Consider the following 142054-nt stretch of genomic DNA (forward strand, 5'->3'; position numbering starts at 1 on the left):
CAAGGAAGGAGTGGAGCTAGCATGAAGCCCAAGTCCCCTGTGCCTTGTTGCCTCCAGGAGAAATGAGCCTTTCACTTAGAAGCTACATGACTGTAGATAAGTCATATAGTTTCTCTGAGTCTCAAAGAAGGGTCACCAAAAGGGGTTTTAGCCCTACAACACAGAGCAAATGTTATATATATATACAAAGGCAAATTATGAGGGTGTGTTACTGTCAAAGGGGCAGTGGCAGGGCATGCTGGGGAGAAGAATGGCAAAGAGAAGAGCTGTGAAACCCGAAGCAGTAGGAGCCCGAGCCTCTTCTAGGGGCAGTGTAGAACCAGGAACAGAGGGGCTCATCTGAGGCTTCCAGGGGAGTCCCTACCAAGCTGGAACGGAGGTGAGATGGCCCAGACACGGAGGGTGATTAGATCTCTTCCCATAGCCAGACTCTGCCAAAATTGAAGCGAGACCCCTTAGGCTGGAGATGCTTCTCCAATTCTTCCTTCCCTCTTTCAGTCTGGCTGAGAATCTGGGGGAGGAAAGTCCCTGGGGTGGAGGGGAAGTGAGAGCCGCCACGCTGGGCCTGGGCAGAGGGGCAGAACTAGGAGAGAGCGAAGTGTGGCTGTGCAGGTTGTCTATATTTGCATGCTGAGCTCACTGCTGCTCTTTTTCTCCTCAGAAAATAAAATTACATCATGGTGGGGGGAAGTCGAGAAGGGGGGTAAATTTGGGAAAAGTGACAGGAACACAAAGGGGCACGCTGGCGTCACACTGGAAAGAGAAGATCCAAGGCTTCAGGACAAGTAAAGGTCTTCTTGCTGCCGCCTGCCCCTGACCCCGGTGGATAAGTCTGGTGTCATTTACTACTGCTTCCCTGACCCATAAGAAAGGGAAAGAGGTTTTTCCAAATACCAGCGCAAGCAGCTAAGAGAACCCAAAGGTCTTCCAAACCCCTAAGCCCAAACGAACTCTGTGCATTCCAGGGGTCCTAGCCACCCGGGTCATCCAAAGGTCAAAAGGGGAGGAGGGTGTCCCATCGGTAAAGAATTAAATTTGAGAATTGTTTCGCAGTTTAAGGGGAAGAAACACCGTCCCTAACACTGGCCCTCCGCCCCATTCTGTCCCCCGTCCTAGGAGCCTTCCAGAACCCCAGCCCCTCGGTCCCCGCCCCCTCCTGCCTCCCTACCCCTCCCCGCCCCCCGCCCCTCCCCGGCTCTGACATCACCGGCCAGCCGGGTGGGGTGAGGCGGTGCTGGGCTCCCGCTCCGGCTCCGCGGGCGGAAGAGGCGGCGGCGGCGGCGGCGGCGTCGGCAGAAGCAGCGGCGGCGGGAGCCGAGGAGGAGGCTCCGGACGCTGCTCAGGAACCGGGGACCCGGGAGTGCCCGCGCCCTGAGCGCTCAGCTCCGGAGGCGGTGAGAAGGGCGGAGAGGAGACGTGTCGCGGGGTGGGGGAAGATTTGGGGTCTGGGCTTGGAGGGGCGACGACGATCCCGGACACCAGGGCCAGACGGGAGAGCGTGGAGACCCCGGACGGGTCCACTCTGTGTCAGGCCGCACGGGGTCCGTCTCTGTCGGTGCGTCCCGAGCGCCTAGGGAGTGCTGGAGGCGGCGTGGCTTCGGCCGCCCATTCCACGCTGAACGGCAGTTTGGGATTCGGACCCGGGCCTGGGGATTAGGATGCAGCCTGCTTCCCGCCCAGCCGGCTCGGCCGGGCCAGCTCCCGCCCCTCTCTCCCCGCTGTGGCTTCGGACTCGCCTCCGCTGGCGGTCTCTAGGCCAAGCCCTGCCTCAGTTCTGCGGGCAGCCGGCCGCTGGCACCATGTGCCCTCATCCCCAGCCCACTGCACCTGAGGGAAGAGGTGGGATGGGCCAAAGCTTGTCCGGAGGGAAGGAGGAAGTCGCCGGGGGTGTAGAGGAGTGATGTATCTGACGTAAAACCCCTAATTAATTTCATATAACCTGTCTCAAAACTGACAGAGACACACGCACACCTATAAGAGACTTGCCAGCACACACAATGACACACACCCATGTGACTCTTACACACATCGTGTCGCACACACCAAATCACAAACGTCCCTGTACTACGCATCCAACCGCCCACCACACCTCCACTGCCTCCCATGTGGAGTCTCTTGGACTATGGGCTCCAAGACATCAATCAGTCTAACAGGACAGCTTGAGTGGACAGAAGGGGCCTCTGTCCCCAAGTCCACCCTGATTTTCTGGACAGCTTTTTCCAGCCCTGGCTTCAGATCACTCTTCTTTAAAACAGTAGGAAAAGATGGGAGAGAATCTGGTTTCACTATTCTAGGACAAGGAGACAGGATCTTGAGGCTAAAGAGCCTGGCGCTCTTAGCTGGGTGAGAGAAAGGGTAGGGGCTTCTGGTAGCCTCTGTTGCTGGGTTCAGTTAGAGCTTTGGGTGCTGGGAGTGGCTAGTTTCTGGGCATCAGAGTGGCCAAGGGATGGAGGAGGGGGTGGAAGAAAAAGAATGAGTATGAGTCAGACAAGGATGGAGCCCAAGTCAGAGAGAGAGAGAATGAGAGGAATGTGTGTGAAAAGGAGACAGCATAAAGGGACAGAGAGCCAGAGAGGGACAGACCTAAAGTCAAGGAACCAGGGAAAGCAAGGAAGTGAGAGACAGATGGTCAGAGGAGTACTGGAGAGTGGACTAATGAGGCTCAGTAGTTAGGGAAGATGAAAGCAGGATGGTGGTGAGGTCACAGGGAGTTAAGGGAACATGCTGAATGTGGTGTGCCATGTTTCTCTATGTATCTGGCCTCCAGGCTGTCAGAGTGATTAGCTTTAATTGCTCTTCCCTTTGTGGTTAAACACTCTGTTGGGGAAATTGACAGCCAGGCCCTTGGCTGCTGCCTTCCCTGATTGCCTACTTCCTCACTTCTGTGACACCTGTGCCCATCATGTGCACATGCATTATGCATGAGGAAGAAGATCACAGAATCACACAGCACATCAAATCCTCATGAACAATGTTATGATGGACATCTCCACCAGCCAGTAGGCAGGCAGCCACTGGATCTCCAGGCCTGTCCCACCAAACTTGGTCTACCTTTTACAGTAGGGATGCTCACCCCTTCATAATAGTAGCTCTCAGTATTCAGATGAGGACACCGAGTCACAGATCCAGGAGTCCTAAGTATTTGTGGGTACCACTAAGTGGGATGAATGAATAGGAAAAGCTAGAAGGGATGAAAGCCCATCGAAAGGACAGGAGGAAAAGAGAGACTGAAAGACTAGGGAGAGAGGAAATGGATAAGGAAGAGACAGAGAGACAGGAGAGACAGACACAGAAGCTGGGAGTCACCACAACCAGATGAGTGAAGACAGATCAGCTAGGGAGAGTCACATTCATATCCCTCTTCACCACCCGGCAGCCCTCCTCTGCCCTGCATGTTACCGTGCCAGGTATCTCTTGATGCCCCTATCTTGGGTCTGGCCCTTCTTCTCTAAGACTAAGGGCTGAAGGCTTAGCCCCTGTCCCCATGCCCAGCAGTAACCCATTTTGCTTCTTGGGCTGAACATTTTGGGGCCCAGGTGTTCTTTCCTCTTACTCTCAGGCTGACCCTGGAGCCTCAGAACCCCTCTTCTTCATTACAGGAATAAAGATGCCCGTCCTCCCCGAAGCTGGGTAGAAGCTTAGAGAAGAAATCAATTGAATATGATATTAAAAAGGAAATAAACTACCAGACTGCATGGATTTGGGCCCCTGATATAATTTAAAATAGGGTAGCTGGAACTCTACTCTCTCCCTTCCCACCCCTCTGCCTCTCCTTTATTTCTTCCCCCAACTCCAGGCAGCCCCCTCCTGCCTATTAAAGGGATCTCCAGGTCCTTGCAGCTGTGTGGGATAGCCCCTCCCGTCAGCCTTAGGCAGCTGCAGCAGATGTGAAGGAGGGAGGGGCAGTAGCTCCTAATCCTCAGGCTTCCTTCTCACTTGTTGAATTTACTGAGGATTTGGAACCAAATGCTAGGGATAAGGGACAATCTACAATAAATTAATGTCAAAGTGCACAGAAATTCTTTTGGTGCTGCTACCTCCTGCACAGGTGGTTATACTATTTTGCCAGGCTTCTCAAAGCACCCCAGGGTCTGCTTCTTCCCCCAGTGCCCATGGAGCACCCACCTGTCATCCTCCCAATTCCTACCCTAGAAGGTCAGTATATAATGATCCTTACCTCCTTCCCCTCTTCCCCAGCATCCTCAGACGGTTTGACCTTTGTCAGGGCTCTGCCTGGGGCCAGCTTGGAAGGAGAGGGAGGAAGGAAGGAAGGTGTGAGGAAGCGGTGAACAGAGCACAGAATGAGCTGGGAGGAAAGGGGACTGACTTCCTGGCAGCCTCAGCTCCGGTTCCCGGTTCCTGCTCTGGTATCCTGTCCCAAGAATGGCCTCCGCCCAGGCTGCCCGGTGATCCCTGGGCAGCCCTCTGAACTGCTCCACAGATCAGGATTTTTCAGAGCCAGGAGGGCAGAAGACTTCTCCACAGGTCCTAAGGAATTTTGTATCTGTGGTGAGGAAAGTGACATGCAGGATGAAGGAGTCAAGCTCTGCCAAGCCCTACCATTGGCTAGATCAGCCCAGGGACAATAGTTGAGACTTGAGAGCCATGTCAGTAAGACTTATGAGCCATGAAAGGGGAGTCTACCTCCCCATGCCCTGTAAATTCCCCCAAAGTATCCTGCCCTTGCCCCTGATGCCACACCCAGACCTGGGCAAATGAGATCTCTCCAGGGAGGGAGGCAACCGGGCTGCTTTTCCTTACTTCCTCAGGGGACCTTAAACCTATCTTTTCTGTCTCTTCTTACCACTCCCCATACCCCTCCCATCCAGTGGTATCATTGTCCTCCTGATGGGGGGGACACAGGACACAGAACTAAGGTTACTATGGTAACAGCTGAGCTAAGGCTACAGCCTTCTTGTGGACTGTGTGCTCCCTTCCCCCCCCCACACCCCCAGGATTCTTCATTTGCAGCCTCAGTCTCTTTCCCTCTCTCAACCCCAGCTCTCCTCCTTCATTCTGTAGGCTCCCCACACCCTTCTGGTGTAAGCCTGTGGTTATATACCTTCTTACACATACTCTTGAATGGTTCAGACATACAAACACACACAGACACACGTAACAGTCACAGCCAGTGTACCCACAGCCACACATCCAATGTTGGCATATACATGTCTATTACGGAAACATCCAAACAAACAGAGTCCAGCCACTGCCTCCTCCACACACCAGTATCTACAGCCAGGGATCAGCATCCATAGGATCCTGGCCATCCATTCCAACCCTTCCACTTTAACATTCCCACTCCCATTTCTCTTAGGGGCCTCAATGTATCTGTTTCACTCTCAGAAAGCTCCTACCCCTTGCCCCCAGCTTTTGTGGGTGAGTGTGTTACACACATTAATCCCTTCCCACCCACCTACCCTATAGGTCTGTGTTTTAGATCTCAACTCCTCCCAAGAGACAGACACACACACACACTTTCCACACACACACACACACACACACACACACACACACACACACACACACACACACACACACACACACACACACACACACACACACACACACACACACACACACACACACACACACACACACACACACACTTTCCTCCCACAGGATCTCTCGTATTTAGAAACTCTTCTTCCATGTGAAAGCAAGGCAGTTCTGCTCCCTTTTCCAGGTGAAGGCTTGGCCCCAAGATCTCCTCCACTGGGGTAGTGTTGTCTTGTCTCCTTCCTATACTGCCCTTTCCTTCCAGCTCTCACCTGCCCCCCCCCATTTTTATCCCCATCTGGGCCCCCTCCCCATCACTCTTCCCTCCCTCCCTCCCTTTTCTGTCCTCAGATTATCAGTGGAGAGGGGGTTGGGCTCCAGAGCCTGCTGCTATGACCTAGATTTGAAGGCTGAGACGGTTCCTGGTGCTGACAGTCAGAGAGCATTGTTCCTGGCCCAGCCTGGCAGGGCCACCGCTGGGCCCTTCTGTCTGGTTGCACCTGGGTGTGCAACTGAGAGTGCCTATGAGTGCCTGTGTTCTGTGGGGGTTGTGCTAGCCCTGCTGTCGGGCCAATTGTCTGTGTCATGGTGCCTGCCACCGATCGAGGCTTGTTTATTCTGGCCCAAGTAGGGGACTGGGAATGGAGACTTCTAGGTCTGCACCTCTTATTTTGTGATGGCCATCCCTCTCTGCCTCAGTTCCCCTGCAGCAAAGGCCAGAGGCAAGGAAAATGGGGGTGTGTCAACCAGTCCCCTCTGATCTACCACATTCCCAGCGCAATGTTGTGGTGATTTGTGGGCAGCCTGTCAGAAACAAGGTATTTTAGCTCCTTACTCACCCCTTGGTCTTGCTGTTGACTGTTTATGACATGATTTACCTTTTCTAATGCTTTACTTTTCTGATTACAAAAGTAGTAATTATTTGCTGTAGACCGTCAAGTCCCCTTTTGGAACTCACCACTACAGTTTCACATTTTATCAGATCCAGAAAGTTCATTCTAAGGTCCAACCTTGTTTCTTCCCGTCTTAGCCACAGTTCCTACTTAATGGAAGGAAGGCCCTGAATGTTCTCTACCTTCCACCTAAAGAACATGAAAGAGGGATGGTGAGAAGGCCTAGATAAGATATGGCCTTGCCCAGCACCATGGCACATGCTGAAGCTAGTGCCAGCAGGATATGGATGCAAGAAGAGGTGGCAGCCCCCTTCCTGCCTGACTCTCCCAAAGCCACATCTAAACTCCCCTCCCCCCACCACCCAGCCAGCCTGGGAACTGGGCAAGAAGCCAGAGCCAGCCGCTTGGTATTCTTGGGCGTGGGGGCTGCAGGCACAGCACAAAGGCTAGGAGAGAGGGCTTAGTGGGGGCCTGGTAACCACCAAGAGAGAAAATGGTTCCATAAAGGTGGGGGTGACCCATTGCTTCCCCCAACCCCTAGCCCTAATGACTGAATACAAGGCTAAGCATGGCGGAGGGGCGGGGGGGGGGGTGGTGGTGGTGGCAGGGAACCATCAGACGAAGTAACTAGGCATCCATCCAAAATGAGTCATTAGTGGGGTGGTAGGGAGTTGAAGTGAGAGACCCCTTTGCTTCTGGGGAAGAATGGAAGCTAGAACACACTCCAGCCAACCCCTACAGCTCCTTCTTTTCAGGTTCTCACTGCCACAGCAAGCCTCTCTGGTCGTTGTTTTTCAGTGTCTCTTTTTTTTTCCCCCCTGGCAGGGGGAGGGGTGGCAGGTGGGTGGGGCAATTCTGGGGTGGGGGGAACTTGGAGACAGCGGGTGAGAAAGTCGGGAGCAGGTTGCTATGGTAACTGCCTCCTCAGTCAGGGGAGCTGTTGCCAGGGTTACTGTTAGAGAGGGGGGAAAAAAGAAGAAAAAGATGGTGGGGGGAAGGAGGTATGACTTGTCACTCTCGGCTTCAAGCTTACGTGTTTCTTCCTGTCTATCCTCCCCACCTCCCCTAGGTCTTCCTTTTCTCCCTCCATTCCTGCCCACCCCCACCCCCAACCTCCATGTTCTAGGCATGCGCCTGATAAGGCAGAGTGGGAGGTAGGTAGCGCCAGTGAGTAACTCAGAACCTGTACCTTAACCTCGGCCTCCTCTCCCTCTGTTGCCTCCCAACCCAGTCATGGCTGAGTACGGGACCCTCCTCCAGGACCTGACCAACAACATCACCCTTGAAGATCTGGAACAGCTCAAGTCTGCCTGCAAGGAGGACATCCCCAGTGAGAAGAGCGAGGAGATCACTACCGGCAGTGCCTGGTTTAGCTTTCTGGAGAGCCACAACAAGCTGGACAAAGGTGGGGAGGGCAGCGAAGGCTCCTGCCACTGGCCTTTCCAGCTCAGTTCGTTCAACAAATAGAGATGAGCTCAAAGCTCTTATGTTGTAGAAGAAGAACCCCTTCTATGACAAGGCCGAACAAGAGCGAGGCTCTAAGAGAAAATAGGGTGCTTTAGACATTTTTCTTTGAACCATTTTCAACATTTATACATTTTTCATTGTGCCACTTTGACCATTAAAAGTGTTATTCAGATACTCCTGTGCTAATATCACATATGTAATAGAACATAAAAACAGAATTTAAAAGTGGTAAAATTTAAAATAAAACCACAGCTTCTAACATTTTCTTATCCACTTTTAGAGACTACTGCTGGGGGAGGGCGAGGGGGTGGGGGTGGCAGGGATGTTATGGATTAAAGCAATCCCACACACCTGGGGGCTTTAGGGAGGAATTGGTGTATAAGATGGCCCCGGAAGATGAGTGGGATTCCTAAGGCAGAATTCAAAGGCAGGCATTCTAGGCAGAGGAAGACAGTTACAGAGGTGCGAGAGTATCTGGTGTGTTTGGAAAAGCAAGGAGTCCTGCTTGGCTTGACAGGGATGAATGAAGTGTATGTTTAGAAGTGGCTGGGAAGGTAAGTTTAGAATGTGTTTTAGAAGGCCTTGAGTGACAGGGTATATGATAGGTGAAGTGACTGACCTCAGGGCCCTTCAGATATACCATTCTGACTGTAATGTGGATAGAAGGGAGAGAGGCTGAAGGAGGACATGTTACAGTCAGACTATTGCAATGACCAGAGGAGAGGAGACAGGGAAGAAGGTCATCTGTAACCTCCTAGAACTGGCCAAGCCATGGAGATCAAGCTTTTTGTCATGTCCATGCCTTCTCTCATTCAGAATACCTTTCTCACTGGGCCCAGAATCTCTCCTGCGTTGTCTAGAGATTTCACCTCTCCAGTCCCACATGTGTTGTCAGGAAATTCTTCCTGACTTACTTGGAGGAAAAGTTGGAAACGAATAGTGTGGGTATGGGGTATTTAGAAGGTAAATTAATATTTCTATTGTCCCCTCTATCAATATGAGACCTGGTGTCTAACCTAAATCTCTCATTCTAAACCCATAATCTAGAAACTTCTCTGCCCTTCCTGGGAATAGTCTTCTATACTGAACACTGGTCTGGTGGAGTAGGGGAAGCTGACCTCTACAGCCTAGTTCTGACCCTCATTCTCCTGCCTTCATCCAGATAACCTCTCCTACATTGAGCACATCTTTGAGATCTCCCGCCGTCCTGACCTACTCACTATGGTGGTTGACTACAGAACCCGTGTGCTGAAGATCTCTGAGGAGGATGAGCTGGACACCAAGCTAACCCGTATCCCCAGTGCCAAGAAGTACAAAGGTAAGAGGCCATGCCTTTAACATAGGTGCACCCCTGCCCCTGCCCACTGATTATCCTTGGAGTACAGGTTGAGCATCCCTAATCCAAAAATCCAAAATCCAAAACGTTTTGAGCGCCAACATGATACTCAAAGGAAATGTTCATTGGAGCATTTCGGATTTTGGATATTCAGATGATGAATGCTCAACCAGTCCTTGAATTCTGAATGGAGGTTGATGCTCAGTGGGCCTGCTTGGAGTCTCCCAAAATTTCCATCCCTGGACACATCCCTTTTTGCCCCCAGACATTATCCGGCAGCCCTCTGAGGAAGAGATCATCAAATTGGCTCCCCCACCGAAGAAGGCCTGAGCAAGGGGGAGGAAGAGGAGGAAGGTTGGACCTTCATCGGACCACTCCCTTCCCCGATACTCTAGGGGAGGGGGCAAGAGCAACCCCCCCCCATCTACTCATTTACTAACCTGGTCCTAACCCCCTTATTGTGCGCGTGTGTGTGCGTGTGCGCACGCTCTGGCTGTCTGTCTATATGTCTAGCTCATCTAGTTCCTCCTCCTTGTGAGGGGATGGGGGTCAGAGGCTAGGAGAGGGGGCTTAGTTTCACCTCTCTAGGGGTAGGTGGGGGCTATTTCTATGCAAATAGAAATTGGCACATTCTTCCTACATCCCTTTCCTCCACTCTTCCCGCACATCTTTAAGGTGTGGAAGCAGAACGGACCTGCATTTTCCTACATTGAAGAGCTTAGGTAGGGGTGAGGTATGGGAGAGGTAGGTGGACCTGAGGAAAAGCAGTAGGGAGGAGGGGAGGTGAAGAGGCTACCCAACCCCAACCTGGAAAGGTCAAACAAAAGCCAGAGTTCAGAGTTTATTCCCCGTACTGGACTGGCTGAAGAGTTGTTTCTTGCTGTTCCTCAGGTTGGAGGGCCTGGGTGCCAGCAGGTCCCTTCTTGCTCCCCTCTCATGGGCCTAGGATGGGTAGGAGCCAGGGATCTAATGAGAGAAGCCCACTGGATCCTTTCCCGGTCCGAAAGATCCAACCCCATGGTGCAGCCAGCATTAGATGCCCCTGTCCACTTTTGCTCCAGAGAGATTATGCTGGGAACATGCACCACTGAGCCTGAGATGGAGATTATGGCAGAGAGAGGGGAGGTCCCCTTTTCCACTTCTTTATTCCTACTCGGACTGTTGCATACACTGACCCTGAATCTAGGGAGGTTGGGGAATGATATCCTTAGGTTTTAACCCCAATCCTGCGCCCACCTAAAGGATCCCAAAGTGGTTACTACAGGCAACCTTCCCTCTCTCCTTGGTAAAGAAAGCCAGAAAGAAGAGATGTTAACTACAGTGTTTTTCTTTGCACTGACTCCCCACCCCAATTCAATCAGGAGGGAACTTGGTAACCCTTCTCACTTGATATCCTGGCCCCTTGACTTTGTTGTTGCCTCCTAGCCAAATCACTAGAGTACAGTGAGTGACCCCAGCCTCCTGTCTGTCCCAAGATGCCCTTCCCCACCCCGACCGTGCTAACTGTGTGTACATATATATTCTACATATATGTATATTAAACCCACACTGCCATGTCTGCCCTTTTTTGTGGTGTCTAGCATTAACTTACTGTCTAGGCCAGAGCTGTGGTGGGAGGGGAATGCCACAGTGAAGGGATTGGCAGAGTCAAATTGCTACATAGTCCAAACAAAAAAGAAAGCCTTTAAAAAAAACCCAAAAACATTAAAATCACATGCAATCTCAGAGACTATTTAGGGAAAGTTGAAGTTAAGAGCTTTTATGATGTGGAAACAAAACTTTAGTGGGAAGGGAGCGCTGGCTGTCAGAAGATGGAAGAAGCCAGACTGTAGAGAGCATCCCTGACTCCTAGCCCAGCCCAGCCTGTCCCCTCTGGCCACTGCTGCAGACACCTGCCTTAACAGACACACCTTGAGGACTCCATGGTTTTGCCTTAAAGGACATTCCCAAGTCTCCCCAGCCCTGTCTGGCTTCTCCCTTAAGAACACAGAGATACTTGTAGAATTGGTTGGTCAGGGAGACATGAGCATAAACTGTCCCTCTGTTAGGGATATATGACAGTAAGGGAGAGAGAGGGAATAAAGAGCCTTCTTTTCGGAGGAAATGGAAGGAGAAAGACAGGGTTATTTTCAGCAACTCTAGTAGTTTCTCTGTAAGGCAAAATAATCTAAAAAGACTAACCTGCCCTCCCCACCCCTTGTACTACTGTGAGATTGCCCCTATCCTGTGCGCTCCTCTGTCTGCAGTATGCACGGCCTTGTTCTAACCCTGGAATAAAGGTGAATGATTGTACTGTACCTGCTTGATTCTAGAATTTCTATGAGTGACTAAGACTTTGGAGCTTTTGAATAACCAGGAAGAAAGGGGGAGTATCCCCACATCCATCACTGCAGCCTGGAATAAGGGCTGAGAAAACAACCCAAATAGTACCCCCCACCCCACCCCCACCTCCTAAGTATCACTAAGCTAAATAGAGCCTATTCCACTTACAATAGTCTCCAACTGGAACCTAGACTGGACTTCCTAAAATTGTTAACATGGGCACCTACATTGGAAGGAGCAAAAACAAGCCATCATGAATGAATGGACCACATACCACACAGAGCAGCAGTCAGGAAAAAAAAGCTTTACTGAGAGAAAATATAACAAATTTCAGAGTGCATGGTTTTTAGCCCACCTCATTATCCTACTAGCAATAGGAACACAGACCACTTGGTCACCACACATTCCCTACCTCAGGGAGGAAGTGCAGCAGCTAACATCTGGTCTGAGAGCTGCTAGGAAAAGGGCCAGGAGGAAGGAGTGTCTGGGAATATCATCCTCTCACTCTTCCTCTCCTTCCTGGCCTATTTAGTGGAATTTGACTGTCCCAGGATGCAGAATTCCTGATTGGATCTTGTGGAAACTGGGGCAAAGAAACAGCAGCAAAAGCAATTAACAAGAATTCAATTGGGACTTTCATACTCAGTGACAAGTGATATGACAGGTGTCCAGGCCCCAGCCACCATAATCAATCCTTAGATTACTGACTTGTCCCTCAATCCCAAGATACCAAGAGGTGAACAAAGTATAAAGTTGAACCCAGCAAGTTTTCCCTTCATTCTTCCATTAGGAAGGAAGCTGTTGTGGAGGGGGATGGCTTAAAAGATCAAGCAGCTAGAGAGAGAGACAGACACAGACAGACACTTCTGTCATACATAGTACCAGGAGTGAGAGTCTGCAGTGGCGTCACCCTTCCTGAAGTCACAGTTTGGACAAATCTTAAAAACAGGCCAGCTTCTGGTTAGAAGAGGCATCCTGGGAACTCCCACAAAACTTAAGTAGAGGTAGGAGATCTGAGGCAAAGAGTTGTGAGTTATCTCCTGTTTTTCACAACCCACACATCAAGGTAGGGAAGCAGGAAAGGGCAGAGCTCAGATCTTTCCATTCTCGAGCTTCCTAAACTGTAAGGGATAACCCCCAATCTCTAATGGCCATACACAGAGAGTAAGCTGACCCCAGGTGTCACCTCCACATCATTACTCTTACTCAGTCTTCAAGTCCCTTTATTGCATTCATAGAGAATATATAGGTATTTAAACTTTGACAATAATTTTAACTTGATACATCCAAGTCTGACTTGCTTTTTAATATATTCATAGATATAAAATTAGGCCTCTAACAGTGATAAGGACAGGGAGATTGCCGCCAAACAACTTAAAAAAAAAAACAGAAGAGGTAAAATCCTTCCTATACCTCTTCCACCTCTGCTCCTCCTTCCACCTCTCCCCAACCTCCCTCACCAGACCTGTTTAGGGTGTGATGAGATGAAGAGAAGAGACTGAAGGATACATAATCAAGTGCAAAACACTGTGATAAGTACAGAGAATGAACAAGGTGGGGAAAAAAAAGTGAAGAGTGTAGGATGGTTAGGGGCTCTAAGGACTTCTCAGAAAAACGGAATCTTGAGGTGGGGTTGCTCAGGGCAAAAAAAAGAACAAAAACAAAAAAACTGTCAGAGACTTTAGAAAACCAAGGGAAAAAGGTCAAAAACCTAAACCAAAGACAGAGTGGCATTCCTACACCCCACTCTGGCCCCTTGGTACTGAACAGCCATTTGTTACCCCTATCCCACCCCCTATTGAAGAAACAAGGGAGATTAAAGGAAAAAGAAACCCCATTCCCTATCCTAAACCAGTTAACAAAAAGGCTCCCCTCTCCACCCCTGCCAAAAAAAGCTTTGGGGAGAGGCCATTTCTGCTGAGTCCTATGCACCTCTCCACGGAACCCCATTTCAGGGTTCAATTCCCACTCCTAGGTACTTTCTGTTGGTTCGTTCCCCTCTGGTTTGTCCTTCTCCTGGGATGTCTTTCTTTTATCTAAAGCAAAAAGTCCAAAGTGCGTTTCTGCTGAATGTAAAGGCCTGGGACAGGAAAGGGTTGCCCAGGAAGGATCGGGTTGGCAGCCCGAGCCCACCCCTTCCAGGTATGAAGCCTCAGGATGGCATGCACTGCACCCGGTCGGGGCCCTCCTCCTCATCCGATGTGTCTGAGCTGCTGGGAGACTCATCAGAGTCCGCGTCTGTGGCCCCAACCCCAGGTTCTCGCCAGCGCTGTGGGATGGGAAAGGCCTGTTAGTAACTTTCCTGGATGGAACAAGGACAAGCATGTTAGGTCCTAGCTATAACTGAGATGCTCTAGGCCAGGGATCAGCAGAATTTTTCTTAAAGGACCAGAGAGTAAATATTTTAGATTTGTAAGCCATATGGTATCTGTCGCAACTATTCAACTCTGCCACTATAGCATCAAAGCAGCCACAGACAATACATAGAATGGGTGTGGCTGCATTCCAGGAAGATTTTATTTACCAAAACTGGCAGCAGGCCAACTGCCACTTTGCCAACCATTGCCCTAGGCCTCTTCTGTCACAAAAGGAAAAACAGAAGGATCACCTTGAGATTTATTATTTCTTCTCAACTTCTTCCCCACCCTCCTGCCTTTGCCTTTATGAAGATAAAACCATGCATGTATGATGTCCGAGAACAAGAGCAGACACCACCCCTTTCTGCTGGTGGCTCCTCCAAGGGTACACCAGGGCTCAGATGGGTATAGGGGACAATGGACTAAGAAACCCAGCCCAACACCACCTTGTCCCTCCTTAAAGTAGTGAGGAAGTGAGCACTGGAAATTTTTTTAGCACTTATGAGAGGGTCACTGCCCTTGGGAGCTCACTTCCACCCCAGCTTACCCGGTGATGGCGTCTCTGTCTCAGGTGATGCATGAGGAACCAGAGCATGTGGCTATCGAACAAGTCAGTGTGGTGCAAGCTATCTTCATCCCGCTCCCGCTTGTTCTTCTTAATCACCTGGAACACAAAAAGGTTGGGGTTGGGGGACAGCAATGAATAGGGACCCTGGACCTGATCAAGAAGGCTGATGTTCTATCCCAATAAAGCTTCCCTTGGGAGCCCTTAAGCTGAAGTGGAACTAGATTAGATTAGGAAAGGATACCTCAGGTGTAGCCACTAAGAAGGTGAGAGGCTTTAAAATAGAATAATTCTGGGCTGGCCCCGTGGCTCACTCGGGAGAGTGCGACGCTGGGAGCGCGGAGGCTGCGGGTTTGGATCCTATATAGGGATGGCCGGTGCGCTCACTGGCTGAGCACAGTGCAGACCACACCATGCCAAGGTTTGCAATCCCCTTACTGGTCAAAAAAAATAAAAAATAAAAAAATAATTCTTCCTGAAGATGCTCCCTACCCTCATGCTACTACCAACCAGAGGCACTTCAAAGCTGCCTCTTGGAGCAAGACTGTTCCTACAGTGGCAGTGACAGGAATGTGGGAGAGGGTGTTACAGCAGTGACTGGGCAGCAGGTTACTCCTTTCTATAATAATGAAGAATCATAACAGTATGTGGATAAGTAGAAAGAAAAGAACTGCGGTCAGCCACTTACATCCTTTAACCCTGTCAGCTCAGTGGAAGCTTCAGCAGTGGGTGCCCAGATCTTCACATCATGGTCTAGGCCACTGGTTGCTAGAACAGGCAGGTGAGGGTGGGGCTCAAGACAGTTTACCTGGTCAGGAGAAAAGGAAAGCACAGGTTCAGAGGTGTGTGGGAGTAGGGTTTAAAAACTACCACTCACCTCGAGCCAAACAACTGCCCTCATCAGGGCTGAGGCAGCTGTTGGAAAGGCCAGCCCAGCCATCCTGAGCCTAGGCCAAAGGGCCCGGAGGGTAGAGGAAACACCAGACATAGACTGGGTATAAGACCAGGCCTATCTATATCCTTTCCTATGGATAGGTCAGTGGTGGCTTCATCCCCAGACACAGCCCTGGGGATGGGTGAGTGACTGGCCAAGCTTACTGCTCGATTCACAAGAAGGCAGTGAGATCCACATGACCTCATTCACTCCAGGTTCCAAAGCTCCAACTTGCCTGAAGCTGGAAAAAACCAGTGGCTTTCACCAAGTGGCAAATAAATTTTTAAAAATGAAGAAAGCAGTAGCTGCCACTGATCCCCCAGAGAAGAGTCAGAGAACAATTACATTTACTTGGCACTGTTTACTAGAAATAAAGGAAGGTACAGGGTGAGAAGAAGAGGCTGAGCTTCGGGTGGGGTTGGGGCAGAGAGAATGGCAGCTCATGTCTGGTGGGAACCCTGTACATCCCAGGGGACAGCATCCTGCTACCTGCCCTGAGAAGATAATATAAGCTCAGCTATAGGGCAGCACAGTGCAACAAGGCAACTTCCTCAGGCCCCCACAGCCTCAATCTCTGCTCCCTCCAGGTACATTCACTGAAAAGGAGAAATGAACTATGGCATGCAGGCCTTCTGGCTTAGGCAGCTTCCTTCTGTTTCAAAGCACTCATGCCCCCTGCTGTCTGACATGAAAACTTGAGGTTCCCAGGCAGGGCAGGGCAGTTCCCATCCCCACCAGAAAAACTAGCTTCAGATCAAGCTGCTAAAGCATTTTTGGGCTTTTAGTCAGAAAAGAAAGGCACCCTGCCTTGCAGCTGCCCTACAGTCCAAGAAAACAACCGTTAGCAAAAAGCCTCTTCTAGTTCTCTCTAGACCAACCTCCCCTGCCTTGCCTGCACACGCAGAGAGAGATGAGAAGCCAGGGGCAGGCATGGAAAATATGGAAAATAAAGCTAACCTACAGACTTCCAACCTTCTTTGACTTCCATTTTACAAATAAACAAACAAATGCTCAGAAAAGATTGAAGTCTGAGCCTAAGAGTAAAATAGAAAACCCATTTTTTTTTCCTCTTCCCCTATTTCACTTATTGACTCATAACAAAGTTTGTATTGGGGCATTTTTAGGCAGTTCATTTAGAGCATGAGGAAGCACCAGAAACAAACTCCACTGCCTGGAAATATTATCAAAAGATAAATGTGACAACTTACACATACAAACCTGAACTCATTCATCCATCTCCTGATAAGCTCTTGCTACACATCTGTACTCTAAGCTAGCTCTGCTTGAACGAGTCAGCAAAATAAAAAAGTACAGGGGAACAATTCCTTCGAACTTTAAGGACAAAGCCAATGGCAAAAGGAACAAGAGAATAAATTACATACAGTACCTGAGTTGGAGCCTGCAGGGGGAGCCGACAGAGAACTTCTGGGCCAGGGTACCTGGTCACTTCACCAGACCTGTCTGAATGTCAGGACTTATCCTGTCAATAATGCCTGAGCAGAGAAAAGAGCTCTGGCCTTAGATGACTGGGCTGGAGGAATGCAGGGAATGGGATGAAGCATCAAAGTGCTCTTGGGAGACTAAGGAGCTGTCCTTTGAAATCATCCCCCACCCTTGTTCCTGTGAAGCTGAATGGGAACAAAGGACCCAAAAACAGAGTCAGGAGACCTGGGCAAGGTGGACAATAACTTCTAAGATCGCTTCTGTTTCTAACATTCTGCTTAATGATACAGAACTACTATAAGTTTACATGGAGGCTGGTGCCTGGTGATCCCCATTGCTGGAAGGTTAGGACAAAAAAAAAAAAAAAAAAAAAAACAGGGAGTCAAGTGAGGACCACATGGATCATTCAGCTTACACAGAGGCAAGCACAAGTAAGGAAACTCATTGCAGGGAGTAGTCTCTCTATGTCTTGTTCTAGTCTCTCACTCTTAGGACCACTAAAACTCAGGCCTAGGGCCCACCCATCCCAAGTAGATACCCTCCCCACATGAGCATCTCAATTGCTCATCAAACCCTGGTTTGGCTGAGCTGAAAGCAACCTGGCCTGCAGAGTGCTTTTGGAGAACGGACAAATGCTGGCCTGGGAAAGGGCATTCAGCCCTGCATCTCTCTGGAACAGAATGCAAGACAATAGTTTATGATCAAGAAAGGATTCACCAGCCCCTTTCGACTTCTTTCTGACTACATGCCTACTGCAGAATTCTGAAATTAGGACTCCAGAGTTTTGGATTTCTTCACTGCAGATGATAGAGGGGGACCTATGGAAGAGTAGGAAATTAAGCAGGGAAGAGGGAGACACACTTTGAACTTCTAAGACTCCTCTCCACTTGCATTCAGACCATAGAAGCCCTGAATCTCTATTGGTCCTAGGTCCCCAATATTTAGAGGAAACCCGAAGAAAATCTGAAATACCCCCATAACGGGTAAGAAAAATACAAGAAGGAATGGGATCCTGTTTGCAAGGAGCCATTCTAAAACCACTCTCCGGATAAACCTCATTAAGAGATGGCTGGGCTCTTGGAAGTTCCCCAAAGCTCAGAAGGAATGAAAAACAAAAGAGACCAAGCTGTCTCAGTCATTCCTTAGAGGCCCAGGGTAACCAGACTATCTTGGGTAATCAGTACAATATAGTCTTCCAAACTGTCTCTTTCCTATCGTCTATGGTCTAAAAACCTCACAACAGAAAGCTATTGAACTCTTTCCTAACTCTATGACTCAAAAAAAGAAAAAAAAGATGATGTGGTTAACTAGATACATCTTAAGAGCTAACTACTCTTTACTCCCTAACTCAATCCTCACTCTGCTTCTATGCCCTATCCCCACAGAGGTTGTCTGCAGAACTCAAAGGACAGGCAGACCATGATATAATCGATCATGGGTTATACAGCATGCCGCTAAGCCACTATTAAAAAAAAAAAAAATTTTTTTTGCCACATTTGCTTTCTCCCTATATATACACACATATACACTGTGTGCTCGTATCCAGCTGAATGTAAGCATGACACTTCACTTCTAAATACTTCAACATGTATCTCCTAAGTATAAGGTTGATATTCTACATAAATAGAACCATTACCACATTAAATAAATTTAATATTGAATACCACGTTATCTAATGTATAAAACATACTCTGATTTTCCCAATTGTCAAAAAAAAATGCTCTTTATAGCTTTTATTTATTGATCTAAGGATCCATTCAAGATCACCACTTAGCTTACATAAAGGATGAGACATGGAGACATCTTTAGCATTGTGCAGGAGGGTGTGCCGTGAACTCTAAAGCTTTTTCTTTTGGAAGTGGTCCATACCTAGACATAAGTTATATCACTCAGGCCAGATGCTCTTCCCTAAGATCCCTCTCTCTTCTCAATAAACCATGCCTTAAAGGGACAGAAGACAGGAAAAAGGAGAAAATATCCCATTAAAACCTCAGCACCCCCAGGCTATACTGCCTTTTAATTTAGCTGCTTGGACCTCTAAAACATGGTATCACACGGTCATAGTGAGAATTCAGTGGTTCTGCTAAAACCTACCTTAACGACAGGAGAGACTAGGGAGCCAGCCAGCTCCGCACACCATACTCACCACGCCTTCCTTGTCCCCCTCCATGAACTGAATGATCTGGCAGGATGACTTCTCCCAGAGGAAGATGTGCCCGCAGTCACTACCGCTCACCACAAACTCACTCTTGGGGCCATAGAAATTGACACCTTTTACTGAAATGATAAATGAGGAAACAAACTACATGAAGGTTGGTATCAGGCCCATACGTATTTACAGGGAATTTAGATCACAAACTAAATCAACTGAGAGCCAAACAATTCCTTTCATTTTCACAAAACACATCAAGAAATTATGCATGTATAATAGATATAAGAATCACACCAGTCCCAGAGACTATTTATATTGTCCCAGAGTTCCACAGGGCAGAGGAGTCTGCAGTCCCTTATCTTCACAGTTCACTCATGTTGTTGTGTGGTTTTTTTGTTTGTTTTGGCAGCTGGCCGGAACGGGGATCCAAACCCTTGACCTTGTTACAAGGCAGCGTTCTAACCAACTGAGCTAACCAGCCAGCCACAGTCCCTTATCAACAGCCTGAGTCTCATTGGTCTATACCCCATCAGGCAATGATAGGCTTCACTAATTTCTTACCTGTCCCAACCTGAATCGCCCCAACTCTGGCCCACTCCTAGGCAGCACTGTCCAATGCCCTAAGATTATCCTTGGTATGTGTACTTCATTAGTACCTTGTCAACGTATCTTGAGTCTCAGTTGATCTGAGACTGATGGAGGTACATGCCACAATGGCCTATAAGAAGCAACTGAACTGTGCTACCAGGGCTCAGAATAACAAAGCTCCACTCTCTGAAATTAATTAAAAAAAAAAAAAAACAGGAGTTCCAACCTGTACGGCCAATTCTGCACTAGCCACAAGATTGGCACTCTTCCTTTTGTCTCCCTGTAGACTGAGATCCAAGTACAGATTTTTTCCTCCCTTCTCACCAGCTGAAGAGATAAAGGAAAACTGTCTAACTGCTGTCTCCAAGTCAAAATTATGACAAATATCTGTTGGGAGTGGTAATGACAACAAAGAGTAATGACTCTCCAACTTTTCTGTACTTCAGAATCACATGTGGAGCTTTAAAAAAAAATCTCAACGCTTAAGTTGCACCCCATACCTATTAAATCAGAACGTATGGGGGTGGGAGCCAGGCATCAGTATTTTTTAAAGATTGTCAAGTGACTACAATATGCCACAAAGTTTGGGTACCATGGATACAGATCAAAAAAGGCCAATCATTCACTGCAAACTTGGGCTAGGTACTACCACTATTCATCTTCCTCTGCTTCATTCAAAAGCTTTTCTTCCTCCCTCCCCAGAGGTACAAGCTCACGCCTTATTTTAGGCAATTCAGTACCACTGACTAAACAGGGCTTTCCCTGACTCCGTAACGAGCTCTTTGTGCCTATTCTGAAGTTACCTGAAATCATAAGAAAAGAATAAAATAGTCAGTCTAGTCTCCTTATGCCCAAAGCAGTCAGAAGTAACATCACTGCACTGGTAAGAGATGCTCTTGAGCCCTCTTTCCTCTAGCATAGTGAAGAAAACATGAAAACTCCAGCCCAACTGGGGACAACTTCTCACTGCCCACAGTAATACAAGCAGTCTACTCCTTGGGTAGTTCCCATTTGCACAACCTGAATGAGATACTGTGTTTCTCCAAGCCAACAGACTTGAGCCACAGAATCCTAGAAAGACAATCTCACCTGTGGCATTATTTCTGTGGCCCTTATATCTCTTAACATATTGGGCCCCATCACTGTGAGAGGCGTTGAATAAGTAAATGTCTTCATCATTGTAACTGGCTAGGAGCTCTGCCAAGAACAAGAACACAGCAGTGAAAGGCAAAGGCTGAAAAAAAAGCAGGGATGAAGAATTGGGGGTTGGGGTGGGGCTTCTTGCCAGTAGTGCCCCCTCCTAATACCCAGGTATAGCACCCATCTTAGTTAGCTGGAACAGCAGGCAAGTCAGGTTGTATAGGGTAGACTAGGAACACACTGCCAACCCAGGGGTAGCAGAATGCTCAGGAAAATCATGCCCATTAACTCAAGAATGAGTCAAAGGCAATAAGAACTTGCTCAGGCAAGTAGCCTGGGCTTCAGGACACACTCTGCCAAATATCATCTGCAGCATTCTGCAAATGGTGCCTGGCATCTCCAAGGGTCATCTGCTGCATCCTCCCACTATGTGCTCACCATCAACAACTACTCCCCGCTGCTCCACTTGGAGCTGTAGCACAATGGTGAGCACTGGAGGGCATATGCCTCACTGGCTTGGCAGCTCCCTAGACAGAGGGGGCATGCCAGCCTAGGAGCTGGGCCCTGCTCACGTACCTGTGCCGTCGTGGCTGTACACAAGACAGGTGATGTTTGCTTTGGACTCACTGTTCACCTGCAATAAGGAGCAGATACTGACTGATGCCCCACCCCCACCCCCCATTTGTTATACCACCTTTAGGAAAGAGATTTTCCTTCAAATTCCCCTTTATTTTCTCTCAGAGATTGGGAGAGAAAGACAGAGATAGTACAACCAACGAAATGTAACTACCTCAGGGGGAGAGTCTTTAGGGCCTTCTCTTGGCTTACTTCTGTGTGCTAGCCATTTTATATACACTGTCTCATTAGGCCTCACCACCATGCAAGGCAGTTATTGTTATCTCTATTTTGTCAATAAGAAAACTGAAGCTAACAGAGGAAGTGACTGCCCAAGATCACAAAGCTGTTAAGTGGTGAAGCCAGGATTCAAATCCAGGTGTCTGACTCGAAAGTCCAAGCTCTTCCCACCATACCAACAAGTTCATGGGCAGCCTTGGGGTCAAGTCAGGGAAGCCTGGAGCCACTGACCCTTCATGAATCTTACCAGATGATGAGGACAGAATTTCTTGAGTACTCCATTATTCTCATTCTCATCAATTTTCCTCTGGTCATAAATCCTGTGGTTGAAGAAGCAATAAAAATGTCAAAACGGGCAAACTGATCCCTTGAGGAGGTGCAATTTGATGTAGTGGCAGGAAGCAGCCAGATTAGATACAGATGAGGGACATTTTCCCAACCAAGCTTCTGGTTCATGCTCTTCCTTAAAGGTCCTCCCCTCCCCAATGCAATTCCAAATCTTAACACTTTCATCCAGGTACGTCTCATTTCAAACAGCAATCCTCAATTATATTATTCTGAAGTGGCTTATCTCTCCTTTCAACTTCTGTATCACTATTTCTTTTCACTGAAACAACTAACATTACTACAGAGTTTTTTATGTGTATGTTACCTACCCAAAAGTGTTTATTACTCATGGGCAGAGTCCATGCTTTATATGAGTCAGTGGGTTTGCAATCCTTCCTCGAAACCTTATTTTGCCAGTTCTCCCTCATATCTCACAACAATTATTGCAAACTATACCTATCTCAAGACTCCCTCTCCTTTCTTCATTCCCATCAAGCAAACTACCTTCCCCTTCCCTCCTATCCCCAATCTAGGCTTTAAATTCAAATATTAATGACACATATATCACGGGTCAAGTAATATGCTAGATGCTATATGACGCATATATCACAGGTCAAGTAATATGCTAGATGCAAGGTAGATCCAGTCCTTGTCCTCACCCATCAGTCTCCTCCAGTTTCAGAGCCTATCTCTCTGTAGCTGTTCTTAATCTCATCCCTCCAGGGACCTTGTTTGATTGACTGCCCCATTTGTCAACTGCTTCCTTATCACTTTCTGCCCATTTTCTAAAAATCCTTCTACTGACTGTCCTTTCCTACTACTGCTTTTTCTCTCCTTTCTCTTGCACTCAAATTACTGAAAAGAGCAATCTACATTCAATAATTTCACTTCCTTACTTTCTATGCACTTCTCAACCCATCCCAATATGGCTTTAAGCCATCAACTCAACACTGAAACTTCTCTGGCTAAAGTCATCAGTAACCTAACTGCCAAAGCCAACGAGATATTTTCATGCCTTTCTCTCTTGTCCAGATCTTGTTTGCTACTCCTTCTGTGAATCACCTTCTTTTCTTGGTGTCCAACCACTCTTCAAAGTTGTTCAGGGCTTGTCTTTCTTTGTCCAGCCCTTAAATGATGATGTTCCCCTGCTTAGTCTTTTTTTTTCTTGGTGGCTGGCCTGTACAGGGATCCGAATCCTTGACCTTGGTTTTATCAGCACCACAATCTAACCGAGTGAGCTAACCGGCCAGCCCTCCACCTTAGTCTTAAACTTTCACCTGACTCTGTACTAGGGAATTTTAACCTAGAGTCCAAGTAGTATGTGAAGCTCCAGAAACTGTGCTTATGTGCATTTTTCTGGGGAGAAGGGACCACAGAAAGGCCTCATTATATTCTCAAAGAGGCCAGATTCTCAAAAGAGGGAAAAATCCTGCTCTGCACTTTCCTTTGGTGATCAAATTCCATTACCAATGCTTCAACTACCACCTATACATGAATATATGACTTAAGTATGACTTAAATCTGTATCTCCACACCACACTTATTCTGAGCTCTAGATATATATCTACTTGGCAATTGGATGTTATAATGAGATGTCCAAAAGCAAATTCATTTTCCTTCTCCCCAAATTAAACTAATTCTAAACCTACCCCTTCCCGCCCTGATCTTTGTTAATGGCACCATCCCTAAATTCAACTGGCCAAATCAGAAATCAGGTCCCTTTCTCTCCTGTATAGCTAATTTTTTTCCTGCCAATTCTACTCCCTGGGTATATTTTTGGACTATATCTTCTTTCTCCACTCCTTGTCATTTTAAAATTTTTATTTATTTATTTGGTTAGTTGGAGATGCTGAGGATTCCCTTGTCATTTTTTGCCTAGATTACTGTAGTATCCTTCTAACTGATTTCCCTGCTCATACTGCCACCAGAATTATGTCTAAAATGCAAAATTTTATGTAAACCCCCTGCTTAAATTTCTTCAGTAATTTTGTACTATCTACTGAATAAAGTTTAAGTTCCTTAGTCCAGCTGCCTACTACTTCTCCTCCAAGACCCTATACATTATACCAAAAAAAAAAAACCCCAAAACAACAAAACAGTTTCCTTGAACATACCACACCACATCTTGTTATCATACCTCTATACATATTGTTCCCTTTACCTGAAATACTTATTTCCCATCTGTCTTTAATACTTCCTCTTTGAGAAAAAAACAGCATAGTGGAATGGTTTCCACTGTATTTAAGTGGTCTGACCTGAGTTCACATACTAACTGATACTTAGAAGCTGAATAAGACTGGGTAAGTTACTTAATATCTTATATATGTTTCTCCAAAATTCTCCTTAAAGAGAGAGACAATGTCTAGCTAAGGGTGTTTCTACAAACACAGTAAATCCTGCATGAATAAATGAGTAAATTTTTCACAATCCCTTGCTTTATATTCTGCATAAAGAGAATACCCAGGAAATGTTCGCTAAATGGAAAAAAAAAAAAAAAAGGGGGAGAAGAAGGCTATACTACTAATTATTACCCTTCAGCAAATTTATCAGCCAATAACCAAATTTTTTTCTCTTAACTAAGTTTAAATCAACAGCTCTCAAATGTCACTAGACAATTCATAAATTTCAGGTCAGCAAATTAGTAAAAATATAATTAAATAATAATCAAGACCCATGGGGTGCTTTTCGGTATATGGACCATTCTGTGTTCCTCTGTATCTAATGTCCACCAATCACACTGCCAAATCCACCACCACAGTATTCCTCTGATACACTCTCCTTTTCTTCACTCCTGTAAATTCTTAAACTAACCCTAAGCAGAATTTAGTAAGGACTCACACCTATACCTCTCTTGCACTTGCCTTTTTTTTTCTTCTATTTTTTGGTCATAAGCCAAAAAGCATGTCTCCCCAAAGCGTCCCTTAAATGGTTCTTCAGAATCCTAAACTAAAATTCAGTACTAATGATGCAAAAGCCCTGACGATGAGTAAGCTATTTCTCTATATTCCCTTGAAGGACTTCCTTTAGGCAAAGAGTGAAAGCTAATGGTGTTATGATATAAAATATTTAGCACAAACCAGAAGATGAACTGTTCAGGTTCTTTCAAAGAAAAAATAAGAAAGGAGAAATCCCAAAACATTCAGTTGGCTAAAATGAAGAGGTGCTGGAGATGATGAGGGTGACCATAATGTTAGAGAAAAGCAGGTCATGCAGGATGAATATGCCTCAAAATCTACATGTGCTTCTGCCAAGTAAATAGCCTATTATCTGCTGAAATCTTGGGACGTACAAAAGGACAGAGGATATTGAGGCTGATTAAAGGCAAGATACGAGTATATCTCCTTGTACTGAAATCCCAAAACTAATTTTCAGCCCCACTCTAACCCTGGGAAAGCATCAGCTTTGGAATAAGCCATTATCAATTGCAGTTCTCAATACAGCCAACTCCTCCACTGCCCTCCCAAACACCTTGGTCCCGGTGGTTGAATTCTCTAGAGACACAGACTTTTCAAGCAATTTAGAGCTAAGGAGGAAATCCCAACTATAAATTTCAGCTCAATTTGGAGGAGGTAGCACCTAAAAGTTCTTTCTTTTTCCCCCCAGTGTTTTTGTTTTTATCTGGGGTGAGGGGAGAAGGAAAGAGAAAAATCTGTGGTAAGAGAAACAGGTTGGAGAACAAGAGAAAAAGTGACCTTTTGTTTTTATTTATTTAAAAAATTTTTTCTCAAAGAGGAAGTATTATCATTTTGATGGCGGGCTTATTTGAAGGACTGTTCTGTTAAATTTCAAAAAGCACCTGAAAGTTCTGACAACTACAACCTTTTTGATCAACTGCTTCTTAGTTTAAAAAAAAAAAAATCTATTGCTACATATTTGAGGACTGGTGACTAGAGAAAAGGAATTTTGAAGGCAAGGGAATCAAGGGAAGAAGAGAGTAAAAAGGATGTCCAGGATTCTTGAACAAGGTAAAGTCATCTCTGATGTGTTTTCTAAAACTAATCCTATCCCATGATTCCTATTATTAAAGTTAATTTCAGAAGACGGTTATAAAAACGTGCTCTTATTTCAAAGGGAAGAGGATGCTTTTCACCCACCATCAGGAAAGCAGAAAGTCATTCATTTTTCTAGTGATTCCTGCCCCTCCTCTCTTTCAAACTGATGATCCCTAAGAAATATAGTTAAAATAAGCCAAACAAATATGGGTGAATAGTTTATGACTAAGGGTCAGAAAGAAATTAACTGGTACATACGGGAATTGAATTTGTATCTGTTTTCCTTAAGACATGCCTCAACAGCCAGTGTTACAACAGATGTTCACAGTTACAACATCACCATGGAAAAAGAAAAGTGGTTCAAGACAGTGAGAGCCCAAAACACTCAGTTCACACTGAGTGCTCCCAAATCAAACTATTTCTGAATCCAAAACCAGTACTCAAAATTTCTAGTGCATGGTAATTTATATTTGGAAATGGTGGAAGATATTTACTAATACGGCACTTGCTGGTAAACGTGGGGTTTATGCCTTAGCTGCTGTGTGGGGAACCTTGGCCAATTCATCAAATTTTTTAAAAACTTGATAATCTCTACAATATGTAAAGCCACCCCTCAGAGATTGTTACATTAGGGAAGAGAACACCTCAGAAGGTGCTTCAACTTTCTGGAAGATAATAAAAAATTCAAAACATGTTTTTTTGGATTTTTGGTGGTTAATGGATTCCTAGACAATTCATACCTCTCCGTAAGGGAGCACCTAGTAATATACAATGCATCAGAGTCTCAAACTCTCAAAGTCACAAAAGAGCCACACACTTACCTTACAAACTGATCTCGTCCACCCACTGCAAACTGGTGAGTGTTGGCAGGATTCACAAAGATTGTATACAGCCCCACTTTCTTTTCTTTTTCTTTTGTCACTACCAGTTTCCTTTAAGGGTAGAAAAGCATACAAAGTTATACTCTGCAAAAGATCCAGGTGGTCATGGCAAGTGAGAGTCAAGACAGTAATACAGACATGAATAAGAAACAAAACAGGTTCTCATTTGGAAAGAAAAAAGAAGTGTTTGTTTGTTTTGAACACTGGAACAAGAAAAAGCATATACACTTACTATATGCTACTTTGGGGACTGGAAAAAAAACATGCAGTGAACTCATTTTCTAGTGTTCCTTAAGAAGTACAAGCCAAAGGTAAATGAATGTACTGCTCTTCAGGAAGCCGCAGTTTAGCTGCAGTCCAACGCGGTAACAACCAGTTGTTAAACAAACAATACTACCCATACCTTGCCATTCTTTTTATATACATCTTCCCAATCACCTGGGAACAAGGAGAGGGGTAGAGGAAGAATCACAGAAATAATGAGCTAAAAAAAGACCTTAAAGTCAAAGTCTATCTCCCAGATTCCAGAAAAATGTCACTTAAAACCCAGCTTCAAAAATGCACGCTGAAAAATGACAAATCATAGTTTAATAGCACAGGCGCAATCTAAAGGAAAAATAGCATTCTTCTTCCCTGAACTGAAGCAAATTAGGAGAGGAGGTTCTTATAAAGAAGACAGATGTTTGTAAGGCTGAAAAAGCATTTCTAAATTATTCTGGTTGTAACACAAAAAAAGTGATCCTTAGGAGGGCATGGAGCCCTGAGGAACCCTAGAAAACTTCAGAAGTTTAGCACAAGAGGGGCTGGCCAGTTAGCTCACTCAGTTAGAGCGTGGTGTTAATAACACCAAGGCCAAGGGTTCGGATTCCCTTATTAGACAGCCACCAAAAAAAAAAAAAAAAGTTTAGCAGAAGAATTTGGCAAAACAGACATAATTAGTCCCAGCTTAAGGATGGCACTATGAATACTCTTCCCAGATCTAAGTATCCAACCAGTCAAATATGACATCATGAAGATTAGTAAATTTACAGGAAAGGAAAGACATCATAAACTATAGGAAGGGGCTTGGCTTTAGGTTTTGTTTCTTAATTCTAAGGTTTTATTCATTTCTGATGCTATGGAGACAGAAAGAAATATAACCATGACAATGAGTTTCTCTATAAAGAAATGATTTTAGCATCCTCTCTGCATAGTCAAAGTCACTCCAGCCTAGAACAGCTATAGCAAAGTGGAGAGATTTTATTTGATTTTAAAATCTCTGAAGCATTCCATTAGAAAAATAGAGTACAAAGGTCATTGAAAATAAATGTCAAGGAAAAAAAACCATACACACCTCAAAAACAGGAGGCAGAAAACATGTCAAAAAAATAAGTTTCAGGGGGCCAGCCCATGGCTCACTCGGGAGAGAGTGGTGCTGATAACACCAAGGCCGTGGGTTCGGATCCCATATAGGGATGGCCCGTTAGCTTACTGGGTGAGCATGGTGCTGACAACACCAAGTCAAGGGTTAAGATGCCCACGGTCATCTTAAAAAAAAAAAAAAAAAGTTTCAGGAACAAAACTAGCTATGAAGAAGAAGTAGCTCTAATCTGGGTTTTAGACAGGGAAAGGGAATAATAGGAGCTGATGCTGCTCCTTTTCACAGGACCATCTCATTTCCTCAGCAATTTGAATTTTCAGAAGGACAGGGTCAGACATATATAAAAGTTACCACATAGAAGCAAAATGAAGAAACTAAGGAAAAGATTATGAAGTACTGGCTCCCTGTTATGTAATCCTAATAAAGAGCTCAATCTTTTTATGCTTCAAATTATTCCCCTAAAACAAATAATTCTCTCTCCCAATGGATTAACGCACAGAGTGCCTTGAGCTCTCTGGGGAACTTAGAGGTACCATAAAAATGATGAATTATGGCAACAGGAAAAAAAAAAATTTACATCAGAGAGAGGCAGCATGTGAAACTATATGGAACATATTCACCAAAATTTGACTTAAAATTAATGTGCAAGAGAGTACTAGCAAAAAGAGAAAATTAGATTACACCAAAGGATTCCTTTGAAGAATACCGCAAACTGACTTCTACTGGCTAAAAGGATATCCCACCCACCATTCCAAATCCAAATCTTTTCACCAGAGATTCAGCTATCAGATAGATGCAAAGGAAACCCCCGCCCCCCCCCATACTAGCTTCACACAAAAATGCCTCTGATAAAAGTGGATGTTCAGACACCGCTTACAGATAACTTGGATCTTCTGGCCCTGACCTTCGCATACAGCTCTCCACCCCATTTCAGCCTTTAACACTACTTCTCCAAATCCCTAAAAAGCAAAAACCATTTTGAAGGCTCACTGTCTCTTATTCTCCAAATCAAAAACATGGGCTTCCTTCTACTCTCTAAGTTTTTCTGACATTCCTCCCTCTGTTTCTCTGATGTTCCTATCCCAGTGATAGGTTTCTATCCCACCTATCATTGCTTGCATCTATTTAGATCCGTGGTCAACTCAGCCACATTTTCTGCCTACAACATTTCATTCCAAAGTCATGTGCGTAATACCCATTACTTGAACCAGATTCCCAATTCCTTGTGGCCTGATAGTAATTTCGCTCTGAATCTGATCTACAGGATAAGGTTTCACTCTGCTTCGCAACTCTCTAACACAGCAGATCAAACTCACTACCACTTCTTGCATCTTTGCCTCCCCACCCCCAAACTTGTTAATGTTCCACTACCATCACAGAACCCTGGAACTTTAAAAACTGAAAATGAAAATCATCATTCAGTTCAAGAGATCAAAAAATTTTCTCCAAGCTAGATAAATGCAGAGCTAGTACACTAGAAGGCAGCACCCTTCTTACTCAGGCTTATTCCCCTTTCAGCATAAACCGATCATCTCTCAACCTTCATCCTTTTGAAGGTTACATAAATGACCAGTATATGTTTTCCCCAGCCTAAAACATTTCCATCATTTAAGCAGTTGTTGAAATGCTTCCACTTTCTAGATGACTTTTTCTAGTCTTATCGCTCTAAAAATAAGTCTGATAATAATCAGCCTTCAGATTATATTCTCTAAACTTATTTATATTCACTTGTATCCTATGTAAATCACTGATATTCCTTACTCAATACTGGTACTGATTTACAAAATGTGTTACGATAATTTTTAAGACTAACAAGACAATAAATCTAGATATCCACCAACAAGGTAGTGGTTGAATAAACTGCGGTACACCAATGCTAAGACATATATGAAGGGTCTTCAAAAAGTTCATGGAAAAATGGAATTGAAAGATAATAGGAATCTTTCCATGAACTTTTTGAAGACCCCTTGTATGCTGTGGTTAAAAATGAGCTAGGGGGCTGGCTGATTAGCTCACTTGGTTACAGCATGGTGCAGGTAACACCAGGGTCAAAGGTTCAGATCCCCATAAAGGCCAGCCATAAAAAAAATTTTTTTAAAAAATGAGGTAGGCTCCTATGGCCTGACACAGAAAGATCTCTGAAAAACATTATAACAAGAAAAATATGCATGCTTTTATATACATATAATTATCCCACTTATGGGGAAAGGTGTATATGTATATATTTAGGTACAAGGACTGGAAAAGTGTTCAAAATTATTAACAATGGTTATCAATAGTTAGAACAATAAGGAGAGTGGATATATGAGGGAGCATTACTTACATTTTGTCCATATACTTTATTATTTGAATCTCTTAAGCAAGATGTATTTACTTATTATAAGAGCAATAAAAATAAAAAAGGAAACTCAAATAATTTTAATTGTAGGTACAACTTAATCAATTCCAGCCATGGTGCTAGACACTATGCTGGGGCATCAAATACACATATTAATAATACTCACAGAAACTCATAGAGAGAGAAGAAGGAAGGAAGGGAGATATTATGCCCACAGTCAGGCTGAAGAAACCCAGGTTCAGAAGGTTACACAGATAATAACTAGCAGTGCCTGAGTTGAGATCTGATCTAGATCGGTCTAGATCCAAGCAAGAGATTGTTTTCTTTCTATGATATCACACAGCTAAAAAGGGATATAATTTACTCATGAGTCTCAAATGCATGTACAAATTAGCTATGATATGACAGAGCTTTACTATAGCTATCAATATTTTTGTTCAAGATTTATCATTTAATTGTTCGCATGTTCCTATATGTAACTGAATAAAAAACTTGCAGGATCATATCTCTATGCTAGTTTATAGAGTAATGTGCTTCTTATGGGTAAGTTGAATGGACCCAAGTGAATGGAGAGCAGATGATCATAGAGTACTGAAGTCCATATATAATGAGATAGCTAAACCTTGTTTGAGACATGAAGGTAGACTGCAGAGTATTTCAGTGCCAAGAAAGAGACAGAGGAAGTAAGAAATTCCCCTAAACCTTAAACTACCTCTTATCATAGGAACTAAGGTATTATTCTAATGGACCAGGGAGATAAGCATTAACAGGACACACTGAATATTTTCAAAGCAAAGGGGTACAGTTCTGCAAAGATATTACTGCTATACTTACGAAGCTGGCCGGTCCTGTCTCAGGTCAATAGTGAAGACAACTGCATCTTCGCCTGCAGATAGGAAGGTACAGGGAGAGTCTGGTTCCAGAGCCAACTGAAAGAGAAAAAGGGAAAGAATGAGGTTTCTAAACATAAGAATTAGAGGTCATCTAGTTCATTCCTTTACCTTTTGGAAGGGCTGCATTTAAAATGTCTCAGCAAGAGAAATGTCTACTGTTTTTGTTGTAAAATCCCAGGAAAGGAGAAAATTTAAGCCTAGTCACTCTTGTTTTGTGTAAATTATTTACAGTTTGTCTACGCAAGTCTAAAGAACAGGTGATTGGCTATTTCAGCTAAGTCATCAAGGGATGTAAACAGAGATACCAAAGGAAAACAGCCATTTTAGAGTTCATTCTGAAAGAAAATCAAGTCCACATCCTCAAGTGTAAAGAGAAATGGTGCCCAAGTTTCATTCCCTATATCTTAGTTCTAAAAATCAGTGTTCAGTGGGTTGGAAGTAGGCTTAAGAATCAAAGAAATAGGGAATTTTCACATTTTCTGAGCCACGTGGGCTAGAAAGGGATACTCCAGGTCCACCTACATATTTAATTAGGGTTTGTAAGAGAGTACCATCCTCTTTCCAAGGCAAAGAATACCATGCCTACCTACCCTGAGACTGGGCAGCTCTTAGCTCCTCGCTGACTGCCACCATGAGTATTTTGGCCTATATCGCCAGCTCTAAATAGGGCTTCAGAAATAGTGCTGGCTGGCCAGTTAGCTTAGTTGGTTAGGGCATGGTGTTGATAACACCAAGGTCAAGGGTTTGGGTCCCCATACCAGCCAACCACCAAAAGCGACCACACACACACACACACACACACACACACGAGAAATAGTGCTGTTTGTGAGCTAAGAGTTGTAAGCAGAAAAGGTGAAGCTCTCAGATATGAGGAACCAACAACTAGCACCTTAGAACTGTTAAATTCCTAAGAACAATTAGAGCAAACTTAAGAGGTTTGGAAGGCATAGGAGACCTCAAGGATCTCCAAACCAACTGAATGCAACAAGTGCATGATCAACCGAATGCTTCAAGTGCATGATCAAAGGATCTCTCAAATACTTGCCTACTAAGAAGTTTAGGATGGCTGCTTTTCTGTCCTTCTTAACTACAAATCTAAGGACTAAAAGAGATGAGACAGGAAACAACAAAGGGGACACAATGGGCAGAGATAAGGGAGAATCTTAGCTGAGATCCACAGAGGATCTGGATTGCATGAACTTTGCAGCAAGGGCTTACTTACCTTGTGGGACGCTCCCTTGTGCTGGGCCACACGCTTTGTATTCTTGCAGCACTGTGTGGCAGACAGTTCTGCTACCCGAACCTGCCCATCACGGGCACACATGGCCAGGGTGGAATCACCACTGTTAGGAAGAAACTTGGCCTGGTTTGTTAAGAATGAAAAAAGGGACACACAAAAGAAATTGAAGAGGTGAATTTGAGAGGGAAAAACATGATGATGACCCCAATTTATCCCCTTTTCTTTTATGACAGCTGGAAACTTAGCTTTCCTGCTCTTGTACAGCTAGCTAAGCCCAATTTCTTCTGGGAGTTAAAGGAAGAGGAGAGAAAAAACTTCCTGTGATATCAGAAAGTACTTCAGTTGGCTCTGGAAGGTTGAAATGACACGTGATAAGTGCTCCGGTAAACTAGGATTGTACCTAGTAGGGGAGAAAAGTAAGGAATAAAGGAGGAAAATTTATCTTGATTCAGGAAGCAAACATAAATTTGCCACAAAGAAAAAGGAAATTAGGGGAAATATTGGGGAAGGAAAGAGAACATACTTAGGGATAAATGGCTAGTACTAATACAGTACATGTGGCTGAGGAGTAAAATCTCAATGAAATAATAACAATATTAGCTAATATTTATCAAATGTTTACTAAGTACCCAGCCATGGTTCTAACTGCTTAGCTTCAATTGTTATTTAATCCTCATAACTTTATGTGTTATTAGTCCCATTTTACAGATAGATAAAATAAAGACAAAGGTTAAATAACTTGCCCAAGATCACATGGCTAGTTAAGTGGAAGGGCCAGGATTTGACCCCAGGCAGTTTGGTTCAAGAGCCTGGGCTCTAATACTATACTGCCTCCTATTAGCACATTTAATACCTTTCTGATAAATTCCAAGCACCCTACATAATGAAGTTCCCAACAGTCTTATGCTCAAGAAAACAAAAGGTTGCCATGGGTCTTTCAGTTTATTTCAGTCATTATAGGAGCCAAGGTGGGGCTAAGTCCTGATGTCTAATTCCTATCACAACTCACTACCAACTCCCATTCCAGGCAGCAGCTCAGATTTGTCTAACTTGTGCCTCATTCTCTCAGTTGCTATTACACTCCCTTGCCTCACCTGGAAGACATTACTTTTGTGGCCGCTCTCAAAGTCCAGTACCGGCTGCCGTCGCACCCAATCCCACACCACCACCTTCAGATCATCGCTGCCACTGGCCAGCCAGGTGCCACGCTGGTTAAAGTGCAGGGTATTGACACAACCAGTATGGCCCTCGAGCCCATGCTGCAGGCGGAAACGCTGTACAAAAACTCTTGCCCCACAGGCCTCATATACAAAGCGGGCACTTGAACCCAGCTCCCGCTCCCGAAGGGCAAGAAGAGCTTGCCAGCGAGGTCGGGGCAGGGCTGATGTCTCTGAGGACACCCACTCCTCCAGGGCCCGCTCATCATCTGATGAGTCCTGGTCATGGTTGGCCCGCTTGCGCTGTACACGGTGTCGAGGCTGCTCTTCTTCGTCATCCTCTACCTCCTCCTCTTCTTCTGAGCGGTCATGGACTCGATTTTCATCATTGATGGAGTAGTGGCCAGTGTCCTCCATGCTGTCAGAGTCCTTGTCTTCACCTGAGCTCTCTGTGTCTGTCCCTCGACTTTCTGTGCTGGTGCGGTTAGGGCCACCATCATCCCCAGTCAAACTCAAACTCAGGTCTGAGGCCTCCACTTCAATGCCTGAGGATGTTTCCCTCCCCTCTTCAGCTCCAGACATCTCCTCTGGACTGCTAGACAGACTTCCTGTGTGTTAGTGAGGAATGGGTAGGTGAGAGGGAAAAATAAGGAAAGAGGACAGTGATCAGAAGGATTTCCCCACCTTAGTCTAAAAAATCATCACATCAGAAGACAAAGAAACAGGCCTGGCCAGTTAGTTCAATTGGTTAGAGTGTGGTGTTATTAACACCAAGGTCAAGGGTTTAGATCTCCATACCGACCAGCCACCAAAAAAAAATTTAAAGAAAGACCAACTTGGGTCAAAGTGTTTTCATTACAAATGCTTATAAAGAGCACTTTCTGGGAGAAAATCTTATAAAGGACAAAAACTGAAAAGATTAAGAGCAAAGCCACAACACACAAATAAGGTACTTCAACAAAAGTGAAGAACTACAGAACAATCTCAGATTATAGTAAGTTCTCAAGAGGCAAAGCATTGGCATATTGTATGAAAGTGTGCCTGATACAACTACCTTAGGCGCTGTTCTGTTGGATGGGCGCACATTAATTACAGCAAGTAATTAAACTGAGTATAAGAAAAAAGAACAGCCATCTCCAGCAAGAGCTAGCATAGCCATCTTCTTAGAGAAAGATGAAAAATAACTGATTAAAATCACTGACTTATGAATGAGGAGTTATACCATTTCCCACTTCAAGAAAGCACCACTATGTCCTGCTGCCTAAATCGTAAATTTCTTCCTAAGTTCCTAAAATCCACTAAGAAAGGAAGTTGAAGGGTTAAGTGGGAATTGTGATCATTTGAGTGGATTCTCACCTTTTGGTAGTAAATGTATCCTGACTTACTTCTACTAGTTAAAAGCTTTTAATACAATTTGTAGTCATATATTTTTAATCTCTTTATTGAGACAAAGTTTTATCAGGAAGCATACATAAAATTTATAAAAAGCAGGGCTACTACAGTGGTTTGTGAAAAGAAAAGCTGAATATATTCTAAGTCTATACTATGGTCTGAATATGGTCCCCTCCAAAGCTCATGTGGGAGATTGATCTCCAATGTGGCAGTGTTGAAAGGTGGGGCCTTTAAAAGGTGAGTAGATCATGTGGGCTCTTGCCCTCATCAATGGATTCACTAAGGGGTTAATGGATTAATGGGTTATCATGGATGTGACATGGTGGCGTTATAAGGAGAGCACATGAAAATGCTCTTGCTCCCTAGCCATGTGATTCCCTGCACTATCTCAGAACTCTGTAGAGTTTCCACCAAGAAAGCCCTCACCACATGCACCCCTTGACCTTGGACTTCCCAGCCTCCAAAACTTTAAGAAATAAATTTTGTTTCTTCATAAATTACAGTTATAGGTATTCTGTTATGAGCAACACATAATGGACAATACGGTCTAGGCTCTGCTGGTAGTTAAATAACTGGATCTCTTTGAGCAATCTAATCCTCTACAATTAGATGCTGCATTCTTTTAACATAACAGTAGCCAAGTCATATTCCCATGAGCACTTGAGCAATGTCCTAGAGCCAAGACAACCACAACTTCTAATCTAGGGAAGGGGAATGAGGATTTTAAAAATGGCTCATGGTCTCCTTTCCTCAGATGACAATTAATTTTAACCTGCCAGAAGTAAAAGCTTAGGAAAGGGAGACCAGCTGTGCATGACTCTAGTATAGAACTATTTAACTCCAACACCACACTGATGTTTAAAGATTCAAAGTTGCAGCGTCTTACCGCCTAGTCATTTGGATTAAAGTAGTAATTGGTGAATATCTTTGAAGCAATGGAACCCCTCTTCAATGAACTCTTAGGCAAAATCCAATACAGAAAACAGATAAACAATAAAGGACTTTGGTTCAAGTAGTGACAGAAGATTGGGAGACATAAACAGCTCCTGTCAGAAAGCACCTGAACTAAGAGCACAGTGTGAAAACAAGTGGGCTAGAAGCTGAAAGAAAAAGGGAAAAAGCATAGAAATTTGAATCTAGGTACTACATTTGCTGAGACAGTTATACAGTTGTATGCTGAGAAAGTTAATGGTTGTGGTCTTTAGAAACGCAATCAGGCTCACATTTGGAAATGATGAGAAAAAGATAAAAATACCACACCTAACAGGTCTGCAGAAAAGGAAAAAATAAGACATCAAAACTCCTAGCATTGTTAAAATTATGATGAACAGGGCTGGCTGGTTAGCTCAGTTGGTTCGAGAGAGGTGTTATAACACCAAGGTCAAAGGTTCAGATCCCCATATCAGCCAGCCACCAAACAAAAACAAAAGCAACCCAAACAAACAAATAAAAACCCCCCAAATAAAAATTAAATAATGATTAACAAATTCAAAATTTTGGAGGCCCACAGTAACATAAGGGCCAGAGTGTATCACAAGCTCCTCAAGAGGGTCTCAATAGTCAATGACCAAGTTCTAGCTCAAGAGTTGGCAAATTTTTTCTATAAAGGGTCAGACAGTGAAAACTTTAGACTCTGCAGACCATATGGAACTCTGTCACAACCACTCAACTCCACTATGTAGCCCAAGAGCAACCCATAGACACTACAAAAAAAATGTGTTTCAATAAAACCTTACAAAAACGAGTGGCAGGCTGGCTTTGGCTTATAGGCTACAGTTTGCCAATACCTGATCTAGCTAATGGCCAAGTTCCAAATCAACAGTATACCCCAAACCCCTCTAGAACTCTGAGCCTTTTAACTAAGCCCTGTGAAAAATATGAACCACTTTCCTTTACAGAAGATGAATGAATGGTGGTGGTAAACAAAGAACAAAGGGGCAATAAAAAGCATACTGAAAATCTCACTTCTGTAGAGGCCAGATACCAAAATAAATAAATAAATAAATAATCTCACCTACCCTTCCTCAACTTCATTGTTCCGCCAATCACATCAACTAGAATTTAGCCTATAATCCTGACCTTCAAGGTGCTAAGGAATGCTGGACTCTGTGCTGCCCAACTATATCCAATTTGGGGGTGGGGAGGGGGAACTGGCCGGTATGGGCCAACTATACCCATTTGAAGGAGAGTTCTCTAGTTTATAAACTGGCTCAGGGTTGAAGTGTTGGTCAAATAACCCAGGTGGTAGCTACACTCTATTAGAATCTCGATATCTGCCTTCAAATCCGCCCTAGACGCAGTGATTTAACACTTAGCAGCATGACCCTGAAAAAGTGAGGTAAGGACAGGGGATAGGGGGAAGGCAGGCCCAATCCCAGTTGAGATTGTAACTTCATCTCTTATCTAATATCTCTGTGAAACTATGACCTACCATGGAAAGGGACTTCTCAGTATAACTGGGGAGCCTCATTTTCCTGATAACTCCCTTGTTCCCACCACCAATCAGATCTTATTTTTCTCCTTTATTAACAGCCAACTCCTAGGTTCTGCCCACCCTTGTATAGCCTTTCAGAATTCCAAACCACTTGAGCTCTTAGAAATACAGCTCAATTACTGATCTTCTGAAAACAATCAAATAAAATTTGAAGGAGCAAAGCACCAAATAGTCCAAGATGTTGCCTGTATGGTTTCCTGCACTCCAAACAATACAGGAAGGGTTCCTTCCCTCACTGAAATCCAGGTCTCCATTCTATCTTAGGGGAAGGAGAACCTCAGCTGACAAAAATAGCTTCACTTTCGTTTTGGCCCCTTACCATTAGCTAAGTCTGCTTTGCCATCTGTGCTGCTCCCTTTGCTGGACATCTTGAATGATGTTAGCTGTAGCCAGCCTGGATTTGGGAGAGAAAGAAAATGAAATAATTAGGAAAAGATGACAAAAGAGATAAGGAGATTTAACAATGTACAAGCTTTGTCATTTTTACAAAAATAATTTGTGTATGCATTCTTAACAGGGCTTCTCAGCAGCTGAAAAGCACACCAGAAGTTATTTTTTCCTGTCCAAATTCAATAAAGGAATATATTTTAGGGAGGTCATCACCATCTCTTTACCTTATTTATTAAGTAACTGGCAGTATTTTCTCAGATGAGAAAGAGGGAACTGAAATAAAACCTGGAGCAGTAGGCACATATCAAGTGACAGATACTGCAAGCAAAGAGCCTCAACTCAATATAAAAAGCTAGCTCTAGCACTGCCCTCTAGGCAAGAATCTTCCATTGTAAATAACAGTCATATGTATCCACAAACTCTGAAAAACACTTGTTTTCACAACACAAAGTCAAGATTCTGAATATCATTTTACACACAAATCAACACAGAGACAAAATCAAGCTCTTGGGAGAAGAGCTTGGGCTTTATGTTCACTCAGATGACTAGCTTCAAATTTATTACACGCACCTAAGAAAGAACCTTAAAATATCCCCCCCTCCCCCCGCTTAGGAAAAAGTTATCAAGTACATAGGTGGGGAAGGAAAGGACAACATTTCCATTAAACCATCTCAGCCTATTTTCACATAAGGGCAAACATCATTTCACCTAATTCCACCAATTTTCTTAACTAGGAATCGGTGTCTAGCTTATTTCCTTTTATGCCTCTATAACACATTTTTATTTTCAGGGCCTCACTGCCACCTCCAGCAAATTCCAAAAAGCAAAGAATAACATCATTCAGACCAGAATTTTGTTAAGCCTTTTCAGTGCCTTGGACAAAAGGCACTGGTAAAAGACAAAGTATTATTATGATCCCAGTCCTTGTACCCAGGCACATCGGCCTCTAATCTTTCAACAGCCCTTTCATTCCCATAACAATTATCCCAGAAGCAGACCCATCCTTATCCTTACCCCCTGCTCTTCTCTACAGAAATCCAAGCTGCTTCATAAAGTGTCCTCTGCCAGGAGACAGCTGCCTAAAGATTGCTCATAGTAGGCTCAGGTGGGGTAGTAGAAATACTATAAGAGCAGGGCTGAGGCTGAATTTGAGGAAAGGACACCTGAAAGGATGATGATGGAAGACAATGCCAACAAAAAAACTTAAATGTGAAGCCATATATAAAGAAAAACAGTGAAGAGCTGTTTGCAGAGAAGGCTGTATTCCTCTTACTTTGATGTATATATTTTTGGACAGCATTTCTCACACAACACTTGTTTTTCTCTTTCAATAGTTCCTGTTTACATTCTTTAACACCTCAGCAGTATCTTCTCCCCCATCTAGAGTTTAAAACTAATCACTTTAACTGCAAAAGTTTCGTAAGGTGGGGAAAATGATTGCACCTCTTAGGATTAAAAACTAAAGTCATAAGCAGACCAATGTATCACGGTCAACTGAGAATAGACCTGATATTTTCCCACCTCAGAATCAAAACTGTCTTATTACCATACTTTTCACCCCACTATTATCCACTCCTAGAGAAGAACAAAGAAGCAACTACAGAGAATTTTTCTCAAAACTAAATACCAACTTCTACAGGAGTCCAGGCTGCCTGAACTGTACGTTTGTTGTTTTTGACACAATATATTGTACATATTTATGGGTTACAGTGTGATGTTTCAATACATGTATACACTGTGTAAAAATTAAATCAGGATATTTAGCATATGCATCACCTCATGCATTTATCATTTCTTTTTGGTGACAACATTCAAAATCCTCTCTTCTAGCTATTTTACAATATATAATATTAAGTCATCCTACTGTGCAAAAGAACACCAGAACTTATTCCTCCCAACTGTGACTTTGAACCTGTTTACCAATCTCTCTCTGTTCCCCCTTACCTCTACCTTCCCCAACCACTAGCTGGTAACCACTATTCCTCTCTCTCTTTCTATGAAATCAACTTCTTCAGATTCCACATGAGTGGTTTCATGTGATATTTGTCTTTCTGTGCCTGGCTTATTTCATTTAACATAATGTCCTCCAGATTCATCCATGTTGCTGGCAAATGACAGGATTTCATTCTTGTTTACGGCTGAACAGTATTCTATTGTGTATATATACCACATTTTCTTTATCCATTCATCCACTGATGACACTTAAGTTAATTCCATATCTTGGCTATTATGAATAGTACTGCAATAAACATGGGAGTGCCAGTATCTCTTCAACTGATTTCACTTCCTTTGGCTATATACCCAGTAGTGGGAATGCTCAATCTGCCTGAACTTTATATGCATAATTGCTCTGGAAAACACATTTGCTTTCCCAGCCTCCATGACTAGGAGCCAAAGCCTAAACTCCCACTTGCTCTGAGAAGTGGGAAAAAGGAAGCCATGAGTTAACCCATACCCAGAGGTTGCAGACTAGTTCTTAAGGAACTCGGTTTAAGGTTCTTTCAAAAATAGGTCTCTTTGAGAAAAATAGTTGACAGAACATATTGCTAAATTCTGAAACAGAGAAAACCCTGTGAATGCTTATGTCAACTGTGTTTAACAACTAAGCTGATATGCAGATAGTTTCTAAAGGTCACATTTTAGAAGCCAGAGTTTAGCAAAATCAGTCCTAGACTGAAAATTAGAAGTCCAGGGGTCTAGTATCAGCGAGGTCATTAGTACATTTTGTGCCCTTGGATGAGCTGCTTAATCTTCTCTGGACATCATTCTCTCCATTTGTGAAATAGTAATTGTAGAGATGATATAAGGAGAATTATATGTCAAACTTCTGCAGAAGGATACACTAGAGCAGTGATCTCAAAATTTTCACTGAGAACTTCAGTGAAGACTTTGAGCATAAACCTCCATATGGGTATACAAACACAGTCAATTCACAATATATATTAAGCTTAATTTTCCTAGGAAAAAAAGAATAGGTATTTCAACATTCTTTTTCTATACACTACTGGATTATCTTCCATACCCCTTGGGGTACATAAATTCCCACTTTGGGGGACCATCTGTTTAGAAAGCTAAGAAAAATAATAAAATATAACTACAGTCATGCACTACATAACAATGCTTTGGTCAACTATAGACTGCATGTACAAAAGCAGTCCCATAAGATTATAATGGAGCTGAAAAACTATCACCTAGTAACATCATAGCCATTGTATATTGTAGCATAACTACTTAATTTTTAAAAATAAATTCAGTGAAGCCTAAGTGTACAGTGTTTATAAAGTCTACAGTAATGTCATGGGCCTTCACAATCATTCATCACTCACTCACTGGCTCACCCAGAGCAACCCCCAGCCCTGCAAGCTACATTCACGGTAAGTGCCCTGTACAGGTATACCAGTTTTTATCTTTTATACAATGTTTTTACTGTACTTTTTCTATATTTAGATGCACAAATACTTACCATCATGTTCCAACTGTCTACAGTATTCAGTACAGTAACACACTGTGAAGGTCTGTAGCCTAGGGGCAACAGGCTATATATAGCCTAGGTATGTAGCAGGCTATACCATCTAGGTTTGTGTAAGTACACTTATGATGTTCACACAATGACTAAATCATCTAATGACACATTTCTCAGAAGGCATCCCTGTTGTTAAGTACATGACTACACCTTGGGGATAAGTTTTATTTTTACAATATAAACTTCAATCAAAATAAAGAAACTTAGGGCAGAAATTAGAGGAACTGCCTGCTATGGACTGAATTGTATCCTGTCTTTCCCAAATTCATATTTTTAAGCCATACCTCCCAATGTGATGGTATTTAGAGATGTGGGCATTTGAGAGATAACTAAGTTTAGAGGAGTTCATGAGGGTGGGGAACTTCATGATGGCATTAGTGCCCTTATAAGAGGCACCAGAGAGCTTGCGCATGTGCAAGTGTGCATTCTTTCTCTCTCTCCGCCCCTCCCACTTTACCCCCACCCCCACCATGCAAGGACACAGTGAGAAGGTGGCCATCTACAAGCCAGGAAGAGAGCCTTTATCAGAAACCAACCATGCTGGCTCCTTGATATTGGACTTCTTGCCTCTAGAACTGTGAGAAAATTAATTTCTGTTGTTAAAGCCACCCAGTCTATGCTATTTTGTTAAAGCAGCCTGAGCTGACTGAGATACTGTCCAAACTAAAGCAGGCAGAGATGCTATGACTGTACCCTAGGTCTCAAGGACAGGAGCCACTCTAAAATCTCTTCTATCACCAAACAATACAACCTTATTTCATAACCTGAGGTTAGGGACCATATCTGACCCAAACCCAAACCATCTTCTTCATTCTCCCAAGCATTACATTCCCAACAAATCCCCTCTTTTTACTTTGATCAACTTCCATGTAACATCTACTCCAAAGAAAGCCATGCTGATCTTGGAAGAGCTGATGAGTTCACTGCCCCAGGTAGCTGAAGAAGTTTAATTAGATTAGCTCTACTGCCTGTACTCTAAAAATAACCACAACCCCTGCCAAACTAAAGGTTAAAGAGTAAACTACTGGAGGATAGGGAAAAAAGACCCAGGTGTCGTTTTAATTTCAATAAGAAATTCCAGTGACCTAGATTTTTCTTGTCTTAGGAAGAATAAGGTCTTAAATTTTTAACCAATTGCATGACAAAATATTATCTAAAACCCCAGCAGAGGAGGAATTAATACACTGGATAAGAGTACTTTGTGGAAGAAGTACGAAACAACTCTTGTTTAAGACAACCAGGATGGGGCTTGTCAGTTAGCCCAACGGGTAAGAGTGTGGTTTTGTAACACCAAGGTCAAAGGTTCGGATCCCCACACTGGACAGCCGCCAAAAAAACAAAACAAAACAAAAAAACCAACCAGGGCTGCTTTTTTCCCCTAATACCCATGACATATCTGTATAACAGATCATGTACACTAAAACAATTGGACATTCAAATGCAAAAAAAAAGAACTTCAACCCATACATTGTACAATATACAAAATCTAAGTCAAAATGCATCATAGACCTAAATGTGAAAGTTAAAACAATACAATTTCAGAAGATAACAAAGGAGATAATCTTTGTGATGTTGGGTTCGGCAACTATTTCTTAGGACAGGACACAAAAAGCACAAAACATAAAAGAAAAAATTAATAAATTGGATTTATCAAAATTTAAAATCTCTTCAAGAGACACTTAAAACAATGAAAAGCTATAGACCAGAAGAAAATATCTGCAAAACACATATTTGATAAAAGATAGTAACCAGAATATATGGATTGCCGCATCCCTAATCTGAAAATATGAGATGCTTCAAAATCTAAAACTTTTTGAGCACTGAAATGATGCTCAAAGAAAATGCTTACTGGAGCATTTTGAATTTTCAGATTAGGGATGCTCAACTGGTTCTGCAAATATTCCAAAATTCAAAATACTTCTGGTCCCAAGCATTTCAGACAAGGGTCACTCAACCTGTATTTAAAAACTCTCACAACTAAATAATAATCACTTGCAAAGATCCTCAACATTATTAATTATGGCCATATAAATTAAAACTACAATAAGAATCCGCTCAACACTTACTAGAACGGTTAAAATTTTAAAAATAATAATGAAAACTTACTTTATCAAATACTCACAAGAAGCAGAGCAACTAGAACTCTCATATGTTGCTGGCAGAAATACAAAATGGTACAGTCATTTTGGAAAACAGTTTGGCAACTGCTTATTAAATTATAACATACACTTACCATTCAACCTAGGAATCCCACTCCAGGTATTTACCCAAGAAAAATGAAAATATATGTCCACAAAATTTTTTAAAAACCTAAAGGTGAATGTTTAAGTAATTTTATTTAGATTCATCAAAAAACTGGAAACAATCAAATGTTCTTCATGGATAAACAAATTGTAGTGCAGCCGCACAATGGACTACTACTGAGCAATAAAAAGGAATGGACTACTGATACAAGCAGCAACATGGATGGACCTCAAATATGTTATGCTAAGTGCCAGAAGACTGACTCAAACAGCTATGTAATACATGATACCACTTATGGCAGTTTCTGGAAAAGATAAAACTATAGGGATAGAGAGCAGATCTACAGTTGCCAGGGGCTGGGGCCAGGGGAATGGAATTGACTACAAAAGGGCATGAGATAACTTTTTGGAATGATGGAAATGTGCTATGCCTCAATCATGGTGTTATTACATGACTATGTGTTTGTCAGAATTAAAAGAACAGGTCACCTAAAAAAAGGATAAATTTTATGGTACGTAAATAATACCTCAATAAATGTGGCCTAAAAAATGGGCTAATGGGAGAAGAGTAGAGGGAGAGAAATGGAAATCACACAAATTATTAAATGACAGATAATACCCAACAATTAAAAACATTAAATTCTCAAAGCTGTGGTTATTAACAGAAGTTGATTTAAGTGGTCAATATATCACAGTAAATGAGAACAAATATCAGGTCTTCTCATTTGAAAATGAAAGTGCTGGAAGGATTTTTCTAGTATCCAAAGCTGCTTGTGTGACTTATCAGCAACCACACTAATGGCAAGATGAATCCTGAATACAGAAAGTTTCCATTGGTGGTAACTAAGAATATCAGAAGTTTAAAGTATTCGAAGTAGTTCTGGCAGTTATACTATTTGTATATTTATGCTTTTTATTTTTTAAATTTCTCTCAAGTTCATTCTAAATCTTTTGGCATCTAGGGTCTATGAAAACTGATCTGACAACTCTACCTTACCTTGGGCCCAATGGAAACATCAAACTCTAAATAATATTACTGTCCTTTACCCCTTTACTACGACCTGAACTCAGACTCAGTCAATTCTCACGACTTACATAATCCCAGCATTCTCTCATACCAGTCCATGTCTCATTGTTCTACTCAAGTGCCCAACTCTCCCATATAAACACCCAAATTTAAATTAGACAAGGTTTTAGAATTTCCTCTGAAACTGAAAGGTGATGGTAATACTTCAGTTATTAATAAGACAGATATGTGAGAGCCACACAGTCCCTGGTTCCTCTTGGGAGGACAGATGTCCCATACCACTCAAAACTAAACAGCTGTTCAGGGCTGATCTCCATCCAAAGTACAAATTTGCTTTTCTAGGTCCCACAGTCCATCTGGTATCAACTGGCCCTACTTTCCCCACCCCCAATTTTTGTTTCCAAGCTGAATGGCTCATTTTAAATCTATTTTCCTTATCTTAATGTTTTTCTGCTTCACATCAAACACTTTTCCAAGCCAACTTTCCTGACTCCCGCTGCCAGCCACACTTTAATAGTATAGTGTTTATTAATCAGTGGGCTGGCTGGTTAGCTCATTTGGTTACAAAGCAGTGTTGTAACACCAGGGTCAAGAGTTCAGAATACCATAACCAGCCAGCCACCAAACCACACACACGTATGTATATATAAATCAGACAGAGAACCTCAAGCACTGAAATTTAAAGGACCACCCTAAAATGACTGAAACTCATACTGTATAAAACATATTCATGGGGGGCAGGACTTTAGTTCTTGGCCACTTTCCATTAAGTACTTGGAGGGGTTGAATATACAACACTGTCTCCTATGGTAGGCTGGACAGAGGAGCAGAAAACAACTCTGAATGTTTCTGGACCAGGCAAATTAATCAGTATTCCTACTGTGGAGAAAACTTAACAGCACAGGACAACCCAACTGTACAGAGACTGTAGGCTATCCATTTTTATCCAAATTATAGGTCTCTGGCACCACCCAGTGGCCTGCCTGTACACACACACACGTTAGTATGCAAAAATGTACCACCCAATACAGGAGCTACAAACATAAACAAGGCAGTCACAATCCCTTTTGTAGCCAACTAATCAATTAGGAAAAAATGAGTATACGACTATGATAAAAAGATACAAGTATCAGTATCATAAAAAAAGATAAATAGAATGTTGCTGAAACTGAACATACTTAGTTTCCAGGAAAAAAGGAAAAGATTCTATAGAAAATTAGCTTTTAAGAAGGGCTTTGAAGGAAAAATAGGTAGAGTTGAGAGAGAAAGACATTCTACAAGACCAGAATGAGAAAAGACATGGAAGTTAAAATCCTGATATGCTCAAAAAATATATATGGGCAGTCTGATTCGGCTGGATGGTAGGGTATAGTGATTAGGTAAGAAGTGTAACAGAAGGTTGAGTGTGCATGCGTATGTGTTTGTATGTTAGGCATCGGGAAATTATTTTGTCAAAGATAATAAGAAAGACTGAAACGGACAGAAAAGGAGCGAGAAACAAGTTTAAAATCTGTTATTGTTGCCAAGATAAGAAGTAATAAGAGCCTGTCTTAGGTTGATGGCAGAGGGAATTCAAAGGGGATCAATATGAGAAAAATTGTAGAAGTAGACAGTATTTGGCTCAATAAGCCATTATGAAGCTGAAAGAGTCAAAAAGACAAGTTGTGAGTTTGGGTGCCCAGAAGAAATCAAATGCCACAAATAGGAAGCTGGCATGTGGGGGAAGAGATCAATTTGATTTTTAATATGTTTAAAATACAAGTTGACATGTTGGGAAGGTAGTGAGAAACCAATGTAAATCTGGAAGTTAAGAAATAAATTAGGGCCAAAGATATAGACTTGTGAATTATCTGTACAGAGAAACTTCAAAATCAGTTACCTTGGAAATTATACCCCAATAAAAAAAGAAAACACACACACACAGAACAAGTATCTAAGAAAGCTCTGAGAGGAAGTCCAAGGAAGGAATCTTAGGGAATACCTACCCTTAGAGAAAAGAAAGAAGAGTGGAGACAGAGAAATGGTCAGCAAAGTAGAAAGAATAATGAGAGTTAAATGCCTTGGAAGCGAAAGATAAAAAGGTTTCAAGAAGATGGGGATAAGTACAGAATGAAAAGGCTGTAAGAGTCAGAACAGATTTTCCCCTGGAATTACCTCAGGGATTTACTGGAATGCTGATTTTCTCCCTATTCAAGGATCATAAAACACTAGGATTCAGCTATCTCTTAAGCCTTTAAAAATTACAAACGGTTACACCTAACCCCATTGTAAGTAGAGTAGCATCTGTATTTCCTTAAAAAACTCATTAGCCTACCAATTCATGAATAACTTGAGACCCATGTCTAAACAATTTAAAGCTTTTATTCCTACTGTCATTTGAATACAACTTTTATATTTTATATACACTTTTATAAAAAATATTTAATTCTGCCTTTCAGCTCATTTACTTCATCACTTGACACTGAAGAGCCCTGTTTTAAAGAGAGTACACTGTATAACAGAAAGAAAAAAGATTGGTGTCAGACAGGCCTGGGTTTGAATTCTACTTCTAACACCCACTTTTGAATTTTTTTCTTTTTTTTATGAAATGTGTAATACCAATACCCGGCAGGAGTTGGCTTAGAGGATTAAAGACAACGTATGCAAAGAGCCTGTCTGTACATGCCAGGCATTTACATTATTTTTCTAGCTTCCTGTCTCTGGTACCTGCATTTCCTGAAGAAGCCTGAGCTTCTCTGCCACTCAGCAATGATCCTCCAAACACTGCACATAACTTAGGACACAGTTCCAAGTCTATGAAATTTGCTTACCCACTCTCATTAGCCTCTGAAAGACTTCAGGGAGCTCTGTTAGTATCTTCTTTTGAGCACATTCACATTTTACTAACTGGGGTAAGGCAATCCACCCAGGAACCCACAATTTAAACCTCCCTTTCTTTCAAGTTCTTCTTGTTCTTGAAGGTTTGGAGGATACTTAAGATTAAAGACTTCAAAGCCACCACCAGGATAATGAGGAGAAAGATGAGGAAGTAGTCCTCCAACTATGAATAAGGAACTTCATTCCTTCTTTAGATTAATACGTTCTCTCCCTGTTGGTAATACCACATGCCCCACGTTTATAGTTTACTGGCTTTAATTCTAATAACAGTATTTCAGAGTATGTTAGGAATGCACTCTAACACTTAAGTGCTGCTCTCCAGCAGAAGAGCTAAGGAACTTTTTATAACAACACTCAAGCCCATTTATCTCAATTTAAATGATTCTAAGGGAAATCTATTTCCCATTGTGCTTCCACCATGATTTACCTTTACATCAGAATTTAGTCCTCATTGCCAGTTTTTGCAATTCACATTTCAAATCTTTCTTAAATCACTGGAAAGACACCAGAGAAATAAAAAGATGATGCTCCAAAGGTACAACTTGCAATAAAACAATAAAAAGAGACTTAAGATACCAAGAAGTACCCTCCTACCTGCATTAGAGGGCAGGGTCCAATGCTGGTTCCTAAGTAAGGTTAACAAAACATACCTGATAATGCAGCAATGATTAAAGTACACCAGAGGAATACAGACTCTTGGCTACCACTAGAGGTAAACCCTACGGTAGCTTTCCAGATGGCTAAAAAAAACCACGAAGAAAAAATGACATGTGAGGCAAGCAGGAACTTGGCCAGACCTTAAACAATATCCTCAGAAGATAAGAGCAAATATCCAACTTCTCAGATACAATAATGAAAATTTTTGCAATGACCTACTCCACTAGACATACCACATAAACATACCACATTTCACTAATAAGATGCCAAGTTTGTCATATTAATTCCTCCCCAATGCCCTATTGGCAAACTCAGGGCAGGCTCAGTTCATTCATTTACATCATAACACATTCCTGGAGTAATGTAGTACTTGAGAAATTGGGCTTCTGGCCCATAATCCATGTCCTATAGACGTAGAGATAAAAGACTGTTATAAAGAAGTGACCGATTCATAAAACCCATCACATACTATTTTGAAGAGCTTTCAAGGACTCTCTTCTCACTTCAAGAGAAGAACGACTGAATCATTAAACGAGAGCAGGTAGCTCCTTTTTCTGACCAATTTTAATAGCAATAAAATTTCTTCACCAAGGCCAAGGGTTCGGATCCCTGTACCAGCTGGAAAAAAAAAAAAAATCTTTGGGTAATTAATGAAAATGAAAGATGAAGTTTTCAGTATTATTGTAAAGCTAATTTAAAACTCACTGGCATTCTGGCTCTGAAATGAGGATATACACAGTCACTAACTCCATGACTAACTCCTTGACTACTGATGATTCAATTACCTCAGCTGCCTGAGTTCCAAATGGGTAAGGCAGATTACCTTGGCTCACTGATAATCTGCTTTAAAAAAAAAAAGGCTAAATCAATCTCAGAGACTTAAAAACTAACTCTAACAGCAATGCTATGCAATAAAAAATCTCTGGATACCTCCATTTCTCTCTTACAATCTGGACATTTCTTTTTTTTCGTGGCTAGTCAGTAAGGAGATCCAAACCCTTGACCTTGATGTTATCAACACTGATAATCTGGACATGTGCTAGACATGTTTAGAATAACTTTTCTACAGTAGAAACAATTCATTAATAAGCCTATCTACTGAAAGCAGAGTTTAGCTAGTCAGTCAATCCACGATTTTAAGTGTGTAACTCACCTGATAGAATACAGAATCTAGAACATGAAACTCTGAAGATCTGTCTTCTACAATAGGGCATATTTTTACAGAATGTCTTCTACTAAAGTCTGTTTGCTTTTGAAATGCTAGTATTGTTTTAAACTGGCAACAAAAAGGCTGCTTTCTTTCTTTCTTTCTTTTTTTTTGTGACCGGGATCGTAACCTTTGGCTTGGTGTCGTCCGCACCGCGCTCAGCCAGTGAGCGCACCAGCCTTCCCTATATAGGATCCCCCGTGGCCTCGGCGCTGTGCGCCATTGCGCTCCCAGCGCTGCACTCTCCCAAGTGAGCCACGGGGTCGGCCCTCTTTTAGCTCTTTCTGAAGACAAGTTTCTGTCTTAGGTTCGTCCTTGTCAACACTAAGGACCAAACACTGGTACTGACTCTTATACATTTAATAGAATACATCTAAAATGCCCCACCAGGTTGGTGGTGGGAACTAAGAGCTCACAAGCATACCTTGCCTCCCACCCTAGCCATCCTAGGAAATACTTCCTAATAAGATGTCACAATTATTGGGAAGCACCTAAAACGCTGAAATAAAAAATTATCTTCAGAAAGGTAAGAATTTTACAGTGGCTGTCCACAGACTAAGAATACTGATTCACTGCATACATGGATGTCACCTAGAGCATAAAATGTGTAACCCTTCCCTAAGGCTGGGCGAGGGGAATTCTGACCCAGCACAGAAGGTAATAAGGAATGGTCAAAGTTATTCCTCTGTCAACATGTTTCCTTTTCTCCTCCCACCCCCATGCCCCCACCCTATACAGATCTCCAGATCTCATAAAAACACAAATGATACAAATGCAATCTCAGCCCATCTTATTACCACCTCCAAGAGTCTCTAATTTACAATGGAGAATTTAGACCCTGGATGGTAGTAATGAAAGTTGATCAGCCTAAAATGATCACTGGTCTGAATGAATAAAGTTGCTTTCATTGCAATGTCATCAATATTTTCTTAATTTTCATGTACCCTTGCCTCCTCCAAAAAGATGGGGAAGAAAAGCCAACAAAAGAAGGTTTAAAATTCCTCATCTATGCAGTCATACTATTAAGATGGTCCAGCTGTGGAGATGAAAAAAGAACTCAGAAAGAAATGAGACCTTTTCACAGTCTACATCTTTGATAATCTGTTGATGTAAATACTACAGAACTCAACAGCTTGAGAAAAAATGTATTCCCTCCACAGCGAAAAAGAAAGGGGTAGCTGCAGTCGAGATGAACAACACTGCAGTACAAAGGTAAAGAATTATAATACTGTCAACTCTGATCAGGTGTGCTATAGAGAGAGCAAGAGGAGGAAGTGATGAACAAAGGAAATTATTGTTTAGTTTTAAGAATGCATTTAGAAATATATACACAACAACATCTAATATCCCCTCTATCCTCTGGTCATGTACCCCCACCAGACTGCTCTCAATCACGTTTATAATGATACTAGGTGGAACTTACAAAGCACACATCTAAGCTGACCAATTAGAAATGATTTTAAAAATCAACCAGGAAAATGTGTTCTAAGACAAAATGCAAAGTAGTATAAACTAATGTATGAATTATTAAAAACTCTATCAGTGACGTGCAACGAAAATAGAAAATATTTGAGTGTCTACCATATGTTAGGCATAATCTAAGTGCTTTATATAGGTTTCCTCACACAATACTAACGATGACACTGGGAGGTAACTGGTATTATCCCACTTTTATTTTATTTTTTTTGGAGGCTGGCCGTACAGGGTTCTGAACTCTTGACCTATCCCACTTTTAGAGATGTGGAAATTAAGAGTCAGAGAAGCTTCAGTAACTTGCCCAAGGTCACATGACTAATAAATCTTAGTATAGCATTTAAACCCTGGCCTGTCCATCTCTAAAGACTGTACTTTTCCATCTGTATCTTACCGATACCCATACACACCATCATTAATAATTTTATTTTGGTCCATAGTAACCATTTTCTAATCTGGGCACCACGTGGAATAAAACTCACCCAGTGTCACTTTCAACCTTTTCCAACAACATCAACAACAACAACAACAAAAAAGATGCCTCCCTTCCAGAGCCACTCAGCTCTTTTATCACCTCATGAGCCTTACTCACAGTACTATCCTCTGCAACCGGAAACCTAAGAGCCTTACAAAAACTACACTTATAAGTATGTTTTGCCTCCCTTTTTGATATTGGTCCATGTTGCTGAATGTACAGGATGATCCTTCTCCTAACCAAGAATTCTTCAGACCAGCTGCAAAAGAGCAGCCACTATTTTATTTTACCAAAAATTTCATACTATGTCCTGAAAAGTTGGAATTCTTAAGTATATTGAACTCAGACACCAACTAAAGGCAGTATCACTTATCACTCCTCAGCTTTTAGTCACAAGGGGCTAAATATTCTCTAAATGACAAGGGATAAACCAAAGCCCTGAAAGGAGAAGAGACCTGATTTGACAAAAGGCTGTAAAGAACTCAGACAAACTAATTCCCAGTTTTTAACAATGTAAGAAACATGATCAGCACAAAGGCAAAACACAAGGCACATGAATAAAGAAGAAAGTGGGAGACATGGAAGGGGAGAGCCACACATTCAAGTCATTTGAAGATATACAGCAATAGCTCAGGACAGAAAGTCAAGACACGCACAGCCAATTAAACGTGTAAAAGCAGTAATTTAACCAGAGCTGGAACACAGACAAGAACAATACCCAAACTCTTTGGGTAACTGTGATAGGAATTTTATGATTTTAGGGGTCAGCACTTGAGTATCAGGGCAGGATCTGTCTTAAATGCCTTCAACTCCCACTCACCTTTCCTCCTTTTATCACTGAAGTAAGGCCAGGCTGAACTCCTGAGAAAATAGGTCTGTAGATTCACTGAAGGACTGAGAAAAGTTAAAGTTTACATGATGTCTCTTTTGCTAAACATAATAAAAATAGTTATGAATACATTTTAGTATTTTTTAGATACCACCAGAACTATTTAAAACCGGAGTAATTTATCTGACTACTGAACAAATAACCCACACACATATGGAAATAAAATGAACCGCACGATGATGTGAGGACAGGCAGCTAATCTCCCAGCTCCACCAAAATGTAAAAGTCATTTAAAAAGAAAACCTGAATCGTTTCACCGCTAACCATAACCAAACAACTTAACAGGAAGTCACGGCGGGGGGCGGGGGGATGGGGATATCCCGGAGAGAATGTGATAGCGCTAGAGCCGGTTTGTTTACAGACTCCAGCAACAATCATATGAGTCAGAAATTCAAGCCACCAGATGCTTTCCAACTAACAGGGACCAAATGGGACCGTTCTAAGATGTCCTAAAAAATTCGGGGTTGGGGAGGGAAACTACGAATTATATTACAAAAGGTACAAGACTAGACGACAATATACTGACTCCCGGATTCTTGGACCTCGGCCTTCCGTACAAGGTGCTGGGCCTGAGAACTTGGGATGGGGGATGGGGACACAGTGCGCGGTGGCCCTGAGGTGTCGACGAGACGCAGGGCGAGCCGCGTCTCCCAATCTAAGGGGGAAAACGGAAGCACACAAATGGTTCACGCGACGAAGCAAGACGTCCCTGTGGACTGTGAAGCTGGCTCTGGGGGACAACCCCAGAGCTGACCTAAGGAAAGGACAACCAGTCCTCCCCGCGGTGACTCGGGTCAGGAGAAGAAGACCTTAGCCCTATGAGCTTGGGAAAGCGGTCAGGCCCATCCTGAGGTGGAACCGGTCAGGGAGAGGGGAGCAGGCCGAGCCGGAACGAGACACGGACCGGGTAGGTCAAGGAGGGGTGTCCGGCTGGGGCAGTTACAAGCACGGGAGCCGACGAGGCTCAGCAGCCCGCTTCCCGTCTTGGGTCATCCTTCTGCCAGCGGCTGCTCCGACTGTTCCAGGCCCAGCCGCCCCGTCCACTGCCTCCACCAACGCCGCCGCCATCTTACACTGGCCAGCGGCGGCCGCCACCACCACCGCCTCCGCTCTCTGCGCTTGCGCCTGCGCTGCCACGCTTTCCGGCCCCGTTTGCGACGATGTGCTGAAGAAGACTGACGGAAGAGTGGTCGCGAGAGCTCACGGCTCCCAACCCTCCTCGAAGGACGCACAAGGGGTGGGGCTTAAGGCCAACGGGAAATAGAGCGGGGGCGCGCCTGCGCATTACCGAGGAGGCAAAGTTGTTTTCGTCGTGGTTTGGACGGGTCGCTTATCAAATGATACTGAAAACATATGAGAGTTCGGGCCTTTCCAGAGTTGTGATAGAAATAAACTTCATTTCCAAGGGAGTGGCAGGCAACTTACAGGGTGACCTCCAGTTTTGCCGTTTTTGAACGCTGGGAACGAGCAATTTTCACCAGATTTCTTTTGAAAAAACCCATTTTCTTTAAGGATTTTGTTTCCTTAAGTGGTTTCTGTACTATCGAGTCCCGCTGCTCCCTAAGAGCCTCCATTTATCCGTTTTAGAGAACGGAATCAGAAGCTTGAGGTGCAACTAAGCTGTTCAAGTTGCTCAGTCTCCGAAGAGGAATGGTGTGGTGAAAGTTCCCAAGAATAAGCTGGCTGATGTAGGGTGGCTTTTGCACACTGCCTTGTTCTAACACCTAGAGGAAGGGTGCAGAGATCACTCCCAGCTGCCAGACTAGATTTTTTACCAGAAGGCCAGGGTGCGAGAATCTGACCCCTTCTCACCTACTCTACCGCTTCCATCCTATTCTAAGTCATCATACTGTGTATTTAGACTACTGCAATAGACATTTACCTGGTTTATTTTCATTATTGTCCTGCTGTAGTTAAGCATAGGACAGCCAGGCTGACCTTTAAAAAATGTATGTCAGGTCATATTATTTCCCCTCTCAAAACCTCCAATAACTTCTCGTCGCATAATAAAAATCAAAAGTATCACGGTCTCCAAGGAAGGCCCTACATGATCTGGCAGCTGCCTATTTCTCTGATTTGATCTCCTCCCACACTGCCTAGTTCTGCTCTATACTCACTGGCCTTCTTTGTTGACAACTCCAACAAAAGAATGTTCCAGCCCCAGGCTTGCTCCCTTTCCTTGGAATGTCTGTCTAGATCTTTACTAGACTTGGTCTCTCCACTTAATCAGGTTTCCATTCAAATGCTACTTCCTAAGAGAGGCAGCTCTTGACTATTCGAACTGAAATGGAACCTCATGCCATATTCCTTCTCTACCCTCTTCTCTGCATTGTTATAACTGTTAACATTTACATGTTATTATTGAACCTATAATCATATATTTGCAATCTAGCCTATACTACTAGAATATACACTCTCGAGGGCAGGGACCATGTCTTTTTCATCTTTGTAACCTCAACACCTATAAGAGGACTAGAACACAAAGTAGCTATTTAATGCCTTACCGTCCTATTCATTATTTCATTCACTCCATCAACAATTACTTATTGAATTCCTACTACACGAGAGGCCCTCTTCTAGATGCTGGGCTGGCAGCACTGAATAAAACCAAGATTCTTGTATTCATGGAACTTATTTATTAGTGCAAGGGTTGGGAGGGTAGAAGAGAAATACACACAATAATATTAGTTATGAAGAGTACTATAAAGGAAAATAAAGCAAAAAGCAGTGAATAAAAACTTAGTGCAGGGGTTGGGAGTATAGAGGGAAGAGAGAGACAGAAAATTGCATACAGTTATGAAGGGTACTATGTAGGAAAATAAAGGAGGATAAAAATGGATTGCCAGGGCAGGTGTGCTCTTTTACACAGAGGCCCCTCTGCTGAAGTGACATTTGAATAAAGATCTGAAGTGAAAGAGTGAGCCATACACACTTGGGAAAGAACATTCCAGACAGAGGAATAACAAGGCAAAGACCCTGAAGCTCGAGTGTGCTTGGCAAGGCAGCAAGTGTGGCAAAAGAGCAGGTAGGAAATTAGTTTGGAGAAATAAGATGGGAGCCAGATCACAAACTTATGAACCAAGGAGAGGACTTTGGACTCTATCCTAAGAGTGCTGGGAAGGCATGGAGGGTTTTGAGTAAAAGAGTGACATGATCTGATTTATAATTCAAGAGGCTCACTCTGGTTGATTCTTTGAGAATTGCCTGCAGGAAGGCAAAATGGAAGCTGAAAGACCAGTTAGGAGGCTATTGCAGAAGGCTATTGCAAAACTAGTGTTGCAATGGAAGTGGTAGGAAGTGGTTGGATTCAGGATATACTTTGGAAGTAGTGTAGAGGTGACTTGCAAGATAAAGGGAAGAGATAAGAATGTCTCAGGTTTTGACTTGAGTAACTAGATAAAGAGTAATGCCATTTACTGAGAGAGAACATGTGGGAGGACAAGAGCAGGTTTTTGTGGGAAAACATCCAGTTCTATTTTAGGCATAATAAATTGGAGATGTCCATTTGATTTCCAAATGGGGCTACTGAGTAAACAACTGGAAATACGAATCTGGAACTCATTGGAGAAGGGACAACTGGAAGTATAAATTGGGGATTCATTAAGTTATGAATAGTATTGATAGCCATGGGGTGGGGAGAGCTCACTTGGTTAATGTGGGAGAACAGAGAAGCAATCTAAAGACTGAGATCTCTAATCCTGAGGCATTCCAACTAGTAGAGGTCAGAGAGCAGGAACATCCAAAAAAATTTATTAAAAGGAGTAGCCAAGAAATAGGAATAAGAAAACAAAGAGAGTGAGGGGTCGTAAAAACCAAGTAAAAAAATTAAAAATTAAATTAAAAAGTTTCAAGAAGGCACTATCAACTGAGTCATTTCTGCTTAAGAGACTGAGGTTAAGATGTCTGAAAACTGGCCACTGGATTTGGAAACATGAAAATTAGGACTTTCACAAGAGTGATTTTAGTGGACCTATGGGGATAAAAGCCTCTCCCTCTATGATCTGGTTTCTGTACCCACTGCTTTGTGGACACCATAGTATTACCACCAAGTCAACTGCCATTACCACTAATTATTCCTATTTGAGCTTTTCTATTGCATTTGGGGTTGTGATGATCATTTTCCCTTCTACTCAGTCCCAGTGGTTTCTGTGACATTATATTCCATGGTTCTATTTATATCTTTCTAACCATCTATTTCATTAGCTTCTCTTCCCCTTCATTCTACATGTTCTTCTAAAATGATATCAATTTTCACAGTTTAAACTGCCATTCACATAATGATGACCCCCAAGTCTTTATTTCCAATCCAGGCTTCTTTTTTCAAGCTTTCTCATCACATATCTGATGGTCAATGGCTCTTGTTTTTAAGCTTTACTAAGATATACCTCGCATATAATTCTCCCATTTAATGTGTACAATTCAATGGCTTTTAGTATCTTCATAGATATGTGCAACCATCACCAATTTTAGAATATTTTTACCAAAAAATTTTTTTAAAAGTACTCTTTAGCTATCATCCCCCTGTTCCCTTCCCCTCCACTCCCACCATTAAAAGACCAATAATTTATTTTCTGTCCCTATAGATTTCCATATTCTGGACTTTCATGTGAATGGAATTACATACATTTTATGTGGCCTTTTGTGACTGGCTTCTTTCACTTAGCACAATGTTTTCAAGGTTCATCCATATGTCATGTATCATGTATGATCCTTGTAATAGCCAGCCACAAAAAAGAATAAATTACGTATCATGTATCAGTACTTCATTTTTTCTTACAGCCAAATAATATTCCATTATATGGATGAACCACATTCTGTTTATGCATTCATGTTGATGAATATTTAGGTTGTTTTCACTTTTTGTCTATTATGAATAATCTTGCTATAAACATTCATATACAAGTTTCTGTGTGGACATATACTTTGATTTCTCTCTGGTATATACCTAGGAATGGAATTGCTGGGTCATATGATTAACTCTATGTTTAAACATCTGAGTAACTGCCAGACTGTTTTCCAAACCAGTTGCACCATCTTAGACTTACAGCAGCAGTATACGAAGGTTCTGATTTCTCCCCATCCTTGCCAATACTTGTTATCTGACTTTTTTGTTTGTTTTTCTATTATCTGACTTTTTGATTCTAGTCATCCTGGTGGGTGTTAAGTGGTATCTCATTGTGGTTTCAATTTGCAATTCTCTGATAACTAATATTAAGCATTTTTTCATGTGCTTATTGGTCACTTTTATGTCTTCTTTGGAGAAATGTCTGTTCAGATCCTTTGCCCATTTTTAAATTGGGTTGTGTCTTTTTATTTAGTATATATTCTAAATACAGTCCCTTATCAAATATGTGATTTGCAAATATTTTCTCTTGTGGGTTTTCTTATCACTTTTTTGATGGTGTCTTTAGAAGCATAAAACTTTTTAATTTTGATGTGACCCAATTTATCTATTTTTTGTTGTTGCTCATGCTTTTGGTGTTACATCTAAGAATAGTTTGCCAAACCCAGTCATGAAAGTTTTATCCCTGTGTTTTCTTCTAAGAGCTTTACTTTTAGTTCTTATGTGCTTTGATCCACTTTGAGTTAATTTTTGTAAATGGTGCGAGGTAAGAAGCGAACTTCATTCTTCTGTATGTGGCTATCCACTTGTCTCAGACTATTTATTTATTTTTTTACTTATTTATTTTTTAAAGATGACTAGTAAGGGGATCTTAACCCTTGACTTGGTGGCGCCAGCACCACACTCTCCCAAGTGAGCTAACTGGCCATCCCTATACAGGGATCTGAACCCGCAGCCTTGGTGTTATCAGCACCACACTCTCCCAAGTGAGCCACAGGCTGGCCCTGAGACTATTTATTGAGAAGACTATTCTTTCCACATCGGATGGTCTTGGTGCACTTGCCAAAAATTAGTTGACTACAAATAAATGGGTTTATTACCAAACTCTTAAATTCTATTTCATGGTTCCATTCTTGTGCCAGTACCACACACTCTTGGTTATCACTGCTTTGTAGTAAGTTTTGAAATTGGGAAGTTAAGTCCTCCTACTTTATTCTTCTTTTTCAGAATTGTTTTGGTTATTCTGAGACCTCTGCAATTCCACATGAATTTTAGAATCAGCTTGTCAATTTCTACAAATATGTCACCTGGAATTCTGGTAGAAACTGCATTAAATTTGGAGATCATTTGGGGAGTGTTGCCATCTTGACAATGTTAAGTCTTCTGATCCATGAACATGAATGTTTTTCTATTTATTTAGATCTTTAATTTCTTTTAACAATGCTTTGTAATATTCATAGCCTAAGTTTTGCATTTCTTGTTCAATTTATTCCTGTTTTTTTTATTCTATGGCGAATGGAATTATTTTGATGTCATTTTCAGATTGTTCATTGCAAATGTATAGAAATACAATGAATTTTTGTATATATATATATATATATATATATATATATATATATATATATATATATATATATATATATATATATATATTTTTTTTTTTTTTTTTTTTTTTTTTTTTAAAGATGACCAGTAAGGGGATCTCAACCCTTGGCTTGGTGTTGTCAGCACCCCGCTCAGCCAGTGAGCAAACCGGCCATCCCTATATAGGATCCGAACCCGTGGCCTTGGTGTTATCAGCACCGCACTCTACCGAGTGAGCCACGGGCCGGCCCGAATTTTTGTATATTGACTTTATATCCTGCAACCTTGCTGAATTCATTTATTAATTCTAATAGCTTTTTTAAGTGGATTCCTTAGGATTTTCTATATTCAAGATAATGCTATTTGTGAATATAGTTTCATTTCTTCTTTTCCAATTAGATGCCTTTTATTTCTTTTTCTTGCCTAACTGCCCTAGCTAGAAGCTTCAGTACAATGTTAACTAGAAGTGGAAAGAGTGGATATCCTTGTCTTGTTTCTGATCTCAGGTGAAAAGCATCCAGTGTTTCACCATTAAGTATGATATTAAGTCTCAGGTTTTTATAGATGCACTTTATTAAGTTGAGGAAGTTCCTTCTATTCCAGCCAATGACGTTTTAACATTCCCAAATTGAACTCACCTTTGCACTACCCTCTTGCCAAACCCAAACTGCTCCTTTTATTGTTATCTCCTAGTGCCACTATTCACCTGTCTTAGCTTGGATTCCCTAGAAAGAGCCCAAGAAAGGAATTCTGTCCAAGTGGTTTATTGAGGGAGTACTCTCAAGTAAAACCTACAATGGAGTGTAGGATGCAAGATAGGAAAGGGGGGAAAGTTTTGGGTTCAGGTGGATACGTTTAGCCTCCAGGAACTGTGGAACATAAATGGCACATTTGTCCCACCTTGAGAAAGGGGGGAGGAATTTTGTACCCTAGCATCATCTGCTGATAATTCAATTACTGATTGCATAACATCACTGATAATTCAAACCGTATTAGAATCCCAGCTGAGTGCTTTGTAGAATTGACACCGCATCATTGGCTGTGGGGCTGTCCCTGGGAGAGCATACCTCCCAGGAATGTCCTGAAGTGGCTTCTGTTGGCACAGGGTAATTCTCAAGAGAAAGATGAAGCTATGAGCTATTAGCAGCCTATGCACATTTCCTGGTCCATATAGGAAAGAACTACAGATACAGAAATTTTATCTGTTCGGCTAGGATCTATGGAGAGACTAAGAAGGGCCACAGAACAGTGCTACTCAAAGGTGGTTTGCAGACTTGTGCTAGTCTGTGACATGATGAATTAGAAATTAAAAGTGTTTAGAAACTTTTCAGCATTTTGACTTTGTTATGATATCCAAGTACATGATCAGTGGACTTAGCCTGTTGAACAGGGTCTGGCCAGTTTGGGTGCTGTCAAACTTGCATGGTGAGTAGCATAGAGTGTTAACTGCATTTGTCAATGGGCAATAGGAACACATATTGATATATAAAGGATAAGATGTTTAAAAAACAAAAAACCTTGTCCTTTACCACACACAGTTTAAGAAGGACTTCCCTAGAGTTCTAAGCTCTATCCCTCCACAATTCCTAGAATAATTCAAATAGTGTTTTTAGAACAGAGTAACCAGAGGTCGATTTGTTCATGTTCAATCAAAATAAAATTGAAAATGAGTGCCTTGGAAACAAAGCTAAAGTGGACTAGGGCATCTATTTGGATTCCTGGAATAAGCCGTGGCCAGGCCAGCAGAAGTAAGAATCTGTAAAAGAAAACCGGCAGGACAGTAGGCACAAGGTTCAAGGGGTAAGACCCTTTTGTTCTTCCCTCTTCCTCTCTATTCTTGTCCAGTTTTTGGCTGGAGTAAGGAGGAATTTTGGCATTTGAGCCTCATGAGCATCATCACAAGTGTGCCTGTACTTTTCCAATCTCTCGCAGAATAGAGGAGTCTCATATTCAGACCTAGGATTTGCCATGCTCTAATAAGGTATGATAGCTGAACCTTTCCAAAATAGCCAGAGGCCTCAAGAACATTTCCTTCTTTGCCAATGCCACAGAACACGTGGGATCCTCAAGGGGTGAAAACTCTTAACCCAGGGGAAAGTGACATATCAGGAGCTCAAAGTGATTCAGATGATGAATGTGAATTTGCTCTGGCAGGAGTTATTTTCTGAGTCAAAAAGGACAGCCACCATTTGGGCTGACCAGATTATCTACCAACATATGGCAGCCAAGGTCCATAATGCCACTGGGCAGGTAAGGTCGGCTCAGAGAAATAATTTAGAAAACATGTTAACAATATATTACTAACACTAATGATAATAATAATGTAAAATATCAAAATATAATACCAATTGAAGGGCTTCCAGACTGAAAAACTCAGGAGGAAATGAGGGAAGATGGCCATCAAGTCTCCTTTGCCAACTGAGGCACAGACTAGCTGGGAGAGGGTGGGGGTGGAGCCCAGCATTACAATATTATGTAGAGCTAGTCTCCTAACATTACTCCTCTGTAGTTTACAGAAGCTGAGGATGGTCAGAAAAGGACCTGGATGAAAAACAGGCCACACTCCTCCTCAGAATATTTATTAGACATTGCCCCATGGGGCCTGCAGGAATAGGGACCCAAGCTGTACCCCTCTCCTTTTCCCAAGCTACCTCCCTGAACCAAGGGACAAGATTCTAAGGGAATTAGATTTCTCAAATAAGCCAGAATAGTATTCATTTCCCAGACCTGATACTACAATTATGTGTTTGCCAGGCAGAGAGAGCCAGTGAAAGTGGTAGATGGACTAGATGAGGGGAAACAGGATGGACCCCTCTTTTCACAGCTTGGGCTCAGAAGGGTTGGAACAAACAGGTATTTAAAAAGAGAGACGGTACAAGAACAAGCAGGGGGCAAAGGAAGTTCAGGTGCTGGGTTCATCCAGATCACACAGCATTGTAGAAAGAACCAGGATACCAACTTGAGTTTTCAGGCTAGAACAGGGAGTTGAGGGCTCAGCACCTGGAGAGAGGAGAATCCCAGGGCTTCTCTTCCAATCCTACTGTGATGAGATGCAGAAGTCCTTTTCCTTTAGAGAATTCAGAATAGCCTGTCTGAAGGTGAGAGGACATGGAGACAGACCTACAACCCCAGCCCAGGCTAAGTTTCTCCCCATTCCCAAAGGCCCTGCCTGAGAAAACTATAGAAATGCAGAGCCCCAGGACTCTGCCCCTGTTCCCCAGACCCAAGAGAGGGAGTAGGGACAAGGCACAAAGAGCCTGGGTGTAAAGGTAAACATCAGTGTGGCCATATATAACATTATTTTGGGAGAAGGGAGATGTATGCCCCAAAAGGGATGCCTTCCTTCACCTGGCAGGTAGCTGGGCCTTTGCTAGCAGAAACCACAATGTAATAGAGCTCACAGAAACGGCCTGCAGAAAAACCCTTTTCCTAGAAAGATAGAGGAAAAGCCTCAACTGCTATGGCACAGTCTTCAATGGGATGACAGAGGGCAGTGGGCAGACTGCTCCCGCAGTTGATACTCCTGCCTCAGTTCCCAGTGGCTCTGCTGACTCCAGATGTTCCCCATGGCTGGGACTCAGGGAGGAAGACATGTTGTGTTTCACATGATCAGACACTGTTCGCCATTGGCACCTGGTGGGCCTGACAGATTGAGGGCATCCAGGTCAAAGTTGAGGCCAGGAGGCTGGAGAGAGATGAAGGGACTCAGATAACTGCTTGTATTTCAGATCAGAGCTTCTGCTGGTCCATCCCCAGTGGCCACAATTATCACCCTAGGTAGAATTACTAAAGGTTAAGAATTCTGGAAACTGGGGGCTCAGATTAAAATCTAGGAGGAGAAGACATACCATTTCCCCAGCCAGCTCTTTTGGAGGATGGCCCAAATCCTGTAGCTAGAAAATAAGGAAAAAGTAACATAAGATAAAACAGTAGTGGAGCCCAGAAGAGGAACCTGATTTTACTTCTCTGGTTCTTTCTGAGGATCATAATATGTGACCTCTCTTGTGCTTCCTTCTCTACCCAGGTTTGGCAGTGTAGCATCCTTCCTGGACACCTCCTTCACTGAACACCCAAGTGGACAGCACCAGTGAGCAGACAGCAAGAGGAGGCCTTACCTGCTGCATAAAATCCAGCACCATCTCAAAACGAGCTTTTTGAGTGGCCTCACTATCTGTGGGGGTCTCTGCCTCAAACTGCTCACAAATTTTGCCCATGACACTGTGCTGCTCCTGATATTTTTCAAACTGCTCTGGAGGTAGAGATTCCCGGTGACTCTGCAACCATTCTGGATACTAAGAAAAGAATGGGTGGGGAAGAATGAAATAAACAATGAATAAGGACAGATAATGAGAACAATACTTAAAATGTTAAGGGGAGGGGGGCATAGGAGAAGGAAAAGCTAAATAAGCAAGTTCATGAGAAGCAGCACTAACTCCAACCATATCACCTAGCTATACCAGCAACAGAGATCGGCAAACATTTCTTACGAAGGGCCAGATAGTAAAAATTTTAGGCTTTGAGGGTCATATATGGGTCTGTTGTATATTCTTCCATGTTTTTTTTTTTTTTTTTTTTTACTATTTTTATTACAAATTCAAGTTTTGTTTGTTTGTTTGGTGACTGGCTGGGGTAAGGGGATCTGAACTAATCACCTTGGTGTTATAAGGGCTTGTTTTTTTTGTTGTTGTTGTTGTTTTTTAAACAACCCTTAAAAACGTAAAAACCATTGTTACCTTGAGAATTGGATTTGGCCCACCTACACCAGTCTGCTGATTTCTGGACTACACTATTTGATTTCACACTTAACCACCTGCTATCCTGTGTCACTAAAACACTTCTATTCCTGTATTTTATCTCTCCAGTAAAACTATAAGTTCTTTGACAGCAAGAACCATCACTTAAACTACTCTTAAATTGTTCATGACATAAAGCCAATAAATCCTCAGTGAATCCTTGCTGGAGAAATAAATGAAGTCAGAAATACAGGAAGGGGTTGATCAGACAACAACTCCAGAGTCTTGAACCAGTTCATAGAAAACTAGAGCTAAAGGATTTCCCCTTCTACTACAGATATTCTCAGTGTGGTAGCTTTATTCTCTCAGACACAACTCTCCCCACCCTAAATAAACTAAGGAGAAAGAAACAGAGGGACTTGTGCACTTGAGTCACTCTCTCTCTGTAGGCTCTGTGCAGCCAAAGTAGCTCTTATGAGCTGATATGGTGAGGAGAAAAAGCAGAAATGGAAGTTCAGAAACCTTTTCTGTGATCTCCTTCAGTGATGGGTATAGCACATCCTTGGACAGCAGGTTTTGCATGATACTCTGCATGATGGGGAGGATGTTCCCTTCCCCATCCCCTTCATCCATGCCCAGACCTTCCATGGCCTTGGTCAGCTCTTCTTCCGACATGCCCGAGTTCTAGGCAGGACAAGAGAGAGGTGAGCAAGTATACTGTCTGCCTGCTTACCATTCTTTCAGGTGGGAAAGAAGAACTATCTAAACTTGCTTGTAAAAAACAGTGACACAAAGACAGACTTGGGATTATGCTCAAGAGTATTTGTCTTTTGAGACTCTCCTGATGAAGTATCTGGGAGTGGGCCCCTTGTGGTCCCCTACGCCTTCCCCTCACCTGAAGATCAGTCGCATTTTTGGCTAGCCCACTCAGTGTCTCCTTTAGGCAAGAAGTGAATTCTTGTTGAGAGGTTGCATCGCTGCCTAGGAGAGATCAAAAGAGCCATGGTCATTTGGGATTTTAACTGTTTGCATGCCTAGACTGACCTGGTTACCAGCTTGGATATAAAGCATTTACTAGTGAATCAATATCACTCCAAATCTTTGAATACTCCATGGTTATCTTCATAGTTATTTCGTAAATCTACATGGACTATGTGTCAGTGTGTATTCTCTACAATGAAACCCACAATAACATTGTCCGTACCTTTACAATGGTCATTTTTGAATAATCTTTCTATTATTTTTCAACCCATCTCACCCCTTTCATTAAGCAGGGTTCCTCTCCTCCCACTGCTTCACCCCACCCCATGGCTGTGACATCACGATTGCTGTAGGCTTTACTAAGAATTCTCGTGTTCTCAACCAACAAGACTTAAGAGGTCTGTTCAGATTATTTCCATTTGTCTGGGGTCCCTTCCTCACCCACTCTCCCCGCAGCCTCTGAGAGCTTTTGGAACTGCTCCACCAGGTGGGGCTCTTCCTCAGCCAACTCCTTCATTGCCTTCTCGAACTCTGCTGTGGCTTGGGAAGCCAGCTCACTGTCGAATAATTCCTGGAAAAACTTCTCTTGGGAGGCGAAGAGGGCATCCTGCAGGGGAGGGTGGCCAAAATGCATCTCTTAGCACTGCCCTGCACCTGGCCTGGCAGAAGTCACAGGCAGTGGCTCTGGGAAATACAGCACCTCCCTCCTACCCACCTCCACTGGACATTCTAACTACCTTCCTAATAAGTACAGCAAAAAGGCATCTGGCAAATGAGGGAAGGGTATGGGATGCCATACCAGTCCAACCACTTGAACCTGTTCTTTTCTCAAAGAACTTCCTTGAGATCCCTCTGCTCAACCTCAAGTCCCTGTCTGACAAGGACTGAGGCCTGCAAAAGTACTCAGCAATGTGAGGTCAAGGCACTCTCCAGAATCACCCCACCTCCCACCCATAGGGGCCTGCCCCACCTCTGCTCAGAGATGCACACCCATCACCTCCCCCTCCCTTACGGAGGTGGAATTTATACTTTGGCAGTGTCGCCTGGAGACTTCTTCTGGGGCCCTGAAGCATCAGGGGTTGTGGTAGTAGGTGGGAGCACTGGAGGTTTGGCTTTATCGAAATCATCAAGAGCACCTTCAGAGACAAGAGACATGGTGTATGTGTTGGGGATGGATGAGAAGCAAGGCTGGGTGGTTTCTGGGCAAACATTAGGAAAATGATATTTCAATCACCTACTTTCCTCAGTTTTTCTTTTTCTTTTTTTTTTTTTAGTATCCCCCTCCCAGCCCACACATCAATAAGCCTCCCACTCCCCTCTGGGTTACCTAATTTATTGTGATCAAAGGGGAAGAAATTCCTTAAGGTGGAACAAGTGTTCATCTAAAAGCCGGGAGAAGAGGGTTAATGAAGTTCTGCAGAGGCACGTACACCTATAAAGTACCTCCCTTTCCACACTCTAATACTCCCTAGAAATCACATACAAATACCCAACAGGAGCAGAGAATACAGATGTCCTTATCCTCCCAAACTCATTCAAGAGCCCTAAAAGGAATAATCTTAGGCAACAAAGCACAAGATGTCCCACCCACAGGTCCTGGTACTAGTACAAACTGATAGATTTCATACTGCACTCCATGGGAATGCATTAAACTCTTTTCTTATCCTCCAATTTAGCTCTCTCCACAAACTCCTAGAGCTCCATCTGGCCTCATCTCTGCAGATAACCATGTACCAATTCACAGTCACTCAGCAATTCTTACTGTTTCTGTTCATTTTTCTGTCTGCCCACATCTCTGTGACTGAACAGGAGATAAAAATTCACCTCTGTCCTAAAAAGCCTCTGTCGTCACCACCACTCTGCTTGCCTGGCCTAGGGAGAGGGCACTGGCCCCACTCTGGGCAAGAAACCAACAGAGGAATGGAGGACAAGGATAAGAAAGAAACGAACACCACCGTCTTTCAGGAGGATGAACTGTCTTACTCTGAGATGCCCTCATATTCAGTTTCTCAAAATAATGAAAAAGTAATCTGCTTGAGCTACTGACATGATGAAAGAACCGTAAGGGGCCCGGTGAGATAAAGGGGAAAGGGTGGAAAGGAGAAAAGAAGTTATCCTCTGTGTTAAGGCGGATAGGACAAGGCACAGATGGACGCGCTACGGGCTTGTTAAGAGTTGAACTAAGCAATCTGTGAGTGTCCCGTTCGCTGCCCACCGAGGACAAAATGCTGTTGCTGGCGGGAAGGAAGTCAGACTTCAAAAACCATCGAATCTAAAGCAAGGGAAATTCGAAGGGGGATCGTGAAACACAGTTCTACGGGTTACCGTGTCCCCATCCGGCAGGGAAATCCACGGTCTGGGCCGCTCAGGGGCCCAAGGTGAGCTCCCCTGCCCCCGCCGCAGAGGGACAGGGTGACCCAGAGGTTTTCTTCAGGGTGGCACAGTCAGACTCTCGGTCCCCTCCCAACCTTTGGAGAGCCTCTCCCGCTCCGCCTCAAATCTCTCAGGTTCACTTAACCCCTTGAATGAGACCTCACTCCCGTCCCCTTAGGGCTCTTCCCATCACGGGATCTTACTTTCCAGAAGCTCCTCCAATTCCCGGTCCGCGTCGGCCCCAACACCACAGCCTTCCTCAGCGGCGGCCATCTTGCTACCTCCGACTTGCCATAGGAGGCGGGACTCCTTGGCATCGTCGCTTGTCCCACCTCCTGCTCCACCCCCTTCCGCCTCGTGCAACCAATGGTATTGTCGGCCCATGCGGAGCCGCCATTTTTAAAGGGACAGGAAGCTTTGTTTTTTTGTTTTGGTTTTCCCTTTTGCTTGGAACCTTTTACCTAAGGAGAAGGGAAACTTACTGTTATTTTATGCCTGTTTTTTGTTTTTTCTTTTTTGTTTTTTCTTTTTTTACTGGCCTGGCCTTTCTTTCAGTTTCCCACATTACCTAGAAAAGCGCTTTATTATTTCTTCCTGAGCTGTGGGTAGGCCAAATTCGGATAAACTGCTTTCAAACCAGAATCTATATGTATATAAACGAGAAGACAATTATGGTGCATAAAATACTATTTTCCATCACTTCCTTCGGTATTTCATTCTAATGTCATGGTCTTTGAAACCCTTTCTTTGGCCTCACTAAATAAAATGGCAGTCACACACACAGCTCATCCCCCTTCCTTATTTTTCTCCGTAGCATTGAACACTATCTGATATACTGTATACTTCTATTGTTTATTGTCTGCCTCCCTTCTCTACCCTTTCTTCTCCTGCGTAGAATTTCAGCACCATGAGGGCAAGGATTTTCACCTGCTTTCTTTACTGCTATGTCCCCGGCTCTTAGGCTAGAGCTTAAAACTTAGTAAATATTCCCTGACCGCTCTTTACTCTCCCAGATCCTAATCACACATTTCTTTGCCGAATCCTTTCCTGTTCTCCATTAGAACTGTCAGACTAAAGGACACAGGGCCAGGAACTTAAAACTCAAATGTTAGACAGAAAACGAGACTCTGTGACCTTGAACTGAGTAAGAGGGCAATTTGAATGCAGCAGTTATAGAACTGCCTTCCGTCACCTACCTGCTTTGCTCCACACAAGTGAAGATGGGGGAGTCTCAAAGACAAGGCTAGACATCCAATCACTCCTTTGGAATTGTTCTATTCAGATCTGTCAGAATGTAGCAACTGCTTCAGATACAAATCTGCTTTAGCAGAGATTGTATTTTTATTCTAGAGGGCATCTACCGTTCTGTAAGTTCCTGTGCTGGGCACAGTGGGGGACAGAAAGATAAATCAGAACCAGCCCCTGCTGTAAGATAGCTGGCTGAAGATGGACTGGAGGCAGAATTAGATATAAACACAGTAAGTATGACATAAGGTATGAGTGTTAAAAGAGATGAAGATAAAGTGTTATAAAGGCTAAAAGAGAGAAATCACATCTAAATGAAAAAGATCATGTGTTAAGTTACTTCATCACTTTTGTCTTTAGCTTCCTAAATACACATTTGAGTACTGCCTCAAACACCAGATCAGGTACTTACTCTTTCCTTCACTTATAGGGCACAAACTTATAAAAATCATATCTGTGCAAAACCTAGTTTTTTCGAAGCATGTTTTGTGAGAAAACATTCTGAACTAGGTGTCATAAAACCTAAGTTCCAGTCCCAACTCTGTCATTAAGTCAGTTTCTAAGGTCCTTTTAAATTCTAAACGTCTATAATCTACTCCTTCCCTGATTAACGATTAACTTCTTTCTCCCTAACACCTGTAACAACTTATTCCAGGCTAACTTCCTTATTTAACTCCAAACCGTTTACATGTGGTATCTCTAATATGGCTACAGTTATTTCAAGCACATGTTAAAACTATGAAAGTTGTCCACTCCAGATTTTTTTTTTTAATAATGCCATTTCAATGTAATATCTACAGGTATTTCTACTGGCTTTACATTAATGTGGTAATACAAGCATATTAATGAGTAAAATACTGGATGGTGTAAAGCTACACGACTACGCCAGTTGTTGAGTAAGGCAAATCATAACTAAAGCCAAAATGTTTCATTATTTTTGTTATACTGAGTTTCCATTTGTATTGTCAGGGCTAGGGCTCAGACCTTTCAAACCCATTGCACAGAATGGGTCACCAGGCCTCTCCCACGCAGGTTCACTCTAGGTAATTTGGAAAGATCCCGGGAGCCGTTGGCAGATGACACGAGCTCAGTCCTCAGCAACGGCAGCAGCAGCTTTCAGGTCCAGAGCTTACAGGTCTGGCGGTGGCAGTGGCCTCTTGGAGGGTGCCGGGGGGCCTGGAAGCAACAGCCTCCAGCAGCAGTAGCGGCCTCATGATTCTTTGCATTATTTCTTCAACTTGTTTCTGCTTTTCTATTTTTACTATTCATATTCCTAACATCTCATCTTAGTACTTACTCACCTCCTGGCTGCCCCTTCTGCCTAATGTATAGGTGATTACTGTTGCAAGAAAGTATTTTATAGCATTTTCTTCATATCACTTTCTTGCTTAAGGATTTAAAGGCTTTCCACGATTTATTGACCAACTTCAATTTCTTGCCCACTATTCACAATTATTTTACATATATCCATCTTGTTTCCCCAATTACATTAGCTTCAAGAGACAGGTGTTGTGGACTTTTTTCATATCCCTGAGTTCAGAATGTTTGTGTGCAAAATTAATTTTGTAATTTAATTTATAAACTTATGATTTTTTTGGTCAAAATTTATCATAACTTGCCTATGTTTACAGAAAGAATGTTTATAACTTGAGAAAGTGTTATCAAAATAGTATGAAAATTTTTGAGAAGCAGACTTTTAATTTGGGAATGCTAAGAAAGCAACTCTTAAAATAAAGCTAAAAAATATAAACATCTGTGCTCCTTGAAGCAGAAATTCCACTTATAGTTTATCCCCAGACATACTTCCTCCACCCATACAATGCATGTTCAAGTTATTCGTTGCAGCATTGTTCATAATTGCAGAAGATTGGAAATAACCCAAATATCTATCAAGAGGCAACTTCATAAATTAATCACAACAATGTACACTATACAGAGAAGTTTTTTTTTTCACTTGATCTTAGCCAAAAGGCTGAGAAGCGATGTGCTTTCTTTTTTTTTTTTGCAAGAGTGGGTATTTATTACTTTTGTAATTAAAAATAATTATTGAAAGAAAGATACTTTCATTGGTGGAGTAGCTGAATGGGGTAAGAGTATCCAGAAAATAAAATGGCAAGCCAAGTTCTTGTAGAAATTTACTTTATTTAGTGTGAGAAACAAAATTTGAGAACAATGGTTGTAAAGGACAAATCATTTTGGAAAACCAAATGATTTCTTCTCAGACCTTAAGTTTCTGGACACATAAAGTGTACTTACTTAGGAGTTTAAATGCCCAAGGAAAATGGGGGATAGCTAAGAGTTTGGTGTGGCTGAGTCAAAAATGGTATCTTTTTTTTTACATCCCACTCCTTTCTAGCGGGAAGGAAACAAAGAGTGGTAGGGAGAGGAAGGGTAAATATTGAAGGAATGTACTAAATAAATGTCCATCACAGAGTTTTCATTTGTTCCTTAAAAGATCTAAGCTGGAAAGGCAAGGCCAACTGTGACCACAATTATAGTCACCTTGAGAAGATGAGAGTCCTCATGAGCAAAAAAGTCAAGTTTAGACATTTTGATTTGCCACAGAAGAGGAAAAAAAAAACGCTAGGTTTTACAGCAGGGAGAGCCAAATATCAATAATCTGAAGAGTAGTTGCCTGGGGTAGGATTGTGTTAGAAGGAGGATAAAGAGACTAATTCTCTTGGGGGAAAATATGGTGACTAACCCATACACACAAAGGGGGTCTTAGCGAAACTGCAGAGGACTGATCCTTAGACCAATTACATCTTTGCCAATCTCTGTCACCTGTGGAAGAGGAAACAGAGGAACGAGTTAGAAATTTGTGAAACTGAGAACCTTATAAAGCTTATTCCCTGTACTCCTCAATGAGCACAGTAGACAGGTGTTTGTTACTAACTGATAAAGAGCAGTGGGGAGAAACTCTAGCTTTCCCCATTATCACTGCCTCAAGGACTGGGGGCAAATACAAGAGAAAAAAAAGGACCACCACACTTCTTTCTCTTTCCCCTCCCTCCATATCCTAGAAACATTTCTTGAGGACAGTACTTACTGTAGTGACCCTACAGATTTGACCCTTGAACTCAGGGGAATAGCAGGCCCCACTGAGTGGACACTTCTCCACTGGCTTTCCACGGTAGATGGGCCGATAAGATGCAGCACAGATGTCAAAGGGGTTGTGCATGTCATAATTGAGCTGGTAGGCATCTGTGGGGTTCTTCTCACAGGCAGACAAGATTTTTCGGGTCTAGGGGAGTGAAGGAGTATTTTATTTAAGAGGACAGAAAGCTGCACACAACAGCTCAAATGATCTCATTACCATGGTTTGGTAGTTTCTTTGATGCAAGAAGCAACCATACTATGTGAATACAGATCACATATTCTGTATAGGATGTATGTAAAGAGTTAACAATCACCATTCCTGTTGTATCAAGATTTCCTTTCTCAAAACCAAAGTGGCTCCATGGATATAAGACTCACATCCCTCCACCAAATCCAGGAATTATCAGGGCTAAGCCCCAGGAAGGGTTAAAACAGGCTTCCATTGCCCAAGAATAATGCTTTTGGAGGAACTTGCAATGGGCTGTGTATGTGAAGGTTAGTGGTGGTTGTGATGGGATATATGAAGCTTTGGGACATATTTGGGGTTGTTTTCTGGTGCTATTCTAGGCTGGAGCTATTCTAGGTTGCAGGCCACTCTCACACAGGTGCTATGTCTGAATAAACTATTAATTCAGTTTCAGGAACAAAAGGAAGCACCCAGGTCAATAAGTATACAGAGGGTGGCATTCTGCTGGCTCTTTTTGTTGAATGTTGTTATATATTGATTTGTTTCAGAGGCAAGAACCTTGGTCTTCTGTTCTCTCCATGTAATAGCAGATGTGGTTCCCCTGTGGTCACTGAAGGAGTTCCCATCTACCTGTTGAGCCACCTCAGGCTTGGGCCCAAGTTCCAGCAGGCGCCGAGCAAAGGTGGCAGCTGTCTTGAAGTTCTTGAGCTTGAAGAAGAGGTTGAGGGCTGTACGCAGCACCAAGATCATGTGCACAGGCTGTAGGTTTGAGTGAGTGAAATAAGCTGCCATCTGGTGGACAGAAAGAGGAACAGATGCCAGGCTGACGCTGCAGCTAGTACAGGTCATTTATAAGCTGCTACACGTGTATAAAAAAACAAAACAAAAAACAACAGGACTGCCTATAAAGCAGAGAGGTCTTCTACCTCCTAGGTATGGAGGATTGAGGAGGTGAGGAAGAAGGGTGGAAAAATGTAGGTTCTCCTCATACAAATGAGCCCAAATCTCTCTTCCTCCCCAAAGTCAGATCTGGGTTTGGAATTAAAGAATTCAGACCTAATGGAAGGGAGAAAGGGAAAACACCTTATACATCTTACCTCACAGATGCGCTTCTGCTGTTCTAGAGTCTCTTTGGGCAGTTTCTTCCTTTCTATCTCCATGGACAAACCCACAATGTACTCACGGCAAATGGTGATGAGCTGCTGGGCCTGGAGAAGGGGGAGAGGAAGATCATGGTACAGAGACAAGAATGTGGAGGTGCCCGGGACTGGGACAGTGGATAGATCCCTCCTACCTCTGCAATCTCCTGTTTATTGTCCACAACAAGAAGTGGCACGCTGAGTAGGATGGAACGGAATTTTTCCACAGCCTCCTCAAACTTGCCGACTGTGGTGAGTTGGTAGCACAGCTGTAACCGTTGGATGAGGTCATTTAGCTTCAGGCCCACAGCTGGTACACCATTCTTCAGCCCTGCATCCTTCCTGAAAAGGGAAAAGAAGGAAGTCAGGATAGTCAGTACCCAACCAGGACTCACTTTTTTTTCTGGCAAACATGATCCCAGACACTACTGTGAAAGCAGCTGAGGAATAGGATGGCAGCAGGTGTAAACCAAAACCACATAGCGTAATAAGCCAGAGATCCTTTCCTACTAGAAAACCTTAGCTCTGGGACAACTCTGACTGTGTCACTGAGGCTACCATCTAAAATATCTACTACAACTTGTTACAGATAGAAGCAAGGAGGAAGGGGCCTTACCAGTTGCGATTAGGGTAGCCATACATGGAGGGCAGGCAGGGCAGAGCTTGATAGGTGGTACGGCCTCGGGCATATGTCTGTAGGAACAGTTGCTTGTAGGGGCCAAACTGGATCACCCCTACCTGGTCGTGAAGAAGCTGGAACACAGGAGGAAAGGAACATAAAGATTTTGGCCCTTCTACTTAAAAACTGACTGACCTTGGGCATGTACTTAACTTTTCTGTACCTGTTTCCTCATCAGTGAAATACACTTAATTATAGGACTTACTTCATTTAATAATACCTATAAAGTATTTAGGATAGTGCCTGGCACACAGTGAACACTGAATAAATGTTAGTGATTGTTGCAGTTGTCATTATTATTCTTACTGTTATTATAACACTTGGCTTAGTGTTCAAACCATATACTTGTTTAGCAAGGGGGTGCTGATCTCACTGACGTGAACCAGAGAACAGGCTATACATGGGTGGAAGATGGCTGGAAGAATCCGCTTTAAGAGACCACTAGGCAAAGTGGAAAGCAGGTAAGCCCAAGGATTTCCATGCATTTATCATGCCCTTGTGGGTAGGATAATTTCCATTTGGTTAAGATAAGTCAACCATCTTCCTGGGCCCCTGGGCTAGGCACACTCAAGAGGAAGAGCCAAGGTTACTTTAAGAAGACTTACCCGCATGGCTGTTTCAAAAGAGCCTGCCAGGATGTGATCAACTGGAAGCTGAGAGTTATTGCACCAGATCTAACAAGAAACAGAAAACCCAAGCCAAGTGAAATTTTCCCTTTCTCTTCCCAAACTATTCTCCTACATACCTATAGTAGGAAAGTATCCAACACTTTTTATACACTAATTAGCCAGCTCAGAAACACTCATCCCCACAGGGCTGTGTTTTCCTGCTTACCTGAGTTGGGCTTGTTCCCTTGGTTGGGGGCACAAAGAACCCATCTTCAGCCCCACTAGCTGCCCCAGGGGATAAATCCTAAGGGAAAATAAAAAACTGAGTCATTTTTAAAGCCATTCAAAAAAATAATAATAATAAAATAAAGCCATTCACGCACTTTGTTCTGACAAATCTAAAACATAACTGTTTATCTTGATCCTGGCCTCTGTTAGTGAGAAAGAATGGAGGTTGTGGAAGAAGACCCCCCAAATAGGAGCTACCTCACCAATAACAAAATGACATACGAAAAGCTCCAATTCAGATTTTTAAAAAGGCTTGCTGCCTTTTCATAAGCAGTTGCTGGCCCAACCCTGATTACCTCATTTTTCTTTCAAATCAGAGATAATCCTCAGATTGGAAGGAGGGTCTAGACCACCTCCCTTTTTGGAGACCTCAGGATAGGGGTGGGAGACAATAAGGCCTCTGGATTCCACAGGGTGAAATGGAGAGAAGCTTACAAAGGTAAGAATTCCACATACCAGCTCAGGAGGAAGCTCCAGATCTTCTTCTACATCCCAGCCACCTCCTTCTTCCTGTCCCTTGCCAAGAGCATCATCCCCCAAACCTTCTGTAGCTTCCACAAACCCATCTGTAAGGAAAATCCAGACTGAAAATAGATTTGGGTGGGAGCATAATCTTAGCCAAAACAAAGCAAAATGTTGGGATCCTAGTTGGCTCCATGGTCTGGAAGCCTGCAGAACTTGCTCACAGTCCTAAAACAGCACTCCTACCTTCATCCAGTTGCAGCTCTGCATCCTCTCCCCAACCCTCAGTACCAACAGTGTCAATATCAATGTCAGCAGCCAGTGCTCCTCCCTTCCCTACAGAGGAAAGGAACAGAAAGGAGCTGGTTATAGCCCAGCAAGTCTGAGATATGGCCTTCTCTACAGGTAAGCTACGTCCTTTCAAAAGTAGTTGCCAAAATTCTGCCTATTCATCATTTTTATGTATTTATTTTTGTGGGAATACAAGAGACATGGAAGCAACTGTCTTCTTTAGCATTAAAAACTGGCTCTTAAACCAATTTTTTACTTAGCAACCTTTGGCTACCAACTCTTGGAATTTCTTCCTGAGATCTTTGCTAAATTACCACCACTACAGTGTGTGCAGAGCATGAGGATGTAGGGTAGGTGAAGATAGAGGAAAGAGCAGGGCTGGGCATGAAATGCCCAATGCTCTATTTAGGCTTTTACTCAGGAGAAATGAACTAGTAGACATATCCAAGAAAACAGGAGGAGGGTAAGACTGGGAGTGGTAGAAGGTGGTAGCACACATATGCATATGTCCACATGACAGAATTAGAGGTAGCTGAACTTGTATGTCATGAATGATAAGATACGGAACACAGCATGACTAAAAACATAGTAAAACCTAAGAAATACAATAAAATGTTCACAGAGGTTATTAATAGTAGCAGAAACATCCCTGCTCCCAACCTGTTTTCCAAATTTTCTCTAATGATCTCACTATGCTTTTATCCAGTTTTTAAGACTGTACCATCACTCTGATTGGCATTTCAGTGCTCCATGAGGCTTCACACAGAAAAATGGACAGATGAAACTAAGGGCTAATGGTACTCTCTCTAATCTAGTTCTTCACAAGACAAACAAACAACAAAAATGCAATGGGAGAAGTAGGCACTAACCCTTGCTGGCAATGGAGCCTTCAAAGAACCCTTTGGACACAGTCAGTAAAGGCCAATTGGTATCCAATGGCATGATAGGCGCGGGTGGCTGGAGCAGCTTGGCATTGGGGTCAATGTCTGGAATCTGAAAGGTCAAAGAAGAAAGGTTAAAATCAAACAGCTCTCAAGAATCGTAGGGAAGGTTATGGAGACTCCTTCTAGTAACCAGGTGGGAGAGTGGCATTTATAGTTTTAAATTGTCCCAAGATCTTGGAGTTAATCCTGTAATCAGAGACATTCATGTAAACAAAGACTCACTGTTTCCTTCTCCAGGTCAAATGTCTCCTTTAGGCTCTCAGCTTCTTCATCTAAGCCATGCGTAGCAGCTGTGAGATAGGCCAGGGACTCTGCAGGGAAAACAGACTGTGGTATAGGTACATTTCCAGGTGAATGTTGCTGTGGTAGGCAGCCTCTGAGATAACTCCCCAGTGATCCCTACCTGCTGGTATTCAAGTCTTTGCATAATAACCTCCCCTTAAGTATGGGCTGGACTTATTAACTAGCTTCAATGGATAGAATATTATAGAAATGATGGGATGTCACTTCTGAGATTAGACCAAGACTGTGACTTCTATCTCTTTTACTCACTTATTGTGAGAAAATCCAGCTGCCTTGTTTCAAATCACCCCATGGAGAAGCCAACATGGCAAGACACTAATGTCTCCCAGACAACAGAAAGCAAGACCTAAAGACTGGAACAGCCATGTGAGTGAGCGTGGAAATGGACTTGAGATGAGACTCGAGATGTCTGCAGCCCGGGCCAATACCTTGATTGCAACCTCATAAGAGACACTAAGCCAGAGGCACCCAACTAAGCCATGCTCAGAACTCTAAGATGATAAATGTTTGTTGTTTTAAACTATTAAATTTTGGGATAGTTATATAGCAATAGATAACTAATACAGTTGCTTATCTTTAAGATCTATCATTAATGTTAATGAGAACTTTGAAATCATCCTTGACTCCTCTCTACCACATCCCACATCTAGTACTTCAATAAATCATGTTGGTTCTACCTTCAAACTACATTCTGAATCTGACCATTGCTCACTCCTCCACTACTGGCACCAAACCACATCTTTCACCTTTAGTTTTCCCTAATGCATCTCAAATGCTAGCACAATGCTTGGTATATAGTGGGATCTCAAAAAATTTCTCTTGAATGTATACATGAATAAATAATGACTGAAACCTCCAGACTGAAATTAAAGGAATAAAATTCTAATGGCATCCAACCAAATCGCATTTACTAGGGTGTCTGCTCCAGACCTTTTAAAGTTTCCTATGTTCCCCATGACTAACTATTTTCCTAAGGGTATTTGGCCAGACTGAATATTCTGACTGCACCTTCATTTGTCTTTGAAGAAAATCTTCTAAGCATGGTAGGAGCATGTCTTGTCTCCTGAAAAAATGCACAATAAAGGGAAATCCCTTACCACTATACAAGAATAACTCAACATGAAGAGAAAATACTTGTAAGGCTCCAAAGGAGCTGGTGAGTCCTGGATACTTACTCTGACCACAGTTCTTTAGGATCCGCACTCGCTCTGACACGTCACCAAGGTATAGGGCATTTTGGTAATGGCCACTCATGTCCTTTCGGATCTCAGCTACACCAAGTCAATAAGAGACACAAAGTTAGGTCTTCTCTCTTAAATTCTCCCTCCTCTATTCACCTTCCTTCTTCCCATAAGGACTCCTCTTCCCATCCTTAGTTTCAGGGGCCTCACCAATCTTCATCATCTTGCGAAGTTTCTCTAGGTTGCCAGTGATAAGGTATAGGAAGGAAAGTTTGTCAAAGTTTTTGGTGCGTTGATAGCACATTTCCACAATCTGGTGGTTCCCCTGTAGCAAGGCTACTTCTCCCAGCTTTTCCCAGCAGTTCTTGTCATCCAGTGCTTTGGCTGCTTCCAGAGCAATCTAAAGAATCCCCAGGGTCAATGTTAACAGGTTGGAGGATATTCTGACTCAAAACCAGGGACTCTGTAATCAAAGCATTTGCTTCTAAATAAATTTCCCAAGGAATGCCCTATACTTTCAATGATTCCTAGCTTTCAGTCTAATCCTATTTAAAATCCTATCAACAAATCAGATCCCTTTGGATTCATGGATAAAAGAATCACATCACTCTATCCCTCTTTTCAGAAATTTATTTTTACAACAAAATCACCTGGCATTTGCTAATTCCATAGAACCAGTTCTTGCTTAGCTACCTTATTTCCTACCTGCCAGGTCTGAAGATCCACAGGGGCTTTAGGAAATACAGAAGAAATAATAAAAGGAAGTTCAAAACTGGAAAAACAATTTTCCTGTGCCCATTCCCCACTTTGAAAATAATCCCGTATACTCTGGGCCTCAACGTTTAATAAGTATTCCTTCATCTAAGTAGCCATTCGGCTAGATTGAGTGGTCAAAGAAATAATGAGATTTTTCAAATTCCACACTACCTTGCTTTCAACAACAAAAGTAGAAATGTGTGGCAGAAGCAGAGACAGGGAAAAGTAGAGATAGGCAAATAGCAACAGAAAGATGGCTCAATCTAACTGAAAAAATCCAAAATTTCATTATTCTGGCTTAAGAAGCCAGCCCAGAATAATGCCTTCCCAATGCCACCCTGACCCTCTCACCTTCTCTAAAGTGATATGGGGCTGATGACCATATTCTTCTCACCTCAATGTTTCCACACTCCAGTGCCAGACTAAAGCGAGTTTTCTCATCCTTGACGAAATGCAATGCCACTTCAGGATAGCCCTTCTTTTGGAGATAAGCAATGATAGACTGGCCTACCAGTTTGGCATTCCTTACCATGTGCAGCACCTACACATTTGAGTTGAAATAGGGCAGGAAATAGAGATCATTAATAGGATAAAAGTATTGCTGCCTCTCTTAACACTCCTAGTATGCTTCCTTACTTCATACCTCATCATATTTTCTGTTGATCAGGGCCAGCTTGAATTTGAACTCAGTGGGATCAATGGTGAGTACCCGAGGACGACACTCCCTGTCTAGGCAATATACATTGTTGCCCTTCACCCGTGTGACATAGATGGGTAAATCCAGAGTTCGGATGATCCCGTGGTCCCTAAGAATAGGGGGTAGAGGCCACAACTTTCAGTGAGTGAGGGGGAAAATCCAGCCTGTGAAGAAATGGAACAAGACTGGGACAAAGCCTTTTATCTTCTCATTACCATTCTGTCAAGTGCCATTTGAATGGACTGTGTAGATGGTATTATAAAAAGAGCAGAACTAAATACCAAATCTATGTTATTCTTTTGTATGATGGGGCAGATGGTATGATCTTACTTTATAAGCTATTATTATAGGAGCTGAGTAACAGACATGACTATAGGAATCAGGCCTAAAAGTTAAATCAAGTTCTGATATACAATCAGTAGGCCACTACGGACAGGTAACTCCTTCCTTATAAGCTATAAGTGAAAACAGAAGAGAGACAGATGTGAAGAGTTCTGACACATAAAGAAATAATGAAAAGCAAAAAATATTTTAAACTCAGTGATATAAAAAGATTACAAATTAACAGTTGTTGGCATAGCTAATGAAATGCTTGATGAATAATTTATAGCCTTAAATGCATCTACTGTATTAGAAGAAATACTGAAAATTAATGGGCTCTACACACATATATTTATGACTACCCATTTCAAAAATTTAACTGTTCTTTTTAAGGCTAAACTAAAGAAAGTACGTAGAAGGAAATAAAAAAAGCCAACAGTAGAAATTAAGAAATAGGAAAAAAAAAAAGCACAATAGAGAAGTTCACTACACGAACAAGATGGATAAAATTGATAAGCCTTTAATGAGGATTATTAAGAAAAAAAGAGAAAAAGGCAATAATAGGAATGAAAAAGGATATAACACTATAGATCCTACAGAACGAAGATGTAACATTTAAAACTGATCAAACTCCCCCAAAAATAAAATTTGCCAAAACTGACTCAAAAAGGTCCTATAACTGCTAAACAAAATAAAATGAATCAGATAAAAAGTCCTCCCATAAAGAAAGCTTCCAAGCCTATATGACTTCATTGGCAAATTCTAACCATAATTCAAGGAATTATATAAACTTATATAAACTCATTGAGAGAACAGAAAAACATACATTATTTTGCTTATTTTATGAAATTAACACAACCCTGATACCAAAACCTGACAAGGACAGAAAGAAAAAAGGAAATCACAAGTAAATCTCACTTATAAATACAGATGCCAAAATCCAAAACTAAATATTAGCAACCCAAAACTAGCAACATTTGAAAAGGGGAGAACACCATGACCAAGTTAAGTTTGTATCAGGAATACAATGCTGATTTAACACTAGAAAAAAATCAATTGAATTCACTACATTACTCGATGAAAGAATTGTATGACTACCTCAACACATGCAGAAAAGGTGTCTAATAAAACTCAATAGTCATTCAAGATAAAAAGCAAACAGAAATAGCAAGAAAATTCCTTAATAGATAATGAAGATTAATAGATAAGGAATTAATAGATTAATAGATAATGAATTTCCTTTAAAAAATCTACAGCAAGCTTACATAATGCCAATGCACTAAAAGTTCATCCTTTAAATTGAGAACAAGACAGGAATGTTTACTATCATCATGTTTATTTAACATTGTACTGGAGATCCTGACCACAGCACTAAGTCAAGAAAAATATGTAAATGTATAAGTACTCAAAAGAAGAAACAAAATTGTTATTATCCACAGATTCTATGATTATATGTAAAGAAAATACAAATGTTACTAGAATTAGTAAGAGTCTAGCAAGTTCCCTGAAACAAAAACAATTTAAAAACTTAATTGTATTTCTAAATATCAGCAAAAGATAGAAAATTAAAATTGTAAATGGATACTATCCATTTACAAATAGCATCAAAAAACTAAATCTAATCAAAAAACGCAAGATCTCTATATAGAAAACTACAAAACACGATTGAAAGGTATTTCAGAAGACTTACGTAAATGAAGAGCTGCTATACCATGTTCATGGATTAGAAAATTTAACATTGTAAAGATGACAGTTATCCTCAAATTGACATAGAGATTCAATGCAATGCCAACTGAAATCTAAAGTTTTTCTGGTTTGTTTAACTGTGTAAAATTTCAGAAGCTGATTCAAAAAATTATGTGAAAAGGCAAAATTTATTTGCAAATAGCCTAATGACTTTTGAAAAATAAACAAAATGGGAAAGATTGGAGGACCTGCTTGACCAGATGTGAAGATGTATCATAAAGCTATAATATTTAAGACAGTGTGGAATTAGAGCAGAGATAGACAAACAGACCACAGAAAATAGACCCTTGCATTTTTGAAAACATGATTCATGTGTGACAAAGACAGCACTGCAGAACAATGGGAAAGGGTGGTTTTTTTCAATTGATGCTGGGCAACTGAGTGTCCTTATGGAAAATTGTGGGATTGAGCCTCACACCATACACAAAAATCAACTTCAGTAGATTGCAGACCTAGATATAAAAGGCAAAACTATAAGATTTTTACAAAAGAATATAGAAGAACACCCAAATGATTTTAGGAGTCAAAGATTTTTTAGATAGGACACAAAATCCAATATCCATAAGGGATAAGATTCATAAATTCAGCTACATTAAAATTAAGAACTTCTGTTCATTAAAGAATACCATAAAGAGAATCAAAAGGTCCGCTATAGAACAGGAGAAGATATTAATATTTATAACACATAGTCCTGACAAAGGACTGATATCCAAATAAAAAATAGATTAAAGACTTAAACAAAATTCATGAAAGAGGAAATCCTAATGGATGAACAGATGAAAAGGTACTCGATCACTTTCGGAAACAGAGAACAGCAAAATAAAATTACAACGAGATACCATTACACATCCATCTGATGGACCATAATAAAAGTCTTTCAAAGCCAAGTGTTGATCAGGATGACAAGCAAGGAAACTTTTATACAATGCTGGTGAGCATGCAAATTGGTACAACCACTTTGGAAAGCATTTACATGTTACCTAGTAAATGTGAAGATATGCATACTCTATGGCCTAGCAATTCTACTCTGGGAATATAGTCTAGAGAAATGTATGTATATGTGCACCAGAAAACACATATAAGAATGTTTAAAAGTGCATTGTTCATAATAGTCAAAAACTAGAATTCACTCAAATATCCCTCAAGAGTAGAACTGACAAACTGTGGTATAACCATATAATCAAATATTATATAGCAATGAAAATAAATTAGAGCTATGACATGGATGAATCTTACAAACAAAATATTGAACAAAATACAAAATAATATATTCAGTATGACTTCATTGATACAACATTCAAAACCAGACAAAACGAAATCATATTAAGACACAAACTGGGTGGTAAAATTACAAAGAAAAGAAATTACAAGGAAGAAATTACCATAAAAATCAGAATAATGTTACTTTTGGGTGAGAAGGGAGGGGGTTGTGATCACTAAGGATCACATGGCAAGGGGCTTCTGGGGTGTCAGAACTGTTCTATTTCTTGACTTGGGTAGCAGTTAAACAGATGTTCACTACGTAACTTATTTGCTATTCTGCATATTTATAATTTATGTAGTTCTCTATATTTGTGTTATATTTCACAATTTTAAAAGAGTTGAAAAAAGAATGCTCCGATGCCCCTAGTATATATATGCCAAAGCTTTTCCATGAAGAAAGTTCATGGGGACTTCAGTTATGTCTCAAGACAGTACAGTAATTTCAAGAAGCTGCCTTTTCCCACTCTGTATCCCAGAAAATTAACTTACCCAGTGGTGACGGCATATTTGATGTGGTTGCTTGTGGTATAGATAAATACCCCACTCTCATCCCAGGCCCCACTCTTGACACGAATATTCTCATGAATGTTACACAGAGCATCCAGTTTGCGGTTACAGATCACAATGGCTGTAAGAGGCAAAGGGCATGAGTGCTCTGTTGGATAGGGTGAGTGCAGTAGTCTGGCAGGGATGGGGGAGGGTGGTACTGGTTTCCAAATCAGGGTGGATATAATAAAGACTTACCATGTTTGGCCAGTAGTGCTACATGGGACATGTCTGCTGACCAGATAACATATTTCACCTTGGAAATCTTCACAGATGCCAGAGTCCTGAGATGACAGAGGAGCAAACATGAAAGGACCTGATTCCCTTGTCTCAGGCTATAACCCATGTCCTTTTCACCCCCAAATTAATGCAAACTTCAATTTCTTAACATAATACCAAATAAACATTTCCTATATAGTAGCTTAGTGACAAACATTTTGACTCACATTGTGCCATTCCCTCTTCCTCAACTCCATCCCTCATCCCCATGTAATTAAAGACTTGTGTATGTCTGTTTTCACCACTGCACTGTAAGCTCCTTTAAGTACAGAAACTGTGTTATTCATCTCTGTGTCCCTCTCATTCTAAGCCCCGAAAGCAATCTTTGTCCAGATACTGTAAAAACAGATAAATAAAGAAGCGCTTGCTATAATGCTAGTAGGTATGTGCAGGATGGAGAGTGATCACGGAAGGTTAAAAAGTGGCTAGAAAGCATCTTGGAGTTACAACACAAGAAGTGGCCAAGCCATGAGACAAACTCACTTGGGGGGAAAAAAGGCTCCTACTGAGATGCCCACTCTCCCCCACTACATGCCTGTCTGCTTAGGGGCACCTGACATGTTACCGCTTTTGCTGTACGTCAAAGAGTGTGATGGAGTCTGCGTCTCGAAGCAGGAGATTGCCTGTGCCAGCATAGAAGATCTCATCACAGTTGGGCACCTGTACCTTTTTGGTAATCTCATTCTTCAGATTCTTGATCAGAAGCTGAAATGAGTATTAAAGGTGGGGTTAAGAGAAGGAGTGCATATATAAGATGATGACAGCCAACAATGTCCCTTAGCAATTGTTCCTTAGCTTCAATAAACTAAGTCTTTTTTTTTCCTGTCCAAGTCAATCACCATTCCAGATAGACCACTCCAACCAAGATCCTCTCCAAGCGCCATAACACCTCTTTTTTCCCCCAAAGTGAGTTTTTTAATCAGAGGGAGAAAACAGCATTTCTGGGGCTTAAATTTCTGTTAAATATTTTCTTGAGAGAGACTTGCTTATCGTGTGCTGGACTTATTATTTCAAGTATCAATGGTGGTAGTAGAGCAGAGGGAGATCTACTACTCATCCAGCCCATCCATTTCAAATTTGATGCTTTTTTTGGCTCCTATAGTCAAGGGTGACTTCAGCTTGGTTCTTAAGCCCAGAAGCACAGTGATCATCAACCTAACCAAATCAATTTTAAAGCCTTTTTCCCTACAGAGATTAGCATAGGGCTAGGCATAGAGATAGAGTCAATACATGAGGATCACAGGTGCTCAGGGGAGAATAAGGAGAAACAATGCCCTTTATTGTGCAATACACAGGCCACTGCCACCATACTCCCCATATTAGTTTCCAGTTTTAGTCTTAACTTACCGAATGCATCCGATCTAGGACAGCAAACCGATTTCGAGCAACCCAAACGGCTGTCAGGCCTGAGGATCGTTTCCCTTCAGGGGCTGAGAAGAACAAAACCAAAGGGTGGGAGGCATGTGGTGAGCCACTGGCAGGTGACAGAATCAGGTGCCATGAAGCTGCCAGTCTTGCTGGCTGCCATCTTGGCTTTGCCAGTTCAGCTGCTTCCTAACTAATTCAGCTGTAACCTGAGGCTATTGTCAAGTGACTTTTCCCCCACTAGTCCCCTCCAAACTCCAACCCTCACCCCTGCCAAGCCTCTTTTCTCTAGGCCAAGTGGCTGCATTTCAGCCAACACCATGTACTGGCAGAAGGGCTGCCCATCTTAGGAGACAGCACACTCCATCAAGCTAATGAGCAGGGCCTCCCTGGCCAAGCTGCAGCACAGCAAGCAGCCTGTCATGTTGTAGGACCTCCTATCTGAACAAGCTGGAGTAGAGACAGAGCCCCCTCCCCAGGACGCAGCTGCTCTGCTGCTTTTAACATGCAAATGCAGACCTCCTAGTAGGGTAGGGTGGGGTAGAGCATTCCCAACTAAATCTTGACAGGCGAGCTCTGTGCTGGGCAGTATTTAGCATCAAGCTGTTGCTCTGTAAATGTCAACTGGCCATTCTTATTATCCTGAAGACAGTTACAAAATGTTCCTCAGTTCAGTGGTTGATTAGAATTTTGAGATGGACACTCCACTCCTTGGGAAACTTGTTGCAGGATAAACAGAAGACTGCAATGAAGCACTCTATTAGATCAGCAAAAAACTGGACAGAATATGCTGGCCAGCCTTACCTTGTACTTCTCTGGCACCTGGAGTGGCAGGCAATTTACAAAACTAATTATTATCACAACCAACACTCCCATTTTCCAGGGGCCAGGGAACCAAACTATCTAAGTTTTTGCTCTTTCTCTTCCTCTCCTCTGTTGCCCATCATTGGGCTGCACCTTTACTACTTATTATCTCCCTCAAAGGATACAGAAGAGAAGAGAAAATAAAAGTGGAAATAAAACAAAATAAAGATATTTTAAACTCTATTAATTATAATCTGGGGAAAAAAGCAAGTGGGAGGGTTGGAAGGAATCAAATCATAAGATTTAGTCAGAAATAGATTAATTGACTAATTTATAAGGGAGACTTTGATTTATGGATAGCAAATACATATAGGTTTTCTCTTTTTCTCACCATGATCACACTTAAAAGAGAGTGAATGATATTGGCAATAATAATGACCTGGTGGCACGCACAAAAGGGACACAGCTAGCAAAATATTTCTTGGGAATCTGTTGATGGAGTCTAAAATATTAGGAAAGTATGCTAGTAAGAGTGAGGACCTGTGGAATAAACCCCTGACCTGATGAAGTCTATAAACCTGCTAGAGGAAGTACACTAAAGGAGCATAAACGAGAGTCAAATCCATTCTGAGAACCTTTTGTCAGCAAGTTCTAATCATAAGGACACAAACAAGGGATGGCAGTGATGGAAGAGGTAGGCAGGGGTATCAGCTGGATCCTGGGATCCCAGGTGGGGTGTGGAGCTGTTAGCAGCCTCATCTTTTTGACATGCAAAAGGAAGCAAATTGAATCTGGATGTGGATGGGAGAGTATAAATCCCTAGTCCCAGGATGAGACACTGCAAGATTGGAACCACATTTTTAAATAAATGAAAGTACCAGGGTGAAAGTCATATCAGCTGACAATAAACTAGGATAACATGCTGTGTTGAAAGAGAAAATGGAGAGTTCCTAATAACCAAATTATAAAATATATATATCTAGCTGGAGTAATAAAATGGGGAATGAACATGAATATTTCACATCATAGTCGCCTCTGATGCAATTGTCAGCAGCATCTGCCAACAGATATGAGTGATGTGGCCATGGCCTGGGGATAGAATGTGAAAAACTTGAAGAGGAATGATGATGTGGGTGAGATCTGGAAACAGAGTATAGAGTAGAGTAGACAAAAGAGAATGCCTACCATCAGGATTCTGGGAGTCAGCATCCTTGGGGATGGTGTATAGGTCGTAGGTACTATTCTCTAAATTGCTGGCTCTCTGCAGAGGAAAAGGGGAAATTAAAATGTTAGTGAGAGGCACCCAAGATACCAATTTATTTTGACAGAGAAAACAGTTTCATTACATAGACCACAATCTGAAACTATACTTTTCTCACCCTTTGCCCAGAGGGCATTTGTATGTTTCCACATCTAAGAGTTATAGGGCTCCTGGCCAAACAACTCATTATTTATGTCACTTCATTTTCTTTATTGTCCAAAGACGCAGATATTATCTAAATGAAAGCAAGGATTTCTTACTATTCCAAAATTAACAGACTAAGACCTCAATATTTTGGTGCCCCACCTGAGTATACTCATCAACTTAAAAGTCTGCTTGAAAGACAAAAGGCCATCAAAGAATAGACATTAAAGAAAATTGTCAGGAGAATGTGGGACTGCCAGATATTAAAGAAAGACACTAGAAGTTATACAGGTAAAGAGAGGTTTGCATTTTTAACTTGGCCACCAGGGTACTAAAATTAGAATAACATTTATTTTTTGCAAATTATGTGGCCAGAAACAAGGAGGGCTACTTGATGATTCTATTCTGTTTTCACCCAAAGGGAGGGATCCAGATAAGCATCTTCTTTGCATAGGATATAGCTGTAAACATTCTTTCAAATCACTTTCAGTGACCTAGGTCATTTATCTTTACACACCATTAAGTTTAAGAATTGTTAGCCTTATGATATAAGTTCACAAACCCTTAATATGTTTATGATAACTGAAAAGCCTACCTGGTTTGAGCTGTTAAGTGTACCCTATGTTAGCTCTAACAAAATGAACATTAAATAACTCCCAAGAAGCCATTAGAGATTCCCCAAGGGCATGAGGAAGAGACCTATGGAAAACAAGGAGAACTTAGAAAGACTCCATAAGTTACTTACTGTACACAGTAGGACTGCATTTTCCGCTGGATTGTATGACATATTAAACACAGGAAACTTGGAACCACTAGAGATATATATAGAAAAAGGAGAAAAAAGGAAGAAGCATAATAATAGAAGGAAAAGAGGAATTACTCCTACACCTCCTACTGATCCAATCTTTACACATATTCTCATCATTTTTATAATCAATAAAAATAAATAAAAATTCCATTTATTCTCTTCCTTCCTTTAAGGCTTGGGAATTTCCTATCTCAGCTTTGAGTAAACAGTTCAAAATGGCAAAACCTGGAACAAATCAAATTATTCAACAGAAGGTAGGGTTAGCACTCAATGTAGTAAGTGGGATTGATCCTGCTTGGGTACAAATTCCTACACACAATTGTAGTGAACACTGCAGAGTAACATGATGGGATTTGTCTCTGGCTGGTTTCTCCTGTCCGTTGGAGTGTTCACATAAACCCATGTTTTTATTGTAGTGATGCTAGAGCATGGTTATCAAACCCTGATGCCAAAGTTTGCCACCATGAATGTTTCAGCATGCTGATGCAGCTGGCTTTCCAAAAGGACAGTTCCTTTTGCCAAGCATCCCAGAGGTTATCATATCTTTGGAGGTGAGTTTCCAGAGATATATATTTTGACTTAGAGTTGTATGTATTTTGCCAGAAAGCAAAGGAAGAGTTACAGAAAAGAAATGCCAAATAAGGCAAAAAGATCTATCACCAACTTTGGCTGCTCTCTACCAGGAAACTTTTTCTAGCTTGAAAGAGACCTGGCAAACTGTGGCAGTATGATTTCCTCTCCACAGGGTCACTAGCATTCTCAACAGGGGAACTCCCATTCTACACACAGCCACTTCCTTGCCTACCATGCTCCTAGGATTTAAACTGAGCAGGCTCATCCTATGGAGATTCCACTTGTGACAAGAGATAAGACCCAAAATGTTGTTTTGTTTAAAAGGAAAGGGCCCCATTTGTGGGTATTGTATCATGGTGACAGATGAGAAGGTTTGGAGGGAAGAAACAAGTCAGATTTACCTCCGCAACTGCATCACAGCTACATCCTTAGAGCTGTTGAAATCTAACTGACGTAAAAATCGGTCCTTGACATAATGCAGCATATTGCCATGAACAGCATAGGCTGGTCGTTCCCGTTCCAGCTTAAAAACAATCATGCCACCATCATGGCCTGGGACAGAGAGAAGAGAGAAAAGAATCAGCTGTTGGCAAGAAAGCAAGCTAGAAACAGGAGATGCAGAAGGATGACAATTCTACAGGTACGGTAAAAACAAAGACAAGACACCTAAATGCATCCCTTATTGGCCTAAATTCTCACAATTCTTGGAATTTTTTTTTCAAAAATTAAACTTTGCTAAATTTAAAAGTTCTTGGAATCTTCGTTCAAATAATGCTGTGAATCCTTTCCTAATACTATATCACACTGCTACATTTAGCCATACCCTTCTGTGTTCCCCTAGCACTTTGTACAAACCTCCATTATAGCACTTACTACCCTGCACTGTAATCATTTAGGGTTATCACCCCCACTATACCATGAAGGCAGAAATTACCATATATAATTATAATTTCTACCCTTTCTCGGTCCCTAACATATAAAAAGAGCATAAAAGTATTCATTGAAAATGAATATTAAATGAATATTAAAGAGCCTTTAGGATTCTGTTTTTAAAAAATGTTTTGTTTTTTCCCTATTAGCATCATCCATCCTTTAGAGAACACTTCCACTCTTGTCCTCGTACTGTCTACTCTCCACACATAAACCAGATCATATCACTTCCCTGCCCCAAACCTTCCAGTGGCTTTCCATTAATTCAGAATAAAATATTAAGTTCTAACCATGGCCTAGAAGGTAATGCATAATCTGGCCTGGACTCACATCCTATTACTTAGTCCCTTACTTGCTGAGCTCCGACTGGCCTCTTTGATGTTCCTCTAACATGCTAAGCACCTCTCATATCACAGTATTTGCATTTACTATTCCCACTGTCTCATTCTCTTTCACTTTTGTGAACCTCCAATTTAAAGTAGCAGCCCCCACACTCACCCCTCCTTATCCCTCTTACTTTTGCTTAATTTTCCTCAAAGCATTTTCCACCACACATCATTTAATATATTTATTGCTTTGTGGTTTATCTCTCCTCACTACAAATAAAAGCTCCACAAAGTCAGTGACTTTGTTTTATAAGCTGCTATAACACCAGCACCCAGAACAGGGCCTGGCACTCAATATGAATTTGCTAAATGAATGAATAAAACTTAGGTTCTAACTTTTCAGCCTGAGAACAAGTGTCCAGTACTAACCTCCTACGAGCTCCCAGGAGCTAATCAAAGAGAATGGGCTTTACTGTTAAATGGATCTTGGTGAAGAAAAAGCACTAAAAGAATACTCTCTAAGACGGTAAGGGAGAAAAAAGGAGAAAAGCTTCAACTAAGTGGCTCTGAGAATTCTATTCCTCCTTATCATCCTACTACATATTTATTGGAGACAAAGCTAATGGAGAATCACTTTTAAGTCGAATAAACTTTGAACTAAAGCAAAGAAAAAAAGAAAGGAAATGGCCCTTACCTGCTGCAAAGAGGTTAAGGTTGGGGTGGGCAGCTAGGACCCAGAAACGATCATGGTCCCTGCGAAATGTCTGAACCCCAGTCCTAGGAAAGCAAAAGGTACACAAAGAAAAATATTAATTTCCTAGGAATCTTCAGCCCATCATATGTAAGAATATTGAATGGCAAGCCAGCAAGCTGATTAAAAAAGTAAAAATCAGGGATAGTAAACTACATATCCTAAGTAATCACAATAAATTCTACCAAGGTACAGAAAGAGGAGACTTCAAACTGACCCTATTATTTTGATATTTCAATTTCCCCCTTTTCATCAAGATTTTCTACTATACTGCTTTCATTCCATATCTCTTATTTCTCTAGCTACAGAACTGGGGGAAGGGAGAAGAAGAACATGTTTAAATTTAAGAGAGAAAAAGAATATATACGGAGATTTCTACTTGACAGTAAATTTGTAAATATTGGCTGATCTCTAGGTCTCTTCAAGTTTTCATAATATATGATTTGATTTTTCTACAAGCTGAAGATGATGAGACAAAAAGTATTCTAATCTAATTTTTAAAAAGAGAGAAAGAGTAGGAGAGAGAAAGGGGCTTTTCCCTTGGTTTGGTCACACAACATCAATAACTTCCTTACCGCTTAGACATATCCCAGACTCGAATACTCTTGTCCTCAGAATTGCTAAGGATCAACTCTTGGCGAGGGTGGAAGACAGCACAAGATACATTGTTGTAATGGCCCCGGCAGGTATCAACCTCCCATGCCTTTGATTCTGAAGGACGAAAAGAATTCGGTCATCACAATTCCCAACTACCATAACTTTGGGTTTTGGAGATATGACATCCTCTTAAACCAAGAGCTAAGCACTACTACAAAATCCTAAATTAGCATCTTCTTTCTAAAAGGGAACTTTTTATCATTTAAGTCTTTTAATCTTTACATCTCTCTTTGTTCTTTTATTCTTAGCCTCCTATCAATTACAACACCTCTTCTCTATCATTCTCTATCCCTTTACCTTGTTTTATATGTCTATCAGGCATGTGTCACAAGTTGACATTTTAGAATAAATGTAAGCTCCATAAGACAGAAGCTTTATCTGTTTAGTCACCATTGTATCTCCAGAGCCTTGAAAAATGTCTAGTACAAAGTGGGTACTAAATAAATACTTATCAAATGAATGGATAAATTCTTATTTTTAACTATGTTTATACTCCTCAAAATCAGGATACCACCAGAGGAAAAAGGAGGAAGGGGCAATTTCTATGCTCCCAGGATTAGCATAATCACCTAAGGTAGGAAAATAGGTCAAAGTCCAGAAGTCCTGGCTACTTTACCTTGATGGCCAGCAGTCAATTTCTTAAACATGGTAATACTGTCACTGGTTCACTCACCATTCATGCGCCAGATCTTCACTTGACGGTCATCAGCCCCAGATACAATAAGAGGCATAGTGGGGTGGAAGGCAGCCCAGTTTACTCCACGATCATGACCCTGTAGAAAAAAAAGAAGGGATTCTCCTAAAACGTCTTTATAACCATTACTCAAAGCAAATCAATGAACCATGCTGGTGATTACAGATGTCTATCATTTACTTTTCATGTGAAAAGACTCAAGAAACTATGTACTCTAAGATTTCAAACATCAGAATCATCATGTCAGTCTATCCAATATTACCCCAAATTCTCATGGGAATTTCCAAATATTTATACCCCCAAACTTACCTTCATTTGTGTTTAGTATATACTGCCTTGTTTTTTACTTGTCTAACTATATCTTATTTCTCCAACTAATTATTAATATCTCAAGTATAACTTTATAACTTAATTTAGAAATTCTCAAAGTGTTGTCAAGAAACACTTGAAGGATCCCTAAGATTCTTTTAGGAAGTCTGCAAGGTCAAAATCATTTTTATAATAATAATACTAAGACTTTATTTGCCTTTTTCATTCTTATTCTCCCATGAGTGTACAGTGGAGTTTTCCAAAGGCTATATCGTATGTGATGATGTCATTGCTCTGATGGCTAATCAAATGTGTGTTGATATATTTCATGTTTTAAAAGGTTCTGTTTTAATTTCAAATATGGGAAAAACTGACAGATATAAACCACATAAACAAAAACTCTTTGAGTTCCTCAATAAACTTTAAGAGTATGAAGAGATCCTCAGACCAGAAAGTTTAAGAACTGCTGATATCGTACATTTATATAATGTATTCTATTTATAGATAAGGTAGTTTTGAATAAGTATTTTTGAAGTTATCATAGTGTGGTGAAAAGCACCTGGCTTTTGGAGTCAGACAGATCCAAATTCAAATCCTAGTTCTTCCACTTACATGTAGACTTCAGTAAACTGCTTAATTTCTTTAAATCTCAATTTTTTCCATCTGCAAATGAAGTAGTTGATAATATCTATTTTATTGGATAGCTGTGAGGATTAAATTAGATTTTTTTTTAAGAAACACTAGTTTCTTTCCCTTATGCTTTTCTATTTCCCCTCCATGTTATAAAAGTTACTTATATACAGTTGATTCTCAATAACTTTGATTAAATTTCTTTACATCTACCCCTTACAAAAGGCTTGAGAATGGGCTCTGCTTTGGGATGCTGATGGAACCTATGCCCAGCTTTCTACCTTTCTCCCCACTGGGTCTATAAGATAACATGCCTCTCCCTCAGGTGGCACATAAACTTCATTTTCTGTTGGTTCACTCACAACTCTATTTCCAGTGACTCAAACAGTGCCTGGCACTTAATAAGCACTCCATAAATATAAGTTGAAGGAATGAATAAATGAATGGCATGTTGCGACTTCCCCCAGAGGACAGCCCATATCCAGCCACTGACTGGAGAGATAAGTACCTCTAGTACATGCTTCACCACTGCATCGGTAGTTCCAAATAGATCAACCCCAGTTATTCCTCTTACATCTGACTCCACAGCACCAGGGGACAAGTTTTTTTTCCTTAGACCTTTGAAGGGGCAAGGAGTGGGATGAAAGATGAAAACATAATATTATCAAAAAAAGCACAGTATATCAGAAGCACAGAAAGGTACAGTGATAGACTAACGTCAAAGAAAAAAAATTTAAATAGACTGAAGAAAGAAGAGAGAAACAAGAGCTCCTATCTATTTCTAAAAATGTTCAAAATATTGAAGTATATTCATTATCTTCTCTTCTGCTCCCTCAACACTTAACAGACCTACTACCAGGATTTTTTTCTAGAGAAGGCCAATCCAATCTTCTGACACAGCCAACCTCTTCAACAAATCTCACTTCAAGAGCTGTCTACTTCAGAAAATGCCCACTTTCCATTCATTCTTCAGTGTTCTTAAAATGTGGTCTCAAATAGAAAACATTCAATTTCCACTTTCAACTTCATTGAAATGTGTAACAACTTTTTTTTACATCTCAAAAATGTTCAAGAAAAGACATTTGGGGGAGACTGCAGCTCAGTGTTTCTCAAATTGGAAGCTTTTAGGCAACTCAAGGGTAAGTCGTAAATCTGTTATGGAAACTAGACCTATTAAGCTATTCAGTGGAAGATACCATAAAACCACGAACTGCATATGCAAACAGTATACTCATTCATATCTTCTACTTGACTCTTGGATGTAGGACAAGATAATTAGAACTATGTCCTTTTAAGTTCTTGCCTAAAAGGCTGGTTATGGATCTAAATACATGTATTCTGCCATTAAAATCATTAGAGGATAGTCTCACTGGGAATAATTAGCCCATAATTTGAAAACATTAGGAAAAAGACAACAGGATAAGAGTCTTACTTGTAGAGGACCCACATTTATGGCTCAATGACACTCATCTTTAAAAGCTGACCATTTATGCTATAGTCAGAACCAAAATTACGATAACACTACTACCTCACATTTGAAAAGCACTGGGTGGTTTTCAAAGCACTCTTAACATATGTTATGTGATTTGATTCTAATAAACAACCCTTTGAGGTATGCAAACAGGTATAATTATGAGACCACTTCAAAAAGCTCATGGAAAGATTCATATTATCTTTTAATTCTACTTTTCTACAAACTTTTTAAAGTACCCTTATATATACCAGTTTATAGATAAGAAAATAGAATTGGGACTAAAATCCTATATTTTGGGGGGAAAGTGGAAGATAAAATTACCTAGCACTTGTAAAATAAAAGACAAAATAAAGACAATTAACTATAATAGAGGGAAAATAAAACCTACCATTGAAAATAAAACCTATCATTGAAAAGAAAAACCTAAGTAGCTTGAAGCCTAAATACTGGCATCTGTAGGAAAATACGAAAACTTAAGTCTAACGACTGTATTTAAACACGTTTAAAAATTACAATACATTTCTTCTGTTCTAACAGCGCCTAAACATCAGCATTAGAGAAGTGAGCTTAAAAGGCCGTGACAGTTTTAATTATCTTGCTTTCTGTCTAAGATGAGCATTTATCAGCAGGTAAAGAGAAATAAAGCTAATGCTTAAAAAAAAAAAAAAAAATGCACTCTCCCAAAGCTTCATAAATACATTATTACAGGGATACCTCTTTTCACTTATTTCACTTGTCTCTTTAATAGGATGTCAACTTTTTCTAACGAGTCTGGTGTATAAAACAGATTTAAAGGAAGATACAAAGACAGCTGTGGGGAACTTCATTTCCAATAAGCCTCAGCAAACACATTAAAAGGAAAGCTGTATGACAGAATGGAAGCCTTTGTTGCATTTGCATGTAATGATCCAGGAAAAGGGGAAGGGAAAAAACAGACAGATGAATAGTGACAGGCAGTGAAAAGATACTTAGAGAAGAAGTATTTGAGCCTCCGACAAGCCACTCACTAGGACTGAGGGACAGATAGAAAATTTCTACAGCAGCTACCCAAATCCAGAGGGAGGAAAGGACACTCTCAGAATGGACCAGTTTGATGCATGCCTCCCAGTGGGGACCATAGGAAGCAGTAAAGGGAGAAGGATGAGGACAGGATTTGGCAGCAAATTAATACTTTTTTAGCAGTCATTTCAAAGACTGAGCCTGAGTTACACAGGATTGACATGCAAAGGTGCAAGCACATTAAAATAGTTTAACTGTCAGTTTACTTGGAAGCTCAAGCTAAAAACGTAACCAATCTTCTATATCTAGGTTGTAAATATATTCTCTTTTAAACAAATAGTTTTTGCCAGGCTAACACAAAAGATTCAGGTTAAGCTAAGCCTGTGGGGGTCAATCCTCATGGGAGACATATCAAGAGACAAGTTTTCCTTTAAAGATCTCTATAATCTCTTATTGCTTACCTAGCTCAGAGAGTGTCCCTTTCAAAAAAAGACAGTCAAAAAACTAGAATTCTCACCAGTCCTCTAAATTAGGAGATAGTCATTCTCTTACTCAGAGCTAACTTTCCTTCCCAGAAATTAGCTCTGGTTCCTAACAGATCTGAAAGCTAATTCGTCTTCTTGTGTTCAGACTTATCTGAACTTAAGCAAAAAAGAACCCTGCTGAAAAGAATATGCTGATTTCTAGAAAAGGAAAGAGTAAGTACGAAAGTCTAACCCAAAAGCTCCTTCCACTTGGTTAAATACCATTGCATCTCCTTCCAATCTGGCTAAGGGGTTACTGGAAGTCAAGAGTTGTGGGAAGAGAAAAACACAGAAATGGTAAAGACAGCAGTAACATTAGTACAGCAGGCTAGCACAAAATTCTCACTATGACATATGCTAAGTACAGCAACTGCAATGTTAATATACAGTAACCCATGCACTTTGCACATTCAAGAGCAAGTATAAACCCCACTGGGGTCACACTTTTTCCCTCTTCTCTAATCCAGGGCTCTTAATTTTGATGCAAAAATGTTCTCTGCTTGTAAAAGGTAAAGAAAAGTATTTCTTGCCTCAGGCATTTCATGATCACCAATGAGAGTACAACTATCTGATTGTCCCAAATTGCTTCAGCTAGACCACAGGGACCATGCTACACTAGTGTCAAGTGGCACAAACAATACTCATAGAGTGGAGCAGTATAAGGGCCCTCTCAACCTGTTGTTCTGGAAAACAACTAAGCCCTAATGCCTGAAAGTATCAGTTTAGGTATATAGCAAATTAACTTTCTTATGATCTAGAATGGCATTAGCTACCTGGATACCATTGTTGGAAGAACTAAGAAAACAGTCACTCAAAGTACTTTCTATAGAACTTAATTCTCTCACAGAATCTTAGTTGGGAAAGACTATTCTAAATAATTACCCCTGATCAGCTGGAACAGCATGAGCTGATATCCCAGCCCATCAAGATCCTATAAACTGAGACAGAGAGAGTGCTTTGAATGTGTGCACGGTGAAGAACCATGGAAAGCCATAGCTAGGTTACTGGGAGAGTAGATGCTAAGCTCCCTGGTACTGGAAGTGAGGAGAGGGCACAGGCTCATAGCTCCTGTACCTAGTTCCTCCTGTTGGCATGGCTGGTCACATCTGGGTGTATTTCAAAATACCTAGTCAGTCTGGCAAAAAACTGCAATGGCAAAGCCCTGGAAGAAGAGAGTACAATTGCCCTATCTCCAATACAATCTTCTTTACGCCACTCTCTTCTAATTCTAAGGCTTTGAAAACTGCAAAAACAGCATGATCTAGAGGTTCTATTTTTCAATTCTTCCCATCCCCACTTGGCTGGTTTTTATGCCCCATTAATCTTAAACAACTGCTTTTGTAACATTCCAAATGCTGTATCCAGGAATTCCCATTTTCAACTTGCTGTTCATTAATGGCTTGTAAGAACAAGTACCATATTGCACCAGCCCACCATGCCAGAAGGGAGCTGGGAAAAGCTATCACCTCAGCTGTACAACGCAAAAGGGTGCGTAATAAAGTTATTTATTCTTTCTTCTGTTCTTTATTACCACAAAGAACCAAGCAAAGACCTATGAGGAGGCCTTCCTTTTATGGAATGAAACTGTTTTGTGGTGTAGCCTTACAGAGAACTCAATCTCTAAGAATTTCTAAAGCAGCAAACAGAAAAAGACAATTCAGCAAGTGATGAGTAAATATAACGCAGAAGAGAACCACAGCATTTAGCATCTATCTCATTTCCCTATCCCAACTCAAAACGCTTTCATCTATCTCACAGGTACAGTTCTTTCTCCACACTTAAATTCTCTGGTTAGTATCTTCTTAGATTTCCTTTATACAGAACCAAACATTTAAATGCTTATCTAAAAATCATAATGTACAAATTATAAAAGAAGTAATTATCCCAACTATCCAAAAATCTATAAATTATTTGATTTCTGGTCCTAGAAGTCTGCCTATTAAAAGTCTGCCCATTAAAAGATACTCAGGACATAAAAAATCACCCACCATCCCCCCAACCCCAGCCATGCTCCTTACACTAGAAGAGACCTAATAAAGGGATTTTCATATTTCTAAATAAGGCAACAAGATCCAAGAGTCCTGTATCCTTGCATTAATCTATTCTCAAAATTTATTTTTGTGAAAGACGCATTTTTTTATTTTAGGGGAAAGCATGATTCTTAATCAAATACCCGATGGCATATAGATTTTAACTAAAAAGTCAAAATTTCTTCAAATCGAATGGATTTTCTGGAGTAACCACTTTTCTCAGTGAAGAACCTCTAACATGAAGAACCATCAAAACAGATTCAACACCCTCAGAAACAAAGATGGCTATTATATGTGAATGGAATATTCTAAATTTTTCTATTCTAAGCCAACTATCCTCACTATTTTAAGCAATTGCAGTTTTGAGGCAGACATGACTAGCTTGTCCCATGAACTTGGGCAGCTCACCAGAAATATCCCAAACGCGCACAGTCTGGTCCAGGCTGGCTGATACAACCAGGTCTTCTGAGGGGTGGAACTGAGCACACATTACATAATGGTTGTGCCCCGTTAACACACTGCAAGGAAAAAAAAGAGAAAGGTAATACCAAGTTAGCGGTGGGAATCAACAGACTCCTAAACTAAATACCTTTCTCCATATTCAATAGATGCTAATCCAATTATACTTTTATGGAGTCAAAAGTAGGTCATCCTAACAATTATGAACTAATAATAATAAGCAAAGTCAGCTATTTTAAGAATAGCCTCTTCTTGCCTCTCATGTTTTAGTATTCAAATATTACTAATTTCTGGGCTGGTTAGCTCAGTTGGTTAGAGCATGCTGTTGTAACACCAAGGTCAAGAGTTTGGATCCCAGTACTAGCCAGCCACAAAAAATAAAATAAATAAGTAAGTAAATATTACTAATTTTAGGAGAACTGAGATTACATAGCTCTCCTCTCAGATTAAAGACACATTAAAATGTCAAAATAAATGTAACCTTAGTAATTCATACTGGAAATTATCTGTTAGATTTTAGTAGGGTACCCTTCCTAGAGGACATCATTTTAAATGATCCATACCTCTTCACAGAAAGTTCTGTGTAGAGTGCCAGCCCTGAACACAAAGCAGGACAGAGGACTAGATCCTGATTCAGGTTTTATGGGACCAGAATGAAAAGTTCTTGTTCTAAAAGCCTAGCTATGTGACCTCTTTTCTCTAGTAAGAAATTATCAGAAAATACAGATTCATACATTACTAATGAGATTACCTCTACATTATTTTGTATTTGAAAGCATCTTACAAATATAATCAGTATTAATCAGCAGACATGGCCCATTTGGGAAGGGAGATGATTGTTAGGAAGATAAGCTGGTTAAGAAAAACTAAGAATTAAGACTCTTTTTTGAGCCCTCTGCCTTCCGCTTTACCAGACACAGGTTCTAGATTGCCAGTTCCACACTCGGATGGTCTGATCATCTGAGGCACTCAGAATCCAAGGATACTCCTGAAAGACATTCCAGACAAAGGCTTTGAATATTAAATGAACTTGTTCTGTTAGGCTCTTGTAACCATTTTTCTCTTTTGGGGGAGCCTTCCATTGCCTAACACCTCAGTTGTATTAGCAAAGGGGCTTCTGCTTCTGATATTGGGCTAGCTGTCTTCTCCTCCCCAATGGTCTACCAGCTTTTCCCAACTCTGACATTTTCACCTGTAAGATTTAAGAATGAAGCCAGACAGACACATAACAGATACTTAGAGGCAGATAATATAATATTTATTTACATTTACTTTTAGATATATGTATGAGTGTATATTTATACTTACATATAGTTAATCATGTAAATTAAGATCCTGTGAAAGACTCTTCTCTCTTTAACTTTAGGATGGGAATATCATTTTATAGTCTGGCTTCTCCCTGTGAGACCATCCAGTTTTAAAAAATTCCCAAGTCTCAGTAAACAAGGCAAAAAGTAAAACGTAAAGACAATTTAGCCTTTTTGAAGTACATAAGATTGTTGAGAAATGGAAGAATTTTCTATTCACAGTCACACCTCCAGTGTTTAACACAGAGCTTAACAAGTACAAAGCACACACATACTTGTTGAACTGAAAAAAATAAAATAAAATAAGGTTTCTCATAATTTTCCAGGTAGATAGCAACTTGTTCTAGGTAAGGGTCTTCATCAAGTCCTTTATGGCAATGACAAATAGTTCCTACCTACTAGATTATTTTATTGAGTGATTATCTGTCTCAAATGTTTCAGTTGTAATTTTCTCAAACATTCTTTCCAATCCTCAAATTTAAAATTTTTTTTTTTTTTTTAAAGATGACTGGTAAGGGGATCTTAACCCTTGGCTTGGTGTTGTCAACACCACACTCTCCCAAGTGAGCCATGGGCCAGCCCTCAAATTTTAAATTTTTAAAAAGAAAATAAAGTATACTCAATCAGTAAATTCTTGTTTATTTCATTATATTCTTTCTAACTTAATTCAAGAGACTTATTTTACTAAGAGTCAAAGAATAGTATGAGTTACTTTTAATAGCAGAGAATTATAGGGAGATCCAGCTAGGTTGGGACTGGAGTAAGAGGTTAGGAGTCTCTAATCCATAACTCGCTATGTAAATCTACTATGATATCTGAGAGAGCAAAGAAAGCAGTAAGCCTGGCTAAGGGAATAGCTTCCACCAGACCCCAAAATCCTACGACAGAGGGACGTGATTATTAATACTTCAAAACACTTATTAGCTCATCAAAACAGCATCTTAGTTTGACCTTCCTCCAACCTACCCACTGCTTAGTAATAATACCTCACATAGGATTAGCCTGCAAACTTTTGTTTGCTAGCTCAGCAAACGTGAAATCAAATCCACACTTTTCCCCACAGAGAAACAATGTCTTCCTCATAAAGCCCGCTGAATCCAATTAAATTAAATTCAGTATAACCCCAAGTGCTTCCTTTTGCAGAAGGAAACAAAGCAGAAAGGTCAACACCACATAGATCCTAGAAGAGCCACTCTAAAAACATAATTCTGTTAGCAAAGCATGGGTTCTTAAGGATCAAGTAGAAGATTACTATGGGGAAACTAAAGAATGTTCCAAAACCTGAGCCACCATTGCTACTTACATGATGAAAAAACGTGGTGCGGATATAATCTAAGTGCCCAAGCAATGTGAAAAGACAGCGCCGAAGCTTGTAATTCCAAACCTGCAAAGACAGAAATCCAACTAAGAAATAGGATATATATGGGTCTTCAGCTTCTGAAAGGCTCAGGTTTCTCAATGAACAAATTTGGATTTATATTTTGGCATTTTAAAATAGGTAGAAACTTTGATAGGGAGTCTTGTTTAAGATTGTAGGGAAAAAGACCAAAGATAAAAATATAGGTCAGCTAAACAATGTGGGTGAATGGGGGTGGAAGGCAAGGTTAGGGGAAAGCTAAAGATAAAATTATAGAAAAGTTTTTCTTTCTTTGGGAAGAGACCATCTCTATTTAATAACAGGAGACAATACAATTTATCCAGGGCTTAACTTGAAACTCTTCTTCTATTGCATAATTATGTTCTCAGCTTGAATACAGACCACTTAGTGCTTTACCTATCACCTTAGAAAAGTAGGATGCCATGATGACTCTCAAGGAAACAATAATATAACATCTATTTTCTGTCTCTATAGATTTACCTATTCTGGACATTTCATATAAATGGAAGATAATTCCTTTTTTAAAATATTAATCATTTTAGAAAATAGCTTTTTCTTAAATGATACCCAGTCTTTCCTTCCTTAAATAGATTTTAAGGAAACCCTACTTAACCAATTTTTATTTTTAAAAGATGACCGGTACGGGGATCTTAACCCTTGACTTGGTGTTGTCAGCACCAAGCTCTCCCAAGTGAGCTAACCGGCCATCCCTATAGAGAGATCCGAACCCGTGGCCTTGGTGTTATCAGCACCACACTCTCCCAAGTGAATCATGGGCCGGCCCACCTGAGTAATCTTTAAAAAAAAAAAATCTAAATCTGATATCACTCCAATATTTAAGCCCCTTTCATGGTTCCTTTCTATTTATATGATAACATCCAAACTTCTGAGCACTGCAACTAGGTACTCCATGATCTGGTCCCTCTCATCTCCTGACCCTTCTCTTACCTTTTCTCCATTCTCCACACAAAACTAATTAGATTTTTTCAAATGTATCCAGCTATGTCATGCCTTTTGTCTTTGCACCTGGACAGCTATTTCACTTTGAATATCTCTCTATTGTATCATTCACCAAACTGTAAGTCCTATTATTTGGGTATGTTTATCTCCTCTATCTGAATAAAAGCTTCTTGAGAACAGAAGACATTTCTTATTTATTTTTGAATTCCCAAAAAAGAAAACACTATCTGGTACACAGCAAACATTCAATAAATGTTTGCTGGATAAGTGCTCTGCATAATGTTGTCAAAAGCCTGAGCTCTGTATGAGTTGTCCTGTATTTTAGTCCCTTCCATAATTCCCAAACCTTTTCACATCCTTCCATCCTTTATTCCCAGTCATGACAGACCTCTGTACCTTAATCTTATAGTCATCTCCTCCAGAGACAAACAGTGGCTGCTGCTTATGGAAGTCAATGCCTCGCACTGGACCTGGGGGAGAAGGCAGACAACTATGTTAGAAAGAGCTATCCTTGCTAATCTCCATGGTGATTTATATTGAGGATTTTTTCAATTCTATCCCTTCCACATTTTTTAAGCATACAGGAATCCATATCAAACAAAGCTTATACTATCCCAGAAGGCAATAATACTTATATCCCTTTTAACTTCCTCCTAGAAACTATCTTACCATCATGTTCATCAAACTTGTCAATGAGGGTGCACATCCGATAGTCCCATAACTGGATGACCCCATTGTGTAAACTAGTCAGGATCCAGGGTCTTTTGGGGTGAAAACTGAGCCCTGAAAAAAGCAGAAAATAATACAATGAGCTAAGTAAGCCCCACAATGTCACCTTCTGTGAATTCTGATTTAAAAAATAAATAAATGAATAAATAAATAAAAGGAACAACTAGGTTAATCCTAGGCTCATTCATTCATTCAACATGCCTGGTGATTTTTTATTGGATGCCAGATATCGTGAATTTTTTATTGTTAGGTGCTGGATTTTAGCTGCATTCCTAGAATACAGTTAAGTTACTTGGAATCAGTTGATCCTTTAGAGGCTTGCTTTTAAGTTTTGGTACAGCAGCTCCACAGCAGCCTTTAGTCTTGGTCTAACTTGGAACTACTGTTAGGTAATTCCCTTCTGAGGTCTCTGTATAATACCCTGTAATGTTAGGAAGTCTTTCCATTCTGGCTAGTAGGAACAAAACTATTCCCAGCCCAGTGTCAGCTACAGGGATTATTCTGCCTTCTCTTTTCCCACAGTTCTTTTCCAGGCCTGAGGAGGCCCCTGCAGATCTCCAGTGCTCCCTCTGTGCAGCTCCCTCATCTCTGGCATTCTGCCAAGCAAATTCTAATCATCTTTGCTTCCCTGAACTCTAAATTCTATTTCCTCAGTAAGACCACAGCTCCTTCCCTCTCCCTTCATTGCAGCCTGGAAACTAACTCTAGGCAGTAAGCTAAAACAATCATAGGACTCACTTTATTTATTCTCCTTCTCTCAAGAATCACTTTCCTGCACTGCATGTTGAACAATATCTGAAAACCTTTGTTTCATACATTTTGTCCAGTTGTGTAGTTGTTTTTTTGGTGGCTGGCTGGTATGAGCAACTGAACCCTTGACCTTGGTGTTACAAGGCCATGCTCCAACTGAGCTAACTGGCCAGCCCCAGTTGTGGTTGTACTTTGTGGTTGTGTAGTCATTTAAGGTGGGAAGGTAAGTCTAATCCTTGTTACTCCATCATGACTGGAAACGGTAACAACAGTTTAGAACGTACCCTTTCAGACTTTTAATGCAGTTATGTATAAACATAAGCATTATTATTTTATGAAAATGGGGATTACATTATAATGTTCTGCAAACTTCTTTTCTCATTTAACTTTATGATATGGATCTCATTACATTTACGTACATATAAACATAACCTTATTCTTTTTAACAACTACAAAGTACAAATGCACCACACTTTTAAATTATTTTACTGTTAGGCATTTAAATTTCCACCTCTAGTTTTTGGCTATTCAAAGAGCCTGCTGCAGATCTTCTACACAAAATCTAGCCTATTTGTATTATTACTGCTTTAGGCTAAAGACCTGAAAATGAGATTGCTCAAGATCAGAGTATGTGCATTTAACGTTTTGGTAGATACTATTTAACTGTAAAAACACCTTATTAATAAACAGTTTCACCACATTTATGAAGCTACCCATTTTGCACACATTGGCCAATATGAAATGTTGTCAGTTATCTGTTGTTTTGCTTGTTTTACTAATCTAGGACCAAAGTTATCTCACTTTTTTCTTTGTGTTTCTTTCACTGCTAGTGAGATGGAGCTATCTCAATTATTTATTAAACATTTACATTTCTTCTTTTAAATTGTCTATTTTTCCCTTAGGTTGTTCTTTTTTTTTTTCCTTTATGATATATAAGAATTAACGGAAATTAACCATCAAATAGTCTGACTTTTTTTTTCTTCTCTATAGTCCAACAAGAAATTAGCAGAAGAGAAAATTCAAGGATTTATGAAGACCCACTTCAACCACCCAGGTCCCAGAAATTCTTAATGGTATCCTTCATGATTAAGATTTCCATGAGAAGGGAAGGGGGAAGAGGGTTAGCGAGAAAGTGGTAAAGGGCCACAAAATGATTACATTGTACATGATGAATATGCTAATTATCCTGACTTGATCACCACATATTATACACAGGTACTGATATTCAACTCTGTACCCCACAAATATGTACAATCAATTATGTTTCAATTTAAAAAAATTTCCCATGAGACTTAGAAACTGCTCAGAATATATTCTCCCATTAATAATGGCCTCCAGTTTTTCAGCTACTGAATCTACAACAAGCACTACAATAAACACTTTCCATATAATTTCTGCTTTTAGTTCTCTCTATAAGAGAATATTTTACTCACATTTTATAGATGAGGAAATAAAGATTTAGAGATAAGTAGGTTGCCCAAGGTCATATAGCTTGTTAATGGATGTTTCAGAATTCCAAAGCAAGCCCATCTGACTCCAAAGACCACTTTGCTAAGCTGCATCAGTCATTTGCCCTCCACGCTCATCTGCCCATCCTCAAGCTCTAGAGTTGCCATATTTAGCAAATAAAAACACAAGATACTCAGTTAAATTTGAATTTCAGATAAACGATGAAAAATAATTAAAAAATTATTCGCTGTTTATCTGAAATTTATATTTAACAGGGCGTCCTGTATTTCATCTGGCAATCCTATCAAGCTCAGACTTTACTGGGGCTACAGGCCTCAATGTACAATTTCCGGGTAGGAAATAAAGCCCAATGGAGGCACTGGATGTTGAGATGGTGCAGCCAAGGCCTCCTTAAGTGAGGTAGTGCTGTCTCCGAAGAAGCTACTGACTCGGGTGCAAGTGTCAGAGGTCGAGACTCGACCCCCAGGGCCACTCCATATAACACGGCCATTAAAAAGCCAACTTAGGAGCAGAGGAATAAAAGTCGGGAGCATAGCCCCCAGGAGAGGGGGTAAAGGGAAAGAATACGCAGCGGGCCTACGGGATCCCCTGCGGTGCGAAAACCACTTTATGGGTAAATCAAAGCCCAAGCGAACACCAAAGGAGAGGACTGGAGAACCGCCTTCCAGGCCTAATCTCTCTCTTTCCCGTCTTCGGGGTTAGTCCGGTGGGCCTAATTCGGCCGGCAGGTCTACCTATCCTCTCTTCCCCTGTGACAACGCCGCCCCTGACATCAAGCCTCCATGTTCCCCCCATCCCCCTCTTTCTTCTCCACTACCTTTGACCCGCGCGCTCTTGGTCTCGAATTTGGTTAGCATCCTTCAAGCCTCCGGCTCCGACGTCCCAATCGGAGCCCCGCCACTCCCCACTACCCTTCGGTTGCCTCCACGTCAGCGACCCTCGGCCTCAGCTCCCGGAAGCTCCTCAAGACACGAATTTCCGGTCTCTGGAGCGCCGGGCCACAGAGACGGCTCCAGTGGTAGCCTAGAGAGGCCGCTACCCGACCGGGAGGGGAACGGAGGCTTGCGCACCGCGGAGAGGCAAGATGGCCACGGCTGGGGGCGGCTCTGGGGCTGACCCGGGAAGTCAGGGTCTTCTTCGCCTTCTGTCTTTCAGCGTCCTACTGGCAGGTGAGGACTCCCCACCGGTGATCTCCGCTCTGTATGGGGGAACTCTCTGGATCTGCCCAGGCGCGAGCGTCGTCGTCTCCATTCTGGTCCCCACTGCCCCTCTGTCCCCCGACCCTGTAAATCCTCTTTCTCTTTCGTTCCCATGACAGAAGTTCCCCCTTTGCGTGGACCTGAAGATCTCTAAACCCCTGCGGCACGTCGTGTCGCTCCATTCCCTCCTCTTCCAGGCCTCTTTCTGGACTTCCAGCCCGACTCTCTCCCACTTTGTTCGGATGCTTCATTTTCCCACAGCCCCAGCCACCCCACCCACAATCAAAAGGGACAGGTGTGAAAGTTCAGCTTTCTTCCCCGCCTTTTAGACTTTTTGAGATGAAAGCAGCCACTTTCTGTGGGTGCTCTGCGGCTCTTAAAACGTAGATTCCTCATTTCTTCTTCTATTCCACCATAAATCTGTGTCCCTGTGCCTTGACTTAGTTTCTTTCAACAATAAAGTGAGACTAAGGTAGGATATGAATACTTTTAATTGTTAAGAATATGAAGTAACGGTAAAACTTAAGTATTTATAGTGTACATAAATGTTTGTTTATACGTGTTTATTTTCTGGTAAAAGGCATTCTGGTTGGTTGAGCCCTAAAATGCAAACCATGACTGTGCTTTCCCCCAAATTTACATTGTTTTTTTTAAGATCCTCAAAGGAGAAACTATAGCTTCCCCATACTGTGGCACACACAAGTGACCTACTGATGTTAGATGTTTGGCATAAGTTTCTCCCAATTCTGTTCAGACTCGTGGAAAAATGTCTCAGAAAGTTTTCTTTACTGTAATCTATATTCTTACATCAGCACTCTTTTATAAACTAATTAGTAATATACGTACATGATAGAAAAGCAGAAGTGTGGTCACCCATGCAACCAGAAGCTGGCACATCTAAGGTCAAACACTTTTCCTTTGACAAATCAAGTTTTCTTTTTAGCTTCACTGTCAATTGCTCCACATGGAATTTGTAATAACCCTCTGAGGCACATAGCTGGGTGCTTTGCGTTTATCTGTACCAGTAGTGAGCCCAGGAAGTGAAAGAATGGATATTATTCCCATTTTAGAAAGTATGATATTGAATGATTTATCCAAGCCATACACTGAGCTAATGACATGATAGGAGCTGGTACTAGGGTCTGTCAAGTTCTTCTAACACTTTTTATCTTCTGATCAGGTTTGTGCAGGGGAAACTCAGTGGAGAGGAAGATCTACATCCCCTTAAATAAAACAGCTCCCTGTGTTCGTCTGCTCAATGCCACTCATCAGATTGGCTGCCAGTGTGAGTTGGGATTGGGATTTGTGTTTGTGGTCATTGATATTTCAGTTTGTGCCCTGAATTCCAAGAAAGACCCATGTCCTGCTGAGGATTCTCAGCACTCAAATTAGACTGTGTGAATAGGAGGTGATAGAGAACCAAGGCAAGATAATTAATCTATCAAACCAGGCAAGATAATTAATAAGAGCTAACATCTAGTAAATGCTGCATACTAAGCTTTTTACATGAGTATTTAATTTAACCCCTGTAAGAATTCCATGAAGTATGTCTTATGAAAGTATTTCAAAAAGTTCATAAAAAACAGAATTAAAAGATAATACAAATCCTTTTGTGAACTTTTTGAAGTGCCTTCTTATTGCCATTTTACAAGTGATAAAACTGAGACTTAGAGAAGTTGAGTAATTTTCTCAAGATCACACTGGTAATAAGTACCAAAGCCAGGATTTAAACCCTGGTGGCCCAACTTCTAAGCCATGGCTCCTACCACCTAACTATACTGTTTCCTAAGGAGAAGGAAGTCTCATATTCTATAGAGTCCAGTCATCACCTGCACTCTGAATGATCTTTGTGCAGCCAAAATGGGCTTCTTAAAGGCAGTGAGCTATTTGAAGAAAAGGCATTGAAAATGCCAAGTAGTTGCAAGTTGAATTAGTGAAGCATTTGGATTTAACTTTATGCTTGTAAATGTGATCCAAAACGGTGCCATGACACCATGGTTTTAAAAACTGTAAAAATCATAAAGAGGGAAAACAATTGTGATCTGAAAGCTAATATACTGTCTTCAGATTTTGTTCTTCCATTAACAGCAGCTCTTTCAGAGTGTAGTTTTGCAAGTAAGCAGGAAATTTAGGGCCTGATCTTGGCTTCTTCATCATGAGATTGATCACATCTGAATTTCAGTTTACTCCTGTAATAATAGTTAGAATAGTCTTGCACAATGCTGAAAGTCAAAGTACCTTTTGATAGATGTTTGCTGAGTAAATAGTGTGGTCTCAGCAGTACTGTGTGATTGCCTGAAACCTTCCAATTGGTAGGAGAAAACTGAGACACTGGGAAGTGACATACTTGCTTAGGGAGGCAGTAACTTTTCTGCCCATTCTTCTCTGAGCTATAATGTATGTCAGTTGTCCCATGTCCTTGCTGCACAAAGCACTGCGGATAGGTTGATGGTTTCCAAACAGCCCCAAATAAAGTTTTTGTTGGACTTAGTTTCTAAAATGGGTTTGTGGGTAGAAGAGAGACAGGTCCACTGTGGGCTGAGATCAGATTGATGGTCTTGCTGGAACCTCACTGACAGCAAAAGGCCAGGACCCTATTCTGGAGCTGGGCTCTAAGAAATCCCCTTTGGGGATGAGTTACTGTGCTACGTGTTCTTAGAGTATCCCTGTGGGAAGCAAAGTAGTGGCCTCTAAAGATAAAGCCAAGTGCTAACACAGCGAAACAAAAGGGGAGGGGCTGGACTCTGGCCACTTCCTCATTAACATCTTGTTTCATTTTCAAACTACTTATTTCTAAGTTTTACTTCATCATATCTGTCCATTCTGAGCAGGCTGTATCCTCTTTAATTAGTGTTGCTAACATGATAACAATAAGGAGGAAAAGCAAGACCCAGGTTTGATTTTCTGATTATAATGCCCTGCTTTTATTGGACGCTTTAAAGTGCTCAAAGGGAGCTATAATTTTCTTTCTTCCTTGCTTTCTTATTTCCTTTATCCCCACAGTATGAGATGAATAGGCGTAGAAAAGCTTCTCCTCATTAAACACCCAGAGAAAGTCAGTAAGTTAATTAAGACTGCACAGTGATCAACTGGAACCCAGATTAGAATCCAGGTTTTTTTCAGTTCAGTATTGTAGTTTGTCTTCTTCCTGTTCTCCTTGGAGCTGAGGTTATGTATTTTTTATTTGCCACACTGGCTTTCCCTCTTCCCAAGTTTTAAATGCTATGGCAAGGACTGTTTTTTGTTTACTTAGAACTTTCATTGGTATTCAGATCTTAACTAAAATTGTTCCAGACCTATGATATTCCTTCACATTTTATTAACATTATCAATATGAACTTGTCAAGTTTACTATATATAAGACATAGTTGAATGTTGGGGACCCTGCCTCCATGTCTCCATTTTCCCAGGTCCTGTGGGAGGAAAAAACTGATTGTTTGACAGTCAGGAAGTGCTTATGGTTTTTGTCTTATGTCAGTTACAAGGATTTCAGTGGCTTGGTCTGAAATCATAGCTCTCGTGCCTTGCTATATGTATAACAAAGAACCACATGTGTGCTCTTTGTGCCCCACCTTCAGAGATTTTAATTTAGTAAATTTGAGGTAAGACCCAAGCATCTTTATTTTTCAAAACTCTAAAGTGATTATGATACACAGCCAGGGTTGAGAACTACTGTTCTAAAATAGTTTATGAATAACACATCACAAGACATGTAAAAATATATATATATATATATTTTTTTTTGTCTTTTTTGTGACCGGTACTCAGCCAGTGAGTGCACCGGCCATTCCTATATAGGATCCGAACCCGCGGCGGGAGCGTCGCTGCGCTCCCAGCGCCGCACTCTCCCGAGTGCGCCACGGGCTCGGCCCCAAAATTTATTTGTATGGCATCCTGGCACATATAGAAATGGGTGATATTTGTAGGACATCCTGGAGTAACTGACGAGTCTGCTCCTGACTGGAGGTGACCAACCTAGGGACTTTGGAAACCCTAGGTCCCCATGAATGAGGGGAGTAAACATCTCTAATCCATTCAAGGCCTATCGATTGGGAAGCTCTGTTCTGAAGACCTCAAAGTTCTTGATTAACCTCATCTAAAACTGGCCAGAAGCAAGTAAAATCATACCCAAATAGGGCAAAGGAATAGTGACCCAGGAATGCTACTGAGGCCAATGGAATCTACACATATGTTTTCACAAAAGAAGACTCAAAGCTAGACCTCTGAGCTAGAGATCTCAAGCCTAGCATTTCCTGGAGAAAATACAGGTTTGAAAACTTTGGTGTTTACTGTTGGAGAATCTTGTGTGTATGGCTAAATGAGGTCGAGGGAAGAGGGCAAGAAAATGAAGTGCACAGAGCCTTCCTGGCATTAATTGAGCAGGTCTTTACTGAGTCTTCTTGGGCTTGTTTGTCCTCCATTTCTTCCTAATAACCCCCAGATAGAGCTGGGGCAATTCAGCTTTTCAGTTCAAGTGCAGAGATGGCTGTATTCACCCAAATATGTTGTGACATATTTGAGCATAAAAGATCTGCAGAATCAGAGAGGCAAAGTCAGAATTGTCAATTGTGGGAGCTTTAATTTGGTTCATTCTGTCCTGGCAGCTTCAATTAGTGGGGACACAGGGGTTATCCATGTAGTGGAGAAAGAAGAGGACCTGCAGTGGGTTTTGACTGATGGCCCCAACCCCCCTTACATGGTTCTGCTGGAGGGAATGCTCTTTACCAGGTAAGAACTGTATGTGCCTGCTGGGAAGATCCATCTAGAGAGGGAAGATTCAGTGAACAGTCAGTGAAGACTTCCCTTGGCTGCCCTGGTCTGGTCAAGGGAGGGGGCAGGGGTAGTCCTCAGAAGAAAAGATGTAGCATCAAATGGAATCATCTCAGTCACCTTAAAAGTAAAGCTCCAGTGAGTAAGGACCCCAGGGAGGAAGGAAGGGAGCTCAGGGTCACTCAGGGACAAGGTAGATGAGATTAAGCCCCAAGCTCACATTGGATCATAGTCCAAACTCAGAAGTTAGAGACTGAAGAAGGAAGAAATAAGTCAACAGTTCTGATTTCCCTAATTCCCCATTTGTTTCCCTCCTGGGGGCCAGAATGTTGGACTGTCTGATACCTTCATGTTTTCCTTCATGGCGTTCTCTCCCTGTTCCAGGGATATAATGGAGAAACTGAAGGGGAGAGCCAGCCGAATTGCTGGTCTTGCAGTGTCCTTGGCCAAACCTAGTCCCATCTCAGGCTTCTCTTCTAGCGTGCAGTGCCCAAATGATGGGTTTGGTAAGAACCCCAAAGGATCAAGAGAGCCTACTGTCACCCAAGGCTTATTGTTGCTTCAGTCTCATATCTGTGTGTGTCTGTGCAGGTGGGGAGGGGGGGTATGTGTATATCTGTGTCTGTGTATAGTGTGAGCAACTGAGTCCCAAGCAGAAAATAGTCTTTGCCACTCATCTCTTCCCTCTTCTGCTTCTCTTATTCCTCCTACCTTTCATTTCTTCTTCTCATATCCACAGTTCCCTAATCTGCTACTCTAGGGCTCCCTAATGCCAGTGTCTCTCTATTTAAGTGTGGGTGGGAGCAGTTAACACCTGCTTCTTTGAGTCATCCCCTCCTTTTGAACTCTTAATCCCAATCTTATGATATCCTAACCTTCTTCCCTCACCTCCCTCACGTCCCTAAGTGCTTGGTGTTCCAATAACCTATCCTCCCTCATCATCACACCCCCATCTTCTCCTTCAGGTGTTTACTCCAACTCCTATGGGCCAGAGTTTGCTCACTGTGAAGAAATACGGTGGAATGACCTGGGCAGTGGCTTGGCTTACGAAGACTTTAGTTTCCCCATCTTTCTTCTTGAAGATGAAAATGAAACCAAGGTCATCAAGCAGGTAATGACTCTGCCAGCTACTAGCAATTCTGGTTAGAGGATTATATTTTAGGCTCTCCTGTTTGAGGGGAGAGTCATTCTACTAATGCACCCTCTGAAAGGTGATTGTTCTAAAAAGAACCAAGAAGTTTATTTTTCTCACGTTCACCTCTCCCATTTCTCTCCTGCCTGATATGATAGCATTAAAGGCTTTCAGACTGGAAGAAAATAAAAAGGATATTTGAAAGAATAATATGAAACAAGGTGTACAACCCTGGTTAAGACCCATTAGTATGGTAAAAAGAACATTGGAGTAGGAATTGAGAGATTCAGTTCGGTAATTTCTGAGGTTCTTTTTATCTCTAATATGCTCTAATTCTAGTCTAGCTTCTTCATTTTGTCTCACAGAACAGTTAAGATGGGGTAATTTCTTCTTTTTTTCTTCTGGCTGGCCTGTGTGAGGTTCTGAACCTGTGACCTTGGTGTTATAAGGCTGCACTCTAACCAACTGAGCTAACTGGCCGGCCCAAGATAGGGTAATTTCATCTGCTCCATCTAAGTCATTGAGTCTGTGCCACTTGCGCCTCTTGATGAATTTTTCTCTTTGACCTTATAGATCCTGTGATTGTACCAGGGCAACTTAGCTCAGGGACAGATGTCTCCCAAAAGGGAGTGACTTAAGGATGGAGCTAGGCTCTCCTCTTTCTGGGAAGTAAGAGAGGGACTCCACAGCTAGCTGTCTCAGTGGGGTCCATCTCCCCTTCCAGTGCTATCAAGATCACAACCTGAGTCAGAATGGCTCAGCACCAGCCTTCCCACTGTGTGCCATGCAGCTCTTCTCACACATGCACGCCGTCATCAGCACTGCCACCTGCATGCGGCGCAGCTCCATCCAGAGCACCTTCAGCATCAACCCAGGTAGGGCATATCCAAGCCATGCTGAGTGTACTGGGATGGGGGTAGGGAGATCAGGCCAGGGAATGTTGGAGAGACCATGGCAGGGAAGTAGTGGGTACAGGCAGGAAGCACTGGATGGGAGAAGTGAGACAGTTCTGAACAATGTAGACAGCTTATTCCTCAAATGGATGGTGGCAGAGAAACCAGCCTGTAACAGTTGGAAGTAGAGAAAATGGCTCACAGAAGCCATGGGGCACTGGTCAAAGAAGTCTTTCATGCCTTCTTTGTATCTATCCTCTCCCTGAGTCCCACTGATCTTTCACTGTTTGTGTCCTGCTTAGAAATCGTCTGTGACCCCCTGTCCGACTACAACGTATGGAGCATGCTTAAGCCTATAAATACATCTGGGACATTAAAGCCTGATGACAGGGTTGTGGTTGCTGCCACCCGGGTGAGTGTTGGCCCCTGATCAGGATGGGCAGGGCTGGCACAGAAAGAGCTGGCAGGCCTCTCGTGGGCCTGTCAGATTTCAGAATTGCTACACTGGGAACCCCCAAATGGAGAGGGATCTGAGCTGCAGGACTCCCAGGTTCTCTCTATCACCCCAAGACACATATATTCTCTTGTTTGGAGCAGGAGAGGGGTCTTGGGGCCTGGTCCTGATTTCCAGTTTGAAAGCTTACCTCTCCTGCCTTTTCTTCTGCTGTACACAGCTGGACAGTCGTTCCTTTTTCTGGAATGTGGCCCCAGGAGCTGAAAGTGCTGTTGCCTCCTTTGTCACCCAGCTGGCTGCAGCTGAAGCTTTGCAGAAGGCACCAGATGTGACCACCCTACCCCGCAATGTCATGTTTGTCTTCTTCCAAGGGGTAGGGGCTCTTCAGCCAGGGTGGGATAGCAGGGAAGGAAGGGGATGTTGAAGGTGGCTATTGGTTGAAGAAGACCTCAGTACTTGGCCTAAGTTGTTAAACAGCATAGAACTTTTGGATATGTCTATGTGTGTCTCCCCTTCAAAGTCCTCCATTTTAGGAAGCTTCTATGCTCTGAATTGGTGTGTTACCAAATTCCTCACTTTCCCACTGATAAGATCTACTTGAGGCATCCTTTTACTTTTATTCTCTGGACACCTTTACTGCTACCTCCACCCAGCAGCCCTGAGGCTCCTGCCTCTCCCCACTGGCACCATGGCCTGGCCCTAGAATGAGGGAACAGCAGCCGTTGCTAAGTCATTGGAGGTGGGGGAGAGTCCAGAGGCAGGCACATAACAGCTGATGTTTGCCTTAGGCCTTTACTAAGGCTGCTTTCCCCATTTCTGGGCTTGAGAAGTCCCATGATACATGTGATGGATAGTCACAGCTGGGAAGTGGGGTGGGGAGCAGGGGATAGCCATGTGACCGTGTAAACTGACTAGCAGTTGAGGTGACCCGAGACAGTCTTCTTGCCCACAGCTTTGATGATCTGGCCTTCCTTGAGGCTTCCCTAACCCTTTGGATTCTCTGTTCCCTTTCCCGCCCATCTCCACCCCTCAGGAAACTTTTGACTACATTGGCAGCTCAAGAATGGTCTACGATATGGAGAAGGGCAAGTTTCCTGTGCAGTTAGAAAACATTGAATCATTCGTGGAGCTGGGACAGGTGTGCAGCATGTGTCCTCCACACCCTTCCTTCCTACTTAAAACTTCTTCCTCTGTGTTGTTCTGTTGTCCTCACTTCAGGTACCACCACCTCCTCCCTTAACTCCTTTCCCCCAGGTATGGACCAGAACAGGAGACTGACTATAGGTGTTGCTTCTTCATCCTCCCCCCAGGTGGCCTTAAGAACTTCTCTAGAGCTTTGGATGCACACAGATCCCATGTCTCAGAAAAATGAGTCTGTAAGGAACCAGGTAACCTAAGCATCTCTCCTCATTTCCTGCTTCAAGAGCTCAGAATACAGAACCTACCCCCCATCCCCTGCCCTGTTTCCACCAACCCCCAGGGCCTATGAGATAGGATAAGGGACAGGGTTAGACTGAGTGTTGGCTAAAGGATGAACACCACAGCTGTTATTGGTCCCTGAGAAAAATCCCATTGGTTCCTTGTAGCTGGTAGTTCTCTGATCATTTGGTGCCTAGCAGACTACCACTGCCTGTTTAGGACAGGTGAGTGATTAGTTCCCTCCTGTCCTTGCTGTCCCATGGATCCAGTTGTCAAGGCTGTGTTAGACTTGTTCTCCTCTTTCCTTACTGCCTGTTCAAGACCCTCCCTCCCTTCCAGGTCCAGCTTTAGGCTAGCTTTTTTCCATGTGGTCCTCTTCCTGCCTCTCATGCCTTCAGTGTCATCCCTGCTGTGGACTCCTGTAGCACTTACAGAATTGGTTACCTGTTTGGCATTCAGTGTATGGTTTTGTATCATTATTTGATCCCTCTGGTTCTGCACAAAAAATAACAAGTGAAACATCCACCAAAGATAAGGCAGAGTCCTGAGGACAGAGGAGTTTACCTATAAATATGCAAAAACACAGGCCTCTTCTTTGTGCCCTAATTTCCTAACTCTAAAAAGAATGGTGGGAGCTACAGGAAATTCAGAGAGCCTCGGTCCCTAAAGGCTCTAGGACAGCATAGAGCAACTCTCCAAGCAGGCAACTTGAAATATAGAGCGTTTCAGGCCTAAAAGAGATGTCCCACTTCTCATTCCACAGCCTCCCATTAGTCAATGTCCCTCATCCCCCCCAGGTGGAGGATCTCCTAACCACACTGGAGAAGAGTGGTGCTGGTGTCCCTGCTGTCATCCTCAGGAGGCTGAATCAGTCCCAGGCTCTCCCACCATCTTCTCTGCAGCGATTTCTTCGGGCTCGAAATATCTCTGGTGTTGTTCTGGCTGACCACTTTGCTGCCTTCCATAACAAGTAAGAGTCACCTGGTCCTGTACCCTCTTCCTTCTTGAAGAGAGTCTATTCTGCAGTCTGGTAGAAAGGCCACTGCCCTTCCCTCTCCTCACACCACGCTTTCCAAAACCTCAGGTCAGTTTTTGTTCTTTGCTCAGTGGCCTATTCACATCTGACTTGATGTTTATCTTAGAAAACTATCCTCACCCTGAGCCCTTTCCTAGCACAGTCATCTTTAGTTATGGTTTCACTTTTCCTAAGCTCTCCAGAGGCCTGAGTTCCCCAGGGCTGCCAGCAGAGGGCATCATCTCAAACAAGAACGTGGGAAGGATGGTGGGGGTTCTTTGGCTGGAGTTCAGAAAGTGGTCCCTGCCTGGGGCCCACCCAAGGGTGCCACAAACAGTGCTTATGTTCTGTGAAACGTAACATGTTCTTTCCATGTGGTAGATGCACATGGTTCAGTGTTAGGGTAAAAGTGTCCCCTTTTTGGAGCTGAGGGGGCTTCAGAGGTAAGTAGTGAAGCACTGTTAGTCACCCCTTTCCTGATTCTGGGTATACCCCGAAACTGCTCCTAACTTGAGGCCTGGGGTAACAGGGGACTTCTTACTCAGGCTGGATTGCTAAGTCCCCAGCCTCCCAAGGGCCAAATGAATTTCTGAGTAAAATTGCTTAAGCTTTGGTTCTCCAACCCAGCCAAGTAGCACCTCCTCATTCATTTAGGGAGTGACAGGTTTAGCAGGTAGGGTCAGCTCTCTTCTTCAGATCTTTCCCCTGCACCACTTTGAGGGAGGGATGATTCATCATTTGAACGCATTTGGGGCCTGATTATGTGGCTGACTTGATTCTTTGTGGGGCAGAGATTTATTGATGGTAAAGGCTGGGAGTTCTCTTAGCCCCTCTTTTAAGATTTGTCTCTGTGGAGCTCACCAAGGATTGTCATGGTGGTTTGATCCTGTGAGTTCTTTGAAAATTGTCTTAGCTGTTCTACATCTATATCTCCAGTCCAAACAGTATAGAGGAATCTTCTGTGTTTAAAAATCCAAGCTCATTTACATTTTCTACCTTGTCTGTCAGAAAAGACTTTGTATTTCATTTACCATTCACTCCCACCCCTGTATTTTCCACACCTTCTTCAATATGAGATCCTAATTTTCTCTCTCACCCTTCTTCTGGATGATGAGATGCCAATTTCCTGCATAATGGGTGCTTGAGAGAGGAAAGGGGCAGGGCCCTGGCTGAATGTAGCCAAGGTTCATGCTGGCTTTTCTGGCAGGTATTATCAGAGCATTTATGACACTGCTGAGAATATTAATGTGAGCTATCCTGAATGGCTAAGCCCCGAAGAGGACCTGAACTTTGTGACGGACACTGCAAAGGTAGCACTGACCCAGGCTGGGTGGGAACATGGGGAACACAGTGAAGATGCTTAGAATGTTAGCATTTGAGGATAGAAGAGGAAGACTATTCAGTCCCTTCCTCACCTACCACAGGCCCTGGCAGATGTGGCCACGGTGGTGGGACGTGCACTGTACATGCTTGCAGGAGGAACCAACTTCAGTGACACAGTTCAGGCTGATCCCCAAACGGTAAGAGCAGATGGGCCCTACCTCCCTTCTGTCTCTGTTTACACAGTAGGCTGCCCCCATCCTTTATGTCCCTCCCTCGTCTTCCAAACCTTGGAATTCAGCATGCCCGTTCATGCCAGTGAGGACACTGGGTGCCCCAGAGAGCTCTTGGGTGGGCCTCATCTGCATCCTTATGAGCCACCCACTGTCTCTCAACCCTAGTCTATCTGGCCAGGCTGGTTCCTGCCCATGACTGCATCTTCACTAATAATCCTTTCCCTGAGCTCAATCTAAGTCACAGGGTTTTCTCTTCTCACTGTTCCAATTCTAGGTTACCCGCCTGCTCTATGGGTTCCTGGTTAGAGCCAACAACTCATGGTTCCAGTCTATCCTCAGGCAGGATCTAAGGTCCTACTTGGGTAAGCATTTGGTATGGGAATGGGACCATTAGCCAAGAAAAGGAATAGAGAAAGAGACATCATTTTGGTTTAATCTTTTTTTCTTTTTCTTCTCTGTTTCGCTTTCACCTTGTTTTCTTCTTTCTCCTGATATTATTGTATCATTTTCTCTTAACCTTCTTTTTTCTGGTTCCTGCCAATCCTGGGCTTTTCCTATTTCTGCTTTCCTACACCCTACCTTCCTCCCACCAAATCCTCCCTTCGCTCTGTTCTGCAATCAGGTGATGGGCCTCTTCAACATTATATCGCTGTCTCCAGCCCCACCAACACCACTTATGTTGTACAGTACGCCTTGGCAAATTTGACTGGCAAGGTGATCAACCTCACCCGAGAGCAGTGCCAGGATCCAACTAAAGACCCAAATGAAAACAAGGATGTGAGTGGTGGTGGGTGTTGGAAGTGCCCCAGGCCCCTTTCCCTTGGGAAAGTTGGAGGATCTCCTAGGCCTGGTTGGACCCAGGGAATTGGGATGGAGAGGTGGAGGGATGCAGCCGTTTGAACTTGAGTGTTGAAGAGGTGGTAGCCTGGGTGAAAATGGACCATCTAAAGGGTAAAGGGACAGCAGCCAGTTAGCTCAGTTGGTTCAAGCATGGTACTGATAAAAGGTCAGGGGAGCGAGTGAGAAGAGGATCACTTCAGACCCGTGCTGTGGCCCGTCTTCTTTGCAGCTGTATGAGTACTCATGGGTTCAGGGCCCTTTGAATGCCAACAAGACAGACCGAGTCCCCCGGTGCGTACGTTCTACGGCACGATTGGCCAGGGCCTTGTCCCCTGCCTTCGAACTGAGTCAGTGGAGCTCTACTGAATACTCAACATGGACTGAGAGCCGCTGGAAAGATATCCGTGCCCGGATATTTCTAGTTGCCAGCAAAGAGCTTGAGGTGAGATGGGGCAGGAGGGGAGGTGGCAGAGATCTGTTTGCCTTCTTTCTGCTGTCTCTTGTCTCAGACCCCCTTCCATCTCCCATTTGCCCTAAATTTGTGGCAAAACCTACTGCAAATCTGTCCCTGTTCAGCCAGCATGTCCCATTAGGAGGCCTTTCTTCACTGATAGTTTGAGTGTGTGTTCCTTCTGGAGAGCCCCTGTGGATCCTGGAAGCTCTTCCAAAGCTCCCACTCCCATCTGGCACAGCTGGGATGAGTCAGTCTAATACTTATTTGAGCCCCTGTCACAAGTAAGTCAGTAATGTAAGTGCCAGGACAGAATCAAAGCCCTGGGTCCTATCTTCACAATGCTTAAAATCTAAGTAATACAAGATGGAAGCAAAAGCAAAGATACTTCTCTTTTCAAATGGGGAAAAAGTCTGCAGATTAGAGAGATGTTGCCCATGATTGTTCCATACTTGGTGGTTAGAGCCAGCACCAAAATTTTGATGTCCTGGCTCCCAACCCGAAGCAATTATCCAAAGCTGCATTGAGTTCTGAGAATACCTTTCTCTTCCCTTCCCCCACCCCCAACCTCCCACTGCAGTTTATCACCCTGATGGTGGGCTTCGGCATCCTCGTCTTCTCTCTCGTCATCACCTACTGCATCAATGCCAAAGCCGATGTCCTTTTCATTACTCCCCGAGAGCCAGGATCTGTGTCTTACTGAAGAGGACCCCAGCTTTTCCTGCCAGCTCTGCAGTCATTTCCTAGAGCCTTTGTCCCACTGGGACACAAACCACTAGTTTGTCACTGGATCCTCTCTGGGCCTTTCTCAGACAGGGATTAACATAAAGGACTGCAACTGTCCAAAAAAGACAGGGAGAGATAATAAGTTGCCTCCCTTCCCTTCCTCAGCTCCCCCTTCCCATCTCCCCTTCCCCATTTCCTCCTCCTTCCCTATCCCTGCCAGATTCTGGGACTACAAATGGAAGCTTCTTGCTCCTGTTTAACTCCCTAATTACCTACCCTAATGTGCCTTTCTTCAGGATCACTCTTCTGCTCTTTCCATGTACCTCCCTCTCCCCCCACCACTACCCCCACACCCAACCATCTTCCTGACCAGAAAGAAGAACGTGAAGAGTTGAATGTTAGGATCAAACTACAATTGAATCACGGAGGAGGAGGACAGGGCAATCTCTGGGCTGAGCCTGCTGTCCTCTTCCCACTGTCCTTCCTCCAGGTCCTCAGATGGCACATTAGTGTGGGCGTGCTGCTGGGTGGGTATCCCACCTCCAGCCCACAGTGCTCAGTTGTACTTTTTATTAAGCTGTAATATCTATTTTTGTTGTTTTCTTTTTCCTTTTTTTTTTTTTTTTTTTGTAAATATATAAATAGCAAGTTTCATTAAAATGGATTATCCCACATGACTTGTACTGTTACCTGTTGTTCTTCCCAGGCCACTTTGTTCAGTGACCCCAGACTGGAAGTCGTGAAATTGCTACCTTGCATGCTATCTTCTTGGTCTCCAGAGGACCCAAGGAGTAAGGCTGTGTTAAAAACAGTTGAAGTCCTGAAAGGAGGGCTCTTTACAGAGCCCTAGAGTTGTAGTTCCCCTCTTGTAACAGTGTTAGCATAGTTTCTTCTCACTTTGTAATGGACAGATGTTTATTCACCCTGAGACACTGGCTAAGGTACAGAGATGAAGAGAATACAACCCTTACCCATGAGCAGCTCACAGTTAGGGTGTTGGAAGAGACAGACATACTCACATCTAGGTGTCATCCAGTATAGTAAATAGAATAATTGCACTATGTCCAGAATGCTCTGGTAGCACGTTGAGGAATTCACAGCAGTGGGGGTGACAATTCAAGTTATGATTTAGAGGGTTCACCCCATGTGGAAGAAGATGCATGAGTCATGTTTGGGAAATGGTTAAGTTATTTAGTGTGCCTGAACCTCAAGGATCAGCTAGAGGTAAGGCTGGGGCCAGGTCACAAAGTCTCTTGGACGGCATGTGGAGGAGTTTTGGTTTTCTGTTGATGGTGGGCTTCTTGTAGACCCAAACAAGGGTGGTTTTGGATTGTTTTAGAAAGAACCTCTGCTCTGTGGAGATGCTCTAATTCCCTGGGTCTTCATGGAGGCAGAATTCTGGATTATAGCAGAACTACTAAATGATCATGGCAGTGGCTGAGTCAGCTGAGGGGGTAAGAGAACCAGCGAGAGTGGAAGCCTCATCCAGCATTCTTTCCTCCCTGCTGGCCAAGAGGTCATCTCTGACACATGCCTGAAGACCAGTAGCCGTGGAAAAGAACTGACAATTTGCACAGGGTCCCAAGCTCTCCTCCTACTTCCCTAAATGGACTATTTACCTTTTCAAATCCTGCTGAGAAAAAGTGATTTTTCTCCAGGTTTCTCTCCAAGTTCCCTGGGGGAGTGCATGTTTGGGATTCTGAAATATAGAAATAGACCCTGCTGCTTCCCCCCACCCCAGCCCTCCCAGTTTGAGCTGGAGAAGCTGTGTGCTGTGCTGGCGGGAGTCAAGCACAGCTGCCACCATCATCTGGGCCGGCTCCATGCCTCCCTCGGCCAACAGGTCTCCCAGCGGACAGAGCAGTAAACTCCCTCATCCTGCTGTCAGCTTCGGGAAGCAGGGAAGTGGCTGGGTATCAGTGAGGGAACTGAACAGGGAAGCAGAGGGTTGAGCAGAATCACGGGATCAGGGGTTGAGTAAGAATTAAGGGTGTAAGAGGTAGGACATTCAACTCTAATCTCCTCTGCCTAGGGAAGAATCCTGAACACAAACTGTCTTCTGCCTTCCATGTTCCTTTCCCCTTACCTCACCTCCTCCAATCCCCCAACAACGACAGAAAGCCCACTGGGCTCTTTCCACGGCTCTTGGAGAGACCAGGCTCCATGGAAGGAGCACAGCCGCCTAGATGACTGACTCACTGGAGCTCCTAAGCACCCTCCCTTTCTAAGACCAAGGTTCTGGCTCCTCACCAGGTGTCTCCTGGATCCTGAAGTCCATATGTGATGCTTGTAGTGTCTTTCGGGCCACATCCTTCTCAATTCTTTACCCTCCCTCTCCTTCCCGGATCTAGGCCTTGCTCACCCTGTGCCTTCTGAAGTTTATTATTTTCCAGTCCCTTTTCTTTCCCTGAGGACTTCCCTCCCACCCTACTCTTGCCTATTGCTAATTCACACTGTCCCTTCTCTTTCTCCCAACCCATTTAGAAAGTTGAATAACTGACAACCCCTGCCTCAGGACCCAGCCTGTCTCCACCTATTGTGATACCTTGTCCCTTCAAAACTAATACTGATTGAAGGCTTTCCTACCAGCTGATGTCTCTTCCTCTGCTTATCTGAGTAAAAGGTTTACTATTTGCTGTTACCCACATCTGGGTCACTGCTCCCAAAGACACATCCTGGGAGGTGATATTTTTCATTCAGAGGCTGGCGTTCTGTACCAAGATCCCACCTTATTCAGTAGGACTTTATTTATTCAAGGGAACATGTAATAAGACCTTAGAAATCATGTGTATGGTCAAATTCATTTGATAGTTGGGGGAAATGGTAGCCCAGAGGAGTGATGTGGTTTGCCCAAAGTCACACAGCAAAACAGAGACTGAGCTGGGACCAGAACATTTCTTAGATCTGCACTGGCAGCCACAGCAGTAATAAACATTTATTGAGCATGGCTATGGGCAAGGCACTCTGTCCCAGCATTGTAAAAGGGTAAGAGATATCGTGCTATCCCTTAGAGATTTAGGATCCAGAGTCTAGATGGCAGGATGGGACATGACACAAGATAAATAAGCAGGCAAGGCAGTGAATGCTCCATGAAAAATCAATGCTTATCTATATACAGGTTCTACCAGAGTTCAGAGGATGGAGGGCTTGCTTCGAGTGGCTGGGGCCCGTAAGGAGGAGCTTCATGTTGTGGGAAGAGCCCAAGATCAGATTTTTGGTCTGCCTCTCACGCTCAGTGTGACCTTGGAAAGGGCGTTTCCCCTGTCTGTAAAATGTGGTGTTAGGGGCTGCTCTTCCCCCGGCTCTGCCAGTCTGATTTATGAAGGGAGAGTTGGAATTGTAGACTTCTCTCCCTTCCCCCTTTCATCTTAAACTCCTCAGTGCAGGGACAGTTTAAAAGGCTGATCAATTCAGAAACTCAAAGGTAGCCCTAGGGTCAATTTTAGGGAGGGAGGCCTGTGGGGCACGCTCATGTTCTAACCCAGGGACATTAGGAATTTGGGAAAATTGTGGCATAACATGATGTAAAGGAGACCCTGTCACTCAACATCCCATCCTCCAAAAAAGCTTGGCAGGAGTTGTTGAAATTGAGCTGGGGAAGCAGAGACCCTTGGAAGGCCAGGGTCCAAAGGACCTCCAGCTGGATTTTTATTCCTTCCTGTATTCAAACTCGGAAGCTAGAGAAGCTCCCACACTCCTCCTGTGGAGAAGGGCAGCTATAGCCCCTGTCCCCAACCCGGGGAAACTCAGAGCAAGAGTGGAGGGGTCATCTCATGAGGCCTAAGGAGAAGCCATTAGTCTGAGGTGATGCAATTACAAGTAAATGTTACCATCCTCTGGCTCAGGCTGGTTGGTTGCTCAGGGGCTGGGGGCTAGGACCCTAGAGTCCCCACTCTCTCTTCCCTGCTCACAGTTGAGGAGGAGTTAGAGAGACTCGGGGTTGGGGGGAGAAAAAAACTTAGATGAGAGAAGGTACCCAGAAAAAACTAATCTAGTGGAGGGAAACTGAGGAAGCAGGGATTCCTGGTAGGGCTGAAGGAGGAAAGGAAGGTGGAGAGCTGGAACTGAGCCTGAGGGGAGAAAGGCCAGGAGGGCGTGGCTAGGAGGGGAGTAGACCCAGAGCTGGTGGTGACAGATGGGTGGACACAAAGAAGAGAGCTTCAGGGAAGACAGATGGATGGGGGAGGGAAGAGGAGAGGCTGGGGGGTGGGGGCGGCGCATGGTGCAGTGGTTGGAGGCCGTAATGAGACGGGAGATGGGCTCTGAGCTGAGGAGAGGTGAGTGGAGAGGAAAGAAGAAAGGGAGGCCGCCTTAGGAGACAAAGACGATAAGGCCTAGGGGGCCAGGGGCAAGAGGGCTCAGGGGCTGGGCACTGAGAAGGGGGGCTTCCAGCCAGGCTGGCAGCAGAGAGAGTGACAGATTGTGTAGTTAGCTAGAGTGGAGACCCGCTGTCACCTTCTAGAGGCACAGAGAAGTGGAGACAGAGAAAGACAAGACTGACAGAGACCATGTGGAAACAGATAAGGAGAGAAACTCAAAGATGGAAGATGATCCAAGATGCACTGACACTTCCCAGAAACACAACAGCTCAGACCCAGGCTCTTCCTGCCTTTCTTGCCTCTGTGACCCAAAACACCGCCAGTCCCTCACAAAAAAACTCTCAGCCATGGGCCACTCCCAGGGAAGGGTCAGGCAGTGTGGCACAGCTAGAGTTAACACCGTCTGCTCTCCCTGCCAGCCGCTTGCCTGGTTGGGTCCCTAGGGCTCCCCACATATGTCACCCCCTCTCCTGCCAAACCCACTGCTTCCCAGCTCCTCCAGGCCCTCCCCCCCACCTTTAAGGACTAGGCCTAGGCTCCTGTGTCTTTCCTACACCCCAACCTCCCTCTCCCAACAATCTACCTCATGGGCTGTCTGCGGCTAGAAAGATTTGTGAATCACAATCTGAAAAACTGAATGCCTATAAAATGTAAAATAACAACTATAAAACATAAAGCCATAATCCTCCCCATCTCCAGGCCCTGCTCCTCCTGCTCTTCTTACAACAAAGATCCCCACACAGCTCCCAGGGTTCTCCTCCTTTGGGGCCTAGGGCTGCTGGCAACCTGAGCTGACCTCAATCCTAATGTCTCAGATATATGCGTGTATGAAACGTCTTGCTACCTTTAAATCACTGTACACATGCAGGGGGTTGGGAAGAGCACTTCACAGTTTACCCAGCATTATTTTACACTTTCCCATGCATTATTTCACCTGGGTGTTACAAAAACCCTGTGAAGAAGGCAACATTATTCACATTTCACAGGTGACAAAATAAGATTCAGCCAAGGTTAAGTGATTGTCCAGGGTCACCAGGACTTGGACCCAGGCCTAACTGGCCCCAAGTTCAGTAGATGTAGCAGTTCTTTCCACCATTCCATGCTTTTAGCTCTTCTTTTTCACTAATATTTTCTCTTCAGCTTCTCCCCTAAGGAGGAAAAATCTGAATCCCTGAATGAAGACTGGGGCTGGGGGGCCCAGAGTCCAGGAAGAAATGGTTCCCAAAGCACTCTCTCACATTCCTCTACCATCAGACCTCAGCCTGCACTGGGGACAGTTCAGGCTGGTGCTTCAGGGATGGAGGTTGCAGAGTTGAAGTCTCTGAGCTAAACCGTCTGAAAGGAGGGAGGCTGACAACAAGGGTCTGGCTCCTTTCTCCCTTCTCCATGCCAAACTCCATAGTTCCTTTCTGCTTCTGTTTTCCTCAGTGTCTTACCATTCGGGACCTGGGCCTCCCTGTTTCAGTAACAGTCCCTCATCTCAATCTGTTTATCGTGTCTCCCCCTTGTCTCCTTGCCTCCAGGATTTTTTCTGTTTCTTCACACCTATCTGCTCTCTGCTCCCCCATGTCTATTTGCATCTCCCCTGTCTTGGGTCCTCCCTCAGGACCCTATCTCCCAGTATCAGGATCTCTCCCTCACTGAATAGCTGTGTTTTCTCCACATCTGTATTCACCCAGGTCTGTGTCTCCCTAACGGTCTCCTCCTCTTTTCATGTTTCTGCCATGTCTCTGTCTCCCCCATATCTTGCATCTCTGAGTCTTCTGCAGAGCCCTGCAATCTGGCAATTCTGCTCCAATCTCTCTTTTTCATCTCTCTGTCTCCCCCATGTCTCTATCTCCCCATGACTATGTCTTCCCATTTCTCTGTCTTCCCCATGTCTGTTACCCAACGACTCTGGCTTCTCATCTTTTTTTCTCTCCCTGAGTCTCAGCATTTCCCCATGTCTCCCTTGTCATTCCCCTCTGCTTCCCCTGTCTCTGCCTCATTTCCCATTCTTTCTGTACCTCTCATCTCCCACACGGCACTCTCTCCTGAGTCTCTGTCTCCCAATATCTTGGATGGGGTGGAGGGCAGGAGGGTGGGGGAGGTAGAATTGTTGTTGCTGGGGGCTCATTAGGTGGAGATTGGTTTTTAATCAGCACCATGGCAATGATGATGCAAGAACTGAGATGCCACCTGATCCCCTGCCCCCCCTCCCCCCTCCTCAAGCCTCCTTTCCCCTCCAGCTCAGCCCATCTGCTGGCGCCTGGGCACCTGCCTGGGCCTGCCCAGGTGGGAGTTGGCACCTCCCAGACCTGGGGGTGGGGGAAGATGGGGGAGCTTGGGGAGGAATTATGGGACTCCCCTTAGGGAATGCCTCACCCTAGAGAAAGCCCAGAAAAGGTTGATCAGCAACAGGGAAATGGCAAATCCCCCCAACAGCCTGAAGGTGGGGTATGCTCCTACTATAGTCTAGGCCCATTATGTGCATTATCTCACTTAATCTCCATGACAACCTAAGAAGCAGCTATAATTAACCCCATTTTACAGAAAAAGATGTTGAGGCTCAAGAAGTTGTTACTTGTCCAAGGTCGCACAGATGTCATGTCAGAACCTTTTTCACTGGACCACCCTGCCTCTGGAGTCCTCTCCAGCCATGGTTCATTTTCCTCACTTACAAATGTTCAATGAAGACAATTAACAGCAGAGTAGGGTGTAGGGGTGGGGGAAACTTCAGCTCACTGCCTCTATGTGCTTCCCTTGGTCCCAGTGCCCCCTCTCCTTGCTCCTGCCACCCTGCAACACAAACACACTCACACACACACACATGCTGGAGGCTGCGCTATTGACGTGAACTTAATCAGAGCTCCTTTGCATGTAATTTTGTATCTAGTTTTCTTATTGCTCATTTGATGCTGTCACACACTCAAAGCCTGCATGGGCTGCCCTGCCCTCCTCTCCCAGGGTCCCTCCAGTCCTAGTTCTTCCTCTCTTGGTGATTCTTCACTCCTCTCCTTTTAGTTCATACCTGTATCCTCCTAAGAGCTCCCAATTCCCAGTGGGTCCAGTTTGAAACACTCCTTGTGGGGTCTGTGTCCAGAATTTGACCCTGCTCCTCCCCTGGTGATAGGATAGGTGGGAGGATGGGGACTGGGGCAAGAGGTTGTCGTGGTGATGAGGACAGGGACCGAAATAGTAGTCACAGGCAGCCTGGAAAGTGGTGGGTACCAGGTTTATGAGGGCAAGGACTCTCAGGTCCTCGTCTGCATTTTAGTGCTGTCCACTTGCTCTTTTCTCGGTTTCTCTGTTAGTACCTTGAACAAGGGGAAGGGCCTGTCAAAGTCACTCTGGGGCTCAGAATGGGACCACGGCACTTAAACCTTGCTTTCTGGGAGCCTCTGCCCTGCTGCCTCTGGTGTGGGAGACTAAGGGGGTTCATCTGTGGTCCTGCCCTGGCTCTCGCCCCGGCCCCACCCCTTCCCTAGCTCTCCATTTCTTGCTTATGAAATATGCATGGAGAACAGATGTCCCTCCTCCCCCACTCCCCGCCCCCCCAGGGCCAGCCTCCACCCCCAGCTCCCGGGGGGGTTCCCAGATCCCTCTGCCAATGGCTGCCTGGCCTGGCTGTTTAATATTGATGAGGGGGGTGCCTGGGCCAGCCAATGGAGAGCTGGGGGTGTGTGTGTATATCTCCATATATATACATAGGGCTGGGCCAGCTCAGGTGTGTATGTGTCTGTGTGTGTGAGTGTATGTGAGTGCGGGTGGCCACAGTACCTGGCCAAACTCACCCCCTCCACCTTGGCCCTACCTCCCCACCATGTGTACCCCTCGCATCTGCCCTGGAGCCTGTTCAGCCACGCCACGCTGGCCCTGAGAGGTCTAGAAAGCTGGTCACTAACTTTGCAGACGGATGAGCCCTGAGCAGCCAGAGGAGACTGGGGCTGTCAACGCTGTCCCCTGTCCTGCTGAATTGGATCCTCTGACAGGGTTCTCCTAGGTAAAGGGGGAACTATGGTCTGGGGAGGGGTGGGCGTGTCCCTCCCATTCTGTGGCTCAAGCCCCCTCCCAGATCCTCCCTCTAGTTTTTCACTCTCATGTGCTATGTCTCTCCGTCTCTGCATCTCCCTCATCTCCACTTCTCCCCTTTGATTCTTTGTGCCTGTCCATCCTCAACTGGACTGGGGTTGGCAGAAGTGGGGTGGGACATCCTATCTTGGATGCTTGGAATTGCTGCTCCCCTGATCCTCAGAGCCTGGAACTTTGAGACCAGAAGTGGATTTGGGGACTTGATGGATAAATAGAAGCTGCTGCCAGGACCGGATTAGGAAGGACAGTGAGGCTGGATGGAGGTGGGGCTGGGGCCAGATGTGGAGCACAGAGAGGGGAAGGGTGGGCATGGCAAAGTGATCAGGGAGAAGAGCATGGGGACTGAGCAGAGAGAGAATCGGGCTATGATGGATGTGCTGAGAACCGCACAGCTGAACTCCTGGTCCCAACCCAAGCATGGGGCTGGGGAGTTGGGGGTAGTAAACATGAATTGAGAGATTCTGACTTTGGGTCTCCTGCACTATTGCCATCCTTTCGTTCCTTTGGACCCCAGAATATGGAGTGTGTTCTGCGTTTCAGCACTAACCACCTCTGTTGTGTGTATGGTTATGTGTGGGCTTGTCTTCCCCACCATCAGATGTTGATGACCTTGCATCCCCTCAGAGCTTAGTAACTGTCTTGAACCTGTCTTCTGTGTAGTGGGATGGGGTAAGGTTTGGGGAGGGGGGTGCTGACCCCTGTGAGGGTGTCTGTCAGGCAGAAGAGCCAGGGCTGGGGAGGAAGGGGTGATGGTGACTGTGAAGGAGGCTCAGTGCTTCTGGATCTGACCATTAAGTAAGGCTGAGCTCATGGTGAGTGGCCACTGTTCCTCCTAACACTCTCCCTAAGCAAAGCCCCTTCCCTAGCCTTTCCCAGGCCATGTTCCTTCTGCCTTGCCCTGATCTCCTCTGGTCCCAGGACAAGGAAACCTTAGCCAAGCCCCATAAGGGTGGCCCCAAGAAACTGTCTATATCCTCTTCTGCAGAACACACCTGAACCTACCTTGTGCTGCAGTCTCTTTCCCCAGCCTTCCTTGCAGAATCTCCAAAAGCGGCACAGAACAGCAAGGACTGAAAGTGTTGAGGAAAGAGCTGGAGGAAAGGGCTGGCCCCGGGCAGGAGGATTGTTGTGAGAGGAGATGCCTTCCCCTGGTTCTAGGGGACAGGGTGGTAGGATCTGACGTTTACAGTGGTTGTGTTGGGGAGGTTTGGGGGACTGGGAGGAACTGAACTGTGGCAGCTGTGCTGAGCTCCATATGTCCCAGTCCACTCTACAATGGGCAATCTGCATGTTTATTTGCACACTCCACCCCCCGCCCCCAAAGCAGCAAGGGTGGAGAGGGGCTCTGAGAGGAAGGGGATCTATGGGGCCAAGGCTTGCAGTTGTCCCCTCACATCTGGGAAGGTCTAGAGTTATAGCCAACCTCTCCTGGAGCTGTGGCTCCAGTGTTGCTCAGCTTTTTCCTTATTTATTTATTTATTATGGTAAAAAACACATAACATAAAATTTACCATCTTAACCATTTTTAAGTGTACAGTTCAGTAGTGTAAACTATATTCACATTGTTGTGAAAAAGATCTCCAGAACTTTTTCATCTTGCAAGTGTGTAACTCTGTACCCATTAAATAACTCCCCTTTTCCCCCTTCCTCCAGCCCCAGACAATCACTATTCTACTTTCTGTTTCTTTGAATTAGACTCTTTAGATACTGCATATAAGTGGATCATACAGCATTTGTCCTTTCGTGACTGGCTTACTTTACTTAGCATTATGTCCTCGAGGTTCATCCATGCTGTAGTGTGTGACAGGACTTCTTTCCTTTTTAAGGCTGAATTATATTCCATTGTATGTATATACCACTTTTGTTTATCTGTTCATCCATTAAAGGACATGTGGGTTGCTTCTACCTCTTGACTGTTGTGAATAGTGCTGTTATGAACATGGGTGTGCAAATATCTCTTTGAGACCCTACTTTATTTGGATATACAAAGGTACTTCAAAACATTCATGGAAAAATAAAACTGAAAGATAATGCATATCTTTCCATGAACTTTTTGAAGCACCCTCAAATACCCAGAGGTGGGACTGCCAGATCACATGATAGTTCTATTTTTAATTTTTTGAGGAACATCCTTACTTTTTTCTATAGCAGTTGCACCATTTTACAATCCCACCAACAGGACACAAGGATTCCAATATCTCCACATCCTCACCAACACTCACTTTCTGATTTTTTGTGGGTTTCTTGTTTTTGTTTTTTAATAGTAGCCATCCTAATGGATGTGAGGTGATATTGTGGTTTTGATTGGCATTTCTAATGATTAGTGAGGTTGAGTATCTTTTCATATGCTTGTTGGCCGTTTGTATCTTTGGCAAAATGTTTATTCAAGTCCTTTGCCCATTTTTTAATCAAATTATTTGATTTTGTTGTTGTTGAGTTATAGGATTTCTCTATTTTTCTGGATATTAACCCTTTATCAGATACATTATTTGCAAAATTTTCTCCCATTCCATAGGTTGCCTTTTCATTCTGTTGATTGTGTCCTTTAATGCACTAAAGTTTGATGTAGTGCTATTTGTGTATTTTTGCTTTTGTTGCCTGTGCTTTTGGTATTATATTCAAGAAATCATTGCCAAATCCAATGTCAAGAAGCTCTATCCCTACGTTTTCTTCTAGGAGTTTTACAGTTTTAGGTCTGCAATCCTCTTGCTCAGTTTCATCCTGCCCAGTGTGTCCCTCTGGTCACTTCTTCCTTTCCTCTTATTCCTTTCCACCCTGTCCACCTGCCTGTCTCTCTGGCCCTGCTCCCCGCCCATACTTCTGCTGTTCTTCCCTCAGGCTCATAGTTCTGGGAGGGACCCCTCCCAGCCTGCCTCAACCCCCCTCCCCCATCTCTGAGCTTTCCACTCCTTCCTCCCTCTGCTACTGTCAATGCTCCCTTCTCTTTTGCAGGCTCCTACTGGAACCCTGACCATGGAACCTTGAAGAGGCTCTGACTTCCAGAGCTCAGTGGCAGACCCCACCACCCCAGGCCCTTCCTGCCCCTCCCACAGCCAGCTTTCAAGCTCTCAGAGGGAGGGGTGGGGAGGGGATCCTGATCTCACAGGGCAGGGAGCTTCCACCATGATGCTCAACTCAGACACCATGGAGTTGGACCTGCCTCCCACCCACTCGGAGACCGAGTCGGGCTTCAGCGACTGTGGGGGCGGGGCGGGCCCTGATGGTGCTGGGCCCGGGGGTCCTGGAGCTGGGCAATCCCGGGGCCCAGAGCCGGGAGAGCCTGGCCGAAAAGACCTGCAGCACCTGAGCCGCGAAGAGCGCCGGCGCCGGCGCCGAGCCACAGCCAAGTACCGCACGGCCCACGCCACGCGGGAGCGCATCCGCGTGGAAGCCTTCAACCTGGCCTTCGCCGAGCTGCGCAAGCTGCTGCCCACGCTGCCCCCTGACAAGAAGCTCTCCAAGATTGAGATCCTGCGCCTCGCCATCTGCTACATCTCCTACCTGAACCACGTGCTGGACGTCTGAACTTGGCCTGTCTACTGCCCCTGGATCCCTGAATCCACCCCTCCTACCCAGGCCTCTCTAGGGTCCCTTCTCATCGCTCACCGCTTAGAATGGGGTATTGTCCCTGAGCCCTGCACCTTGTCATGAAGTCCCAAAGGCCCCGGGCCCAGGCAGAGTGCTCACTGGCTAGTCGTGAAGTCGACTTTCTCTTTCTGTCCCAGGCACCCTGAGGGCTCTTCTTATGGCTTCCTTATGGGGTTCGTTGTTGGGACTATTGTGGTTGGTATAGAGTCCTTTCCGGACTTACTAAGCCGGCTACACTCACAGTCTCCTTCCAGCTCTCTCATGGGCTGCTGCTGCCTCTTCTACCCCTGTGTCCAAATTTTCAGAGACCTGAGACCCCGAATCTGTCTCCCGTCTGTTCTAGCTTCTCCTGCCTATGGTGGGAATGTGGCAGCAGAGCTGGAAAGGGGCGAGGCTGGGGTTAGAGTGGGGAGTGGGCTTCTTCCTATGAGATCTCAGTCTATCCACGTCTGCCGAGGGTCGGGGCCCTCCAGAATCTAGTATGCAGGAATTGTGGAAAAACTGCGTTTTTCCTCTGTCCATCTTGTTCCTGTGGCTTAGCACATACAGACCTCAGATCTTACTTGGCAGTGAGTGCCTTGCCCTCTCTGAGCTATTTGGCCCCCTCCCTGCCCCCTTCCACCCTTGCCGTTTCAATTTTCTCCCCCTTTTGTTCTTCCCTGTGTGCCGATAGAGAAAGGAAATCTAGATCCTGGGGCAGGAGATGACGTCCCCAAACAGCCCAGAGTATCTGCAGAAGGCCCAGGTAATGGGTGGGCCAGACCTCACTTCTGCTGTCTCTGTCCCAGCCCACCCTGAACATGTGCAAAAACCGTGCTGGTTCCTCCCACAGATGCACGGGGTGCCCTATTATTGCCCTCTGGGAATGCTCAGTTTTCCTGTCCACAAGGCCTGTTTACTATATACTTTTTTCCTCCTTCCTTAAGCTGCCTTCAGCAAGGGAAGCGACCCCCACCCCACTGCATGGCTCTCTGTGTCCCCCCGCACCATGTTGCTGAGCCCCACCTGCTCACTATAGCCCAGGATTAGCAGGAGAATGAAGGGCCCTAGAACCTGTGGGGAAGAAAGGAACTCACTGCATTTCTATGCTCTCTTCTTCCTCACACCAAACTCCTAACTCTAGGAGGGTATTTATTTAAGTATTTATTTATTTATTCATCTATTTATTTATTTATTTATAAATATTACTATTTATTGCCGAGTTGTGCACTTTGGGGTAGAGTAAGGGGGGCTCCCAGCAGCTCTAGCTGGGTCTCTCTTGCTTCCTCCCTAGTTACTCCTTTCCTTTTCTTGCTCTTTCTTCAACTCCAGGTGTGCGTGAGGATCCCCTTTACTCACCACACCTATATCCTTTCCTCAGATCCATCTGTCTTAGAGTACACCCTAGTCCTCTGGGATAGTCCCTCCCCCAGCTCAGGCTCCTGGATGTCCTTCTTCAACTCCCTGGATCCCCAGACAATCCCACTCCAGTCCCATCTGCCTCTTTCCTCTCTCCAGCCCTCCCCCATGGCCTTTGCTTCTTCCTAATACACCCAAAAGCAGGCCCCAGAGGTCTGTGTCCTGTGTCCTATGTCCTGTTTGTGATTCCCTCCTGTTGCATTTCCAATTTCATACAAGAAGAAAAATTAAAGTGACCTCGTTCTAGCATCAGGTATGGCTGTGGTTCATTCAACTGGGTTGGGAAGCTGGCTGCAGGTAGGGTGGGCACTCAGAGTCCTGGCCTGTGAAGGCTCTTCTGATGGGGTCATGAGAGCTCAGCATGGTGGATAAATAAAGACAGAGAAAAGGGGCTACAGGGTAAAGAGTGCAGGGAAGGGTATAATACACAGGTCCCAGATCTCCCCACCTAAAGTTCCATACACTCCCATCTTGGCACTCACTGAGTGACACTTCTTGACTTCTCTAATGTTGTGCTTCAGCTCCTGCTCCCTATGGGCATGAGAAGAAGCTGAGTGTCCCAGTGGAACCCAAGTTAAACATGTGTCTGTGGGTCCATGCTGCTGGGAAAAGCAATGGCATGAAATTGAGACATCGTCTTCCCCTTTATCATCTCCAGGCTGGGTCAAAATTCCTTGCAACCTCAGTTCTTGGCCCATGTGTACTGGGGAGAACATGATGAAGGACCTGGGGCTAAGAGAGGAATGGGGAAAGGGATAAAAAGACTGATGAGGGACATCAAAGGAATGATTGAAGGGACCTTAAAATCAATTTATAGATGAGGAAACTAAAGCCCAGAGAGGGGGAGGGGCTTACCCAAGGTAACACGGCCAGTTGGAGGCATAGCTAAGGCTCAAACCCAGGTTCATTATGCCCTATGCTGCCAACTCCCCTCTGCCTCCCCGAAATACTCAGCAGCCAGGTGGAGCTCTTTTTGACCCCATATTTTAACAGGAACATTGATAAACTAGAGAATATTCAGTATTGTGTGGCCAAGAAGGCAAAATGTCTGGAGACCACTTCATAGAAGGAATAGTTGAAAAACTGAGGATATGTATCTTGATAAGAGTAAATACCGATCTTCAAATATTGAAAGAAACAAAAACAGACATTCTGAGTGGCTCCAGGAAGCAGAACAGGACCAATGAATGGAGTTTATAAGAGAGAAGATTTTAATTCCAAGGAAAACTTTGCAACACCTGGAGCTGTCCAGCAATGAAAGCACCTCCTCAAGAGAAGGAATCCAAATGGAGTGGCTGGAGAATCAACCACCCGCAGAGATACTGTACAGCGCATTCCTGCCGCAGATGAATCACTAGCTCGGTACATGTGAAGGTCCTTTCCAAACTTAAGGTCATATGAGAGGGCTGAAGGTAAACAGTGGGAGGGAAATGCTTCAGTCCCTGAAGGGTTTCATCTTTGATGAGCAAATTATATCAGCAGCAAGAGGGATTTGAGTTAGACTTAGGGAGGAATTCCCGTACAGGAAAGACTTGACATCTTTCCTCCCCTATGTGAATTAAATGAAATGTGCTCTGCCCAGAGCCTGGCAAGGAAGGGCTGAACTGAAATCGGGGAGAATCTGGGGACTACAAATGGCAAAAGTTAGATGGTAGCAAGGAAATCATGTTTGTTTTAAATGCAGGAAAAATACTGTCCAGAAAGGTGAGATGACTCACCCCTGATGATGGACTGGGATTAGAGCCCAAGTCTTCCATTCTTGGTCTGAATGGTAGTGCTTTGTGCAGCTACAGTCCTCTGAGAGGCCAGCCTCCTTCTTTCCTCTCTTTGCCTCGGCTGGAGAGCAGGAGGGGTGAGGGGCCCCTCCCTTCAGGGTCCCTGAGGACCTGGGGGTGGTGAGAGGGGGCAGCTGCAGCTGTTCTATTGCTAGCTCCGAATTTCTTCAGATAATCAATTGGCCTCGGCTGCCGCTTGCTCTGCTCCGTGCACGACCAGAGAAGGAGGTGGAGAGTGGGAGGGAGAAGGAGCAAGAGACCAGGCAATGTGAGAGGAGCCCATCGGGGAGATGGAAGTCCCTGGGCTGAGGGAAAAGGGGGAGCTTCAGGCTGCAGACAAGGAGGAGGGAAGAAAGAGATTGTTAGGAGAGGATCCTCATTTCACAGCCCTTCAAAACCCAGCTAGTCTGCCAGTGGGGTAGGGGCAGGGCAGTTGGGGAGCCCCAGGGGAGTGGGACTCCTCTCACCCCGCCCTTCCTTCCCTTCACAAGAATCCCTTCCACAGGCATAGCCCCTTCCATCCGAAGTTACCACAGGCCCCTGTCCCTCCAGTCCGGTCTGTCATAATTGCTCCCCTCTGCCTTCCATCTCAGCAAACCCCACCCCTGTGATAGAGCAGAAGGCAAGGCCCCAGGAGGTGGGGGTTGGGGCTCTAAACCGCTCCCCCACCACACCCTGCCTACACACACACACACACACACACACACTCACACACACACATACACACACGCACACTCACACACACACACACTGTCATAGGCTGCCAGGCATATGGCCCCTTTGTGCCACACAATGGAGGCCCTGTCCATGCCCCTTTCCCAGTCTGGGCATGGTGTTGGGGGTGCTCCTTTCCCTTCTTTCAGCCACCTCCCTTTTTCTCCATCCCCAGTGCATTCTTTGCCTTCTTTTCTTCCTCTGTCTGGAAGGTCCCTTATACCACCCCCTTCGTTTATCTTTGTGCTGCTTCTTGTGTCTTTTCCTGACCTCTTGAGATTGACTGGGTGAGGACTGTGGGCAGAAGAAAGACGCTAACAGGAGTTGTCACAGTCCTAGCATGTCACTGCAGAGAGAGGGGAAGGCAGCAAGCAGAGATGCCATCTGTGAGGCTGAGAGGGAGTGTGGGAGAAGGGAGGCAGTGGTGGCAGCTGTGGCAGCAGCAGCAATGTTGTGCTAGGTGGGAGAGAAAGCCCACACCTGGCAGCCAGCTCCACGTTCACCTTTATTCTTTGTGCCACAATGAGTGCAAACCACATGCCCTCCCTGGGTGTCAATGTCCTCATCTGTAAAATGGGGAAGATAATAAAACCTGCAAGGTGCTCTGAGAATTAAACGAGATCATCGCATAGGTGCTCAGCACCATAAGTGCTCATCAAATGATATTTCAGGAGCAGTACGGTTGTAGGGTTTGTGCACTTTACAAGATGCCAGGCTGTGGCAATGAAGGGGCTTGACATCCAGCCCCTTTTCCACCAGACCAGCTGTGCACTGGTGAGGATGCATGAATCCCTGAGAGGTGGCCCTGGAGTCAAGCCCCTTACGTGGATTCTCGAGCTTCAGTCAGGAGTCCATACAAAAACTCAAGAGTTCTGACCACCTTGGAAAGCAAGATAGGATGGGACAGGACAAAAAGCTACCAGGAGGTCAGAGGGGGAGATCCATGAGTTCATTCTTCACTGAAATGTTGGGAATATGTAAGCTATGAAACCTACTACAGTGAAGATGGAGAAGCTGCAACTGAGAAGGAGGCTGAAGAAGCAGAAAAGAAGGGAGACCTGGGTCGCAGGTAGTCATCAGAGAGAGGTGTTTGTCCCAGGACCTTTCTCTGGTTCCCTCCGCCTCTACTCCCTCCCTTTGGCAAGCTTCTGAAAGCGGGATCTTATTATTGCTTGTTGAACACTGCCCCCTGCTGGCCGCTAACAGAGATATTTTCTTTCTTCCCTGTCTAGCTGGGAGCTGCTAAGAAAATGGAAAAGAGAAGAAACCACCACACTGGGGACAAAGGGAGAAGGAGATGTGGTGGGACCTGCAATCAGACTGCTGTTTCTATCAGAAGTCTCTGGAAGGTGGAGGAGGGTTGATCTCGACTAGGGATAAATAGAGAGTAGAATTCACAGGTGTTTCATTTACATACATTAATGGTCCATAATTTTCAGATCATTTTTTCCTGTCTGTGCCTGTTTCATTTGTTGTGTGTCTGTGTGTATGTGTTCTGTGTCTGGCAGATGAGTACCTGCTTTTGTGGTTTTTGTACATCCCTGCATCCGTGTGCTTGTTTTTTGTGCCCTGCTTTATGTAGGAACCCGACTGACAGGTGTTAGGTATGGAGCAACGGCAGGAAGCTGTTTAATTTCCTCTCCTCTAGAAGCACTTTTCTTCCCTTTAGGTTTTACCTCTGTCCCAGCTTCATCAGCCACATGTTTATTTAGAGCTTACAGTTTTTTGCTGGCTCCTGACCCACTTTAGACATTCCAAACTGAGAGCCTTGCTCTACTCTAACCTGGGACGCTTGGGCCTCCCAAGCAGGACCTCCAGCTTGGTTCCCAAGTGAAGTGAGGGGAGACGGAGGGCCCTGAGATCAGAGACTTTCTGCCACCTACCTCTCTTTTATTCCTACTAGCATTAAACTCCAGCATTCCCCTGTTATAACTGTGTAGCTACCTCCTTCATTGGTGAATTCTATTTTATTCAATGCAACATACATTTATTGAATAGCCAATATGTACCAGGCATTATTCTGGGTTCTGAAATACTTGTATAGGCTCAGGCTCTCTCCGCCATTTACCTGAGAGGGGGAGTGTGGGGAGACAGAGACGTAAACATGTCAATTTCCCAACACTAAAAAGCATATTCAAGGAGTAGAAGTAGTGCAAGGAAGGGAGTGATTAACTCAAAGGGGTGTTGGTGAAGGAGGAAGCAGGTAAAACCTGAGCTGGGTTTTGAAGACCAATAGGTGCTTGCAGTGATTCTGTGGTGTGCTGTCAGGACCCTCCCTTCACAGATTTCTGCCTTCACTGGACAGTGCTGCTCACTTCCCAGGCTGTGGGAATATTGACTCACAGTTGAGTCCCACTCCAGAAATTGCCATAGGAAGAAGGCATTCTGCATGCAATGGCTGCTTGGTGTGAGGTTACGAAGTCCCAGCCCAGGAACATTTGTGAAGGGCAATCCCAGCTTGAGAGCTCCCAAGGGATCACCAGAGGTGTCTGCTGCAATTGCATTGCATTTCAGCTTCTCTCTCTGCTTAGTCCAGCTTCCCTCATGCCTAACAGGTGCTCCTGAGAGTACTCCTGAGAACATGCTCCTGCATGTAATTGCAGAGTTAAAGAACCCATTTCCCAAGGAACCTTACCCCAAGATGGGGATATTCCAGGTAGAAGGCATGGGTATGAAGGTGTGGAGCGCTGACAAGGCATGGGGAGCAAGAGCACATTATAAGCAGGTTGGTATTGTTAGGATGTAAAATGCAACAGACCGGTGGGACAGGAGAGTGGTGGAGAATGGTCTGAAGACGTAAGCAGGGGCCAGGTCAGGAGAGGCCTTGAATGGTATGGTAGGGAGCTTGTACTTTGCATACAGTGATGGGAAACCAGAAGACATTCTCACGTAGGGTAAATAAATGCCATCATCCAATTTACATTTTAGAAATATCACTTTAAGGACAATCCAAAAGATAGATGAGGAGTAAGATCTGTTTGGGGAACAGTTTTAGGAGGCTATGGCAAGTCAGATGTGAGAAGATAAGAGTTCATATATAGGTGGTGGCAGTAGGAATGGGGAACAGAGGGCAGAGTCAAGAAAGCTATTTAAATGATAGATTCAATGGGATATGGCGATTTATTAAATGTGGTAGGACTCCCAGGTTTCTGGCCTGGAAGCCTGGATGAATAATGGTGTCACCTTCCAAAATATAGCCCGTAGGAGGAGAAACTTTGTGGAGAATTGTGGTGGAGATGGTGGCAGTAGTGGTGACATAATAAAGACAAGTTGAACAAGAGCTGCCTAGAAGCCTTTCCTTGGAGCTTTCCAGAAGGAAGTTGACTCTCTGCATTTGTAGCTGCAGAGTTGGACCTCTTCACTAGGACGTCTCCCAGGAACCTCCAACTCCACATACTGCAAGCTGGACACGTTATCTTCTCCTCCCCATGTCAGTAAATGGCACCATCAGCATTCAGTAGCCCCGACTGTTACACCTTTCCCCCTTTACTCTCACTTCCAGTACATCATCAGTAACTATTCATTTGACCTCCTAAATGTGACTTGAAACTGTTTTTGTGTTTCCACCAACACTGCTCTGCTCTCCTTCACCTGGACTATGGCAGTCGCCCAGCTGGTCTCCCTGCCTCTTGCCTTCCTCCTTAAGTTTCCCCTCCAGACTGCTTTCAGAGTTACTCACCCAAAGTACAGATCTAACCAGGACACTCCTATAACTTAAATCCTTTTAATGATTCCCAATTATTTCCAGAATAAAATCCAAGTTCTTCAAGCATGCATGAAAATCCCTTCACAGTGCAGCTCCTGCCAATCTGTCCAGCTCTGTCTTTCTTCTTATCCTTCGTACTTTTTGCTCCAACAATTCTAAGGAGCTCAAAGCTCTCTGGCATATTCCATGTTGTTTCCTACTTCTGTGTCTTTGCTCACAGGAGTCCTTCCTCCTCCTGGACTTTACCTGTTCTTCATCTGTGTAGTCCTGTGTTCTCCTGCACTTCACCTGTCTAAGTCCTACTCATGCTTCAAGATGATTCAGATGTCCTTGCCTCTGGAAAACCTCCCCAACTTGGTGTATCCCTCCTGTAGCTCCAAGATTGGCGCCTCCTGTGCTGCCTTGTTGTTCTGTCCATATCCCTATGATTGCACTCACCATAGTGAATTTTACTGAAATCATCAATCTACTCTCACATGGGTTTCAGTGTGATCTGGGATGAGTTACTTAAAATCTCTGAGCATCTGTTTCCTCATTAGAGATAACATGTAAAGCCCTTAGTCTAGTGCTAGTGCATAACAAAGCTCAATAAATGGTGGCTATATTAGGAGAATTAATGTTTTTATTATCTCCCACTTCAAATTGCTAAGTCGTCCCGACATCCGCCTGTTACCATTCACCTTGAGAATATGGATTTGTTCATCTATTTTCTTTTGACATTTCAGATAGAGTTCTCGTAAGTTATTTCCCTCCAGAAGCTGTGTCTTCTCTTCTCACTTCACTGGAAGCCATAGAACTACTCATTTTTAAAAAGCGTTTTAAAAACTATCAAAGTCATATCTGCCTATTGTAACAAATTCCAATAATACTCAAGTATGTAGAGTTAAAAGAAAATGTATGACCCGTACATACCATTCACACGTCCTGCCCCAAGAGTGATCCCTGTTAACCATTTGGTCTGTATCTTTCCAGACTTTACATTTTACATATATATATAAACATATAAGTGCATTAATTTAAAATTATATTGTACATTTATTGTTAGACTTTTTTTTTTTTGTTTAACATGTGCTGCTACTTACTTTTCCTTTAACGATACATTTTAAACATCTTTCTATATCTGTGTACATAGACGACCTTCATCTTTTAAACTTCAGCATAGGACATATGTATGAGAACACATTAAGCCGTCCTCCAGCTGATCGGCATTTAGGTTGGTTTCAATCTTTTGTCATGAGCAATGCTGCAGCGCACATCATTCCATGAACATATTTATGCACTTATTTGACCATTTTTTGGAGGTAGATTCCTAGAAATGGAATTTTTTGGATTAAAGAGAATATGCATTTTAAATTTTGATATATACTTCCAATTGCCCTCCAAAAAGCCTTTATCAATATACGCTATTTCCAACCACGAATGAGAGTTTATGTTTCTCCCCACCCTTCAGAACAACAGATATCATCATTCTTTCTTTTTCCCTGCCAATTTGATGAGTAAAAGAAATCTCAAATTTTTCTTTAATTAGAAATTTTCTTATTATTTGAGGTTGATGATAATTTCATGTATTTATTAGATGTTTGTATTTCTTCTGTGAGTTGCCTGTTCATATCCTTGGCCCATTGCCTCTTTTTTCTTGTTTTATTTTTTTTTGGGGGGGGTGGTTGTTGGCTTGGGGATCTGAACCCTTTTCCCTGGTGTCATCGGCACGACGCTCTAACCAAGTGAGCTAACCGGCCAGCCACCTTGGCCTATTGAAAAAATTAGTTTTATTCTTTTTTTAAAAAATTATGCAATATTTTTTTCTTTTTAAAAATACAATTTAAGTAAAGTAAACATGTTTTTGATCTTCACAAAGCTGAACTACTATTATCATATGAATTCCTCAGTTTGTGGCACATGCCATATGAGTTTGTCCATGCTTCCCTTTTCGCTGCTTCCTCTTCTCCCATCCCTAACCCTATTCTCCTTGCCAACCCTCATGAGTATTTACTCATTTATTTAGTGTGTCTTTGAATCTACCATTCATTCCTTTAGTTACACATATATGTATCCATAATCAATGCATTAGATTATTTTGCATATTTTACATTTCAGAACAATATTGTGGTGTACCTCTCCTGCTTTTTTTACTCTTTCTGTTCTTTTTCTTCTTACCAAACATCATATTTTAAACTTCTACTTTGCTTTTATATATGAGATGGAATTTAAAATGCAAGATACGGTTACTACTTCATTCTTTCTATCTATATATCCTGTATGTACATTCCACAATATATTTATCATATAATATTTTTTTCTCAACTTTGCTGCAAAGAATATCTTTGAATATGTAATTTTATGTATCCTTTGCAGGATTATTTTTGTAATATATCCCTAGGAGTGGAACTACATCATAGACTATGCACATATTCAATTTTACTAGACACTTGTAAATTGCTCTACAAAATGGATCAATTTATACTCACACCAGCAGCTTCTGATGATCCCTGTTTTTTATCACTTCACTAGCACATGATATTATCCAACTTTTAAATTTTTCTTCTCAGGTAGATGTCAAATGATAGGTATTCTTTTTCCATTTTCTGTTTGATTATTTGGAACTTTCCAATTGATTCTATGATCTCTAGGATTGTAGGATTATAGGATCCTTAGAATTATAGACAGTAACTCTTTTTCCATGTAGAAAATTTTTATTCAGTCAAAATTATCATCTTTTCTTTCATGTCTTCTGTAGTTTGGGCCTTGGCCTTCCCTGCTACAAGATTATAAAACAATTAAAAAAAGACTCCCTTACTCTCTTCCAATGCTTATTTTATTATTGATTTGATGTAATTCTTGTCGTTGTTTTACCTTTGACCCTATGATCTAAGGAATATCCCTTCATTAGATATAAGAAATGAGGTAGGAATACAACTTTACTTTTTCCAAATGGTTACCCAATTGTCCTAATACCATCTATTGAGAATCCATCTTTTCTTTATTAAAATAACAGTTTTATTTCTTCCTTTGCCATATTTTTATATATTATTTCCTTTTCTTTCTTTCTTTTTTTAATTTTGAGGCTTATTTGTATAATCTGGATACAAGTTCTTTATCAAATATAATTTGCAAATATTTTCTTAAAGTCTTTTCACCTCTTAAAAGTGACTTTTGAAAGCAGAGATTCCTTTTTTTTTTTTTTTAGAAACTGATGTTTATTTTCCGTCAACCTTATTTTCATTTTGCTTAAGAGCCTATGAAAGACCACTCAGTCATTGCTCCTACCCATTCGGTGGTCTGAGCAGGGGGAGCTGCAGACCATTCTTCGGCAGCAGGCTGAATGCTCCAGTCTTCCCTACGGACCTGCTGAATAGGCACAGAGGGCACCTGTACACCTCAGAACAGTCCGTGACCTCAGGTTGAGTAGCAGTAAATTCAGGAGCTGGATCAGTTTCACCTTGAAATTACTCCTTGGTCACAGCTTTTGCAGCAGCAGCCTGCTCTTCCTTTTCAATCTCCTCAGGATCTCTGTAGAAGTAAAGGTCAGGCATGACCTCCCAAGGATATTCACGGGAGATGGTGCCATGCATGTGCAGAACTTCTCGAGCCAGCATCCACCACATCAGATCCACTGAGTGAACTCCCTTATTGCATGGGATGGTAATGACCACATAGCACAGAGGAGAATCTGTTACACAGAGTGATGGTTGGCAGCTTAACATAAGAGGCCTCTGTGAGAAGTTGGTGGTCAGCCCTGGGGTCAGTAACCACCTGAACCCG

At 42.9% G+C, this 142054-nt stretch overlaps 6 protein-coding genes and 1 pseudogene across 12 annotated transcripts; 3 read left to right on the forward strand and 4 right to left on the reverse strand.

The window, feature by feature from the left end:
* Nucleotides 1–1239: 1239 nt before the first annotated feature.
* PEA15 (proliferation and apoptosis adaptor protein 15) lies at nt 1240–11492 on the forward strand. Its single transcript, XM_063106499.1, has 4 exons — nt 1240–1394; nt 7624–7797; nt 9022–9177; nt 9461–11492. The coding sequence occupies exons 2-4, from the start codon at nt 7626–7628 to the stop codon at nt 9523–9525; spliced, it is 393 nt and encodes a 130-aa protein (XP_062962569.1). The 5' UTR covers nt 1240–1394; nt 7624–7625; the 3' UTR covers nt 9526–11492.
* A 309-nt stretch (nt 11493–11801) lies between these two features.
* DCAF8 (DDB1 and CUL4 associated factor 8) lies at nt 11802–53563 on the reverse strand. 6 transcript variants are annotated; one of them, XM_063105541.1, is made up of 14 exons: nt 53291–53563; nt 52318–52391; nt 37945–38019; nt 33677–34347; nt 32565–32705; nt 31284–31378; nt 26692–26802; nt 21799–21871; nt 21273–21330; nt 20646–20753; nt 18963–19093; nt 15128–15247; nt 14422–14538; nt 11802–13786 (listed from the first exon to the last, which is right to left on the reverse strand). In XM_063105541.1, the coding sequence occupies exons 3-14, from the start codon at nt 37991–37993 to the stop codon at nt 13670–13672; spliced, it is 1791 nt and encodes a 596-aa protein (XP_062961611.1). In that variant the 5' UTR covers nt 37994–38019; nt 52318–52391; nt 53291–53563; the 3' UTR covers nt 11802–13669. The 6 variants fall into 6 exon arrangements, with proteins under 6 accessions (XP_062961611.1, XP_062961612.1, XP_062961613.1 ...); XM_063105542.1 differs by having other exon boundaries at nt 52318–52427; XM_063105543.1 differs by having other exon boundaries at nt 53460–53562.
* Nucleotides 53564–59561: 5998 nt separating this feature from the next.
* Nucleotides 59562–67183, reverse strand: PEX19 (peroxisomal biogenesis factor 19). The gene is made up of 8 exons (XM_063105547.1): nt 67104–67183; nt 65557–65663; nt 64969–65134; nt 64442–64527; nt 64069–64230; nt 62929–63105; nt 62662–62706; nt 59562–62498 (listed from the first exon to the last, which is right to left on the reverse strand). Exons 1-8 carry the CDS (start codon nt 67171–67173, stop codon nt 62415–62417), a joined length of 897 nt encoding a protein of 298 aa, XP_062961617.1. The 5' UTR covers nt 67174–67183; the 3' UTR covers nt 59562–62414.
* A 3116-nt stretch (nt 67184–70299) lies between these two features.
* On the reverse strand, nt 70300–105300 carry COPA (COPI coat complex subunit alpha). Its single transcript, XM_063103781.1, has 33 exons — nt 105084–105300; nt 101987–102100; nt 101714–101787; nt 100283–100363; nt 98584–98660; nt 97622–97731; nt 92695–92804; nt 91227–91326; nt 90472–90607; nt 89840–89922; nt 88291–88441; nt 87254–87320; nt 86289–86364; nt 84282–84364; nt 83500–83639; nt 82854–82939; nt 82599–82737; nt 78726–78888; nt 78477–78623; nt 77537–77726; nt 77321–77416; nt 76065–76153; nt 75768–75891; nt 74854–74943; nt 74602–74711; nt 74084–74161; nt 73855–73923; nt 73187–73323; nt 72726–72912; nt 72529–72639; nt 72062–72223; nt 71195–71389; nt 70300–70929 (listed from the first exon to the last, which is right to left on the reverse strand). Exons 1-33 carry the CDS (start codon nt 105121–105123, stop codon nt 70870–70872), a joined length of 3675 nt encoding a protein of 1224 aa, XP_062959851.1. The 5' UTR covers nt 105124–105300; the 3' UTR covers nt 70300–70869.
* On the forward strand, nt 105282–119398 carry NCSTN (nicastrin). Of its 2 annotated transcripts, XM_063103782.1 has the most exons (17): nt 105282–105435; nt 106646–106750; nt 110070–110193; nt 110620–110741; nt 111201–111346; nt 112092–112242; nt 112563–112672; nt 112935–113087; nt 113748–113852; nt 114025–114102; nt 114931–115103; nt 116356–116458; nt 116573–116668; nt 116979–117066; nt 117327–117481; nt 117774–117986; nt 118576–119398. In XM_063103782.1, exons 1-17 carry the CDS (start codon nt 105351–105353, stop codon nt 118696–118698), a joined length of 2130 nt encoding a protein of 709 aa, XP_062959852.1. In that variant the 5' UTR covers nt 105282–105350; the 3' UTR covers nt 118699–119398. The 2 variants fall into 2 exon arrangements, with proteins under 2 accessions (XP_062959852.1, XP_062959853.1); XM_063103783.1 differs by lacking the exons at nt 105282–105435; nt 110070–110193 and having other exon boundaries at nt 106673–106750.
* Nucleotides 119399–130234: 10836 nt separating this feature from the next.
* Nucleotides 130235–130636, forward strand: NHLH1 (nescient helix-loop-helix 1). The gene has a single exon (XM_063103774.1). It carries the CDS (start codon nt 130235–130237, stop codon nt 130634–130636), a length of 402 nt encoding a protein of 133 aa, XP_062959844.1.
* A 10884-nt stretch (nt 130637–141520) lies between these two features.
* LOC134384350 (small ribosomal subunit protein uS2-like) overlaps nt 141521–142054 on the reverse strand; it is an 890-nt pseudogene continuing 356 nt past the window's right edge.

The sequence above is a fragment of the Cynocephalus volans genome, chromosome 8 (genome assembly GCF_027409185.1).
Source record: "Cynocephalus volans isolate mCynVol1 chromosome 8, mCynVol1.pri, whole genome shotgun sequence".
In the NCBI taxonomy this organism is placed as follows: Eukaryota; Metazoa; Chordata; class Mammalia; order Dermoptera; family Cynocephalidae; genus Cynocephalus; species Cynocephalus volans.

What these genes read in the sequence shown, in the direction of transcription:
- DCAF8 (XM_063105545.1), bottom strand. Translation starts at nt 37,993, where the DNA reads ATGTCCAGCAAAGGGAGCAGCACAGATGGCAAAGCAGACTTAGCTAAT. An exon ending in CAAAGCAGACTTAGCTAATG is followed by an intron (nt 34,348 to 37,944) that starts GTAAGGGGCCAA and finishes ACTAACACACAG; the next exon opens with GAAGTCTGTCTAGCAGTCCA. An exon ending in GTACAGCCACGACGGCACAG is followed by an intron (nt 20,754 to 21,272) that starts GTACGTGAGCAG and finishes TGTTCTTGGCAG; the next exon opens with AGCTCCTAGCCAGTTACAAT.
- COPA (XM_063103781.1), bottom strand. Translation starts at nt 105,123, where the DNA reads ATGCTAACCAAATTCGAGACCAAGAGCGCGCGGGTCAAAG. An exon ending in GAGATGACTATAAGATTAAG is followed by an intron (nt 100,364 to 101,713) that starts GTACAGAGGTCT and finishes CTGTCTTTGCAG; the next exon opens with GTTTGGAATTACAAGCTTCG. An exon ending in GCACCACGTTTTTTCATCAT is followed by an intron (nt 98,661 to 100,282) that starts GTAAGTAGCAAT and finishes AATGTCTTTCAG; the next exon opens with GAGTATCCTTGGATTCTGAG.
- PEX19 (XM_063105547.1), bottom strand. Translation starts at nt 67,173, where the DNA reads ATGGCCGCCGCTGAGGAAGGCTGTGGTGTTGGGGCCGACGCGGACCGG. An exon ending in ATTGGAGGAGCTTCTGGAAA is followed by an intron (nt 65,664 to 67,103) that starts GTAAGATCCCGT and finishes TTGTCTCTGAAG; the next exon opens with GTGCTCTTGATGATTTCGAT. An exon ending in AAAATGCGACTGATCTTCAG is followed by an intron (nt 64,231 to 64,441) that starts GTGAGGGGAAGG and finishes TGTCCTGCCTAG; the next exon opens with AACTCGGGCATGTCGGAAGA.
- PEA15 (XM_063106499.1), top strand. Translation starts at nt 7,626, where the DNA reads ATGGCTGAGTACGGGACCCTCCTCCAGGACCTGACCAACAACATCACC. An exon ending in CCACAACAAGCTGGACAAAG is followed by an intron (nt 7,798 to 9,021) that starts GTGGGGAGGGCA and finishes GCCTTCATCCAG; the next exon opens with ATAACCTCTCCTACATTGAG. An exon ending in CAGTGCCAAGAAGTACAAAG is followed by an intron (nt 9,178 to 9,460) that starts GTAAGAGGCCAT and finishes TTTTGCCCCCAG; the next exon opens with ACATTATCCGGCAGCCCTCT.
- NHLH1 (XM_063103774.1), top strand. Translation starts at nt 130,235, where the DNA reads ATGATGCTCAACTCAGACACCATGGAGTTGGACCTGCCTCCCACCCAC.
- NCSTN (XM_063103782.1), top strand. Translation starts at nt 105,351, where the DNA reads ATGGCCACGGCTGGGGGCGGCTCTGGGGCTGACCCGGGAAGTCAGGGT. An exon ending in TTTCAGCGTCCTACTGGCAG is followed by an intron (nt 105,436 to 106,645) that starts GTGAGGACTCCC and finishes TCTTCTGATCAG; the next exon opens with GTTTGTGCAGGGGAAACTCA. An exon ending in TTGCCAGCAAAGAGCTTGAG is followed by an intron (nt 117,987 to 118,575) that starts GTGAGATGGGGC and finishes CTCCCACTGCAG; the next exon opens with TTTATCACCCTGATGGTGGG.